The sequence below is a fragment of the Molossus molossus genome, unplaced genomic scaffold (assembly GCF_014108415.1).
Source record: "Molossus molossus isolate mMolMol1 unplaced genomic scaffold, mMolMol1.p scaffold_m16_p_10, whole genome shotgun sequence".
NCBI lineage: Eukaryota > Metazoa > Chordata > Mammalia > Chiroptera > Molossidae > Molossus > Molossus molossus.
The window spans coordinates 64,054,457-64,157,879 of NW_023425345.1; the positions used below are offsets into that span (position 1 = coordinate 64,054,457).

Here is a 103,423-nt window from a genome sequence, read left to right on the forward strand (position 1 = left end):
TAGGCATCACTATACTTTTTTAAAAAATTGTATTGATTGGTTGATTTGAGAGAGATTTGTTGTTCCACTTTTTTAATGCATTCATTCGTTTCTTCTTGTATGTGCCCTGACCTTAGCGTATTGGGACAATGCTCTAACCAACTGAACTACCTGGCCAGGTAGCTCACCAATTGCTAACATTTCTGCACAATTGCTCTCTTTTTTGTTTTTGTTTTTTTGCCTGAACATTTGCAAAGTTAGCTGTAGACCTATTGACACTTCAACTCTAAGTACTTAAGAATGCATATTCTAAATCAAGGACAAAACATCCTTCTACCTAATACAATAAAAATATACACTCAGAACATTTAACATTGATAGAACACATATTAAAATTTCCCCAATTGTCTCAATAATGCCCTTTTTAACAGCCTTCCTCCAATCCAGGATCCAGTAGAGGATTATGCATTTAGTTGTTACATCTTTTGGTTCTACTTTAGTTTAGAATAGTTCCAACACTTAAAAAAAAAAATCACTAATATTTCTAAGAGTTTAGACCTTTTTTGCAGAATATTCCTCAATTTGGAATATTTTCTCATTTTAATAACTATTTGGAGGAACAGGGTGCAGGGATACTACACAAGTATTGTTGGGTTTTTCTCAGTTACATCAGTTGGCACATGAGGTCAGTTTGTCTCCGTTCCAAAATCTGCCTGACCTCTCTCCCCCCTCAAAAGGAAGCATCCTTTCATCTGGCACTCTTTTCTAGCTCTGTTTTTAATCTGTCCTTCCTTTCTCAGCCAATCTTGCTTTGGTTGCATTGTAAAAGAAAACAGTCTTCAGGATCTGATTTGCCGTCTGACACTGGCATCATCTTGCCATTATCTCTACCTCAAATTCTGTGTTCTAGCTATATTCAACTACAACTCCTCAAACATTCTGTGGGCAAGGCTTTGCATGTTTGGAGACAGGGGGCATATGGGACATCTCTGTACCTTTCTGTTGGTTTTGCTGTAAAGCTAAAACTGCTCAAAAAAATTAAGTCTTTAAAAAGAATCCAGACAAAGATCATACCAGATATTGATAGTGGTTGCTTTGGTGAGACTGGATGATCGTGTTGTGATTGTGTAGTTCACTGTGCCTTGTTTTATTTAAGGCAATTTATTTTCATAGGATGGTCCAATGGAAATGCAAACAAATATTTTAATAAATTTATTAGGTATTCCATTAAGTCAGATGTGATTCTAGTGAATTAAGTTATAGTAGATGCTTAAATATGTTTTGCCATGTCCAAAAGTTAGAAGAATATTGAATATAGTTGTAGGATACATTGCAGAGTATATAAAACAAAAGGGAGTACTTAGATATTAACGAATTGTTCAGAATTGAGGATTTTTTTTTTAATATTTGGGGAGCAGTTTTCTTTTTTGAGCTCAAAACATTGCACACATGCTATTATAAATTCATAATAATTTTTTTTTTTTTTTTTTTTTTATCTAAAGAAGAAGTGCAGATAGATTAAGCAATTTATTTCAGGTCATGGACTTGAACTAAATTGACCCACGTGCCAAAAGTATAGCAATGAAAACAAATCATGAAAGAACACAAACGCCAGTTTCTGGCTGAACCATGAACCAGCCACAAAGTGTAGTTCTACAATGTGGCTTGGCTCAGGAAACAACATCGCCTGAACTCAGTCTTGAATATAGGCTCTCTGCGTTTGAATCTCAGTTTTGCAGTTTTCCAGCTGTTCAACTGTTCTAAACTTCATCTCTGCAAATGAGATATTCTCTTCAGGTAGTTATGAGGACTAAATATAAAAACAGCAATAGAGCAAAGTGGTCAAAAGCTCTGGATTGCCTGGGTCACATCCCAGCTCCACCACTTACTAGCTCCATGACCTTGGGTGCTAGTGTGTGCCTCAGTTTCTTTTCTGGGGGGTGTAACAATAGTACTAGAACATAAGATTGTTATGAGGATTTAGTTAGTTAATATGTGTTTAGTCTTAGGATAGTACCAGGCATTATAATATGTGTAGCATATTATACATATTCAAAATGATCTTATTTTTACTCTTAAAATAATTAGCAGTTCATTTCAATATCAAACTTGAAACATGGTGATGGAGGCATTAATAATATATATTGAATTGAACCAATTCCAGTCCTTTTTTCTGTGATGCTGTAATAATAGTGAAATATTTTTCCTGTCTATATGAAAAACTTATAGTAATTAATACTTTATGTTGTATTACTAAAATAGATACGATTGCAAAGTTTCCTTTTGTCCTCCATATAAAGCTGTTCTGTGAATATAATCCTGAAGAATCCTTTATTTATCTATTCACAAATATTTATTGTGTCTGCAATGTATCACTGTGCATGGACCTGGGAAAAAGGAAATTCACTAATTAAAAAAAAAAAATCACGTGGTCTGGCTGGTGTGGCTCAGTGGTTGAGCGTCGACCCATGCACCAAGAAGTCGCCGGTTCAATTCCCAGTCAGGACACATGCCCAGGTTGTGGGCCTGGTCTCCAGTATGGGGGCATGCAGGAGGCGGCCAATCTATGTTCTATGTCATTGATGTTTCTCTCTCTCTCTCCCTCTCACTTCCTCTCTCTCTCAAGTCAATAAAGAAGTTAAAAAAAAAATCATGTAAACTTACCTATTCAAACATAGTTAATTGATTATAACATGTAATACATACATATTTTAAATCACTATTGTAGTTACTACTATACTTACCAAATAAAATTTGGCCATTACTTTTTTTAAATAGTCTCACTTCAAACCTTTTATGAGATAAAACCACTATATCTTACAATTGATATTAATGCTTGCTTGCCAGTATTTTATTCTTTTTCCATCCTTGATGTCAAACAACTCTTTTATTTATTTTTTAAAATTGTGGTAACATATATAAAAGATAAAATTTACCATTTTAGCCATTTTTGTTTTGCCACAGAAAGTGGTTTATTGTTTTATTGCTTTTACAACAAAATAAAATGCTCTCAGAACTTTGTTTAATGAAGAAAATACTATTAGAACTTTTCTAAACACTATTTTGTCAACTGATGAAGTAGGTATTTCAACATATAAAACTTTCCAGAGGCAAGTGCCTGAGCTGGATAGCACAGCTCACAGCTGTATGGACCCCGAGCTGTCCCATTCATGCAGCTAACTGCTTAGAAGTAGGGCTTGCACTTATGATTTTAGCCACTTCTTTTTTTATCCTCACCCGAGGACATTTTTCCATTTTTTGCACAGATAGAGTGGGAGGGAGAGAGAGAGAGAGAAACATCGACGTGAAAGAGACACATCAAGTGGCTGCCACCCGCACGACCAACCAGGGCCGGGGACAAACTGCAACCGACGTACATGCCCTTAGCGGGAACCGAACCCGGGTCTCTCCGGATGGCAGGCTGACGCTCTAACCGCTGAGCCAAACCGGCCAGGGCTGATTTTAGCCACTTTTAAGTGTGCAGTTCAGTGGCATTAAATATAAGGCAATGTTTTAGCCATATGACTATACATATTTTAGTCATATATGTTGTACATATTTAAATATATTTATATAAACTATATATATAAAACATATATATATATGTGTTTTAGTCACATATATGGCATATGTAGTCCAAAATAAACACCAAATTATTTTTTATTTAATTTAGTTTCCTGGTCAAGATGTATCAGATCTTGGTAATCGAATAAAATTCTAACACACATTTACGTATAAGTAGCAGTGAAATTGCAAAGTAGTCAAACATCAGTGATGTGAAGCAAAACAGAGCTTTAAATGTATTTTAGGAGTAATCTGCAAGATAATGATTTTGATACAGATAAATCAGGCAGCAAAAAAGAGCAAAATGTTAAATTTCAAGAAGAAGTTTATGAATCAAGGGAGGAAGAACAATATTTTAGCACGGAGTGTAAACTGTGTGTTTGGATGTGTTATTTGGACTTCATGCATAGGAAAAAAGCTAACAGAAGGACTCAAGGAGACCCTGGTATGATTCTAGAAAAGAATGTAGTAGTGGTGATAATAGAGGGAAGCTGTTGATTGAGTGCATTGTCTTTTCAGATGGGACTTTTGTGGCAGGGGGTGTTGGGGGGGGGGGGGGAGAGGGATGAGTGGTGCTGGTGGTGGTTTCAGGTTGGAAGAAAAATGCCTCACTCCAAGGTCAAATGGGATCAAAGGTAAATGTGGAGCCTGTTTGGCAAGTGTTTCTCTGCTTTCCCAGTAAAGCAGGGCGGCATAGTACAGTGTGTAGGATATTGGTCAGTTCACATTGGATGAGTTATTTCCCCTCTCTGCATTTGTTCCTCTTTTGTAAAATAGAGATAATAAGAGTATTGTCTTCAAACGTTTGTACTGGCAATTAAATAATATTTATGCATCAATTTGAAAGGTGGTACAGGATACCAAGTTTCCTTGGGTTGAGTCCTGTCTCCCCTACTTACTCACTGGAGCCTTGGACAAATTCCCTATTTAGTTCTGTATAACAGAAATAATAGTGCCTACCCCGTAGAATTTTTGTGAGGATTAAATGAGTTAATATATATAAATCACTTCGAACAGTGTTTGGTAGATAATTACTCAGTAACACTGACTAACGTTATAATGCAGCACATACAGTAAATATTCAATGTGTTTGCTCTTTTGTTCAGCTCCAAGAAGGAAGGGACCATAACTGTTTTATTCACCTCCACCTTTTGTCACTTGGTAGGTGCTCAAATTTTTCTTGAATGAGTGGGTCATTCCCAATCAGTACAATTGTATTTGGTTTCTCAAAAAATATTCTAGAAAGAGTATCTACATTTGTATAATCAGATTTAATTTATTCTTATTTATATTCTATTCTATCACATAATACTTCACAGTATTTTCTATCATTTCAAAAGGTTTCTTTATTATCTTAATTTTGTGGATCTTAAAAACAGGAAGAACCTTCGAATAATTTATGTTATAGCTTCTCTCTCCTCTTAATGCTCTCAAAGTGTGTTCATTTTTAAGAGGAAAATAGAATGGTGAAATGTGAAACTTTGTAATTTCAAGTTACTCTTTTATTGCTGGATCGTGATTTAAACATTGATGTTGGGGAGATTTTTAACATGAAATCATAAATACATTATTGCTTCATAGAATTCTAACAGTAAGGGTTAGCTCAATATAGGTTTCATTGTGGCTAGTGCTTCTAGCATACAGTAGTTAGTGACATTTTCAAGGTAGTGGGGAATCTGCTGACAAAAAGTTTGCCAGACAAATAAATTAATTGCAATGACTCCTCTTTACAGACATCTCAGGCCTCAACAATAGTGGAAATGATCTTGGGGGCAATTGAAAAACTAAAATCATTATTCCCTGTTGATATAAGACATTCTCCAGCTAAACCACAAAACTTTTATTGCAGCTTATGCATTTTACCTTGCTGTTTTCACATACTTCTGTGCTTGGCATAGAAACCCTGTAAATCAAACACACATTTGCGTTTCTGAAGAATGATTTATTAGGTCTTTTGCTTTGTTCTGTTTTCTCTAAATAGCATGATTTATATGTTCAGACTTCATTACGAAAGAAGGTAGCTAGCATGAACTTTACCCCATAAATTTGACTGGATAAGAAAAGTCACGTTAACTTTTTTTTTTTTTTTATGTGGTCTGAGTTCTGACTGAGGCCTCATCCTGCGTGGTTTGGTGGGTTGAAGGCAGGAAATTCAATCTCACACATCCTGGGGGTTTTCTCCTTTTCCCTGAGGTTTGCACAAGAATCCAGAGGGTGGCTTTTGTGATGCTAAGAACACAGACTAAGACATTCAGTGTTCAGTCCACTTCACCTACTGCAGGTCATGTCCAGACCTCAGCGTTTGGCTGAAGTGGGCAGCACGCACTGCTTGCATACTGGGAGAGGTGGAAGAGGGCAGGGAGGGGGGAAAACAAACTATCTGACTAAACGATAACCTTTTTTTTTTAATCCTCACCTGAGGACATTTTTTTGATATTTTGTTCAGATAGAGTGGGAGGGAGAGAGAGAGAGAGAGAGAGAGAGAGAGAAACATCGACATGAAAGGGACACATCGAGTGGTCGCCACCCACACGACCCAACCAGGGCCGGGGACAAACCGCAACCGAAGTACATGCCCTTAGCAGGAACCGAACCCCGGTCTCTCTGGACCGCAGGCTGACGTTCTAACCGCTGAGCCAAACCGGCCAGGGCCTAAACGATAACCTTTTGAGAAACAATGTAACAAATAAAAGTTTGAATGGATAATTACCATATGTGTACAGTTTTTTGTTGTTTTTTTTTTGGTCTACAAGTAAATATCTTCTTATTAGAAGATCTATAAAAAAGTATCCTTAAAAGGATACAGCATGCATGATCCTATGAATCTATTCTTTAACAACATTTTCAAGGTGTTATTTTAATGATTGAAAATGAACTATATTTACTTCATAAATCAAGAGCAGGAACTGACTTTTAAAATACTTTGAGTGTATTTTAAGCTACAAACATTGACATATATGAGCAAATTATGCAGGTCCTATTAACAAAAGTGCACTTAAAAGCATGAAATGACAGACTGTAAGTACTGGCAGTACAATATAATGCCAAGAAAAAGCTGTGTCTATCTTGAACGTTGCCCTTGAAACTTGTTTGGAAGCTTGAGTCTGTGCTGCAAAAGGGCTTTAGGTAACTCTGCTTCAAAATCCATCCTGGCTTCCTATTTGCAATTTTTAAATGATTGAGTTTAATCTTTAGGACACTGCTTGCCATCCTAGGGGAGTCCTTCTGCTTCGTTGTCCTTCACAAGATCAACTGAACTTTCTTAGCTGTGCAAAAAGGTTGAATTTCAGGTAATGAAAGAAAGCTAAACTCCAGCTTTTTGGATGACGATTCCTCCCCCAGACCTCACCCCCCAGATTTAAGTATAAAATTACAATGATGACTTATGGACAAAATTTTTAAAATTTATTTTTATGTAAAGATAACATAATAATGTTAGGGAAGAATAATTCAAAAGTCATCCATATAACTATTGTTAGCACGATATTCTTTATAATTGTACATTATCCTCCCCACATGTTTGCATTCATAGTTTACATATAACAACATTTATATAGCTTTTATTACTTATATTTCAGAAACTTATTAAGTTGCTACTAACAACAAAGATTCTCTATACCTTTGTGCTCCAGTTTCTCCCACCATCACTGTATTTTTTGTTTTCTTCTCCCACTTGTTGAGATCTCCCTAACTTCCTCACGCCTCCCCTCCTCTATGACCATGTTAACAAACTGGTGTGTAGCCTTCATTCCTTTTCCAGGTTTATGTAATACACACACATGTAACACAATTCCTCTCTGTATTTTGCTTTGTGCACTTTCAATGCCTCATAGAAATCCCTGTAAGTCAGAGATTTTCAACCATTTTGTGCCACAAGAATGAAAAAATTTTTTTTTCTTTAATCCTTACCCAAGCATATGTTTTTATTGATTTCAGAGGGGAAGGAAGAGGGAGAGAGAGAGAGAGAGACATCAATGTGAGAGAGAAACATCCATCAGTTGCCTCCCATGTAAAGTCCACACTCAAACCCACAACCTGGGTATGTGCCCTGGCCAGGAACTGGACCTTACACCCTTCTGTGCTCCAGACAAAGCTCCAACCAACTGAGCCACACTGGCCAGGGTGATGTGCCACAAGAATTTTTTTTTTTTTTGGTACGTGCCCCTAGTGGGAACCGAACCTGGGACTCTCTAGCTCTCTAGTCCACAGGCTGATGCTCCAATCGCTGAGCAAAATCGGCCAGGGCCCACAGGAGTTTTTAAAGCACACAATACCTAACTATTTAGTTAGGGGCACTGAACTCTTTTCCCATAGGTCGTCAATTCAAAAAAATGACAATAGCCAACACAATAATAGCTATCTGGTGTGAATACTGTGTCTTGAACCATAAATAAATAGGTCATATAATAGACTTATATCTAATTTGTGTACCAGAAATCCTTATAAACAAGTAGAGGCATCTGATTTTTTTTTTTTTTATCCTCACCCGAGGACACTTTTCCATTTTTTGTACAGACAGAGTGGGAGGGAGAGAGCGGAAGAGAGAGAGAGGGAAACATCGATGGGAAAGGGACACATCGAGTGGCTGCCACCCGCACGACCAACCAGGGCAGGGGACAAACTGCAACCAAGGTACGTGCCCTTAGCGGGAACCGAACCCGGGTCTGTCCGGACCGCAGGCGGGCGCTCTAACCGCTGAGCCAAACCGGCCAGATCGAGGCACCTGATTTTTTAAAGTCACTTTGGCTCTGGCCGGTTTGGCTCAGCGGTTAGAGTGTCAGCCTGCGGTCTAGAGAGACCCGAGTTCGGTTCTTGTTGGGGGTGCGTACCTCGGTTGCGGTTTGTCCCCGGCCCTGGTTGGTCGTGTGGGTGGCAGCCAGCTCGATGTGTCCCTTTCACGTTGATGTTTCTCTCTCTCACTCACTCTATCTGTACAAAGAATGGAAAAAAATGTCCTCGGGTGAGGATAAAAGATAAAAAAATAAATAAGTAAAAAAGTCACTTTGGAGCAAAAAGCGTTGGTAATTATTATCATCATTATTTTTTGTAAATCAATCAAAATTAGCCTTTTTGTCACATTGGCAAAAAATATATTTTTTGATGCAGAATTTTAGTAAATAGTTTATGTGTGCCATGAGATGCAAAGGTTGAAAACACTGCTCTAAGTCAATCATTAAACAACAAATTCATTATTAATGGCTGCATAATGTTCTATGAATCATAATTTATTCAGTTATTCTTTGTTGATGGTCATTCATCCTATTTCTTTTTCTTGTACAGTGTGTCAGTAAATAGTCTTGCATATATATCCTTTCATCAGGTGTAGGATAACTGGGTCAAATATGCCTATTCTGAACTTTAATAGACATTAGCAGATAGCAAATTAAAATTTTCATTTACCCAAAGGCACTACAATGCATATTTCCACCAGTAATATATGACTCCTTTCTTATCCTCTAAGCTCCCTTTTGGGATTGTAGTGTTATCTCTTTGCAATTTTTGTCCAAGTATTGGGTTCTTCAGTACTTTTGCATCTCTCCAGTGACTACTTTGAGCATTTTTTGTTTGTTTGCTTGTTTTGTTTTGTTTATGGGTCATTTGGAATTGCTTTTCTCTGAACTGTTTAGTAATATCTTTTATCTATTTTGAGGGGGATTGTTTCTTCTTAATTTCTAAGAACCATTGGTATTTTATAGATATTAACCCTATTATATTTGTTTTCCAAAACCTGACTTTGTAATATATTTTCCCAAACATTTTAAACCTGTAAATTATTTAATTTTAGCAATTTAATTTATTTAAAATATATATATTTTTTATGAATTTGTTTATTTATTTATTTTTTTGTTACAGATATTTTACCTTTTTACCCCATTGGCACCCCCACCCCACCCCCCCTCCACCCTGTCCCCAGCTTAGTTGTCCATGTCCATTGGTCATGCATACATGCATAAAAGTTCTGTGGTTTATCTCTTCCCACCCCCCCCACCCCCCATCCCCTCTTCTGAGGGATGTCAGTCTGTGCCCTACTTCCATGTGTCTGGGTCTACTGTATTCCTCAGACTGTTATGTTCATTATATTCCGTATATAAGTGAGATCATGTGGTATTTGTCTTTTTCTGCTTGGCTTCTTTCACTTAGGATAATACTTTCCAGGTCCCTCCATGTCGTCTCAAAGGATAAGAGATCTTTCTTTCTTACCGCTGCATAGTACTCCATTGTGTATATGTACCACTGCTTTTTTATCCATTCGCCTACTGGTGGACACTTGGGCTGTTTCCAGATCTTAGCTATTGTAAATAGTGCTGCTATGAACATGGGGGTACATATATTCTTCCTGATTGGTGTTTCAGGCTTCTTAGGGTATATTCCCAGCAGTGGGATCACTGGGTCAAATGGAAGTTCAATTTTTAATTTTTTGAGGTAGCACCATATTGTTTTCCATAGCGGCTGCACCAGTCTGCATTCCCACCAGCAGTGTATTAGAGTCCCCTTTTCTCCACACCCTCGCCAACACTTGTTGTTTGATGATTTGTTGATGGCGGCCATTCTGACAGGTGTGAGGTGATACCTCATTGTTGTTTTAATTTACATCTCTCTGATGATTAGTGATGTTGAGCATTTCTTCATATGTCTCTTGGCCATTTGTATGTCCTGTTTGGAGAGGTGTCTATTCAGCTCCTCTGCCCATTTTTTAATTGGGTTCTTTGTCTTCCTTTTGTGGAGTTGTATGAGCACTCTGTATATATTGGAAATTAACCCCTTATCTGATACATCATTGGCAATGATGTTCTCCCATACAGTGGGTTGCCTTTCCATTTTGATGATTGTTTCTTTTGCTGTGCAGAAGCTTTTTAGTTTGATGTAGTCCCATGTGTTCATTTTCTCCTTTATTTCTGTTGCCTTAGGTGATGTATCAGTGAAAATTCTGCTGCGTATGATGTCCGAAATTTTGTTGCCTACATTTTCTTCTAGAATTTTTATGGATTCACGGGTCACATTTAAGTCTTTTATCCATTTTGAGTTTATTTTTGTGTATGGTGTAAGTTGATGGTCTAGTTTCATTTTTTTGCATGTAGCTGTCCAATTTTCCCAACACCATTTATTAAAGAGGCTGTCTTTACTCCACTGTATGCTCTTGCCACCTTTGTCAAATATTAATTGAGCGTATTGCCTTGGGTCCATTTCTGGGTTTTCAGTTCTGTTCCACTGGTCTATATGCCTGTTCTTATGCCAGTACCAGGCTATTTTGGTTACAGTCGCTTTGTAGTATAACCTGATATCTGGTATTGTGATCCCTCTAACTTTGTTCTTCTTTTTCAAGATTGCTGTGGCTATTCGGGGTCTTTTTTGGTTCCATATGAACTTTTGAAGTATTTGTTCTAGTTCTATGAAATATGTCGTTGGTATTTTGATGGGGATTGCATTGAATCTATAGATTGCTTTGGGTAGTATGGACATTTTAATGATGTTAATTCTTCCAATCCATGAACAGGGTATGTGCTTCCACTTTTTTATATCTTCCTCTATTTCTTTTTTCAATGACCTGTAGTTTTCTGCAAATAGGTCCTTTACTTCTTTGGTTAAGTTTATTCCTAGGTATCGTAATTTTTTTGGAGCGATGGTAAATGGGATTGTTTTTTCAGTTTCTCTTTCTGTGAGTTCATCATTGATGTACAAGAATGCTGTCGATTTCTTGACGTTAATTTTGTATCCTGCTACTTTGCCAAATTCATTTATTAAGTCTAATAGATTTTTGATGGAGTCTTTAGGGTTTTCTATGTACAATATCATGTCATCTGCAAATAATGACAGTTTCACTTCCTCCTTTCCAATTTGGATCCCTTTTATTTTTTCTTCATGTCTGATTGCTGTGGCTAAGACTTCCAGTACAATGTTAAATAAGAGTGGTGAAAGTGGACATCCCTGTCTTGTTCCTGTTCTTAATGGAAATGTTTTTAGTTTCTGTCCATTGAGTATGATGTTGGCTGTAGGTCTTTCATATATGGCCTTTATTATGTTGAGATATGATCCCTCTATTCCTACATTGCTGAGCGTTTTTATCAGAAATGGATGCTGGATTTTGTCGAATGCTTTTTCTGCATCTATTGATATGATCATGTTGTTTTTATTCTTCATTTTGTTTATGTGGTGTATCACGTTTATTGATTTGCGAATATTTTAATTTAAAATAGCTTCTGAGTTTCTTGAATTGGCTAAGGTCTCCCCTATCTCTAGACTACACTTCCAGTCTCTTAGATTTGCTTCTAAGATTTTTGTTTTACTTATAGCTTGAAAATTTTCAACTACAAAGTGCTTTTTGTATGATATAGGGATTGAACTTTTATTTTCTTTATAAATATTTTCTAGCTTGAATATTTACTTCAAGCTATTTGTGCCAGCATCATTTACAAAATAACATTCTTTCTTATTGAAATATATTTTTGTTATACATTAACTTTTGTTATATACTGGAATCTGCTTCTGGACTCAATTCTACTTTACCGGTTAATGCCATTTATTCTTTCCCTTGAACTTTAAGATAATTTTGTTCAAGTTCAATTTTAAAATCTTACCCAATTGAAATTCAAATTGGAATCATATTACATTAAATGTCAACTTGCGGGAATTGCTATCTTATGATATTGTCTTCCTATTCAAGAATATAATATTTATTCAGATCTTGATTTATGTCACTTAACTTTATAATAGCTCTTTCTTGTTAGTTTTATTCCTTGAGACATTTATAGTTTTTATCTGCCATAAATATTTCCTCCTGTATCAACTTCTAAGTGCTTACTGTGAATATAGAAAAGCTATTGATATTTACCTTGTATCCAGCCACATTCCAACTTCCTGAATAATTCTTACAGATTTTTTTGAGTTTTTGAAGTATTCACTTACATCAACAAAAATAATTTCATTTTCCAGTGTTTATAATGAATACTTCATTCTTTTGATTTGATGCACTATAAGGGGACACTAACAGCCCCCATTTCATAGCATTGTTTTGGGGGCTAGGACAAACACATAAAGTGCTTAGAGCAGTGGGGGGGCACGTAGTAGGGGGTCCAAGAAACAACTAATATTACTACTTAACTATCAGAACTTGAGAGTTGTTCAATCTAGAAATGTCTTTTTCATAGAAATATCATGCTGAAGAACCAAGACTTAAGCTACCATTCGCTGTTTTTTCTTATATTTTTCACGGTTCCCCATTTTAATTGGGTTTGGGGAGCCTGGGTGACAGCTTTCTTAAACTTTTGTGATTCTCTCACCTTGATAGGATGGCAGGGAGGGAGAGCAGAGAAACAGTCTATGTATGGAAATGATACCACAGATTGTTATTATATAATAACAACGAATTAATATATATGTAACAATTATTACTATTCCACAGATTATTCCTTCGGAAAACAGAAGTTTTAGTCAAACTGGGTTTAAGGCTAGATATTGACTATATTTTGGCTTAACTCATATGGTGTTTTAGGGTTCATTTGTGCAAATCAAGGAGACCTGTCAAAATCTTTTGCTTCCTAGATTTTGTTACCTTTCTTCTTCCAAGTGAGATAAAGCAGTTGAGCCAATTGTGACTAATTTTATTGCTCCGCTCAGTGAGTTTTACTAATAACGGAGTTAAAAATTTCTCCCTTATGATGAAATAGCCTTGGGTAGATGAACTCTCAGGGAGATGCAGCTCTGACAGACAGTGGCGGAGGTAGCACTGTTAATTGTCTTCACTTTCCAGGGCTGACAAATTACATCTATCCTGTTTGGATGACATCCTGAAACCTGCCCTCTTTACTGTCCCTGAACACGAAGACCCCTTGGCAGGGGGCCCAGGGCAATAAAATCATTAATTCTGTACCTGGCATTAGCCACAGCCTACCAATGGGAGAATGCCCTGACCACAGAAATATCCTGGTTTGGAAAAGTGGAAGGATGAGGGGAGGGGAAGTGAGTGTCACTTCCTTCTTTAGGGACATCCTCTATGGCAGCATCTGGGGAATAAAATAAGTGTCATGGTGGTGGCTCTGTTTCTGAAAAATTAAGAGCTGGATGAAAAATGAAAAGTCAGGTGTTTGCTAAATAATAATTACCAGCTGGTCCAGTTTCTGCAAAGATGCCCAAGATGTAGTTCAGGAATTACTGTCTTTTGGTCTAAATTAGACTGTATAGCTCTTCAGTTAAAATAATGTATAATCCACTCTGGCCGGGTTGGTTGGAGCAATGTCCTGTACACCAAAAAGGCTGTGGGTTTGATTCCTAGTAAGGGCACATAGGTTCGATCCCCGGTTTGAGCATGTATGGGAGGCAACCAACCGATCGATGTTTCTCACATCGATTTCTCTCTCTCACATCAATGTTTCTCTCTCTAAAATCAAGAAGAAAATATAATTTCAGGTGAGGATTAAAAAATCTTGTAGCCTGGCTGTTGTGGCTCAGTGGTTGAGCATTGACCCCATGCACCAAGAGGTCGCCAGTTTGATTCCCGGTCAGGACACATGCCCAGGTTGTGGGCCAGATCCCCAATGGAGGGCATGCAGGAGGTGGCCAACTGATGTTCTCTGTCATCGATGTTTCTGTATCTCTCTCCCTCTTCCTTCCTCTCTCTCTAAAATCAATAAAGAAAATATTTTTTTTAAAAAGAAAAAAATATCTTGTATAATCCAAGTCATATTTTATTGAAGTCAGAAAATTAAAAGGAATGGATGGGTGAAGTGATGAAAACTATTTCCAGAAGAGTTCTAGGAGAGGATGACTGAATCAACTTCTGGGAACATGTGTCTTAGTCAGGTAAACCACACAGATGATTACCATCTCCTCATACCATTACTTCAAACAATTAGCGAATAAGGCCTATTTGGAGAAGATCCAATGACAGAAACCTCACCCCTAATGCACAGTGTACTAACAAATAAAAAAACACCCAACAACCCATCGAGTTGCATTGATCCTCAATTTGTTTGCATGTTCAATGTACTTCTTTCTAACCAAATGAATTTTTATCATTTAATTCTTATGCCTGCCCATTACTACCATTTCTAAAAAAACAAAAACAAAACATTCAAGTCAGTGCAGAAACTGAGTAAAACCTTGTAAATCATGACACTGGTTTCAGCAGCACTCATTTTCTTCGACTATGAATTATGTATGTCTGATTAAAGGTGAGGGGTGAGGTGGAGGAAAAGCCCTTTTGTCCTGTCTGAAAATAAAAAATAAAGAAAATAAAGTTTGCTATTTATATCACTCAGTAGAAGGGGGAAATGTCTGCCATCACTGAAAAATATAAAATATGTATGGTACACATACATGGTACACAGGATGTATGCTCACACCAGTGGAAGGTTTCAGTGGGATAATGGTGAACACAGCATTCCATGGACACTGTATTGATTCTAGAATTGTGGAACTAGCCCAGACTGAACCTCTTATTGACTCCTAAAGGTTTTTTTGTTAATCCTCACCCGATTTTTTTAATTGAGTGAAAGGTGGGGGAAGAAAGAGAGAGAGACAGAAACATTAATTAGTTGCCTCCTGCACGACCCCAAATGAGGCTGGGATCGAACCTGCAACCAAGGTACATGCCCTTGACCGGGAATCAAACCTATGACCATGTGATCTGCAGGCCGACAACTCTAACCACTGAGCCAAATGGGCCAGGGCGTGGAAGTTTTATATAATTCTCGCTTCCCTCAGAAGACTCACTGCAGTAGCTTAGTTCTGGGGCTTTCCGAGGTGGGCTCTCTTCAGGGAAGTCCCTAGGTTTGATTGAATTCAGCATGTTTGGGTTAATTCTAGAGTAGACCCATGCTAGTCTTTGCTACTGCAAACTTAGTAAAAAACTATGTGGTGGGCTGATAATGTCTTTTAAGGATATGTCTACATCCTAATGCCCAAACCTGTAAATTTTACTTTTCTTTTAAAAAGGGTCTTTTTCAGCCCTGGCCAGTGTGACTCAGTTGGTAGGGCATCGTCCCATGCAATGAAAGGTTGCTGGTTTGATTCCCAGTGAGGGTACATGCCAAGGCTGCGGGCTCTCACACTGATGTTTCTCTTCTCCATTCCTCTCTCTAAAAATCAATAAACTATTCTTCTAAAACAATAAAATAAAAAGGGTCTTTTTTGAGATGCTCACTTAATTCTATAACATCTAAAAACTGGGATGTGCACTTGGAACTAATATTATGTATCAACTGTAACTGAGAAATAAAAAAATGTGCTTTAAAAAAAAGGGGTCTTTGCAGATGTGGCTAGGTCACCTGAGAATATTCTGGATTGTCCAGAGGAACCCTAAATGCCATCACAAATGTCCTTAAAAGTGAGAGATAAAACGCATGCAGAGATATGAAGATGGAGGCAGACAGTCGGAGAGTGTGGCCTAATGCCAAGAACACCAGCTGCGAAGAATGGATTCTCTCCTGGAGCCGCTAGGGGGAGCGAGGCTTTGGCGACGCTTTGATTTTGGACTTTTGGCCTCCAGAACTGTAAATTTGTTTTAAGCCACCAAATTTGTGGCAATTTGTTACAGTAGCCCTAGGAACTAATACATACTGTTTACCTAGGGCAATATTATCTTTTTAGAAAATAAAAGAACTATATCAACAGGACAAAGTAGTTAAGAATTAGTAAAAATAAGAATCCCCCTAATACATTTTTGTGGGTAAAACACCCAAGTGCCACTTAAGAAAAATGACCGGCACAAAAATGTTTCAATTATTGGAAAGGCATGTGGAGAAATAGTTCAATGACATGTATTTGAAAGATGCCTTGTGGCCTTGGTGCAGCTGAATTTGAAGTCTGTCAACACTGGCTCTGAAACAGACTTTATAGTCCCTGAGCAGACATCCATAGACCTGGTACTAATTAGAGGATGGTAATTCCAAAACTATCCTATCATCTCCTTAGATTAGTAGCCAATTCTCTGCTAAGAAGTACATATAGAGACATATAAATTATGATGTGTCTAGCGAATGGAATTACTGCTGGCCTATAGCATAGTAGAGGGGAACATAATGTTACTCCTCGCCATCAAAGACGCTGTATTCTCAGGCTATCTGCTGCCTTGTCTTTGTGATAGCAGTCCTGTGTACTCCAACCCTCACCTCCCCACCCCCAGCCCGCTTAGGCAGGCTGTCCTGTTTTTCTTTCTCTGTGCTTAATCCTTATGAAAATAGCTTCATTCACATTCATGGTTTCTCCCTTACGTCAGTGACTTCAATGTCCGGCTGTTAAAATCGCCTCTCCTCAGAAGATACTCATGAAAATTTTACTGAACATAAATTCTGTCTTGCCAAAAAATTCTTCCACTCATGCACTAAAAGCGGATTCCTTGCTTGCTTCTTCAATTTATCATCGTTGGTGCTCAATCCCTCGGGTTCTGCTAATATAATCAGATAGTTTACTCTTTCCTTCAGCCCCTGCATCTAAGCCATTAACCAGTTTTCCAGTTACTGCTTTTAAAAATTTCTTGGGCTCCCTTTCTCATCAGAGCTCCAACCTACTTACTTCATGCTTCCAGACCCAAACAGCCTGCAAGCTGGCTGGGTCATCTCTAGCACTATCATTACTCCTCCTTGGGCTGTCTTTCACACAGCTGTCAAAATGCTACATTAGTCATGTTACTCACTCAGAACAGGAGAGTGGCTCCCTGGTAAACACTCACTATAAACCATACCAATCTGATTGTACTCCACTTCCATCACTGGTTGATTTGCTCAGATAATGTAACATTGACCTGAGTAATTCTAAAGTAAGTATACATCAAGTAGCCCATACATTTTAAAGCAAAATACAATTTTTAGTCACTTGCATAGTATGGATAACAGAGTTATGACCTGTTATTAGATATGTTACTAGATTTTCGCTTATTTGAAACTTTTTGAGTTGTTTTCCCCACCATTGATGCACTAAGCACCTTGCCAGCAGGAACTGGGTTTATCATTTACTCTTTGCTACTTCCTTCTGTGCCCCAAGCACAGCACATTGCACATTCAAAACTTTGACAATAAAGTCACGAGCAGCTTAACAACGGGGACATGTTCGGAGAAGTACTTCATTAGATTACAACAAACCTACTATACACCTAGGCAATAAGGTATACCACCTTACATGTGGTCCATCACTGATGGAAACATTATGCAGCATGTGACTGTAAGTTTCCTGTTCTGAACTTAGTGCTCACAGGGGACATAAACTACCACACTATAAATAGATATTTGAATGGGTAATAATGGCAGATGACAAAAACATTAAAGACTTTGCTTTCTGCCTATTTAAAAACTGCTGAAAACCTTTTAAGTGAATATATTATTCAAATAAAAATCCTGTAAGACTTATCTGTGCTAGTTTTCAGGAAAAACCCTGCATTTGACCCAAGTGCTGAATCTGCATAACTATTTCATTTATGTCACTGCATAAGGAAATCCAAGTTAAACTAGGTTCATAATATAGAACATTAAAAATTGTTTACACACTCAGACAAACCATAAGAGAAATTACTGATTGCCTATAAATGATAAACAAGGTAGACATGCAATAGTGAACATATTTATTGATTCTTAGATGAAAAAAATGATAGCTATCCCTAATTTTGGATAAAATCTTTAATTCTTAAGGTCAGTAATCTGTAAGCCTCTAATAAGGATGTTTTAAGGGAGCAAGTTCGACATATCCACATGTGGAATATATTTAAAAATCTGAAAAAAACCTTGCAGCACTGAGAAAGTAGACCTATTTAGCAACAAGTATTTTTTATTTCTAACTTTCAAAGATAAACTAGTATTAAACCTACAAACTTAAGTTGTTCCATTAACAGGTTTAGTAGCCAATTTACAAGTATCAATATCCCAACAAAGACTCATGCATATTTCTCTCAATAGCCAGTTAAGGAAACCCAAGTTTAGTTCTACTCTTAATTATACTTCTCTCGAGCATTCATAAAATACCAGCTGTATTGATGTACTGCGACAAATTACAGAACAGACTTTTAAAGATAATTTAAGTCCCATACATCTTGTTAAGCCTCACTGATGTTGAGATAAGCCTGAAAATGCTAAGATTTCTAAAATAAGGTGATAGAAATATTATAAAATACTCTAACTCCTTCCTACATTTCCAAGATTTAATAGAGAGGAGACGGAACAACAGATGGGGATTAAATTCAATGAAGACATAGATTGAGGTAAATTAAAAACAGGTTGCAGTGATGGTTTTCGATTCTAGATTTGCTGTCCCACATCTAAAGTTAAGACGATTAAAAAAGCAAAGCAACTTACTTTAAAAAAGAAGAGGTTTTAAAACTTTCTACTCATAATATCCACGTGGTAAAGATAATATATTTAAGAAAAAAAGTTGAGTCCACATGAAAAGTCAAAATAGGGTTTCTACACTTTTCAGAAAAATAAAGTGAAATATCCTGGTTTTCTCCTAAAATTCAAGTTTCTCCAAGTATCCTTGGGGACATGAAAAGGAACTCACGAGTTCTCTGAATTACTTTAGCATTTTTTCCATTTAAGCACATAAGTCCTTCTATATATGATTTGCATTCCTAAGGTGCAGTTACTATTTTGTATGGGAGACAATGGTGCTTTCTGTTTAACCATAGCCCTAATTCTATCAGCAAAATACAAACAAAACAAAGCGCCCCCCCCCCTCAAACTTACTGACCTGGAGGATGATACTGGAATTCATTTCACTCTTTTTAACTTCTATGAAGTGCTATTTTCATCCCCATTTTACAGATAAGGAAATTGAGGCATCTAACTAGGGTCACATGCTAGGAAGTGGCAGAGGCTGGGATTAGACCGGGAAATCTGATTCCAGAGCCTACATTCTTATTCAGTAAGCTGTCCATTTTGTACCCCCAACATTCTCCTGTAACTAATGTTATTTCCCACCAGATCAGTTGTTCTCAACCAAGGTGATTTTGCCCTTCAACACCTGCTGTCCTCCCTCCTCCCTAAATCTAACTGGAGAACACTTAGCAATGCCTGCAGATAGTATTGATTCTCACAACTTTAGGCTGGGGTGGCATCACTGGCACCTAGTAGGTGGAGACCAGGAATGCTGCAAAAATCCTATAATGCACAAGGCAGCCTGCCCCAAGTCATTACCTAGCACAAAACATCCATTGTGCTGAGGCTGAGAATCCCTACAATAAAATATACATTCTATGAGGGCAGGGTCCTAAAATGATCTCGTTTACTGCTCTATCCTCAGACCTAGAACAATGCTTGACACAGAAGTACTAAACTTTGTTGAACATTTATCTTTTTTAAAGAATCTAGAACTCAGCCTGACACATAGTTGGTAGGCAATAAACATTTGAATTAATGAGGGGACCTTCAAAGAGGGTCAAATGGATGCAACAGGACATATAAACTGAAGCGACTTTAACGCTCCACAATCCCATATCTTTTGGGTTTAATTTTTTTCCCAATGACTATAAATAAAACAAGTTCTGCCAAAATAAGTCTCTTAGTTAAGTGGGACTACATTCTATTTATTTACTTACTTAATAATCCTCACTTGAGGATATTTAAAAAAATACTTTTATTGATTTTTAGAAAGGGAGAGGGAGAAAAAGAAACATAAATGTGAGAGCAGAACATTGAGTGGCTGCCTACATACCCAGTATTGGGGGATTGAGCCCGCAACCCAGGCATGTGCCCTGACGGGAAATCAACCAGCAGCAACCTTTTGGTGTATAGGATGACACCCAACAAACTTGAGCCATTCTGGCTAGGGCCCAAGGAGATATATATATATATATATATATATATATATATAAAGTTTTTATTGCCCTGGCCAGTTTGGCTCAGCGGTTAGAGCGTCGGCCTGCGGTCCGGAGAGACCCGGGTTCGGTTCCCGCTAAGGGCACATACTTCGGTTGCAGTTTGTCCCTGGCCCTGGTTGGTCGTGTGGGTGGCAGCCACTCGATGTGTCCCTTCACGTCGATGTCTCTCTCTCTCTCTCCCTCCCACTATATCTGTACAAAAAATGGAAAAATATCCTCGGGTGAGGATTAAAAAAAAAAAAAGTTTTTATTGATTTTTGAGAGAGGGAGGGAGAGAGAAACATCAATTGGCTGCCTTCTGCACAGCCCCCACTGGGGATCGAGCCCGAAATCCCAACATGTGCCCTGACCGGGAATTGAACCGGGGCCTCTCAGTCCATGGGATGACACTCTGGCTGGGCTGAGCCACACCAGCTGGGCCCAATGATATTTTTTCCATTGATTTTTAGGAGTGGAAGGAAGGGAGGGGAGGCAGGGAAAGAGAGAAACGTGAGACACACTGATTAGTTGCCTGCCACACTCACCTGACCTATGTGGGAATCAAACCTGCAACTCGTCAGTGCATGGGATAATGCTCTAACTACTTACCCACACTGGCCAGGGCCAAGCATTCATTCTTTCATTTATTTATTTTTATTAATCCTCACCCAAGGACATTTTTGCATTTATCTTCAGATAGAGGAAGAGGGAGAGAGGGAGAAAGAGAGAGAAACATCTATGTGAGAGAGACACATCAAGTGGCTGCCACCCACACGACCCCAATCAGGCGGGGACAAAAGGCAACTGAGGTACATGCCCTTAGCGGGAACCAAACCTGGGACTCTCTGGTCTGCGGGCTGACACTCTAACTGCTGAACCAAACCTGCCAGGGCCAAGCATTTACTTTTTTTTACTTTTTTTTTTATCCTCATCCGAGGACATTCTTCCATTTTTTGTTCAGATAGTGGGGAGAGAGAGAAACATCGATGCAAAAGGGACACATTGAGTGGTTGCCACCCATACGACCCAACCAGGGCCGGGGACAAACTGCAATGGAGGTACATGCCCTTAGAGGAAACCGAACCCGGGTCTCTCTGGACCGCAGGCCGACGCTCTACCGCCGAGCCAAACTGGCCAGGGCAGCATTTACTTTTTTATGTAACCTTTAAATATATGGAACTCTGAGTTAAATATGTAAGGAATAAGACCCATTCCTCTTTCAAATGAAAACCTTTAAATATCCCATTCAAATAGCATGTACTTAGGGGATTAGCAGACATTCTTGAATTAGATGGTATCACTAATTAATTGATGATATGCTTCAGTGGCTGACAAATATTTTGATAAAGTTTGTTTACATTTGTTTGCAAGTGTGAAAAAGTCCCCCCAAAAAACGGAAATGTAGCACACACAAGACAAAGACAGATCTGTTATTTAAAAAGAAAGTAGTACTTGAGTCCACTTCATTCAAAAATTTTTATAACCATAAATTCTAAGTATAACTTCATCCTATATTTAAAAAAAATTCATAGGCATTACATCTGTCAAAGTATTTCCAATTCGTCTTCCTACACCTAAAAGAACTATTGAACATTATGCAGAAGGCATATGTTCATAAGTAATATTGCTTGATTTACAAAATTCTTTTCCAAGGAAAAATTCAAAAGGTTGTTATATGGATATTCAAACACTACTAGGAAAAAAATCTGAGATCTTTCACTCATCAGTACTTAAAGAATGAGTCTGGCTTGCCCAAATGTTAAGTTATGAAACCACACTATGTAAAATGCACCTATTACATTTAAAAAGAAGTTAAATCTGTATTTATTTACTAGCACTGTTAAACATTACACAAAACACATTCAAGTGGCAAGTAATTATAATGCAAGCCCTTGCATGGCAATCCAAATTTATTGAACTACTGATGCTAAGTTATACAAAATTGCACCACTTTAATTAAGGCTTTAGTTTACATTTGGCCACCTCTAAGTAGTTGTAACATTAGGTTGGTCAATTTAAATACTGTGGCTCCCTGTTGGATAGACACACAATCTTTACACCCAAACGTTAATGCATACAAAGCAACAAGGCATTGTTAAATAAAACAGCAATAGTTACTGCAACTTAGGCCTTGTGACCAATTACACATGATTAAAATTACTTCCCACATTCACATCCACAGTACTCATCCACCATTTAACATCTCAACCAAAACGTTACACATGTGAAACAATCACTAACAGGCAAAAATACTAAACCTGTATATTTGGTATTGCAAATACACTTATGCATGAGCAAGCAAGGGATTCACAGTGAGAATCTACAGCTGCAGAAGCCTGAAAATGATTTACAAAAATTGTTAAATCATTAAAAAATTGTTTGAAAATATACACTTCTTGTTGTAGACCCCCACTGTACACACAACTATAAACATTGTTCCCTATGTAAACAAAAAAGGAAACATATAAGAGATTTGAAAAATCTGGACATTTCCTTCCCAACAGATATTAAAGGCAACGTCTTTAATCTAAGACATTTTACTGAAAGGACTATCGTATTTTAAAGACAAGATCACTGTCTCCACAGGTTTTTTAAAAATTAAAAAAACTATATAGCTGTGTTAATCAAAGCGCTTATTTGTACATTACAATGATAATGACCTTGATTTTCTTAAAAAAAATTACAATAAGCTACAAGTATCAAAGAAGCGAAGTTATCTGGAGTAGTCTATATAGGAGCTCTTTGGACTTTCTTTTATTATGCTAAAATAGTGGTGCTTTTAGGATTTACATTATTGTACTCTCCAATACAAAGTATGGGGTGTGTTAAAGTATACAGTACACCATTTTCATACATGTACAACATTGGTGGATGAAAATGTCTCTTAGCAGTAATACTGGATTGTAGCCTCTGGTTTTACCAGCTGCATACTCTAGGGCTATTATATAAGTAAAAATCTCTCTTGTGATACTGGAAAGTGATTAGAATGTGCAAACTGATGTAGTAGCTTTCATCCGCCTCTTAAAGGGTACCACCACAGAAAGTCCATTTAAGATGTTGGTAGGTTTAACAAAGTTGGAATGCTGGCACTGTTGAATTGGGCAACAGTTCTTTACACCTGTCAAAAGAAAAAAAAAATAAATTGCAAATACGGGTTGAAAACACACACAAGAGCCAAAGGAACACATTAGGACAATGGTGTTAAAAAGAAAGTATCCCTTAGTGCAAATTTCTGTGTATTACCTTCCAAAGATTAAAAGTGGGGTGAGGGTGGGGGTGGGAGAACCACATTAAAATTTTAGGTCAGATCAACTTTATTAGAACCAAGATTAAAAGACATATCGCCCAGCCGGTGTGGTTCAGTGGACTGAGCATTGTCCCTTGGACTGAGAGGTCCCAGTTCGATTCCTGATCAGGGCACATGCCAGGATTTCATGCTCGATCCCCAGTGGAGGTGTGTGTAGGAGGCAGCTGATTGATGTTTTTCTCTCTCCCTTCCTCTCTCTTAAAAAAAAAAAAACAACAACACAAAAAACCAGACAGCAACATTAACAAATGGATGATCCTATTCGAGTGTTTACAATCCTAGAATTACATCGGCCTAAATACAAAATGCACATCTCACTAGGGTTTCTAGTATCAGAAAATAAAGACCTTCCTCATTCTTCCAATAAGAGTGGCTAAAAAGCTGGTTCAGAGAGTAGACAAAATAGAATTTATTTCATGATGGCTCTTTACAGTTATATACTTTCTAATTTCATACTGAAACACATTCTACCAACTTTTAGAATGAATGTCAAAAAAAGTTAGTATTACACTAAAATCATGTAAACTTTAAAAAATTGTGAGTGATGTAAATATAAGTAAAATCAGGGCACATTGTCTGCCAAATATTTATTTACTTTGGATGAGATTATCTGCATACATGTGTGGGTTAAAAAAAAAAGTTCCCCTTTTTACTATTTTTGTGGCAATCAGACTTGTTGCAAATTCCGGCAGTTCTGTTAATATGCATGTGGTTACTCATTTCCCAAATGACTTGAACTTTAAGTCCTCATTTAGAGTCTGAGTCTGCTAAATTTTCCTAGCAGACTGAATATAGCAAATTGGAAGGGACAGGTGGGAATATGTAAGTTCAGGCACATATGTGCTAAGAATGGGCCTGTATGGGTCAGGAATGAGAGGACATCAGAAATGAGAGGATATATCTCTGAACAGAAAGCCTTAAACAGAGACAGTAGGGTCAAAAAGTTCCAAAAGATACAGAGTGCTATGGTAGTACAGGGCCATTTAACATAGGAAGAAGCCAAACCACAAACATACAAAGTGCCCAAGGATAAAGGGTACAGTCCAATATGGTTTAATGAACACTGAGCAGGAAACCATTATTGTTGGCAAACAGCAACAGCTAAATGGTTGAGGATTTATCATGTGCCAGGCACTGATCTAATTGCTCTATAAGAATTAATTCATGTACTAAGATTTTTTCAAAAATTATAAAAATGTTATATGCTCAGTTTTCCTTTGCTATCTCATCTGTGGGCTGAATTTGTATTTTTTTCTGCTGGCAACTCTCCATCCCCTACACAACTTCTACTTAACCTTCATATCTCAGCTTAGATGTCTCTCACTTGGACAGACTTTCCCTGAATCCATAGTTCACATGTGACATATCTGGTTAGGTGTCCCAGTTACATGCTCTTATGTTACTCATAATAAACTAACCATTGACTCAAGAGCCAGTCCATAGCTCAAATTATGAGCCATGTACTCCAGATCACTGGATTAAAATTCTGGCTTTGTATTTACTAACTGCAGGGCTTGAACAAGTAAGTAACAATCTTTTTGTGTCTCAGTTCACTCATTTGTAATATGTGAATAATAATAGTTCCTGCCTCATAGGATTGTTGTAAGAAAGTACTCATACAACTCAACAAAAAGAAGACAATCCAATTAAAAAATGGGCAGAGGACCTGAATTGACTTCTCCAAATAAGACATACAAATAGCCAAGAGACAGGAAAAAATGCTTAACCTCACTATTATTAGAGATGCAAATTAAAATGACAATGAGGTATCCATCACTTCACACCTGCCAGAATGGCTACCATCAACAAATCAACAAACAACAGTACTGATGAGGATGTGGAGAAAAGGGCAGCCTCGTGCACTGCTCATGGAATTGCAGATGGGTGCAGCCACTATGGAAAACAGTATGGACTTTCCTCAAAAAATTAAAAATTAATCTGCTGTATGACCCAGTGATCCCACTCCTAGGAATATATCCTCAGAATACTGAAACACCAATCAGGGAGAATATATGCACCCCTAAATTCATAGCAGAGCTATTCACAACAGCTAAGTTCTAGAAGTAGTCCAAAAGTGCCAATCAGTAGATGAGTGAATAAAAAAGCTGTGGAACATTTACACAATGGAATACTATGCAGTTTTAAAAAAGAGATCTATTACCCTTCCAGACAACATGGAGGGACCTGGAGAGTATTATGCTAAGTGAAATAAGCCAGTCAAAGACAAGTATTGCATGATATCACTTATTTGTGAAATCTAATGAACAAAATAAACCAATTAATAAAATAGAAACAGAGACATGGAAACACAAACATCAGGGGAGAGGCAGGAAGAGATTAATCAAAGAACTTACATGCATATATGCATTACCGATGGTCACACACAATAGGGTGGTGAAGGCCTGGGGCAGGATGGGAACCAGGGGGCAGGGGGTAAAAGGGGGGTGAAAAGGGGTACATCTGTAATACACTCAATAATAAAGATTTAATAATAAAAAAAAGAGTGCCTGGCATATGATAAATGTGTCAGGAGTTCTTATTATAAGTACTAGGTTGGATTTATTCCATCACAGCATTTATCGTATTTTGCAATTATTTGTCCAACTCTTCCACTAGGCCTTGATTAGCTTATTAAGGCAATAGAGACGTGAAGAGAGGTCAGTTTTGTGCACCACTGTACTGTCAGCACAAACCAGTGTCCCACTAGGGCGTAAGTACATATTAAATGAACTAGAATATTCATTTAGATGGAATACTTTACTTCTGAAGATGATATGTAAATGAAATAAATATTTTAATCACTAGGATATTATAACAACTCATGGATATCTTTATTTTTTTAATGTATTTTAAAAAATGTTCTTATTGATTTTTTTAGAGAGAGGAAGGGAGAGCCAGAAACATAGATGTGAGAGAGAAACATCAATCGGCTGCCTCCTGCATGCCCCCTGTTGGGGATCGAGCCTGGAACCTGGGCATATGCCCCGACCGGAATTGAACCAGGACCTCAGTCCATGGGATGACACACAATCCACTGAGCCACACCAACTGGGCTAACTTCATGGATATCTTAAAAGAGAAGTAACTATTTCTTTTTTGGAACAAAAAATTCTATACATGTTCTTAACAAGAGTGCCCTAAATGAAGATGAGGTTAAAAGCTAGAGGAAAATATTTAAAAAAAAGAGGATAAGAAACAAACATACCTGGCTCAGAGCTACAATGCATTTAGTATATTAAAGCAGCTGACATGACGACTTTTTGCGGGCCTTCCCAGGCACTGGAGTTTTTCTGTTAATTTGCCGCACTAGGTCATAAAAGATCTGCAAACATATAATTTTTTTTTAATTTATAGGAGAAAGAAAAACTCAAAAAACAAAAAATAAAAAAGTATAATGAAAAAATTGAACTTTCCATGGATAAAAATGAACCCCAGAATGTTAATGTTTTATTCAGTTAAGATATGAGATTAAAACCAGGTATTTATATAACTGACAAGTTCTTCTGTTTATTTTTTGGGAGGGCTGTGTTCTCTTTAAAAAAGTGTTCTCTTTAAAATAAGTACTGAGTTGAAGAAGCTGTACAGATCTTAATCTTACTTCAGTTAGAACATTTACTATCATACAAAGAAAACAATCCTTACTCTTCTTCAAATCTTTTTATGTATCTTTACAACATGACTTTAAGCACATTCAAGACAAGAACCGTACATGCCTTTTCGAATTTGCTTTCTTTTATATAACATCCTTAATAGACCTTAAGACTTACTTTGTCTTCCCCACCCCTAGCGTTTTTTGTTCAGCCTTCCTTCTTTCCATGGTTAATTCCACTTTAATAAAGACGATAAAATACCATTGTTGCTTATTAACATGTATACATATAACATAAGACTTCTCCCTACAAGAATCACTGAAGTACCCTTAGTATACATTAACTTGGGGTTGTGTTAATACACATACATTAATTTCCATTGATTCTGAATGTTGAATTCCAGTTTTAAAAGTATATTTCACCATACCTCATTAACATTTATTTTTGATTTTGCAGAGGATTCTAAGAATGCACAGTTGTTCCACTGTCTTGCTAGATTTTGACCTTGTTCCTTTCCTACAACTCTTTCATCTTCCAAGTCACACTTATTACCAACCAGAATCATTGGAACCTAAAAATATATTTGTGAGGGTAAAAAGAAATAAGTAAATAAACACACGATATAAATTCAAATTCAAAGATTTCTAAGAGTCAACTCTAAATATTTTGATATTATGCCAGATAAAAATATTAAATTTTTAATAAAATTTACAGTTAAATATGAAAGTCTTAACAATGTTAAAGACCTTTCACATGAAAATTTTAGAAAACAAGCTATGATCTGTTTATAAAAGGGGAAATAACCCATAAAATTATATCACAATGGACTTATAACTGATTATAGCAAGCATAATACAAAGCTTTTTCAAAAAGGATGTACAAAAGATTGTGCTGTTAAAAGCCAATATAACTCGAAATTTTAAAACGTTTCTCAGAGATGTGAATCAACTTCAAGTTTTCTGGTTTCCGGACATGCATTTATCAAATAATTGTTCTCAATTTTACAACTCAAAAAAGAGAAATTGGGAAAGTCCCTAAAATAGCAATATTAATTTCTCATATAGCCTGTATTAAAATGCCAGACAGTAAAATCATCTTTATTTACTAAAAATCTAGACTACATTAATCATGTGTTTGGATAGATGTAATATTTGTAATTTTATTTTATTTTTAAAATATTTCTTTATTGATTTTTAGAGGGAGAGGGAGAGGGAGAGAGACAGAAATATCGACGAAGAGAACATTGACTGGCCGCCTCCTGCATGCCCCCCACTGGAAATTGGGCCCAGACCTGGGCACGTGCCCTGACCTGGAATCCAACTGGGGACCTCTTGGTGCATGGGTCGACACCCAACCAGTGAGCTACACCGGCAGGGCGATGTTTGTAAAATTAAAAGGACACTATGAAAAAATAATACTTGTTCTACAAAACTCCCATTAATTATTCAGAGATTGACTCTCCAAAGAATTTTTGGAAGAAATCCAAACTAGAAATACCAAGAATTTTGGCATTTTAGGAACAGATATAGTGTATTATATTAATATATACTTGTTTAATGCAACCGATAGAAGAAAACTGCAGCAGTTACTACAGTACAAAACAGATGTACTATTTAAGAAGTGTGCCCAGCTGGTGTGGATCAGTGGATTGCTGTTCCATGGACTGAGAAGTCCCAGTATGAATCCCAGTCAGAGCACCCAGCCGGGTTACGGGCTTGATCCCCAATGCAGAGCAAGCGGGAGGTGGCTGAGTGATGTTTCTCTCTCACATTGATGTTTCTCTCTCTCTCCCACTTCCCCTCTCTCTAAAAAAAAAATCAATAAAAACAGCCCTGGCCGGTTTGCACAGTGGTTAGAGCATCAGCCCGCAGACCAGAGAATCCTGGGTTTGGTTCCACAAAGGGCACATACCTTGGTTGCAGTTTGTCCCAAGCCCCGGTTGGGGTTGTGTGGGTGGTAGCCTGTTGATGTGTCTCTCTCATGTCTGTTTCTCTCTCTCTCTTCCCACTCTATCTGAAGATAAATGCAAAGATGTCCTCGGGTGAGGATTAAAAAAAAAATCAAAACATTAAAAAAGAAAAAAAAAAGTGCTCCACTGAGGTCACTATAAATACACAGGGAGCCCCAAAGTTTTTTGTTTCAGAAGCCAGAAATTTTTGCTGTAATTAAACTATAGTTAGTACAGTGGTTCTTAAAAGTGTAGGGCCAGACCAGCAGCATCATCAGCATCTAGAAACTTGTTAGAAATGCAAATTCTTGAGCTCAATTTCAGACCTACTGAATCAGAAACTCTGGTAGTGGGGCAAGTGGGACCTGGCAATTTGTTCTATTCAGTTTTAACTAATGATTCTGATGCAAGATAAATTTTGACAACCCCTGCTATATATAAGAAAATGAGGAATTAAAGGAATCCTTTTGAAATTTCCTACAGGGCTTAAACTCCATTCTAGTGCACTTTGAAGGGGCATGTATATTAACATTGGAGACTAATATATTTGTTGGTTTCCTTTAAAAATTATTATTATGCTCCTTTTCTGTCATAGTTGCTTTAGATAAGTTCATATGTAGTACTGATTCTTGTTAAAAAGGCTCTTAAACTCGGATGGTGTGGCTCAGTGGTTGAGCATCAACCCATGGGCTAAGAGGTCGCCGATTTGATTCCTGGTCAGGGCACATGCCCAGTTGTGGGCCCGATCCCCAGTGAGGGGCATGCAGGAGGTGGCCAATCAATGTTCTCTCTCATCGATGGTTCCATTTCTCTCTCCCTCTCCCTTCTTCTGTCTTTCTAATGTATCAATAAAGGAAAAAAAATTTTTTTAAAAAGGCTCTTAAATCTACTAGTACACTCACTCTATTAGTAACATTTATCACCCACAGCTCTCCTTCCTCCCCACTAAATGCTATGATTTAAAAATGGGAAGGATATAAATTTTATTTTACACAGGTTAAGCGAAGAGAAGAGTGTATTTACTTTCCACATTATATATATTTGAAATATAGATGAGGATTAAAATTATATTTTGGCCCTTCAAGGAAAAAGCTTATGAAACAAGCCCCCCAAAATACATCAACTTAAAATTGTGTTTAAATTCTAACTTTTAAATTGAATGTCACTACAGTAAGAGTTTAAAATACATTTGTTTATTAGAATGTCGCCTTACATCATCAGTGTCTTTAACTCGAAGAATCTGTTCTCTCAGATCTTGTAAATCATTAAATGTGGACTGTGCTGTGATGGAATAAACTAATGCAAAGCCTTGTCCATTTTTCATGTATAAATCCCTCATTGCTGTAAATTGTTCCTACAATAGAAAGAATCATTAAAGAACAATAATGTTGTGACAGTTAAATTGACAATTTCAAAGTCTATAATTAGAGCTCAGTGAAGAATATTGCAGTATTTTATAACATATCTTAAAATTACAGTTTGTGGAAAGATGCTATTTAAAAAGTTGGCATTTCAAAAAATATGCTTTTAATTTAAAAATGATATACCAAAGCAGATTTACGTGCAATAACTATACTCAAGTGGAATAGATATCCTGTCTCCAAAAGCTACTTAAAGGCAGCCCTTTCATAAATCTAGTTGGTTCACAAATACTTTGAAGGAGAAAAGATATCATTCAAATTACATCACACAGCCTAGCCTCTGAGGAATAAACATATATTATGTAAGTAAATAGATAAGTATAACCAAGTATTTTCCACATTATTTAAATATGGTAACACATTTTAACTTGTTTTAAAAGTACCAGTGAGGCTAAAAATTTTCATCTAAACAATTTTCTACTGATTTTTAAAATAACTGACCCTTCCCCCTGGGTAATTACAAAGGACACATACAAAAAAATAGAATTCAAGAATAAGAAAAACAGTTTTAAGACTTAATGCAAGTAGCACTTTTAAATAAGCTTAACTGGTATTTGTCTATAGAGTACTAGTCATTTATAAGGTCAATATTGCACAAGTTGTACATATACTTTGGTACTTTGTTTTTTACATACCGTTCCTGCAGTATCCAAGATTTCAAGCATACACTGTTGTGCATCTACTTCAACTTGCTGGGGGAAAGAAATCAAAATACATCTTCATTTTTTTTTTTTTTATGTAAACAACAGTATCTTAATACACACAAAAGCTAATATGATATTTAAAACAGACAATGGTTACAGAAACTCTAATTTCAAGCAATACTTTAACAACAACAAAAAGTTAGATAACCAAGGTTCACCAACTCCAAATTGTATTAGGCACAAAAACCATGTACTCTGATTCAACACACAAAACTGACAAGATCCATGTTCAATATGAATCACTCACCACTTAATTCTGGAAAGGAAATTATTTCCAAAAATTAAAACCAACCCTGCCTGGTGTGGCACAGTAGTTATAACTTGGCCCAAAAGGTCTCAGGTTTAATTCCCGGTCAAGGGCACGTACATTGGCTCTGTAGATTCAAAATCCAGCCCTGGTCCGGGCACATGAAGGAGGCAACCAATCGATGTCTCTCTCAAATTAATGTTTCTCTCTCCCCACCCTCTACTCTCTCTAAAACTCAATGGGGAAAAAGAAATATCCTTGGGTTAGGATTAACAACAACAAAAAAACTAAAACCAGTTGTAGTTCTAATAATATTAGAAGTGATTCTGTCTACGTTACTTCTGCCATACTTTTAGAAAGAGTTTCATTTCTCTAGATAACCACATTCCCCCTTCACTGTTATTGGAACAAAATTTCTGGTAGCAAGAAAGCAGAGGATGGCTATAACATAAATTATGTATCTCTGTTACCCTCTTTCACCTAACATTTTCTAGGAAAAAAAGGTATTTAAAATTAGCTGTGAAAAAAAAAAAGAATTAGTGCCTCACAGGTGGAGTACAAGAAGGGCTTTCCAGTTTTTTTTGGTAGACTGTGGATAGAGGAAGAATGAAACACAATGTCTTCAAAGCAGCAGGGGTCACCATAAGGTAGGAGATAACTCTCTCCCTATTACATTAAAAATGTCTGCACATTGTTTTATTGGCATATGTTGTATTAGTGAACACTGAAATAAACCTTTCTATTGTGAACAGTGGCACTTTCTCAAGGAGTTATTAGTAAGAAGGTTAGGGAGACTTCTGTATTTACATCTTTACGTTAAAATGAAGGAAGCCTGAGAGTATATTTTAGTCTTTGGGGGTGGGGGAGTGGGGTGGAACATGGAGCTACCACTTGAAATGGATGGCATAGCTCTTAAGTTTGTTTGCTAAATTACAATGTTGGGGGTCAGGATAAACTAAAAATTCTCAGAGAGAGAATGAGAGCGAGGAACAGTGAAAGTCAAGTATTTAAGATTCTCATAAACTGGTAAACACACAATGGCCAAGAAATAATTAGTGTAAACTTTTCCCACTAATGTTATAAATGAACACTGCTTCTTTATCCTACTTTGTAAATACCATTCAATAATTACAAAGCCAAAGCCAATAATTTATATTTATAGTCAAAAGCAAAAGGCCTTTTAAAGTAATATATACCTTTCTATAAGAATCTTCTATCGTAGGATCATATTTTTCAACAAATATTCCTTGAACAAACTGTACAGTCTGAAAAAAAAATGAACATAGCATTATACTTCTAAAGTAAAGAACAAATCCAAATCAGTACAGTCCAAACTACTGATTTCACATAGGTAGTTATACCGCTGATAAAATACACAACCACTTCTACATTTGAATGCAGGGTGAGATATATGCACACCTCCCCATTACTTTGGATATAATTACAAATAAAAAAGCAGCTCATGTTCTGTTGTGAACACTCCTCAGTTTGATTCCAGCATGTCAAGTTCTGTGCTGGGTGGTCACTCTAAGTGGCCAAGTGAGATGGTCAATTTATCTTAATGGGGGCTTTGCTGAACTCTCAACTATTCATAAAGTTATTTTCCCTAAGTTTCTTCCCTTTTCCAACCATCATCAAGCTGTGTCTTTTTTCTTGCTAAACTATTCCTTGATACAGAAAATATGGCTGCCAAAATAATATAAAAACTACATAGTCAAAGGTATAGTTTTTGAAAAAGGTTTTTAAAATAAGCTTTAATTTTTTCTAATTATCTATCTATCTATCTATCTATCTATCTATCTATCTATCTATCTATCTAATAAGCCAACTCTCAATAAGACCAAAATTAACTCCTATCTGGCTCTGAAATGCAGACAAGACACATTTTTATATGCTCTCACCCTCTGTGCTTAGCTCAAACTGTATTCTGGCATATTTCATGTTCCAGCGAGAATATGATCTACCCAGATTCAACTAAAAATGGACTAAAATGACAAAAAAAATATTATATTGCTTCTAAAATCACTGAGATTTCACCTTAACAAATAAATGAAAACAAATAAACAAAACCTACAACTCAACAGAAGAACATGTCTTGGAGTGAAAAGCTTAGATACGGGGACAATGACTTACCAGAGCAGATTTTCCAACGCCTCCTGAGCCAAGAACGACTAGCTTATACTCACGCATGGTGCAAACTTGTCAAAAGCTAGTACCTATTCAAGAAAAAAAAATTCTTAAGTAATATCTTTGTAATCATGTAATTTTTATATAAGACATTCAAGCAAGTAGATTTATTTAAAAATGATTACTATAGTATACTAATATGGAACATCCCATAAACAGACTTACTAAAGGATGCTACTGGTAGGGGTCTTTTTTAACACATCATTTGTAGAAAGAAACTGCAGAATTACAGACACAACTTTCAACACTTCTTAAATTCAAGTAGAACAAAATATTTCCTCTACTAAGAATAAAAAGGCGGTGGGGAGGAGAGCTGAAGAAAAGATTGAAGGGGTATCCTATTGGTTACAAGATGGCAGCAACAGACATGTTTACTTCCCTTTCCTGATCATCTGTATCCTTGAGTCACAAGTAGTTGAATGCCTACTAAGTACAGGAATATACCAAATTGGGGTGGAGTGGGGGGGGATCCTGCTTTCAATGAGCTTATATTCTAGAAAGATGTACAGGATAGGGCAGGAGTCTGTAAACAAATCCAGCCCACCATGTGTTTTTGAACATAAAATTTTATTAAAATACAACCATGCCTATTCATTTCTGTATTGTTTGGGGTTGCTATCTTGCTGTGATGGCAGAGTTAAGAAGTTATAGCACAGACCATCTGGTCTGCAAAGCCTGAAATATTTACTCTGGCATTTACAGAAAAAATTGCCGACCCCTGAGATACATGAATGGTAAATGAATTGGCAGAGAAAGCAGACCAAAATATCCACAACTAAATGGGAGAGGTACAAAGTATCTGAAAATGGTCAGGAATCAGTGACAGAACTAAAGAATATGAATGCCTAGACTCAAAAAAAAATCTACTGAATGTTCAATATGATGAAGTACTGAATATCAGTAACAATGAAACCAAAAAGCAGCAAACCATGCCAAGGCTTATCATTATGAAATTTCAGTACACTAAGGATAGAGAAAGAAGATCCTACAAGTTTCCAGAGCAGGGGATAACATGAGAATCCAAAGCTACCACATTGCTAAGAAAAAAAAATAATTGGTGAGTGGCCATGGTACAAAAGTAGTCATCAGAACAGGTTTTAAACCTTCTTAATCAAGAAATGATGGTTCTTTAGTCATAGTAATAAACTACTACTACCAAGACTGATTTAAACACATTAATCAATCAATAACAACTTGCTTCAGTGAATGTGCTTCCATAAATTAGTTAATTATTGATAGCCCCTTACTCCTGAAAATCAATCACAAATGGACTGACTCACTTTGGTCTACTTCTGTGTGTTATATCGCTTTATATGTTCTTTCCTTCCAGCTTATCTCTTAGAAAAGAAGTCCTTCGTTTTACCGATCTATGACATTTCTTTATTTTTCTATAGGAATCCAGGTCTATCGGCCTGGGCTTCCTTTCAAAACTTTCTCCTTCACTTTTGACTATGTACTAATTTTTTTTGTTCTTGAATGGGGAACTCCCCCCTATCCAAAAAAGTTAGCGAACTTTCCCATTTATAGTTCTAAACTTGAACTCATCATTCCCATAGACCTTTTTCCAGTTCTTAAACAGTGTCCTTAACTTTTGTGAGCTTCATGGTTTTTATCAGATTACAACTTTAAGCAAGAGGATATGAAATAAGTTGAACCAACTTTCAGCTTTAAGAATATTTTACACTATGGCATGCGTATAAATTTGGGACAAATAAAGAAATTACTCTTTGTAAAAGTTTAACCAAAGTCAGGTTTATTTAATGTAAAAAAGTCATTCAAGAATAGAATTAAGAGTTCTTCATATATTTTGGATATTAAACCTCTGTCGGAGTTATTGTTTGCAAATGTCTCCATTCTATTAATTAATGTTTTAACCAACAGACTTAATGAAAATATTTTAAAAAATAGAATTACGTAGGTGACATTTCTATTTTCAGTGCCACGCAGACATTTCACAACCACACAGATCTATAATGATTTGAGAAATATTTTAAAAAATTTATGGTTCTAATGAAAGATACCTCCAAATTTGTGTTTCTGAATCCAACTAGAGGGAATATGGTAACTCTGGGGACAAGGATTTCCTAGACATCCCAAAGAACCAAGTACTTTAACACAAATAAAACTCATCTCCTGCATTCTTTTATCCATTATGTAGCTGGGCTATATGTCCCTTTTTAATTACTTTTTTGCCATTTCTATCGACAACTTAAAAAAAAAAACTCACTCCAATGAACACACATCAAAATGTCAACCACTCAACAACGGTCTCACTTGAGCGACAGTGCTTTTACCACCGACCTTAATTCACTCCTACCTTTGAAAGTTTATCAATCTTTAAACTCTAATTCCCTAAAACCATATAAGATTAGCAGTTTGTTCTGCTCAGGAGAGGCAGTGTCTGACTAGGATAGCTGTTAAGTAATCAATAACTTCAGCTTTGTTTCTTGTTTCAGATATGAATGGTCTCTTATTCTTTGACCGTTGACCTAAGACCTTCATTTGGCACCATTCCAAATGATGCCCTTAGACAAACAAGTGTACTCAATGGGCTGCTTGTGACCCACTTCTGTTTATTCTTTGAACTTGCTGTCAGATGAGTTAGTCTCAACAATGAAGGGAGCTCCAGTTGGTTCCTTGAGCTTCACTGCTGAATTTATTTTGTTATTCTAGGATTTGAGCCAAATAGATCTTTGTGTAAGGCAATTAGGTCTTTTGGTTTTGGCTTGGAGGTATATTGTTTGGTAAATATTTTTGCCATTAGTTTAATTCTTCAGCTACTTGCTTTGCTTTTGTTCATCTACTTGTGTAAAGTTTTGTCTCGTGTGTTTTGTTTTGTCCTGGACTGTCTAGTTTCATTCAGTGAATAGTGTTCCATTTGGAATGGGTGGAGGCATAGGCCTTATAAGCCTCCAATCCAATTCAGACTAGCCCCCAATACAAAAAGGTTAAAGATGAGTAAAACCAGTGACCAAGCAAAGGTGAATGACTGGTCAAACTTCACCTTGGATCACTTACAAAACCTTCATGATGGCATATTATAAGGTCAATACTGTGGGATTGTTGATTACGTGGTTCTTTCCTAACCTTTACATGGTTAGGGAACCTGAGAATCTGTTTGTAGGGACACATTTATTAAAAAAAAATTTTTTTAAAGCCCTCTTCAATAATTTTTATTTAGAAATAATTTACATTCAGTGAAACAAGCAAATCTCAGGCATTACAGTTAAATTAGAAATTAGTTTTGACGTATCCTAATACCCCTGGCAACCACAGACAGTGATCATTAAGGTTTAAAACACTTCTATCACCCAAGTTACCAATATGCCTCTTCCTAAGCAATTATCACGACACCATTTTTCTTGACTCTAGTGATCTCTTTGTTATTTGTCAAAGCCAAAACCAGCTCTAGGAAGAACTTCTGTGTCTTTTATAAACTTTCAATATAACTTGACACTTACACTTAAATTGGTAATTGAAAAAAACTGTGATTGACAATTGTGACTTAACAGACTTACGGTCAACTTTTGGAATGCCAGAATTAATACCTTAAGAGAAATTATAATTATAGAAAGAATTATGAGATGAAAACAACACTGAATAATCAATTTCTTTAATTGGTACTCTGGGGCTTCAGAATATGACTAAAATGGCCTCTCTTTTCTTCTCTGATGCTCAAACCTTTGAAAACCTATCCTCTCTGATTCATTCTGTCTATTTATACTACCCACAAAATCCTTCTATTTTTTCTGTTCCTTCCCTTTACTTCTGAAATGAACTACCTTTAGGGAGGGTTTCTCAGCAAAGGAATAATTATACTAAACAATAAACAGCCCATTTAATTGCTAAAGTAGAAAGCAGAGCTGTAAAAACTGAATTTTAACACTGGCCTAGAATTTAGTTGAAGTTATGTTTAAGGATTTTCCTAAATTCCAGGAAGACTGACAGAAATCTGTTGCAGAATTCTAATTCAATTTCTAATTAGTAATTACAGTACTTAATTTCCCCAAAAAAGGAAAAAGGTTAAAACCAGCAGGATAAGACTAGATTCAAATAGCTTTAAAAAACTGGCCTTGAGAGAACAAGGACCATTTAGATTCTCTTTCAGAAGTCTTTCTCAGGGGTAGATTGGTCAAGATTTAAAGTTGCAAACAAAATAAAAATGACTTGATAGAAAAAAAAAAATAAAGATGGCCCTGGCCAGTTGGGCTCAGCGGTTAGAGTGTCGGCCCGTGGACCAGAGAGTCCTGGGTTCGGTTCCCTCTAAGGGCATGTACCTTGGTTGCAGTTTGACCCCGGCCCTGGTTGGGGTCATGTGAGTGGCGACCAGTCCATGTGTCTCTCTCTGTCTTTCCCCCTCTCCCTCCCACTCTATCTGAAGATAAATGCAAAATAAAGTAAAATAAAATAAAAATAAAGATGACTTCAAGAAACTTAAAAAAAAATTCTGTGGTATATCCGATAGCTGAGGTAGGGAGCCATAGGAAGAACCAATGTTCTGTGCTTACTAAGAAACGGAAGTAGAAAGATCCCACATCTGTCCCTACTGCTGCTCCCAGGGAAACAAGAGCACCCAATAATTCCGAGACCTTTCTTCACTGGGGGTGGGAGGACTACAAAGAGTCACAAAGGAATATTTTTGGGTGATGGAAGGGTTCTGAAATTGGCAGTGATGACTGCACAACTGTATAAAGCTACCAAAGCCCCAAAACAAAAACGACAAAACTGATGGAACCAACTCAAAAATCACCATTTAAAAAATATTGACTATAAAAAGTAAACAATTTTGAGAACTACATTTCTTTTATAAAAAAATATTTTTACATAATTTTTTATCGTTGCCTGAGGGCATGCTTCTAGTGATTTTAGAGAGAAAAAAGGAGAAAGAAGGAAGGAAGGGAGGGAGGGAGGAGAGCAAGAGTGTGAGAAACATTCACAAGAGAGCGAAGATATGGATGTCTCCAATGTGTGCCCCTACCAGGGGATCAAATCCGAAAACCAGGCATGTACCCTAAGAATCGAGCCCCGCGACCTTGGTCCATGGGATGATGCTCCAACCAATTGAGTCACACTGACCAAGGTGGAATTATAGTTTTTAATAAGATGGTAAGGACTCTTTTTCCCAGTTGCTTCATTTATCCATAAATATTACTTGTTGCTAGAATGAGTCATGCTCACCCATATTATTGCTTCTCTAAGTAATTTGTTCCTTCTGTTTTTTTATTGGTGAAAAAATATATATCCTTTGCATGGTTTTAGGACATTTTCTTTAACCATTCACTGGCTGGTGGACATCTGCATTGTTTCCAACTTGTGGATATTATAAATAATGCTTCCATTTTGTTTTAATTTTAGTAACTCAACCAAGAAGAATTTTTTTTTATTTTTATTAATTTTTGTTACAGATGTTCCCCCCCCCACTGATTTCCCCTCCCCCTCCTTCCCTGCCCTTTCCCCAGTTTGTTGTCCATGTCCACTGTTCATGCATACATGCATATAAGTTCTGTGGTTTATCTCTCCCCCACCTCCCCCTCTTTAGGGGATTGTCAGTCTGTACCCCACTTCCACGTCTCTGGGACTACCCCATTCCTCAGACTGTTATGTTCATTATATTCCACAAATAAGTGAGATCATATGAAACTTGTCTTTCTCTGTTTTCAACCAAGAAGAATTTTTACCACAGAGCTCTATGGCTATAGAAAATTGAAAATAATTCAAATTTTGAAGTAGAGAAATGTGATAGAAGTCAGCAATAGACTTTCAAATCTAAAAAGAGTGATAAAACACATCTAACATACAAATAAGTTTTCTAACAAAGAACACTGATAAGAAAATACACCTAAGCATACTCATTACCTTTCATATTTTAAATCCTGATAAATACCAATATTAGAAGTATTTTTCCTTAAAAGTAAAATCTAACAGTACAATAGCCAAAATCTGAATACTTTTTCAAATCTGTGCTTTCTACTATACCAGCTTTGAAAAATGGTTTCCAGATTCGAAGGCTGATAAAAAATCTATCTCATTTGTGAATGCCAACTCTGGCAATCAATGACCATTAGTTGTTTTCAGAAGGACTGCGTGGCTGCTTCCAGTTTTAGCAGAAAATATAATACTGATCAATAAGTAATGTCTGTCACTGGCTTGGGGGTGGATAGGGAATAAAGCAGTGACACCTGTGTATTTGTTAGCCATGGGCAGAACCTTCCCATACTAGTGTGCTTAACTTTTAAGGCCATGCAGGAGCAGTTGGGACTGTGTGAATTCCTAAAATTGCATGCCCAATTTTCAAGATGGGAAGAGTTATATCAGAATTTCAAGGGGATTTGTGATAACTACTGTTTGTGACATTGAGGATCATTGTTCTTCACAGATCTTTAAAGAGGGACAATTCTGACGGCATAGCATAGTGTTCTCAGCACTGAAGTTCCAAATCCTGGTTTTGTATAACCTCAAGCAAGCCATAAAAACTTTCAGAGCTTCACTGTCTTTACAGGGAAGATGGAGACAGTAATACCTACATGGTAAAGCTGTGAAGCAAATATACAAGAATGTAAATTCCACAAAAACAAGGATTTTGGTTTGTTTATTCATCATTGTTGTATCTTCAGAATCTGAAACAGTGCCTAGTATATAGTATGAGCTTAACAAATTAAGGAATAGTACTGTAGTAGTTGCCCTTAAGAGTCCTGGTACCTTGCACATACTAACAATCAATGAAAGACAATTTTTAAAACATTTTTTCTTCATTGATTTGAGAGAGAGGGGGAAAGTGAGAGAGAGAAACATCGAATGGCTGCCTCCTGCATGCCCCCTCACTGGGGATTTGGCCCACAACTTGACCAGGAAAAACTAGCAACCTCTTGGTGCATGAGTCGACGCTCAACCACTGAGCCACACCGGGCAGGTGACGAAAGACAGCTTTTAAAATAATAACAATAATAATAATAAAATAGCAATGGTCTGAGTGCTACTGCTCAATACTGTGTAGCAGGAACTGCTGTTCCCTCAGTTGAGAACCAATGCTTTTACTTACTAGCTCATAAAACATATAAGAATGCAGGTGGGGACAGCTGTGCAGCTTTAGTCTGATTTATAGTTTCTTCCAGGTAGGCAAAGAAATACAATGTACAGACTAAAACACTGAAAATTCTACTACTGTTAAAACTGGAAGCATTTTTGCCACTTATTTTCAAACACTTCTGTTACTTATCTTTGAATAAAAACTGTTTTGGTTATTTTAGGTATTACATGTCAATTTACTTTTAAAAAAAATCCTCACCAGAGGATGGATGGATACATACACAAACATTTTTTTCTATTTATCTTCAGATAGAATGGGAGGGAGGGAGGGAGGGAGAGAAACATCGATGTGAGAGGGGAGACATCAACAGGCTGCTTCCCACATGACCCTGACCAGGGCCAGCGATGAACTGCAACTGAGGTACATGCCCTTGGCCAGAATCGAACCCGTGACTCATTGGTCTGCAGGCCAATGCTCTGACTGCTGAGCCAAACTGGCCAGGGCCTAATTTACTTTTAAAGATTCTTCATTTTAGTTACTTATGCAGATCGCCTAAAACTTGTGTGCTACAACTAACTCCTGATCAATCAAAGTAATGGATAATTCTTATAGTTTGCTGTATTTCTTGCAAAATTCTTGGGTACCCTATTCACTAATTTAAAATGCTATTTTATTATATCTTTTACAACTTTCTCCATTTATTTTGCAGACTCAGCTTTGCTTGCATTGGTTCATTTTATCAGTTTAAGAAGTTGTTTAGTTCCAGTCTCAGAGAAAATCATAGCAAGGACATGGAAAGACACAAAAAAAACAAAACCTCCTAAGGTTCCTTCCCAAGTCAGGTTTCAGGAGGTGAGTTCATAATTGCTTGAAATAAAAGATGAGGAAAGTAGACACAATCACATTCTATGTTAAGCTCGCACTAAACTTATCTAAGATAGTATTTAATCAATCAGAAATTATTAATTGGCATTTTCACAAAAAAATGCAAAACTAATTCTGAGCAGAAAATTCTGAAGAGACTTATGAGTCAAAGAAAATAAAAATATAGCAAAGTTTTAGTGCAAATGTATTCACTATATAAAAGTACATATTAAAAAGCAAATAACTGATTCAGTTATCTACCATTCTATATTACATATATTTTTCATTAATAAGACCTAAGACAGATTCAACTTCAGATATTACTGCCCCTAATTACGAACTACAAGAGTGATTCTAAAAATCACTGGGGAAATAAAAAAGTGTAACAAAATGATAAATTAATGTATTTTTAAAAACTCTTGGTGTTGACATTTACTGAGGACCTACTCTGGTCTAAGAATTGTGCTAGAACCTGAGGATTAAAAAACAAATCCTAAGAAATGATAATTGGATCATATTTACTGCAATAGAGTATTCAATATTTAACATCAATATATAACAGGTGCCTACTACTTCTTAGGCACTGTTACAGGCAATGAGAAGAAAGTGAACAAAGGAACTGTCCTGAAAATTTACAATCCAGAGGGGTGGGGGAAATAAATAAAATCAATATAAAATATATTAGATGTAATAAGCACTATGGAGAGATAAAATAAAGGTAGAGAGAGAGAGTGTGGGAATGTAGACATTATTTTATACAGGGTGGTTATAAAGAACTACTGTTAAGATGAAAATAATATATAGCTTATTGCCAAAGTCCTTTCCATGAATTACTATTAAATCCTGTTTTCAACAAAAGTCTCTACCATTCGGCTTTGTTCAGTTTTAGTATTTTTATATCAACATTTTTGGTGGGGTGATGTGCCAATTCATTTGTGGCTGAAGTTAAATTTAGATTTTTGGAGAGTCAGAGAGATCGTCTAGGATCCACTGGAGAACTCATGGCTTCAATGACCCTTCTTCCTCTACTAATAGAGGCATACATGAGAGTTCTGATTTCTGGAGGAATCTAAATGTAGTTGTTCTTATGAGGGACTGTTATTGAGTAAAAATTGCACTTAGCATTTTCCTTTGCCAACTCTATACAGGAGGATATTCATGACCCCACACCCCCATTGTGTAGCAAGAATAACAAATAGATCAGAGTAGAATTTTCCTGACTAGCAAATACTCAGGATACAGTCCTTAGGAAGAGTGTGAAGTAAATATCTCTGAAGTATTCTCACACAATCTCAGCCCAGTGACCATTCCCCTTTCTGACAGGCTGCAAATAACTTTAGGACTTTTTTATATACTACCTTGTATTGTATTGTTTTCTAAGCGATAACAAGCTATAGAAAGTAACATTATCTTAGTTCTATTTAAAAGTTATATAATTTGAGATAAATCACTTTATTCTCAACTTCCAGGTTTCTTTTCTGTAAAATGACGGAATAAAGGAAGAGGAAAGTATTAAACAGAGATAGATGCCTTATGTTATCCGGATAGGCATGTAAATGCCTGAAGCAGTAAGGTGTTAATATTGGGGAATAGCGTGGACTGTGGCCAAATAGAGTGAATGCTTAACAGCTAAAGTCATTTGATTCTAAACATTTAAAATAATGTACAAGTCAAGAAAATCTATTTGAGGTATGGAGATTTGGACTCTGGGAAACCAGTATTTTACTTCTGGACTAGATGAACTCTAAAGTCCCTTTCAATTTCAAAATGTATTATTACATATATAAGGTTTTGAAGAATTATATATAGACAGAACTTTTAAAGTATCTTAATGTTATATTTGCTCTCCTTTTTAAAATTGTTTTCTTTCTTCACTGATTTTAGAAGGGGAGAGTAAAGGAGAAGAGAGAAAAATCAACGAGAGAGCGACTGGCCGTCTCCTGCATTCCCCGCACTGGGGATTTGGCCCACAACCTGGGCATGTGCCCTGACCGGAAATTGAACTGGTGACCTCTTGGTGCATGGGTCAATGCTCAACCACTGAGCCACATGGGCTGGGCTATATTTGCTCTTCTTAATGTACAAAAATATATAAAATTCTATGTTAGTTATTAAAATTTAATGCTAATGTAAGTATCTTTTCCCTAACTTCATAATGTTGATTTGATATTACAAACATTTTACAATTATCTTTAAAATATAACACAGATAAAAACTAAAATAAAAGGTCTGAAACTACAGGACAATCTCTCCACTCAGAGGCTGCCCAACAACTGGGAAAATCCATCAACACTACTGAGCATTCAACCAAGGCAGGACGCAAAGGCCTTCGACATTTTCTTCTTCCTTCTGGCACACTAGTCCAAGGAGCTTTGTTTAGTTAAGGGCGTCCTTTACAAACTCATTTAAGATTGGGGCATGGGATGAGGTCCTCACTTAGGAAAAACACTTCTCTTCAACTATCACCCCAAATGAAAAGATTGGTTGTATAGGGGATTATACATACTGGTTATGGGAATTAAGATCGAGATTAAAATATAAAAAGTAAAAAGTGGCTACAAAGAAAATATTTACATATCAAATAGGCAAAAAATGTGGACTAGGGAAGTAAGTATCACCAGGCTAACTTATAAAATATTAAAGTGGATAACAGATTATCTTTAAAGATTGCTTTAATTCTACCCAGGATAAAATATAACACACCATCAAACCAAAGGAATTAAGAAAACTTTGTTTATACTAATCCAGTAACAAAATATGTATCCAAGTTTACCTTGAAATGCCCGAATCAAGATTACCTTGAAAAGTATATCAATTGACTAATTTTTTTAAAATGATGGATCCATGTTTTTTTATCTGTCACTTTTATTTTGTATTGGTTGCAGGTGTACAACTTAGTGGTTAGACAATCATATACTTCACACAATGTTCCCCTTGATAGATCTATGTTTAAATGACACAAAAGCAATCCTTACTTTAATATGAAAGCAAACAACCAACTGACATCTTTAGAGACTTTTCTTAAACAAGTACAGTCAATTAATTATCAAAAAAAAAAGGCATTTGAGCCCTGGCCGGTTTGGCTCAGCGGTTAGAGCGTCGGCCTGCGGTCCGGAGAGACCCCGGTTCGGTTCCCGCTAAGGGCACGTACTTCGGTTGCAGTTTGTCCCCGGCCCTGGTTGGTCAATGCGGTGGCAGCCACTCGATGTGTCCCTTTCACATCGATGTTTCTCTCTCTCTATCTCTTCCTCCTTCTCCTCCTCCCACTCTATCTGAAGATAAATGCAAAAATGTCCTCAGGTGAGGATTAAAAAAAAGACAGTGGAGTAGAAACTGACAATGGTATGAACATGGCAGTGATATCTTTTATTCCTAAAGAGATTAGAAGACGCTCATTGCCTATGTGCCTGTGTTCAAAAGGCTTCAGCCATGGAACACTGATCTGTTTATCGAGATTATAAATATACCATGTATAATTTGTTTCACTGATTATTTCTGGCTTATTAACTTGAAATATATAATTTATTTAGATGATTACAAATCTCAATTCTAAGGTTTCATAATTTTAGTTGTAAGGTTTCATCAAATAAACTTTGATGGACTCTTGCCAGTTTATGAGAAATAAAAACACGAACAGAAATAATTAATATTGTACAAAACCAAAAACCTTTCTAGTCTTAATGAGTTTCTCAGTGTAAAACACTCAGTTAACTAGCTTGTACTGTTCAATCAATAAACCATAAAATATACAAATCATTTGCCTACACAATGCCTTTGGACTTGCTCCTTTTCCTCTGAAGGCTTTTGTAAACAGGGGAGTAGCATCTTCCCATTTTTTATTTCTCTAGGATTAAACAGATACTACTGGTATGGTGACACCGACACCATTGTCAGTGCTTACTTCTTTTAAGTCTAGTCTTGAAAAACAAAAACAAAAATCACACACATTTATCTACTAAAGATCAACCAAAACTATTATAAGCAAAAGAGTACAGATTTCCTCCTTCTCTTAATGAAAAGAATACCTTTCTTTTTCAACTTTAAATTTTCCATATTCCTGTCTTCTCAAGACTTTTCATCACTAAATCTTATCTTTACATTTCTATATAGGAATATAATGGTGGACACATTTGCTTTAAAGGTATAAGTAATTTTTCTACAGCAACGTAGTCCAGAATATAAGCTGACAAGTCTCACAAGCTGGCAAAAAGAACTAAAAAAGGCAAAATACCATAAAAAGGACTCTATTCATATTCTCAAAACAAGGAAAATAATGGAAACCACCTCCCCAAACCCAAATAAACAAATCATCCCAGGAGAGCCTATTTTAGCCAGATTAATCAAATTAAAGACACTATTATTATTCCACATAGCCCCATGAGGCATGTTAAAATTTAATTATTATAAAAATGAGAGAAACCAAAATAAATAAATAAATAAAATAAAATAAAAGGGTTTGGGTGGGGTGGGTGGAGGAGGGAAAGAACCAGGTCTTTCAAGTCCTTTTTGGTATAAAGTATCAATATTTTTAATGGCTCTTTTCCAACAATACCATCAGGGACAGTGCATGCCCCAGAACAGTTTATGTGCCCACTATGGCTTAACTGCTAATAAAATGTGCAAGGATTTTTAGTGGCCACTTTAAATTATATACTTGCTATTAGAGAGGTCTCAGCCACGGAGTTTGCTGATTTATATAACGTTAACACATACAAATGCTAATTACCATAAAGGAATGACAAGGCACAGATTATATTAGACATTTCTTTAGAAATAGTCTCCGCATTATCTATGACCAAAGCTTAAACCACTTTAAAGGGAACTAAAGGAAAATTTCAGGCTGCCTCAGACTTTGCTATAGCTAATGAAGTACATCAGAAGAAAGCATTAGTCACCTGTCAGATTATGAAATTTTTTAAAAATTTAAGTAGCACCACCTTCTGATAAGACCACAATGCTATGTCATACACAAATACATCCTTAAATAGATGAATTAATCATATATATATTTTTTGTTAATCCTCACCCGAGGATATTTTTCCATAGAGTGGAAAGGAGGAGGGAGGAAGAGAGAGAGAGAAAAAAATATTGAGAGAGACACATTGATTGGCTGCCTCCTGCATGACCCCAACGAGGGCTGGGGACTGAACCTACAACCCAGGTAACTGGGAATCAAACCTGAGACCCTTTCATCCACAGGTGGATGTTCTAACCACTGAGCCAAACCGACCAGGACTTAATCACATACTTCTGTTTTCTCATTTGAACATTAAAAAGTGTCCAAAATAATTTTCAGAAACTTTATAAATAAAAGCCCAAGTGCCCCAGTAATCCTCCCTACCACGTCAATCACCTAATTATCAAACATTCATTACATTTCCTTGAAACTGTGCTAGCATAGTGATATGTAAAAGAGGTGGCTACATTAAGTGAAATCAGGGTGACCAACAGTCCTGGTTTTAGTACTGAGAAGTCTTGTGTACCAGAAAATTCTTTGTTCTAAGCAATCAACATGATTGGTTATCTTGGGTGGATACATTCTGACAGAATTTTAGAGCCAAGTTTGAGTGTTTATGGAACAGACAGTATTTGTATAGCCTTTACAATATATTATGTATTTTGACATGCATTTTCTCATTTGGATAAAAGTCCAAGGACATTTATCAAAAAACACTTGCTTAATTAGAAGAGTGTACCTTTCATCTGGGTAGGATTCAAATATGCATTAAATGAAATCACCATGGTTATAAAAATGAACAAAATATGCTTGCTCTCAAGAGGCTTAGAGTTTTGTAGGAAAGATGAGACATAAAAATATGGAAACTATCATGGGAAACACAAAAATATTATGGAAATTCAGAAGAGAGATCAGGAATAGATTTATGAAGAAAGTGGCAAATGAATAAAAGTTATAGTATTTGAACAGGAAAGAACATACCACAGAAAAGAAAAGTGATAGCAAAGGCACAGAAGGCAGCAAAATGTAGGAATAAGATTAGATTACAATATGAAAGCAGAGTCTGACTGCATCTCAGTGTACAAAGGAACAGGAAAATAAAAACAACAAGTATCTAAAGTTAACAGAGATCGCTGAGTATTGGTCAAGGGCCTTGACTCATTTGGCAAGAAATCATACTGGACATCTTAAGGAGAAACACATCAACATTGATAAAACTAAAGGTACTTTAAAAGTGAATAAAAAAAGTTCTAAACAGTAGAAGTCTGGGCAACACATCTAGAAATGTTTAGCATTTTATTAAAATATGATCAATAGCCCAGCAGGTGTGGCTCAATGGATAGAGCATAACCCCATGGACTGAGAGGTCCGGGTTTGATCCCCAGAGGGCAGGAGGCAGCCAAATGATGTTTCTCTCTCATATCAATGTTTCTTTGTCTCTTCCTTCCTCTCTCTCTCTCTAAAAAATCAATAAAAATTTTTTAAAAAAATATGATCAGCCCTGGCCGGTCTGGCTCAGCGGTTAGAGTGTCAGCCTGCAGACCAATGAGTTGTGGGTTCTGAGACCCTGCCCCTGGCTTTTGTAATTCCCTTACATCCGCCAACGCCTGAACTACAGTAGATCTAGAAAGTCCCAAATACCCGAAGGCTTATAAAAGGCAGCTGGAACCTGGCTTGGGGTTCAGCCTTTGGAGGTGACTCCATTGGGACAGTGCTGGTGCATGCACATTAAACAGTCATTTTCTGCCCTGGCCGGTTTGGCTCAGTGGTTAGAGTGTCGGCCTGCGGTCCCAAGAGACCGGGGTTTGGTTCCCGCTAAGGACATGTACCTCGGTTGCAGTTTGTCCCCAGCCCTGGTTGGGTAGTGCGGGTGGCAGCCACTCGATGTGTCCCTTTCATGTCGATGTTTCTCTCTTTCTCTCCCTCCCAGTCTATCTGAAAAAAAAAAAAAGAGAGAGAAAAACTGTCCTCAGGTGAGGATAAAAAAAAAAAACACACAAAAAAATCAACAAACAGTCATTTTCTAATCCTCCGTTCATGCAGTCTGTCTCTTCCCTTCGACCAAATTTCTGACACAATAGTTCGATTACGGCCAAGGGCACGTACCTCCATTGCAGTTCGTCCCCAGCCCTGGTCAGGGTCAATGCCGGGAGGCAAGCAGTCGATGTGTCCCTCTCCTGTCAGTGTTTCTCTCTCTCTCCCTCCCTCCCTCCCACTCTATCTGAAGATAAAAGAAAAAAATCCTCTGGTGAAGATTTAAAAAAAAAAAAGATCAATATGCTACCTACTTTTAAAGTGCATGATGAATTGGTTTACAACAAAAACCTACAAAAAAAAAAAAGATGAAACCAAAATTAAGAGGTCAGAAACATACATACTGTATAGATTTAAAGGAAACTGTAAGAGATGTACAAAAAAGATAGTTAAGTAACGGGTAATTTCAGCTTTATTCTACAACACTGTATGACTACTAAGTACTATGTGCAGGTAGTACAGATATGAAATGCACATATCTTAGGCTCCCTACTTTTTATACCAGGAATGTTAACTGATACCATAGCATCTGGTATCTAAAGCATACTGAGATTACTTTTAGTTAATACCAACCACTACCATAGAACATGGCACTTAAGGCATTTGCCTAAGATCTCACAAATAAGGCAGATGCATGGCCACATTTTTCCTCAATCTGCTTTGGATCTGCTGTGTGCATAAAAAATACCCAAGACTTAAATACCTCATGGCCAGAGATATACGTATGTTAATTGCTACATAACCAACACTTAAACACAGTGGGTGGAATACAGAAGGCAATTATTGTTGAATGAATCAAAACCAGTTTCTTGCCCTAGAGCAGTGGTTGGCAAACTCCAGCCCTCAAGCCAAATCCCATCTGCTGCCTCTTTTTGTAAACAAAGTTTTGCGAAACACAGCCATTCAATTGCATGTTGTCTATGATTACTCAATAGCAGAATTGAGTGTTTATGACAGAGACTTGAGTGGTTCACAAAGCCTATTTACTGATACCTGCCCTATTGGCTACAGCCTGGAAGCAATAAGGGGAGATCTTGTCCATTAATTCACTAGTGGCTTATGGGTTTTAGCTCAAACACCAACTCAAAACATTAAGTTACCTGGACTACAAGGTAAAGAACTATGGATGAAAAGGGCCACAAACTAAACCTGACAAGCTCAGGGAAGGCCTATGTGGCTTACAAACTAAGATCTAAAATAACCACATAGGATGGTTTCAAAAACTTTTTATCTAAAAGCAATTTATGATGGGCAGTCAGGACCTAGGCTTGAATCCTCCTAAAGGTCAATTTTCACCTCAATTAAGCTTGTCTATTGTTTTTTTTTGCACCTACAATAACATACCTTTGAAATGCCGAAGTAATTTTTTTTTCCAGACCACAGTCCCCTAATTGTTATTGTTGACTGTAAACTGTCCTGTACCTACCTATGTAAAAGATGTAGCTATCATTTTAGTTTTTATCCATTCCCAAAGGTTTCCTCACTTTGCTTTCTCCTGCCTCCCTAATCTATCACCATTTCATATAACCCACTTATATCTTTTTTGATTAGAAGTATAAAATAAGATGCAAAACCGCCATTCCCTAGAGCATTTTATCAATTTGTTCCTGGAAACTGTCAACAGTTTGGCTTAAATAAACACAAAAATTCTCTACAGGTGTTAGCAATGTAATTAGCTAGTTATTAATAATAGGAACAAAAGGGAGGCCACACATTATAAGCATAGCCATATGAACAGCTTCACCAGGAAGCCGCAACTTTACACTCCCCAGGGAACCACTGGCCCTTCCCTACATATCACTGGAGGAAGAGTTTCAACAAAGGGGAGATGGAGGCATGCTCAGTAAACATGAGGCAGGGAAGGTGGCTGTCAGTCAAACCTGAGAACAGAGATAATTGGCTAGAGGGAGCAGAGTTTTGGCAAGACCAGGGAAAATGTGGGAACACATAAAGCCCCAATCAAAGGAGTTTGCTATCTTGCATTCACTGGTGTTCCCTCCATAACCATGTAGCCCTAGAGGCTACATGGCCCATGGCCATGCGGACCCCACATGCAATGGACTGATGGACTGCAGTTTGGAACACAAACTAAGCTAGCCTGATGCTGGATTGGACTGTGCAAACATGGAATGAAAACTCTAGGCAATAGCTTTAAGCTTAGCTCTGCTAAAGACACACCTGGACTCCTTCCTTGGCGGGACAAAGGGGAATGGGACCTTAGAAACTCAGGAGTTTGAGTCCACAGAAATAAAGGTTTCTGCAATATTTTATCCTCCTGTGCAAGTCTCAGAGAATTCTTTTTCTTGTGACATTGCAAAAAGCCCACATCTCCTGGCTACAGGTGGGGACAAGGAGAGATCCCCAACCAGTAACACAGGTCTGAATGTTTCTTCCCTGACAGAACTATTCTAAGACCAACTCTGGACCAAAAGGGGAAGAATTCAAGTATCAACATCTACTGTGGTTTAAGAAAAGGAGAAACAGGGCTGTAACTAAAAACATTTGAAAACTTCTGCTACAGAATACTTCTGAATATTACAAAGATGAGTTAAATGCCTGCAAAGGAATGTGCAAGAAAACCCTACAAAAAAACAAACAACAACTGAAAACACTGAAAGAAATCATTAAGAATGGTCCACCTGAAAGCTTGAAGACTAACAAAAACAAGGATTTTGGTTTTGGCATAGTGATATTGCTCATTTTTACATTCATTCAACAGACACCTCATTCACTAGTCAGTAGATTTAGTTGTTTAAAGCCATTTGTGAGGATGATAAAGCAGTGTTATCAGGGGAACCTATGGCAACACCCCTAACATATTCAAAAACCCCAGCAAGAAGGACACCCAGAAAAAAAGGACATCTTGGGTAAAGTATGATTTTGCATATGAAGCTAAATCTGACATATTAAATCTGCCCACTTTAATTTTGAAAATAAGTTAATATAATAAACAGTCTAACTTTAAAGCATTCATGTCATTAGGTATCTGCAAAGTTCCCCTTCATTTTAGAAAAATCCTTTGTTGCCAGACCTACATCAAGTACTTGCACCCTAGCTGTAAAGGAGACTGAGAGTACCTGACATTTTCATTTTCATAAAGCAAGGTTTTCCACCAAGCCTCATTTAGTCTGTCTTTTCAGACACTGTGAGTCTAAAGATAAATGTGAACACTATATAACATGACATTTTTAGCCAGATGTTATATTTCTGGTAGATGTAGTATGGCCCTTATGGGTCACATCCCGGCAACAGGAAGGAACCACGCATGGGGTACTTGAAGAGGCGGCAAAATAAAGTCACTACGGGGAATGGTGGCAGGGGATGTCTCAAGGTCAAATCAAATCTAAATCTGATGACCAAGAAGCTTAATTACATGATGAAATGATGAGAGCAATGGTCATTAGTAATGTTTCTCATTATTGTAGGGGGGATGTGTGTGTGTGTGTGTGTAAGTTTTTATTTTTTTGTACATGCCCGTAGGAACCGAACCAGGGACTCTCTGGTCCGCAGGCCGACACTCAAACCGCTGAGCCAAACCAGCCCTGGCATGTTTAAGTTTTTAAAAGCACCTCTGGGGACTCTGATAACACCTCCCTTCCTCCAAAAGACCCTAAGACCTGTATTTCTACCAAAAACAGGCAAGGTTCCACCAGAGACCATCTCATTCATTTTTTTTTTTTGTCTCCAAACAAGTGTCCCCCAATTTAGTAAGAAAAAGAGGGTCTCTGTTGTTTCTCAAGTCTCCAGAAATCAGATTCTTCAGTAATGTTTAAAAATTGATTTTAGAGAGAGAGTAAGGGAGAGGGAAAAAGAGAAAAACATTGATCTGCTGCCTCCTGCACAGCCCCTACCTGCAACCCGGGCACGTGCCCTGACTGGGAATCAAACTGGCAACCTTTTGGTGCGTAGGATGACACCCAACCACCTGAGCCACAAAGACCAGGGCAGATTCTTAAGTAATTTAAATAACCTACTGTTAATGTGTTAGCTTTCATAATCACAGGAAAAGAAAAAAAAAGGATCCCACCTCTCCAAAGAGAAGACCATTATTGGGGGAAGAAGGTTAGTATTTCCATGTTCCTAGCTGAAGCCACATCTTTTCCAAGTCTCCTGAATTTGTGATTCCAGAATTTAACACTAACACCAAAGGTGCTCAATAATGTTTGCTGAACAGGCTGCAGAATAAGATAATTACATCAACCTCAGAGATATCCCCGTTTGTTAGGGGAAATATCTGTTTTCCTGTATTTCAAGCGAAAATTATACAAAGTATAGTTTATGAGCTGCTGGGGCAGAGGTATAAGAAATCAGAGGTGACCCTGGCCGGTTTGGCTCAGTGGTAGGAGCATCGGCCTGTGGACCAGAGTGTCCCAGGTTTGGTTCTTGCTAGGGGCACATACCAAAAAAAAAAAAGAAAGAAATCAGAGGTGAAGCACTTTAGTGCTAGCCAATTAATTAGAATTCAAGTTAAGGGTAAGGATCCAGAACCACACCAGTTTTCATAAATGGAAGTACACCACAAATATTTCTTTTAATATAAATTCTCAGATTTTATAATATATCACTCCCCACAGGATGGGAAAATATTTTTAAAAACATGCCAGTACATGGAACAATTAACTACAAAAAATATTTTATTTCATTTTACTGTTAACCTAACCAGAATTAAATGACTTAACATGACTGCCCCCAAAAGCATTTGAAACCGTAATAAAAACGCCATGATTTTAGATTGTGGGTTCATCATTTGCATGACTATATTACATTCTAAATAAAATTTCAAGACCAGAACATTCCTAATGAAAAATTCCCTAGTAAGTCTGCCAAAAGTTTAGAGGAGAAAAATTAACCAACAAAAAAACAGTGGAAACCCAGGTACTTTCCACAATTTTCTTGAATAATTTTAATATCTCAATCTAAGCAGTTTATGCTAGCTGCTTAACGCCCACACTGGCTTGTTTTAACGGTTATTATTTATTTATTTATTTATTGTTATTCCTCACCCTAGATATATATATATATATATATATATATTTTAAGAAGAGAGTTGAAGGGAGGGAGAGGAGAGAAAGGGAGAGAGGAAAGAGAGACACTGATGTAAGAGAGACACATCGATTGGTTGCCTCCTGCATGCACCCTGACTGAAGGCGGGCATCGAACCTGTAACCCAGGTATATAACCTTGACTGGGAATTGAATCCGACACTCTTCTGTGCATGAGCTGACACTCTAACCACTGAGACAAACACTGGCCAGTGCAATAGTTCTTTTTATCCTCTACCCTCTTCAGTTTATTCAAAGATGTGCTTAGTATCCAGGAAAATAAAGACCACTTAGAAAAATAAGAAACATGCCATACTTTACAACTCATAAATAATGCTTATATTTGGCTTTCCCATACACTATTCCATTTACTCAATAATTGTTAGGTCAGTAAGCACTTCTTAAAAGTAGCTTTGAAACATGCCTGTCTTTGCAATTTAATGAGATATCAAAAAAACAACAGTATATATATATATTTAAAAACCCCAGCAGCACATACACGTGTGCATTCTTGGACATTAGTAACACCAAATGAATGGAAACAGGCAATGAAAACTGAAGTTTGGGTGTTAATTAGGCTGCTAGAATAAGCAAATCATATGGAGAAAACACAAAAAGTGGGCAGGTACTTGTAATGCTGTTTCAGAGCAGTATCTTCAGGTATTTAGCTTCTTTCCTGTCAATATCAAGTGATTCCACCATGGATTTTTAAACAGAGATTATATTAGTCAGGTAATATTCCTATTCTAATCTTCTATTGTATTCTTACTTCACAATTAAATGTATTATATAATCCTTAGAGACCACATCAATTGGGAGAAAAATGGCATGGTATCTTATAAGACTTTCAAAATATCAAGAAGAAACTGTGGCTAAAATATAAGCTCTCAATCACTGAACTTTTTTTTTTTTTAAACACTTTCTGTTTTCCAGGCATCAATATACACAGATGAATCTTCACTATTTCCAAACATTTAACTGGACTATAACTAAGGAATTACATAGTTCTCCTACACCCTTAAATACACATCACCCTAGCAATACATTCCATCCCAACAGTGTCAAAAAAAACAAAAAAATTCCTTGGTAGAGACTGTTTCTAAGCTAAAAATAAAGTTGCTCTAAAGTAACATTTTTCAGGCCCCAGTGTCCTCCCCAAAGACACAAAGTAATGATTTCAGACCTCATAGAAATTCTGAAATCCTGAAATCCTAAAATCTTTGAAACCTGAAAGTTTCTCAACTAGTTTGCTGGCAAAGCCTGACCTAGTATAACTTTTTTTTTAATACAGCAAAACCTCACCTAAGCATTGATATGAGGCTATTTATAGTTTTTATTTATGCTATTTCGTGTAACTACTCATGTTTCACTTTAGAAATATTAAGTGTTTGATTAATCTTACTAAAATTCAAAACAAATCTTTTCCCAACATTCTGAATTCCAAAATAGTCAGAGGAAGAAAATCAATAAAGAAAAAAAAAAAGTGCAGTATATCTAGAGCCTAAGGAAAGGAGGTAAATTTGCGAAGTAATAAGCAAGAATTGAATCTGGTTTTTATTTTAAGTCCCTGGGGGAAAAATTGGGACTGGAGGGTATTACATGATCTGATTTACATTTTTAAAAGATGACTTTTTCTTCTGGGTGGAGACTGAGGTAAAGGGAGGACAAAATGGAAACAAATTAGGAAGCTCCTATAGGAGTCCAGACAACAGATGACTGGTGGCTTTAACAAGGGCATTATCACAAAAACACAGGGTTTTAGAGCTCAAAAAGACCTTAACTACCATTCAGTCAAATTTTTTTCTGCATTGAGAGGAGTTAACTTGTTCAAGGTTTCATGACTGGTGCCAGAGAGAACTGAAGCTTAGGGCACCCAGGTCATAGTTATTACCACTAACCATGATATAGTTAAGACAACAGGGTGAAATCAAATGTCTAGCAACCACTAAAAACTAGCACATCATTTTTCAGATTTACCTCTCATGCTCAATCCAAGGAATCAACTAAAACTTACGAGTGAAATGAAATGCATCCACTTGGAGCAGAGAAAAGTGCACAAGGAACTGTTAGGGAAGTAAAAATAGCAAAAGTAGCCCTGACCAGTTTGGCTCAGCAGTTACAGCGTCAGCCAGAAGACAGAAGGGCCGCAGGTTCGATCCCCTGCCTTGGTTGTGTGGAAGGCAACCAATCTCTCATTTTGATGTTTCTCCCCTCTGCCCCCCCTTCTATCTAAAAATCAATGGAAAAATATCCTCAGGTGAGGGTTAACAACAAAATATCAAAAGTAATCTCAATTCACACTGTTTAGTGATGAAACTTTAACACCATAATCTCTAACTGATAATAACATCAGTTTATCCTCTACTAGGACCCTCTGGAGGACAAGCTCTATACCATCACAAGTGTTTTTCAAAGTGGAATTTATCATTAGTGTTCAAACCAGAACTATAAAAATTGGTAACAGGCCCTGGCCGGTTTGGCTCAGCGGTTAGAGCGTCGGCCTGCGGTCCTGAGAGACCCGGGTTCGGTTCCCGCTAAGGGCACGTACCTGGGTTGCAGTTTGTCCCCGGCCCTGGTCGGTTGTGTGGGTGGCAGCCACTCGATGTGTTCCTTTCACATCGATGTTTCTCTCTCTCTATCTGTTCCTCTCTCTCCCTCCCACTCTACCTGAACAAAAAATGGAAAAATGTCCTCGGGTGAGGATAAAAAAAAAAAAAAAAATTGGTAACAGTAGTAGCCCTGCTCATTTAGAATGGAACCCTTTTACCATCCTCATTCTCTTTTCTACTTTACTTAATTCCCCCTTTCACCTCATTATCTATTATCACCATCATCACTTTCATGTAAATAGAAAAATGTTATAAACGCTCTTCTATCTTTACAAGCTTGAGAATTCTGTCTTCTCTTTATTTAAGAATGATGAAGTAAGGTGACTGAGCTCTTGGAAGACAAATAAAAGCTTAAGTATAAAAAACCTGAAACAGATAAAATTTCATACTTTTTTTTTTTTTTTAAAACCAGCAACTAAAACTGCATAAGCAATAGCCAGAGATAACCTTGTGACTAATATGGATGTCCTGGACATAAAATATGACCTCAGTATGTTCCCTAATTCAGAACGGACAGAACAGCTGACCAGTTATTTAATAGAGAACTAAAGCTGCTAATTAAATTTCCTCCCTTACTGTGGGATTAAACTCTGGTAGGCAGAAGTTCTATGATGTTTAATTCCTGAAGAGACCCTTAAATTGGCATTTTTACACTTACTCCTCTCTACACCACTCCAACTCCACACCCCTTTTTATTCCTCTTAAGTCAACTCTGTTTTTTTTAAATAGTGATGCTCAGACTCAATACCTTCTTTCTTCACAGAACATACCAATTTTATTCTCTCTAGGGAAATAAATGGCACTAAATTTCCAAGAAACTGAGTATAGTATAAACTATAATTTTTTTTTCTTTTTTGGTACGTGCCCCTAGCGGGAACCGAACCCGGGACTCTCTGGTCCGCAGGCCAACGCTCCAACTGCTGAGCCAAACCAGCCAGGAATAAACTATAATTTTTTTTCCCCACAACCTGAAACTTACTACTTGAACCAAATGCATGTTAGCCTAAAAATCCTTTAAAATTTGGAACTGTCCTGACATGAAGTTTATAAAAACAGTTGTTTAACAAGAATTGCTACAACTGTTCTTAAACAAACATGAAAAAGAAACAGCTTTCTCCCAGAAGGTAGGAACATTATCCATTATCATTTGTTTCGGGAAAGTATCTACTGAAAGTAAACATACTAAATTCTCAGGTCAAGAAGACATTATTAAACTTGAAATGGGAAACAGTCCACAGCTTCACTTATAAGAAAGTTACCAAATATTCCAAAATTGTGAAAGTCGACTATTATCTTAAAAATCTGCCACACTCAATGTGTCCCTTTCACATCGATGTTTCTCTCTCTCTCCCACTCTATCTGAACAAAAAAAATGGAAAAATGTCCTCGGGTGAGGATAAAAAAAAAATAAAATAAAATAAAAATCCACTGGTCTAGCTGGAACTGTGGAAAAATTTCTTTACCCATGCATGATTTTGTAATATCATGCATTAATTACTTAGAAAATATTGATTCACAGAATTATGTCTATCTTCAAATATTGACAGATTTCATTACATATTATTTTTAAAAAACACCATGTTTATTAACATTACCAATATCATCAGAAAAAGTCTTGTGGCCAGTCCAACTTGCAATTCAAATAATCACATAAATGCCTTTCCCAGAGACAACCATGCAGCAAAAAAAGTGTTTTAAGCATATTTCCCATTTTTTGTCACAGTACACAAAAATGATGTATTAAAGACCTGAGATTTGATTTTTAAAATGTTTACTTTTTCAACTACATTTAGGCGAAAGTTGTAAGTTTTGTTTTTGCTTTTTAAAATTGTGAATGCATGGTAGTGAAGAATATGATTACTAATACAGTGTGGCACTCTGACCTGATTCATTCTAAGGTGCCAGTTTTACCCACCACTGCTTTTGGACCACTGGTACAAATGTCAACACAGGGAAAAGATGAAGAATATCTCACTATTATTGTAAAAATAGTTTTGTACTTATAGATTCCCTGAAAATGTCTAGGCAATCTCCAGGATTTCTTAGACCCTACTTTGAAAACCACTGAGCTAGACAACTTATTTGTTAAGCTGTTCACAATCGCAATTATTTTTCCATTCATATCTTAATGGAAATCTTAAAAATCAAATTAGCAAATCAACTTCAACTGAGAGTAGCAATGCTACAGGGGAATAAAAGCTTTATAATAAACAAGAACCAGTACTACATTAGTATATTCTTTTATAAACATTTATGAATAATACTCCATTTAATCCTCAACATCTCTAAGTAGTATATGTTATCTTTCCCACTGAGGAAGCAAGGAGGAAGGGAAGATTCAGAAAGGGAAGTACAAAATGTGCCTAAAAATTCATCCTACCAATAGGATTACAAATTATACTGATTTTCTTCTTTATACTTTTTCATATTCTAAACACTTTTTCCCTACTGATTTTAGAGAGAAAGGAAGGGAGAGAGAGAAACGCTGAGAGAGAATATGGGCTGGCAGCTTCCTGCATGGCCCCCACTGGGGACTTGGCCTACAACCTGGGCACGTGCTCTGACCGGGAATCAAACCGGCAACCTCTTGGTGCATGGGTCAATGCTCAACCACTGAGCCACACCAACCAGGGTATTCTAAACACTTTTTTTTTTTAAATCATCCTCACCGGAGGACATTTTTCCATTTTTTGTTCAGATAGAGTGGGAGGGAGAGACAGGAGAGAGAGAGAGAGGAAACATCGATGTGAAAGGGACACATTGAGTGGCTGCCACCCGCACGACCCATCCAGGGCTGGGGACAAACTGCAACCAAGGTACGCGCCCTTAGCAGAAACCGAACCCGGGTCTCTCTGGACCGCAGGCCGACACTCTAACCGCTGAGCCAAACCGGCCAGGGTTCTGAACACTTTAATAAGAATATTAGAAAGACAAACATATTTGGAAACTCAACCATTCTTACCAATATAAATTCAATGCAATATTCCATTTTAATAATTTTAAGAGAAGAAAATAATACCCACATGTATATACTTTATTCCTATCCTTATTATCTGTACAGTACAGAATTCAAGACTCTTGAGGGATTCCTCAGTTTTACTATTGTCACTAAAGAGTAAATAACTTATAATCTTAGAAGCAGCAGCAATAACTGTGTAGTACTAGTACTATTCTCACTGCAACCTTAAAACACAAGTAACAGGTTAGATGCAATAGATATACCATTTCTGATACCTAAAAAACTATTAACTAAGTGAAAACAAACTATATTGATATTCTTTATTGATAATTTCAGCCCCATTAACTAAAACTTGACAAAGTCATCCAACTTTTTTCATTTTTTAAGAATAAAATGACTTAAAAATATATTCTAATGAGAAAGATAAATTTTGGAAGCTACAGATAATTAGAATTTTATTTTATGTAACATTTTCCATTTCCTCTCCAGAAGTTTTTGCCAAAAACTGCTATTAAATGAACAAAACAGATTTTCTTTCATCTCTCTTCCCTTCCCACAAGACTAAGAAGAAAGTAACAGATAGAGGTAACCCACCAATGGATTACCAATGGGGCAATCAGCTCACCATATATTTTCAAAATAAAATTACTTAACAAAATGCTAAGCTTTAAACATAAAAAAAGTTATTTTATTAAAAGAACGTATTAACTAAAATAAAATTTTAAACCAACTACTGAGAAACTCAGCAACAGCTCTGTGATGCAGTAAAAATGATTCTAAGTCAACAATTTAAAGTGATCAAAATCATTTATAACTGCTTTTAATAGATGCTCTCTTCCTTTAACATCTTTATTCAGTCTACTTATACAACACTAAAAAATATTTAATCCCCCACCACTGGAAAAGATTACCTACCAAGTTATTTCATGAGATCAGAACCCAGTTTAAATTTAAAAGGTCTGGCTGATATAGTGTATGTAGTAACATAGTGACAAAATTATAAAATAGCATAACTACATGAGTAGCCTTAAGGAACCAGCTCAAGGTAAAATTCAAAATCAGAATATTAGATAAGTACTCTCTACGGTCAGGGAGACCAAAAGTCTTAATTTAAAAGTGAATATATTTATAGTACTCAAGCACCTCATATGCAACCAAACAATTTTAAGCATAGTAATACTCTAGAATATTGTTCTGTATAATAAAAACCACGTGGAAATTCTGCAATTCATGTTGCATGTATTTCACTTTTGATAAGTAATTTAAATATTATTTTAAAACCTGGTACATTCATTCCCCTGAATTTTCACTTCTTTGTTTTAAGGCTCCTTAGAAACAGAGTTTAAAATTTTTTGATCCTCTACTGATGCAAACAAAAATTCTTTCTAAATTGCTACTGAAATAATAATCAGTTGCTATGTGTCCTTAATATGACTAAGATCAGGAACAAAAACACCGGTGATAGGATGTACTCTTTTTTTGTTAGTGGTACATTTTAATTTAAAAAGAGATTTCAAATTTTTTTTTTTTTACCCTCACCCAAGGACATTTTTCCATTTTTTGTTCAGATAGAGTGGGAGGGAGAGAGAGAGAAACATCGACGTGCAAGGGACACATCAAGTGGCTGCCACCTGCACGACCAACCAGGGCTGGGGACAAACTGCAACTGAGGTACGCGCCCTTAGAGGGAACCAAACCCGGGTTTCTTGGGACCACAGGTCGACGCTCTAACCACTGAGCCTAACCGGCCAGGGCTAATTTTTTTTTTTTTCCTCACCCGAGGACATTTTTCCATTTTTTGTTCAGGTAGAGTGGGAGAGAGAGAGAGGAAAAGAGAGAGAGAGAGAGAAACATGGATGTGAAAGGAACACATCGAGTGGCTGCCACCCGCACAACCGACCAGGGCCGGGGACAAACTACAACCGAGGTTCGCGCCCTTAGCGGGAACCGAACCCGGGTCTCTCAGGACCGCAGGCCGACGCTCTAACCGCTGAGCCAAACTGGCCAGGGCTGATTTCAATTTTTTAAAGGCAGCACAAAAATTCCTCATAACCTTTCTTCTTTAAAATAGAAATCTATGACTGAAGGGATTGGTTTTATAATTCAGTGCTCAACTAGGTTCAATGAAGTACAACAGATTATATACAGGGTGGGGCAAAAGTAGGTTTACAGTTGTTTGTATGGAAAATATAATACAGTAATAAGCAATAGTACAAAAATAAACTGTTTTCGTACTCTCAACTATAAATCTATTTTTGCCCCACCCTGTATATATATCAAGCCAGTCTTTACTTGCAAATGTATAAATTCATCCTATGTTGCACTCAAGAGATTTTCAGAGAACTAATAAATTAAAAGACTTAAGTCCTCAAAAGGTAATTAGTATCTTTCAATACTACTGCAAAACATCTAAGACACCAAAAAACATCAGGCTTTCACCACAAGGGTAAACCATGGTACAGTACTCCTGTTTATTGGAAAACTTGTCCAATGTTACAATGAATCATTGCATCAGCCAAAATGTCTGTTTCTTAATTTTTAAAAGAAATTCAATTTGAAAAGGTAAACAGTAAAAGTTTAGCCTAATATCTAAGACTAAACACAGAGTCCTCAAAAATGATAGTATAAGGCGGGGGAAAAAAAAAAAAATCAAGGCTTTATTTAGTCACAAGTTTATACAGTCTTACAAAGTTTAAGGAAGATCAATTTTTATTAAGTTTTTCTAGACTGAACTTGTGACATCATTGTCGTAACAGAAAAAACAGTTGAATATTTAGTTCATAAATACTAAACTATTTCTGGTGCCAGTTAAATCTAGACACTACAGACTAATACCCACCCTCTTATTAATACACACACAGGAAAACTTTAAGTCTTTAGGAAAATGATATGTGTATATCAGTAAGATCTTGATATTCAGTAATACATTTGTCTATTTAAACTACACTTTGGGAAAAAAACAAAATGATACCTTTGTAAAATCAGCCAAATTCTCTTTGTATCAGATCCAGTTCCACCGATTAATTTTAATCCCTTTACAGATATTTATCAAGTACCTACAACTACAAAGAAAACTGAACATGAGCAGTTTCTCATTCAAATCTTAAGACTTTATATTTAAAAATGTACAGTTACCATGTTATCAATCAATGCATAGCCCTACCAATTTTGAATTAAATTGGACGACACATTCGATAAGATGCTTATGTACACAGATCAAGGTTTTTTATGATCAATTCTTTATTACACTGGGGTAGGCCCTCCTTACAAGACAGTTCCTTACCATGAGGGCTCACCCTTCCTTTATATAACTAAGAGAAAATACTGAAATTCTATAGTGAAGAATTGTTTTGAAGATAAAATGGAAATCAATCTGTAATGTTAATGATTCCAAAGTCATTGTGGAAATGTTTCTTTTTGAAGGAATACAAGGTTCTCTTTCAAATATCCTCTCTTGAAATGGTCACTACAGTTAATCCCTAAATCTAAATGCTAAACACTTACTATGTGCACAGGCAAGGTTCTAGGAACTAATACAGTGGAGAAGGAAAGGAAAAAAGTCCCTACCCTCATGGTACTTACATTTAACAACCTGGTATTGTCTAAGTGCAAGGTATCATGCCAGTACTTTGAGGCATATACAGAACACATCCTGTCCTTGGAGTTTACAATTTAGTGAAATATATAACAAAAATACATATAAAGATAACAGAACATAGAAAGTGATGTGTGTCATAGACATGAAAAGAGACCACTTTTGTAGGTTGAGGGGGAGAGAAAAAGACGAGCATTCCTTTTCATGCCCCACACTACATTTAAAAATTATGGCAATTTATTATTGGGCCCTTCAGTTGTATTCTAATACCTGGAATGTTAAAAACAAACTGGCTATATGTATTTCCAAGATTTACTTTGGGGATTCCCCAGATAAGGCAGCCTCACAATTAACTGTGAATGCCAAACAAGAAAATGCAGGTGAAAATACTGTGTAGTGCAGAGATTTAAAAACATGGATGAGTTCAAATAAAACTATCATTCAGGGGTCTGTGTTCTTAAATTTATTTAATCTCCTGAGTAGCAGTGTCCTCTCTTAAATCCTGGGAATAAAATAACCTTAAGTGGCCCTAGCCGGTTTGGTTCACTGGTTAGAGCATCAGCCTGCAGACCAAAGAGTTGCAGGTTGGATTCTGGTCAAGGGCATGTACCTCGGTTGGGGTTTTGGGTTTGGTCCAGCCTTAGTGCGGGTCTTGTGGGAGGCAATCAATTGATGTGTCTCTCTCACATTGATGTTTCTCTCTCTCTCTCCCTCCCTCTTTCACGCTATCTAAAATCAATGGAAAAAAAAAATATCCTCAGGTGAGGATTAACAAAAAAATAAAAATAATCCAAGTGGTTTTTTGCACACTATGACTAAGGCACCCACTTTTTCTTGGCTATGATGGGAATACTACCCTCTGTAAAAATGAAAAATGTCTTATTTCTTCCTCTAGATTACCTACTATGTATAGACTACTGTCCCAAAAGTCAGCAGGACCACTAACTAGTTATCTTATCTTTCCTAGGCCTCAGTTTCCTCCTCCATAAAACGAGAGGGTGGGACTGGATGATCTCAACAGTTCTTTCCGGGCCTTAAAAAGTCCCATGACTCCATCATGACTCAAATACTATTCAAGAGTCAGATTTTGGGAGTAATATGTGCTTAAAGTTAAATGAACGGCTTCCCTTTTTATGTTACTTCTTGCTAAAATAAGATTCTGTTGAACATGTCCAAATAGCATTTTAATTACAAAAATGAGGGTTAAAAATAAACTTACAAGAAGCGTAAAAGTATAACACTCGATATATATTAATGCTACTAGAGAAACAAAAATCCAATTAGACTGAGTTATTTAAAAATATTAAACGCAACCTCCATTTAGTGTAAACTTTCTACCCCGTTAAAAATGTGATTTCCCGTTACTGTAAAACAGAACTGCTTTATGTTCGTAAGAAACAGCAGAAGCAGGGCAAAAATGTTTTTCCAAACTAATACAGAGGATGGGAAAGGGGCAGGCGAAGGGAAAGCAAATCATCTGCTTAAACTAGCAAGGATGATCTTTTCTCGGAAACGCATCCGTTTTTTCAGAAGAAAAATTAAGATGGTCCGTTTCCCTGGGGGGAATTTTAAACAAAATTCAAGGCGCTGACAGTCAGCTTTAGGATTAGACACATCGAGATGGCGAAAAAGAGGACAAACTTCCTGGATTTTCTCTCTGGCTGAAAGAGAAAGAGATTTCCTCTTGCTGACGAAGGGAAAGGGCCCTTTAACAGTTTTTCCCTACGCGGTGGTTGCTGCCAGACTAGGTGGGGCTCCCTCCGCTGCCGTTCTCCTGCCACTTCCCGCAACAAATGGAGCAAAGCAGCCCGTTTCAGGCAAACTTTTTCCCTGTCAGGCTCGAGCCCGCAGGGCGCCGGGGAGTGGTTTCCCCCGAACGCTCCTCGCCCTGGCTCCAGGCTGGGGGAAGCTGGGTCTTCGCAAAAGGCAACTTTCTGGTTTCCGTTCTAACTTCCACCCACACCCGGGAGGGAACCAGGGCGGCCAGCGAGGGGGCTCGGGGGCGGGGACGAGTCGTCCAGGGCGCCGGCGGGGAAGACGGGCTGGAGGACAGGCTGCGGCGGCCGCGGGCAGGAGGGAGCGGGCGCGGGAGGGGGGGTCCTCGGGCTCTCACTTCCTCCGCCATATTTCAGACATTTGACCCCTTCCGCAAAGCGCGCTGTTCCCCCGCGGCGGCGGCGGCAACGGCTCGCCCCCGCCGGCCCGAGAGGCAGCGCGCTCGCCGGCCGGACGCCGGGCCCTCACACACCTGCCGCGCTCGGAGAGGCTGCGGTCACCGCTGCCGGGGACCCTGACCGCCGCGCGCACCCCGCCGCACCCCTCACCGGCGCCTGGGCCCCCGCCCCGCACGGCTCGGCTGCCGCCGCCGCCGCCGCCCCCCTCAGCGGCCAAGCACGCACTCCGCGAACCTCTCACGCTGTCACCGGGTCCTCGTAGCCAGCGTCACCCTAAGCGTTGCGCTCCCTCCGGGTCGCTGCTCCCGGCGCCACGGCGGTCCTGCGCTGCCGCCGCTCCGGCTGGTTTACACGCCTGACTCTGGGCGAGGTTTGGCGGTGTCGCCTTGACGTCAGGCGTTCAGCCTCGCTCTCGCTTCCGTCCGCGGGAGGGGCGCGCGGGTCCGGGCCCGGGAAGGGGCGGGGCCGGGGCGGGGCGAGGGAACAAGGGGGCGGGGCCTTCCGCGCCGCAGCAGCGCCGGCCGGACCCGCGCGGCCCCCTCGCGGCGTATCCTCCGAGGTGTTTCTCCCCCGCCACCCACCGCCCCTTGAGCCTCGCCTCAGCGCTCAGGCTCGGGGAGTCTTCACTGGTCGGCTTCCGGACGCCGGCGGTTTCCAGTAGTGCGAAGGGCTCAGCAGCCTCCCAAAACTCAGAAGGTGTCTTGAATGCAAACTGTAGTTCAGTCACCAAGGCCACCACACAGTCGGTGCTCGCGTATTCCTTTGTGCTGGGGAGAGTGGCTGGGGAAGGAACGGAGAGCGCGCAGTTTTACACTCCGAGAGCTGGGTGAAGGCGCCTAGGCCCGGGCGCAGCCTTCTTCATCCTTGAAAGGGTTCTTCTCTTGAATTAGCAAGTGTTTTACCACCGGTGTCTTCATCTGGGTGAACTCTTTCCAAATTACTTTGCTAAACTCGGTTAACAAATCTATGATCCCAAACAACTGTGTACTTTACCTAAATCACTGTTTATATGAATAAAATAAATTGCGTATTTAAATGCATTACTCTGCACTTCAAAGGATTGCCCATAGGTAGGTTTATGATGTGACTACTGGGCAACACAGAGTACTTTCTGTTCCAAAAAATGTGTTGTTCCAAAAAGGGCAGGAACTTAATAAGGGAACTTTAGCTTTCTTAGAGAAAAGCCTGAAATACAACTACTCTTAGTACAAGACATTGGCTTTTTTATGAAACAAGGTTTTGATGAGCAAAGAGAGCAAAGTGCAGGGGTAAGAAGGGGTTGGGGGTGTCATTGAAAACTAACTTTTGCTTAGATCATAGTTTAACTGGACCCCATATTATTCTTGAAATATTTTTTTATGAATTTAGATACATTTGGAAGATTAATGAAAAGTCCTTTTTCATTAATTTCAGTCTTTTTTATTGCAAACTAACCTAAGTTAAAGGAATCGATAAGAATGAAATATAATTATCCTAATTCTGTAAGTGCTTTCTAGGTGTTTTACAATTTAGGTTAATTAAATGTTACATATTTTAATAATTTCTTTTCCTTAGAAAACCATTTTTAATGGGAAATTTAAAGGCAAATTCCAGAGCAGTCTGTAGGAATGATAAATTCTGAATGAATGAATTTCAAATAAATTTGACCTTACTGACTTTTTAATTACTGAATGAAACTTTGAGAAGTCTGAAAGCCTGACACTCTTAGTTCATGGAAGCAGATATTATCTGGGTATATTGTTTTTTTCTTTTTAATCTTTAGGCTGCCTCCTGCATGGCCCCCACCAAGGATAGAGCAGGAAACTCAGGCATGTGCCCCAAGCAGAAATTGAACCGGCAACCTTTTGGTGCCTGGGACAACGCCCAACCAACCTAGTCACACCAGCCAGGGCTGTTTTTTTTTTCTTTCTGAACTCTTTTTGACCTTCGGGCAATAGATTTTCTTTTTCTTTCAGAAAGAGTCAGTTTTAGAAGATTGAAGCTAGATTATTTAGAGTTTGAGAGAATGTGTAAAATAGTTTTTAATTTAAAATACATTTGTTTCCCTCTGTTATAGTGGAAATCATTACACTTGTATTAAGCTATTATCTCAGTGTGGAGAATGCCAGAATCTGCATTTCTTAGCATTGAATCACTTTGGGTTTGAGCCCCATGTTCCTTCTCCTTGAAATCTTCACCAGGATATTCCACTGGCAACTTGAACTGGTCATATGTGCAAACTGAACTAATCATTTTTGTCACCAAATCAGTTTCCTCTCCTCTCTTTTGTTAATTGTATCACCATTTTTGAAATTATCTAGTCTTCCAGCTTGACACTGTTCTCCACCTTTTCTCAAACCATCAGTCAGTTGGCCCATCTGTTAGATAGTAATTCATTTCTACTAAAAGCACACTTGTTTAGATTGGCACTACTTTCCAACTCCTAGACTTAAGCCACACCTTCCTACCTTGCCTTAAGGTCTCTGGTCTGGTCTCTGGTCTGTTCCTGCTGTGATCCATTCTACACACTGTTGCCAGATGAATTATCTTAAAGCTTACTGAGCAAGTCACCCTCTTCCTCAAAGAGCCTTCAGTTACTTCCTGCCCTACCACAATGAAGTTAAAATTCTTGTGTCTTACTTTTCCCTTTCACTTAAAAATGTCTTACAGTCAGAGTGGACTTTTCATCTTGCCCAAATATATAGTGTTTTCCCTCTTCTCTGGTGTGTAGATGTAATTTCCTCGGCCTGGAATACCTCTTCCCACCCCTGCCCATTATTCAAAGTCACTTTACTTTCTCCAAGAAACAGCATCTTTTCCAATATTTCCAATCTAATGTGGTGTCTTCTCTTTTGAATCCCTGTAGCACTTTTGTGCACCTTTCTTTTGTTACTTGTTTTCTACCTTTCTGCCTGAACAGGGATTTACAAACTTTTCCTGTAAAGAGCCGGATAGTAAATTTTTAAGGCTTTGTGGGCCAGCCAGATGGTCTTTGTTGCAAATACTCAACTCTGCCTTTCTTGTGCAAAAGCAGCCATAGGATACATAAAGAATGAAAGTAGCTGTATTGTAATAAAACTTCATTTATGAACACTAAAATTTTAATTTTATATAATTTTCACAAGTCACAAATATTCTTCTTTTTATTATTTTTATTTTATTTTAACTATTTTAAAATGTGAAAACTATTCTTAGCTCATGGCTGAACAAAAACAGGCAGTGGGCCATTGTTTGCCCTCCTATGCTCAGGGCTAGCTAGCTTCATGGGCATGTGACAGGGCTCTGTGCTTAGAAAGGCTCCATGATCAGTTTAATGTTCTGATGTCACCATCTTGAAATTTTTAATGATTTTTGAACAAGAGTCATTTTGTACTGGATCCTTCAAATTATGTAGCTGTCCTGCCTGTACTAGAAAATAAAATCTATAAGGTTAGGATGTATATTTCTCATATTTGGGCTGGTGCTTTTCACATTATAGGCATTCAAACTGTGTTAGTTGAGTTTTCTCTTTCTAAGGTACTGTGAAATAATGGAGAACACTAGAGTGGGTGTTCAGCTCCACCACATATTAGCTGTGTGTTCTTGAGCAAATTCCTTAACCATGTTGAGACTTAGTTTTCTGATCTATAACATGGGGATGATAACCTCTGCCTTACAGAACTGTTTTAAGAGAAAATATAGAAGACAGCCATGTCTTAGCCCCTGGGACTAGAAGAAGCTCAACATTAGTTTTTCCCCTTTTATGGAAAGTGAATTAATAGTGTGCTTACCCATAACTCTTGATGTATTTAACCTGATACAGTGTTTCTGATTTTTCATGTTATTTGCCTCCTTAACCGTTTTATTTCAAATAACATCTATACCTCATTAGTTTCATTTCAAAAGTCCATGTAAGTGAAGGTCTTATTGCAAATCCAAAATCATCTTTAAAAACTTCGAATTTGTACTTTTCCAAATTAATAATTAATGATTATTAGCATTAATAAGAGTCATGCTGTTTAGCTCTTAATTAACATGGTTATCAATAACATTGATAGTCATTAACCTTAAGTATTATATTATTTCATTCACAACACAATATTGAAAATTGATCCTTTCAAGGCACTTGCTTACTGGTTTTCCTTTCACTGTGTGTGTGTGCATGCAAATGTGTGTATGCATGTATATGTATACATATACATTATCTATATTTATCATTATGATATATGCATGTATGTGTGTATATATAGTATATAAATATAGTTTGATTCTTTTACAGCACCCTACATAGCTGGAATTGGAAATTGAAAAGGATAGGAAGGCTGTTTGTTCATACAAAAAAGGAAAAACCATGGCTTAAATCACCAGTGAGATACATTCTTGGTCAACGTCTGTGTTCAAACTATGCAGGTATTTTATAAATTCTAGCATTTAAGCATTTGAAAGACCAGGTAAGGATATAGTAGACCATTGCTATTATAGGGAAACAGCTCAGAACTCATACTCTCCTAGGGTAGTTTGTGTTCCTTTAAAATTTTTGTCTTGGGGAAACCAAGTACTTATATATAAGGAAAATGAGGCAACGTGGTATATTTTACACTGTAATTGCTTACTTGTCTCAAGATATATTTCAAATTCTGTCTGTACTATTTCAGCAGTTGTAGGCTTAGTCACCAAACCTACCTACAACACATTAAATAAATCTAGCAGTTCTATAATTTTGTCATTGCTAATGTCTGTGATGTAAGGAACAGATTATACGTAAAACTTCCCCCTTTCGCCCTGGCTGGTTTGGCTCAGCGGTTACAGTGTTGACCTGCGGTCCAGAGAGACCCAGGTTCAGTTCCCGCTGAGGGCACGTATCTCGGTTGCAGTTTGTCCCCGGCCCTGGTTGGTCGTGCGGGTGGCAGCCACTCTATGTGTCCCTTTCACATCAATGTTTCCCCCCACACACACACATACACACACACTCTGTCTGAACAGAAGATGGAAAAATGTCCTCCGGTGAGGATTAAAAAAAACAACAAAACTTCCCCCTTTCTTAAGCTGTTTCTGAGAAAAACCATACAAATGAAAATGATGTTTCCAGATCCATCATGGAAATGAGTATTAAAGCAGAAAACCATTGGAAGAACCAACTTAACGACAATACCCCTTGTTATGAAATTTTCAAAGGAAATTTAAATTAAGAAAATCTTCAAAAACCTCATAAAAGTACTTTCAGAATCTGGCCTGTCCCTAAATCAAACAGCCAATATAACATTGTCTAAGATTCTCCAGTTTTGGTATCATTATCATTAGGATAGTATTTAGCTTCTAGTCTCAGTTACCTGTTCCAAGTCCTATATGTGAATCACATACCTCAATAATAATTACCAAATTCCAAGAGATAAGTTTTAATGAGAACGCTAAAACTTAAAAAGGCTGAATGACCATGACCATATATAAATATGTGGGCCGAGTTGAAATTTATACCTTAATCTGTCTGCCTTCTTTTCAGCCCCATTTCCTTTTGTATTTATTTAAATCTTAGTAATTTGTTCAAGACCCACTGGTTTCTTGCTTCTCAAAATTTCCCTAATAATAATTGTTTTTACCACTCAGTTGGTACTTATCAAACTTGTCTTACTTCAACTGTCTTTGTCTTCCTTCTATCCTGAGATCCTTGAGAACAAAAACCATATCTTACACTTCTTTGTACCTATCATACTGCCTGGCATATTAGAAATAAAATGTAGGTTGCGGGGGTTGGTGTCTTGCTAATCTTGATTAGATTCTCCAAGTTGATTACAGTGGATTTGTGAATTCTGGCAGTTTTTTAACCTTTCCAAATTTCTTTTTAGTAATCTTCAAAATAAATGTACATAATATCTATAGTGTAGGGCTTTACATTAAAAAAAGAGAGAGAGAGAGAAAGAGAGACCAGATAGAAAAATGGAAGTAATCAGAGTAGCTATTAAGTGGGTTGGCTCTGGAACCAGATTGCAAGTGTTCAAATACAGGCTCCATTTATCTTAGGGAATTTACTTCTGGCCCCTCTGTTTCCTCATTTGTAAAATGAATGCAATAATATAACCTACATTATGGGATTATTGTGAGGATTAAAGGAGTTAACGATGCAAATAGAATACTTCCCACCACAAAGTCAACACTCTATAAAAGTTAGCTATCGTCATCTAAAAGGTTCTCAATAAACGTTGGTTCCTATTACATCCTCTGGCTCAATAAAACTTTGTGCAAACATAGTAAGCATTCAACAAATGTTTGTTAAACTTTCCTTTTGCTTTGCTTATGACAGTCCTCAAAGTTTGGTTATGTTCTAAAGTAACTTGTAACTTGAAAAGATTTATGCAATGGAAACAATGCTATATAGTTTATAGCATGGGTATCTTAAACCATGACTTGATTATTAGGGAGGCTTGAAAAAAAAGACTATTTTAATCCATTGATACTAAAAAGTATTATTTCAGCATTTATAACACGGTTTCTTCAGTTTCCACAGCACCTTATTGTGGTTTTCTTCTTTTCTCTCTGGCTGCTTTTTCCTACCATTTTTGAGCTATCTCTTTTTCCTCCTGACCCTTATAGGTTGGAGTCCCTCAGAGCTTGATCCTGGGCCCTTTTCTTGTTGTATACTTTCTTTTGGGCAATTCTAGTCCTTCCCCTGGCTTTATATGCCATCTAAGGCCAACGGCCCACCGATCTATATCTGCAGTTTAGACTTCTCTGCTGAGCTCCAGATGCTTAGAGCCAACTGCCTCCTGGAAAGCTTTCCTTGATTGACTCCCCCAAACCTGCTCGTCCTCCAGGAATTCTCATCTCAGTAAATGGTACCAGCTCTTTCAAACAGAAATCTAACACTTCCCTTGACCTTACTCCACATGTCAAATTTTTTACCAAATCCTCTTGATTCTACTTGCAAAATCATTAAAATATGACTGCTTCTTCATTTCCATCATTCGGTTGGTTTATGTACTTTTACTTTTGTCTCTCCTCCCATCCATTCTGTAAATACTGGCCTTAATTTTTTTAAAAGAACTTTTTATAGTGGAAAGTTTCAAATGTACATAGAAGAATTTTAATGAACCTCCATGTACACATCGCCCAGTTTCAACATGTCTCCTAACTTTTGTTACTCTTATTTCTTTCCTTCCCCCACACCCCAGTTGAAGTAGTTTAAGGAAAATCCTAAAAATATTTCTGTATACATTTCCCACAGACAAGACCACTTAAAAAAATGTAGCCACAATACCCAACGAAATTAAAAAAGATTCTTTAACAAAATATAACACCAGTTCATATTTAAAATTTCTGTATCAAAGATGGCTTTTTACTGTTGGTTTGTTCAGTTCATCATTTGAACAAGTTTAAACATTACATTGAACTATTATGCCTCTTAAATCTCTTAATTTCTAACAGTCCCTCCTTTTGTTGAGTGATTATTTGTATATTTTCTTTTGCAATCTGTCTTTCTTTATCTTTCAGCTTAGTTATAAATGACATCATTTTTGGTTCATACCTTCATAAGCATTCTGTGGCAAAATCCTATACCTTTTACATTACGTGTCTTTATACATAAAAGGCTGAGAAAGTGAGGACCTCCCTTTCAGATATTTACATTATATAAAGAAAATATGGAAGATGGATTCAAAACTATTAATTCCTCCCAAAATCCAGAAAAGAAGTATAGTAATTAAGCATATACTATATACTAGGAACTTATATGATCCATTAAAAAATTTCTCTGAGTTGGGTATTTTTATCACAGTTTTCAGGTTAGGAAACAGATTAAGGGAGTCTAAATAAAAAATATGAGGCTATCATGTCAATCTGAGTTAGGGCCAAGACGGGAGCCCAGGTCTCTCTTTCCCAAGGGCTCATGGTCTCTCTACCCTGCTATACTGCTATAGTAATGGAGTGAAGTAATGAAGGATGGTTTAAATAGGGGGAGAACTATCAAAGAACAATCCTGTCAGATGCTTGACCCAGATAAAAAAGAAAGAATCCTACCCAGGAGTATGTCATATGTCATGGGGAGTAGGTTATTTTGCCTTCAGGTGAATATATTTGAGAAAATAATTACTCAGTTTGATTCTGATAAAAATTGGTTAAGGTTTATAAAAATTTAACAGTGGCATAAACAGCCTTCCAAGGGCATTTATCTCTCAGTGCCCTTCTCTAGCTGATTCTGCCCATTTTTTTTTTCTTTTTAAATTACATCCCTTTGCCTTTTTAAAGATGCCTTTAACATCACTAATGTGCATATACATTTCCTTCCTGCTTTTCAGTAGACCTCAGAACCACAACCTTTTTTTTCTTTTTTTTTACTAGGATCCCTTTCCCCTTCTAACTGTCTCTATCTAAATTCTTCAGTGGCTTGTCATGTTCTTAATACCTAAAAAAGCATGTCAAAATGCCATGTTAGCCCGGGGAGAGAAATTATATTTAAGTGTATTTGGCCTGAAAAATTGTGTCTACTTCACCCGTCTGCCTGCATGTGCTTATATTTACCCAAGCTGTGAGGCAGCCCATTTCCTGCTGTTCTTTATGATACTAGCTAAGAGGAGACAAGAATCCCCCTAAATGTTACACATTTGTAATGGCTTCATAAATGGAGACATTTGCAAAAAGCAAACAAAACACAAAGAGTAACTGGCCAACAGTGAAGAGAAGAAAACTATTTAAAATGTCTTGGTTAGGATCTCAGTTTCCGCAGCTGGCCCACCCTCCTGGTCCTCTCGCTGGTCTGCTTTCTGCTCCTCCGTGCCCCGCCACTGTAGCCCTCTAGGTCACTATGGAAGAGGAGATCACCTCGCTCATCATCGACAATGGCTCTGGCATGTGCAAAGCTGGCTTTGCTGGGGATGGCGCCCCCGGGGCTGTGTTCCTCTCCATTGTTGGGCACCCCTGGCACCGGGGCATCATGGTGGGCATGGGGCAGAAGGACAGCTACGTGAGCGATGAGACCCAGAGCAAGCATGGCATCCTGACGATGATACTTCATCGAGCACAGTAGCATCACCAACTGGGACGACATGGAGAAGATCTGGCACCACACCTTCTACAACTAGCTGCGTGTAGTCCCCGAGGCCCCCCTGAGAAGAATACTCAGATCATGTTCTAGACCTTCACACCCCTGCCATGTATGTGGCCTTCCAGGTCATGCTGTCCTTGTATGCCTCCAGTGCACCACTGGTATTGTTATGGACTCTGGGGATGGGGTTATCCACACTGTGCCCATCTACTAGGGCTATGGCCTCCCCCACGCCGTCCTGCGCCTTGACTGGCTGGCCGGGACCTGACGACGACCTCATGAAGATCCTCATGGAGCGTGGCTACAGCTTCACCACCACTGCTGAGAAGGAAATCGTGCTTGACATTAAGTAGAAATTCTGCTATATCGCACTAGACTTCGAGCAGGAGATGGCCACTGCTGCGTTGTCCTACCTGCAGAAGAGTTACAAGCTGCCTGATGGGCAAGTGATCACCGTTGGCAACGAGTGGTTCTGGTGTCCAGAGGCTCTCTTCCAGCCCTCCTTCCTGGGTATGGAGTCCTCTGGCATCCACAAGTCCACATTCAACTCCATCATGAAGTGTGACGTTGACATCTGGAAGGACCGGTATGACAACACCGTGCTGTCTGGGAGCACCACCATTTACCCAGGCATCACAGACAGGATGCAAGAAGGAGATCAAGGCCTCGGCCCCCAGCAGGATGAAGATCAAGATCATTGCCCCACCAGAGCGCAAGTACTCAGTGTGGATCGGGGGCTCCATCCTGGCATTACTGTCCACCTTCCAGCAGATGTGGGTCAACAAGCAGGAGTACGACGAGTCGGGCCCCTCCGTTGTCCAACGCAAATGCTTCTAAATGGACCACAAGCAGATGCGCAGTGTTGCTGCAGAGTTGATCAAGTCTGAGTTTGTCCTGGCAAGTGTATACACCTCATGCTGGCCTTGTGAAACTGGAACAAGCCTTGGAAAAGGAATTGTCCTTGAAGCATGTATCTGATCTCAACACTGGATTGTAGTCCTGGTTGCTGATTTTGACCTTGTATTCAAGTTAACTTTTCCCTCGGTACATGTTTAATACTCTGTACATATCTTTGATTTAAACCCCTGTACACATGGTCAGTCACTTGGTGGCTGAAACGAGAACGTGTTTCTGCAAGAGAAATCCAGTGGCTGGATGAGAATCCGCAAGACTGAGTGTTCCTGATGTGTGCAGAGTATTAACATGCAGGAGTTGCCTAGTCTAGGATTTTGCTAGAGGTGGATGTGAGTCCTGAACCAGTTGTCATTTCTGTCCTGGCAGTCTGACAGGGTTGGGAGGGTCTGAGCTTAGGACCCATTTTCTTTTCTTAGCTGATGTTTCCTGCCAGAACACCTGGGTCGTTACTTGCCTTGAGTTGGAAAACGGTTTGCATTTCCACCTGTAAATGTATTCATCCTTTTAATTTATGTAAGGGTTTTGTACGCAATTCTCAATTCTTTAAGAGATGACAAATTTTGTGGGGGTTTTTTACTGTCACGTGAGAACACTAGGCTTCAGAAATACGTCATTGTGAGGAAAATAAAGTGCTGCAGTAAAAAAATAAAATAAAATATCTTGTTTAATGGCTATATTCCTAAAATAATTGAGAGCAGGGACTAGAACAGATATTTGTTAAACTCATGTTCAGCCCTGGCCAGTTTGGCTCAGCAGTTGGAGCATCGGCTTGTGGACCAGAAAGTCCCGGGTTCCGTTCCCACTAAGGGCATGTACCTTGGTTGCAGTTTGTCCCCGGCCCCAGTTGGAGTCATGTGGGTGGCAACCAGTTGATGTGTCTCTCTCACATCAATGTTTCTCTCTCTCTCTTCCTCCCTCTCTCCTTTCTGTTCTATCTGAAGATAAATGCAAAAATGTCCTTGGGTGAGGATAAAAAAAACAAACAAAAAACTCATGCTCATAGCAGCATTTTTCACAAGAGCCAAAAGGTGGAAGCCACCCTAGTTGCCATCAATGAATAAATGGGTAAACAAAATGTGGTTTATATATAAAATGGAATATTACTCAACCTTGGAGAAGAAGAATTCTGTTACATGCTACAACATGGATGAATCTTGAAGTCATTTTGCTAAGTGAAATAAGACAGCCACAAAAGGAAAAATATTGTGTCATTTCACTTATATGAAGTACCTAGAATTGTCAGATTCATAGAGACAGAAAGTACAATGATGGTTGTGAGGGACTGGCAGGTAATGGGGAGTTAGTGTTTAATGGCAACAGAGTTTCATTTTGGGAAGATGAAAATATTTTGGAGATGGATGATGAAAGTGGTTACAGAACAATATAATTGTACTTAATGCCACAAAACTGTACACTTAGAGATGGTCAAATTGGTCAATTCAGGTTATGTGTATTTTACAACAATTAAGAAATGCCTTGGTTAAGAACTTGGGTCTTGGGTCAGAATGTCCAAGTTCAAATTCTGACTCCATAACTTATTAGCTGTGAGAATCCATGCTATTTCCACATCTAAAAATTTGAGTTTCTTCACCTAAATAAGTTGGAATAAGAATAGTATGTACCTTACAGACTTGTGAGGATTAAATTTAAAAATCATTTGCACATTACCTTGCACAAGGCAATGTATATAGTCAATGTATATAGCCATTATAATTTTATTATTATTTATTTACATCTGTAGTCACTTTTAAAGGTTAGATTGATAGATTTTCCTATGGGTTTTTAGAATTCACTTCAGATTGAGATCTCTTTATTATGTTATTTCACTGGGTGATTTCAGTATCCCCATCAGTACAAAGGTAGCTGATTTAGAGAACTGATTAATGGCATGAAGTTCTGATGAGTTTGTGAAGTTTGGTGGAAAAAACAAAAGTTTTGAAAAAATTAGAAAAGTATCCCTTTATGTTTGGAAAGTGAAATTTTTAGTCATTTTCTTGTAACTGTTGGATAATAAGTAGCAAGGAAAAGAATACTGATTTTTTAATATTCTGAAACTTGAGGTAGCTTTTCAATCGTTTGGTAACATTTGCTACATAGTCCAAGAGATTCTTTTGTGAATTATCTTGTGCCTGTGTGTGTGAGAGAGAGAAACAATAGAAGGAGCTGTGAAGTTGCTGTTTTTTGAAAAGGATAAACCTGAATAATACACGGAGACAGTGTGCCAGGCTTTTTGCAAATGAATCCTCAACCCTTCAGTGTTGATATTGTCACCAACTGTGTTATAAAGATGAGGAAACAGGCCCAGAAGTTGCCTGTATTTGCAGTGAGCAGGAATTTGAATATAGGAATTTGAAATTTGCTTTGGCTCCAACGCCCATGCTCTTTCTCTCAAGCTACGTGCCCCAAATAGAACTTCTTGCCACTTGTTACTGTCACTGGAGCTAGCGTCACCTTTGGAGCTGCTGCAGGTTCCAAAGTCACTCTCTGGACTAGGGCTGTCACTGATGGAAGATAGTGATGGCTCTTTGCTCAGCAGCTCGCCCTCTGCTAGGCGGAAAGAAGCGGCTGCTCAGGGAAAGAGAATGGAGGGGCATAGTAAAGCCCCTATTGCCAGGAAATACTCCACTCTTTTCTGAACTAAAATAGTCAAAATAGCTGCTATTAAAGCCACTTGGTTTGGAAAACAATAGTGCCATTGTCTTCAGAAATCCCCTGACACAGTATACACAGGCTACCTGGGAGTAAGAAGGAGGGACTGAGGTTTCTTCTAGCTCTCTCTCTCTCTCATTAGCACAGTTTAGTTTATTTGATAAGCTAGTTGTCTCCCAGAAAGCCTAGAAAGACTATCTTATCAAAGATGCAGTGACAAGCAAGTGTCACCAGTGCTCAGTGAGGGCTCAGTGAGGCCAGCAGGACTGGGGAAGGGTCCTGAAACCCATGTTGTGATGGGGATCCTGGGCAGACAGGTGAGCCTCAGCCATGGCTGCCTGTAGTAGTGACGGTTTGTTGATTGCAAGTAACAGATAGCAACCTGAGCTCTTATTAGAAGAATATAGAGGTATCTCAGGGAACCATGGAATACAGAACAGCCAGGCCTCAGGAAGGGAGAAGCCAAGGAGAGTCCTGGGACTGCCATGGCAGTTGGTAGAGGTCCCAGCCTCTAGCAATCCAGTGACTTGACTTGGCTTCCAATTCTATTATTTCTTAAGCCTCAAGTGAGAGTGACAATATGATATGCTCAGCTTAGATTATCGCTCACAGTTGGTTTAATCAGCAATGGCTGTGTGTGGGAGGGGAAGGGATGGGGCAGTGGGAAGTTCACACAATAGAAACAGAAACCCTCTCTACAGACAGATCAGGCAGTTTCCAGAGAAGAGGGGCTGGGGTGACACTATGTTAGACACCTATCACATAAACAGAAACAGATCTTATCTGAGGAGTCATTCTGTAGAGGAAGTTGCTTAGAGGCAGTGGTTAAGAGTACAGGCTTAGGAGCTAGACTGTCTGAGCTCGAATCCCAGCTCTGCCACTTTCTGGGCAACTTACTTAAATATTCGGTGTCTATTTGCTCACCTCTAGGGTGGTCATAATAATAGTACTTACTACATGAGAGCATTAGGATTGAATGAGTTAATACCAGCAAAGAGCTTAAAACAGTACCTGGCAAACAGTAAGCCCTTGAGAAATCACTATTATTATCTGGCCTCAGAGGCATCATAATATTTATTGAAATTGCTAACTGGGTTCACCTCACTTAAAAAACTCCCAGTGGGGCTCTTTTAACATGTAATTTTATGAAAGAAAGAGGAGCATAATCAGATAAACACTTTGTTATGAAATACTTATTAAGTTTAATTTAGACATAACAACAACTTTAGAAATATATGGATATAAAATACAAAGAAATGAAGTAAAACAAAAAAGTATAAAGAAAATAAAAACCAAACCGAAAAAGGAGAAAATACGAACACAACACGAAAAGCAGAGTTCATAAAAGAAGAAAAAAATTTATAAATCGGGTTTCATCGAAATTAAAAAGTTTTGCCCTTCAAAAGGTGCCATGAAGAGAATAAACAGACAAGCCACAGACTAGGAAAAATATCTATAAATCATATATCTGATGAAGGACTTGTGTCCAGAAAAAAGAACACTGACAATTCAATAAGATGACAAACTGCCTGATTTAAAAATGGGCAAAATATTTCTTTTTTCAATTTTTATTCATTTATTTTTGTTACAGATGTTTCTCCTTCCCCATTCTGCCCCCCCCCCCCCCCACCGAAAATTTGAAAGACATTTTACCACAAAGCAATCTGTGTGGCTAATAAACACATGAAAGATGCTCAGCATCCTTGGTTTGAAAAATACAAATTAAAAATCACATTGAGACATCACTATAAACTCATTAGAATGACTGTGCTCCAAAAGACTGACTTTATCAAGTACAGGAGATATGGGAAGCTGGAGTGCACACACATTACTGATGAGACTAAAATAGTGCATTTGCTTTTGCGAATAGTTTGGGAATATCTTAAAAAGCAAAACATAAATTTAGCATATAACCCAGCAATTCCTTTCATAGGTATATACCAAGAGAAATAAATAATATATGTTCATACAAAGACTTGTATAAAAATGCTCATAGATTCATTATTTATAGTAGCTAAAAAATGGACATAGTCAAATGCCTGTTGACTGGTTAAACAAAATTTCATTGTATTATACAATGAAATACTATTCAGCAAAGAAAAGGAACAAATTATTGATATATGCACATCATCGGTGAACCTCAAAAACATCATGCAAAATGAAGGAAGACAAACACAAAAGACTACATCTTTCATGATCCTATTTATACCAAATATCTAGAAATATCTACAGAAACAGAAAAGCAGAACAGTAATTGCCTGGGTTAGTCATGGGAGTGGAGATTGACTGCAAATGGGGATAACAGAAATTTTGGGAGGGACAGAAATGTTCTAAAACTAGATTGTAGTGATGGGTATACAACTGCATAAATTTACTACAAAATTGAAATATATACTTGTTAACAGGTGCATTTTATGGTATGTAAATTATACTTCAATAAGCTGTTTCTGTCCTGTATTCATTTTGACTGAGTTACCAGTACAAAACTATTGCTAAAAATAATTAAGAGTAAATCTCTGTCAGTCCAACATAATTTGCCTTTTTTTGATTCATACGGTTTTATGCCCAGTCCTGCCCCATTTTTCCCACTGATCCACCTTAGAGTAGTGACTTTCTATTATCAGGGTTGATAAATTATGTGTAGACAACAGAGTAGAAGAGTACTCTGCACTGAGATTCTGGGTAGGAGTCTTTATGAACTGTATTTATATAGCTTTAGGTGTGTCCATTCCTCTTTGCTATTGTACAGATTCAAACATTACTGGAGTGTAAGACACCATTGTCCAAGGAAAATTCTCCAATGCTGAATTCTACAGCTGCCTGCAAATACCCAAGAATTTCTTTATTTCTTTTCTCCCTCTTCAACGTGTTATATTGCTCTAACCTTCACAGGAAGAAAACAACTTTCAGGTTGAGTGCTACATCAAAAAGTCTTCTCCTTTTATGAAAAAAAAAAAAAATCATTTGCTTGATAGTTACTTCCTGTGTCAAATTATCTAATGTTTTCCCTGACTGCAGCCATCTGTGGGTTTGTTGTTTGTTTCATGGCAACATGCTAACATAAAGCACTTAGAAGGAACAACATTTATTTGTCCATCTGTTCATCCATCCATCCATTCTTTCTTCCATCCATCCAGCATCTACACATTCAACAGTGATTTCTTGAGTACCAACAATGTACCAGACACTGTGTTAGATATTAGGGATGCAAAAATGAGCAAGAAAGTTGTGGTCTCCACCCTCACAGAGCTTAGAGTCTTTTCTGGATGACAGCAAAAGGCCAGCACTGAAGGCACGTTTTCCCACTTTCCAGGGTTTCTTAGGCTGGCCTTGGCTCTCCAGAGGCTGCACTGTGGGCACTGCAGGTGACCCGGGGACTTATGTCCCAGCTCTAAGAGTGGAGGCAGGGAGCTCTCAGCTGCTGGCTATGGTTTGGCTCCATAGGCGATGGTCACTTTGGCCGATTCCAAAGTGACAGGCTTTGAAGCAGTCTCCTTTTTAATGACAAGTACAGAAGAATTATAGGTGGCCACAAGAACTTTGGTGGTGGTAGCTGTGGCTCTGCCACTGCAAATTAAACAGAAAAAAATGCAAGGTATGAGTCTTTTATGAAAATATGCCTCCTGTACTTGTTTGGAAGCACATCAGATCTGAAAGGCAGAGACGAGAATTCATTCGTTTCTCAAATATTTATATTTCTGTGAATACATAGTAGATCAAGATTGCTTGATTTCAACTCTTGCAGTATTTCCAGCTTAGTGGTATATGGTAGCTAGGCAATGACATTTGATAACATTGTCTTTAGAAAGGGAAATTAAAAATAATGTGTCCAGTTGGGACTCAACAGGGAAAAAATTGACAGTAAGTAATTAGCCATTTATAACTAGGACCAAAAGAAAGATAGAGTCTCAACCTTTAGTTTTGAATGAAACAATACAAATATTTGAAACAAAAATAAATGAGTAAAACAAACACAAAACCCCCAGTGCTCTAGATAACATAAGTGAGTTAAAACCTCATAAGAACATACCTGCTGGATACATTTCTGGCTTAAACTGACCCTGCATGTAATGGAATCCGAAATGTCTTGAGTTAAATAACTTGCAGGATGCCACAGAGGCAGATCTACTGAAATACATCAGTCCTACTGGACTGCTATGGTAGTTCCTTTCCTCCTGCCTCTCAAGATTTCTACCATTGAAAGCACTTCCTGTGAGGTCAGGGATGACAAATACACAGCAGTTACGCCCATACCCAGAGCACCAACTACCTATTAAACCCTCTTCACCCAGGAATGGCCTCAGCATCCCTATCAGCTTAGCATCCCAGACCCCACTACTAATCAGTTGCAATTAACACAAGAGGTTAAACCTACTAGTCACCCTTGGATTAGAGAATGAAAAATGAGCATTAACTTTAAAAGGCTATAGTTAAATGAAAACATGTTTCTTGGCTAGGAAGAGAATGCTTTGACCAAGAGCTTCTTTCCTAGGACTTTAAGGCCTGGCCCTAAAGAATTAGGAGAGACAGTTTGAGTAAAAGGAAGACAAGAATCGTAGTTGCCCTCTGGCAACCTGAGGGGCAGGCAGGGCCACAGTGGCAGCACAAAGAATAGAGTGGGAAATTATAAAAAAGCCAAAGTGGCTTATTTCAAAATTCCCTAGGGTCATGATGTTCTAGCTCAGTCTTTTTCTTAGCACTATCCTGAGGAGTTTGGTGGAGAGTAAAGGCTACTAACAGTGAGTCACCTGCCACTTCCTGCATTACCTGAAATTTTTTGGAAGCCTTCCACCAAATACTGGTTAGAGCAGCCCAGCCACATCCACTTTGTGACAACTGGCAACACTGTGCTTTGGGGCAGATTCGAGCAAATGGAGTGAAACTGGAAATAAAGCTTTTACGTGACCTCAGAGGTTTGTGGCTTTATAATGAATGGCCGGAAGTCATGCAAGTATAGCCAGCCAAATCTGGGAGCTTCCACTTAAAGTTCTCTGATAAAGTAACTTAATGATGGGAATAATTTTATTGGCTCATTTAATAGAATGATAAAGACCATGAAGCCACCTTGCAAATTGCCACTTTCTCCTTCACTGTGTGACCTTAGGCAAGTCTTGTTATTCTTTAATTTCCTTATCTATAAAGTAGGACAATCCCTTTTGTAAAAAGAAAAATGATAGCAAATGTATTGAGTATACACTCTCTACAAGACACTGAGTTTGGCCCTGGGGAGTAATCAAAGATGGAATAAGCACAGACAGTGCACTCAAGGAATTTAAGATCTAACAAAGGGGAATAAAGTAGAACAATAACAACACAAGGCAGACAAGGAGGTGGGTCTTAAGAGAAATGGAAGAATTGAAGTGTTGGAGCATAGATTACTCATAATGTCCCAGTCATCTGCCTTATTCTAGTTGGAAAGGTGTTTCATAAGGTCTGGAATAGGTTTTTTTCTTTTTCATTTTTATGTTTGTTTATGCTGGTGGAAAAATAAGAGGCTGATTCCATTTATTTTATTCTCTTATGCATTATTCATGGAAAAGCAAATAGTGAGTTGGTAAATAGTTTGAAATTAATACATATGAGATTGTGGTATATGTTTTAAAATTATAAAGAGCTCAACCACAATACATTAATGCTGGGAAAGGTAGAACTTCCTCTGATAGAAGCCAGAGGTTTGGAAGCTGGTTGTGGAGTCCAGCAAGGAAGAACACACATCTGATGTCTTCAAATCCAACTCCCTGTTCACTAGAACAAAGCTGCCAGTGTGAAAGAAATTTTAACCTTTTGTTACTTTAGGAAACTTTTATTCTTCTTTTGACTCCAGTCAAAAAGAAGCACTAGAAAATTTTATAGCAACTATCTAAAAGTAAATTAATCTTATACAGTCCTCCTTTTAGCAGTAAGATTCTAACCCAATTAACAAACTAATTTAAATGAAAAAAAAATTGTGATCAGTTTGGTTGCTTTCTCCTTCCTGCTGTTGAATCCCACAGTAATTATTATTTTTATTTTTTAATATCTAACTTCAGTCAAGAGAACAAAATTGAGGATGTAAGCTGTGCAATTTTTTCTAGAGCTTTAATTTTGTTCTTAACATTCCCACCCCTATCCAATGGACTTCGTATTTACATACAGTTTTTTCTCTAGAACATTAATAATCCCAGGAGAAGAACCCATTAGCAAGAATTCTCTATCTACATCTCTTCTTGCTTGCCTCAAACATGAAAAAATCCACCATATTTGAAATATACATGTTTAGCCCCAACTCATTGTAAGTACATTGAAAACAAACTTAGTCAAATAGAAATGGAAAATCGTGTCACTATTTCATTCAAACTGCTTTTCTAAATTGAGTGTCAGATGGACTATATAGCTTAATTGTGGTTGTATCATCATTTCTGATGCATTAAAAGAGTTTAAATAATTTATTATGAACCACATAGGAACTTAGATAGCAAGGCTGAAACAGAGCCCAGAATTGGTGATTTCCAGCTAGAAGGGACACTTCTGCCTTCTACATATGATGTCATGTTACATTGCTTGTCTGACTGTTCACATCCACAAGCCTGCAGACTCCCTTCCCAATGCCTACTGGGTGCATTTTATTGCCCATGAAACCACTTCCTGTTCTCATTTGTATGACTAGATTTGTTGTCTCATCACCAGACCTACAGAATTATACCTGATTTTTTTTTTTTAATCCTCACATTTTTTGCATTTATCTTCAGATAGAGCAGGAAGAAGAGAGGGAGGAAGAGAGAGAGAGAGAAACACTGATGTGAGAGAGACACGTTGACTGGTTGCCACCCATACGACCCCAACCAGGGTTGGGGACAAACTGCAACTGAGGTACGTGCCCTTAGCAGGACCCCAACCCGGGTCTCTCTGTTCCATGAGCCGGCGCTCTAATCACTGAGTAACCAGCCAAGGCTGAATTTAAATATAAATAAAAATATACAAACAGTGTGTTTTGTCTCAGTAAAATGTTTCATTTATTTTTTTTTTATACATTTTTTTCTTTTTTTTTTGGTATGTGCTCCTAATAAGAACCGAACCCGGGACTCTCTGATCCACAGGCTGACACTCCAACCGCTGAGCCAAACTGGCCAGGGCTAAAAAAATTTTCTTTATTGATTTTAGAGAGAGAGGAAGGGAGAGGGAGAGAGAGACAGAGAAATATCGATGAGACAGAATATCGATTGCTTACCTCCTGCATGCCCCCCACTGGGGATTTGGTCCATAACCTGGGCATGTGCCCCAGCCAGTGACCTCTTGGTGCATGGGTCGACACCCAACCATTGAGCCACATTGGCCCTGCTGTTTCATTTATTTTTATCTTTAAAGTATTCCATGCACATCTTTTAAATTTATTTTTGAAATATTCCTCTATTGACTTGAAGATTTGTGGCTATATTCTTTTGCTTTAGTTTCAAGCTCTTCTGTTTCCTTTTTTCTCTCTTCTCTGCCTCCTTTCCTTTTCCCTCCTTCCCTCCTTCCTCCCTCCCTTCCTCCCTTCTTTCCTGTCCTTAGTGGGAGTTGTATTATTTGATAAAAATCAAGTTTTAAAATTAGAAATCTAATAAGGGTCTCAGATGCCTAAATATTTTTCCCTAAAATGTGGCTAATCTTGATTCACACTGTGTTCAAACTCAAGGGTCAAATTCAGACTAAATTATCTGGTATCAAAGACAAAGGCAGTAACAAAAGTCTAGTTACCAAATGTTAGAAGAAAAAAAATGGCTGGGTGAGATTCTCTCTCTCTCTCTCTCTCTCTCTCTCTCTCTCTCTCTCTCTCTCTCTCTCGTGCTTGCGCGCGCGCGCGCGCACACACACACACACACACACACTGCCAGTTCACTTGATAAATGGTTGGCAATTTTTGTGGTGAGTACTCTAGGGTGTACTATTTAAAACAGACCTTATTTAAAGCTTCTTTGCTTAAAGTAGGTCATTCTATACTTTGCAACATTCTCTACAAAATCTAGGACTTTTAAGGCTAGGAATTAAATTCACTTTATCAAATAATGTATTGACCAGTTTCTTATTATAAATCTCTTTAAACATTTATAGGGGTGAAAGAAATATACCTTTATCAAGTTTCTCTTCTATTTCAGGCACCTTACTTTGAGTCTAGGCCCTGAAGATAGATTGAATTCTGGATCCTGCTACTCTCTACCTACATGATCTGGGTAAATTACTCAGTCCTGCTGTATCTTAGTTTAGTCACCTGTGAAATGGGGATAATTATAGGACTCAGTTCATACGCAGTTGTGAGGGTTAGTTAGATAACACAATAAAATATTTAGCACCATACCTGGTCCTTAATCAGCATTCATTCTTACTGTTGTAGCTATCTTCACTTACATTAGCAGCTTCAGTCCTTATTATTACCTTGTGAGGCAGGCATCATTGCATCTTTTAAATAGACGAGTAAACTCATAACCAGTGAAGTTTAGTAACCCAACCCAAGTCATAGAACTTTTCACCAGCAGAGCTGGTATTTAAACTTCATCTATCTAGTTCCAAGGACTTTCTCTGCATATAAATCATTCTAGGACATTTTCTGTATGGTTGTTGACTTTTAGGATAAATTGGTAAATTTGAATTTATCAGATATTCAACAACCAATTCCAGTAACAGGAATATTTGTAGCCACTCAAGTTTTTATTTTATGAGAAAGAAACAGATAATAAAAATGCTAATTTATAGGAAATTTTAGCTGAATAAGAAAGAGAAGGAGAAAGGAGAAGGGGGAGGAGAAAAATACACACACACACACACACACACACACACACACACACATCTCAAGCTGTATTTCAAATTTGGGGCAGATTCAAACCAATCTCTTACCCAGTCTACATTACACAAAAGTATTTTGAAGGCATCACAATGTGACTTGAAGAACACAGGCTTTGGAGTCAGAGTTCAGTTATTCGAATTCCAGATCTGCAGACTTTGAGAGAACGAGCTTGTTTTCTTATCTCTAAAATCAGAGTAAGAGTATGCTTGTTAAGAAGGTTAAATGAGACCGTGTTTATGAAATGCCTGAAATCGCACCTAGGACAGATATGGTGCCCAGTGAATGGCAGGCTAAAACAACATAGGCATCTTTTATAATAATTTTTGAGGTTGTACAAATCTCCTTTGTGGTAAAAAGTCTAACAATATTAAAGAATGTTCAATATTAGTGTAATCACAGCATTGCTAAGTTTTAGAGATGGATAGTAAATTAGAGAGTTTTTTTAGTTCAGTTACTTCATTTTATGTTGGAGGAGACTGAGACCCAAAGAGACAAAGGGAATTGCCCCAAATCACACAGCTAATTATAATCAGAGTTGGGACTAGAACCTGACCTCTTAATTAATGGTTACCCTAATGTTTTTAAAGTTGTGAGTGAATGATTACACCACTTGAGTGACACATTTTGAAATATGAGTATCTGTGAACAGAGTTTAGAATTCCAATCAAATAACACCTATAATAAAGTTAGACATATATTTAATGATAGTCATAATTATTACTGTGCATCCAGATAACAAGTCATAAATGGTAAGTAGCATATATTAAGGGTCATTGCAATTATTTTGTACAACCAGGCCATGAAGGGGAAAAACAAAATGAAGAAGAGCAGGAAACTGTCTTGAGGCCACTTTGAAGGGTCTTGGATCTGTTACTCAAGGGCCTTGAAAGCTGTGTTTTTCTCGAAAAAAGGTAGGCGGCTGAGAGAGTGGTTTTGCAAAGAGGAGGGACAAGAAGTTCCCTGGAACGGCCCTTTCCTTGGGCACGGAGATAAGAGTTCAACTCCTTTCCTTTCAATGGAAAAAGCAGCCAGTATTTTCCTTCTCTTTCTCCATCAGCTTCTAGCTTAGATCTGGAAGTTTTAAGCTACCGGAATCCAGTCCTTAGCAAACAATGCCAAAAAAGCAAAACTAGCGCCTGTTTTCTATTATCACTGTGCTCTGATTTTTAACACTTTGTCGTCATTGCACTGAGGCACCGAGGCCTCAGAGAACACCTGGCTGGTGGGGCACCCCACCTCAGCCAAGCAGGAAGACTTGGTTACATAATTACCGCTGCAGTCCTTGGAGAAAGCCCTAGGTGTTCTAATTCCTTCTTCTCTTCCCCCCAACAGAAGCGGAGGAAGAGATGTGCCTGAAGGAAAGGCTCTCAGCTCAAATGTATTTTTCCACAGTGCTCACTTGGTTTCTATCAGACATCTTTCTGGAGGGTTCCCCAAGGAAGGATATCTTTCATTTACATCTGGAATAGATGAATTTAATCGGATTGCTCTTGTAATACTTAAACTAAGGGGACGAGACTTCTGAGGAGGGTGGGAAATGAGGGAGGAGATGTATAAAGAGGTACACTAGAGAGAGAAAGAAACATGTCTGTGAGAGAGACTGGGGCCGGGGATTGAACCTGCAACCCAGGTATGTGCCCTTGACCAGGAATCGAACCTGTGACCCTTTGGTACGCAGGCCAATGCTTTAACTGCTGAGCCACACCAGCCAGGGCTAAAGAAGTACATTTTTGAGTGGTGGAAGTTTTAGGGGAGAAGAAACCTTTACTGGGGGCCCTGGTAGGGAACTTCAGACAGCCAGATAGCAGGGATAAAGAGAAAACGTGCCCACGGAAAGGGAGGTGTAAATGCACAAAGAAGGAAGTGAGATTCTAAAGACAAAAGTCACATGCACTGCAAAAATCTTTCTGGAGCCTCTCTCCCTCACCGCTCTCCCTACTCTACCTCAAAAAACAAAACAAAACAGAACAGAACAAAACAAAACAACAAGCTGGTATTTAAATCTGATCAAGTCCCTGGTGTCCGTCATTCCTGGAGGGGTGGGACAGCACAGGCTGCTCACTCAGGGATGATTTGTACAAGATCCTTGTGCCGATAGGCCCAGGACGACCTCTGGGCAGTGGGTGAACATACTTCTTCAAAAGTATGATATGCTCCGCCTGTGTCTGGTTGCAGTTTAGCCGGCTCTATGTCACCTAGTGACATTTCCCCAGCACCTTGCTACTTGGGCCTAATTGGCACTTATGCCCATTCTTTATTCAGGTCACCCCGTCAGTGTGTGTGTATCTAAGTAGGGCATGTGTGTGTATTTAAGTGGGGAGGATGAGGTTGGCATTCACTAGAGCTCTGCACTCTGGGCCTCTACTTGGGCCTGGTGACAACTGTAGCTTTTCCACAGCTACTCCTCCGGACCTGGCCACCTTGCTGTTGCTCTTGTCACTCAGGTGGCCATTTTCGCTGTTCTTTCTCTAGTCCCCTTTTCCCTGCATCCACCAGAAATGCTGTCAGCGCTAATGTGTTAGCTCAGCATTGCTGCTCTTGCTCGGCTGACCCTGGTGTTAGAAGAGAGGTTTGCTCCTGAAGAGTGATGTCTCTTCCTATCAACCTTGTCTGACTTTAAGTGGAGAATGGAGAGGTTTTGGAGCTGAGAAGACCTGGATTTGAATCTTAGCTCTTCCATCTAGTAACCCAGTGATCTTGGGCAAATTATTTTAGATTTGGGACTTCGTTACTTTATTCACTAATCGGAGACGATAACGCCTTCTTCACGGTATTGTTATGAGAAATAGGGGTATTTTATGAAAGATACCTGGCATGTAGTAGGCACTTAATTAATGGTAACTAAGATCATGATTTAAATGGGCACATTTCTTTTGGCCAATATGAGATAGCTCTGAATTCCTGAAGTGGGCATGGAAGCCAGGACAAGGTCACTCCTTGTGACCTTGTTATAGTTGATTGGTGATTTATGGACAGTTTCCAGGATCATCTCTGTTCCCAGGGAATGTAGCTAACTTCAAGATCTCACCTCTAGATATTCTGGATAATGGGATTTTGTGGAAAAATTTTTCCACAACTAACAAATTAGTAAATCGCTGGGCTACTGAATTTTTTTCTTAATGAATCCAGCTTGTGCACAGAAATATGTGGCCTTTTCAGAACCGGGCTGGTGGCTGTAGGGACCAAAGTCAGTGTAACTATCTCAGGTGTGTTTAGTTCCTTGCCAGCAAGGTATTACTGAGAGAGATTCGTGTTGTTAGGGCTGCATGGCCCAATTGCCCGAACCCAAAGACAATGGCACTGCGTCTGTGGCCATGCTGTACATAGCCAGGGAATTGTTGATTTAAAGTCCACTTCTAAGATATGCTCAAAGAACGATGGTGGGTCCCAACCGTCATCTTTTTCGAGGCAATGAAGGAAAAGAGTTTCTCAGAGCAACAGCATCTTGAGGAGGAGCTTCTCACTGTGGCATGTATTCCAGGATAATGTCATACCGTGGTGATATCAGTATTGACAGCCAAACCAATACCATTGCCCATACTAATAGCAATACTCTATTAATTTTATTTCACTTAGCATAATGCTTTCCAGGTCCACCCGTGCTGTCTCAAAGGGTAAGATTTTACTCTATAAATTCTAATATCAACACTAGTTCCAATGTCATTAAATACCAGTACTAGTACTTCTACTATTTCTGATGTACAGTGCCATTTGTTGAGCAGTAAGTATATGCTGGACACTATGCCAAGAATTTGTAGGTAAATATCACATTTAATTCTCACAAGAATTTTTGTTTTCTTTTGGTGGTACATGCCCTTAGCAGGAACCGAACCCCAGACTCTCTGGTCCATAGACCGACGCTCAACCGCTGAGCCAAACTGGCTAGGGCTCATAAGAATTTTTTTATTCCCTGGCCGGTTTGGCTCAGTGGTTAGAACGTCGGCCTGCAGTCCAGAGAGACCCGGGTTCAGTTCCCGCTAAGGGCATGTACTTCGGTTGCAGTTTGGCCCCGGTTGGGTCGTGCGGGTGGCAGCCACTCATTGTGTCCCTTTCACGTTGATGTTTCTCTCTCTCTCTCCCTCCCGCTCTGTCTGTATAAAAAATGGAAAAAATGTCCGTGAGTGAGGATAAAAAAGTAATAAATAAATAAAAAATAATAATTTTTTATGATAAAAATATAAGTGCTTAGATATACCATGTAGTTATTTACTTATTTAATTCTCACTACAAGTCTAAAAGACAAGTGCAATTATTATTCCTATGGATGAGAAAATTGAAGATCAGAGAGACTAAATAACTTCTCCAAGCTCATACAATGAAATATGTGGCAGAACCAAGATTTAAAATAGGTTTCTCTGACTCTAAATCTGGTATTGTGTGGTGCATTTGTGTGTTTAGAATTGCCAAGACACATTTATAAATTTTCTGTGTGATTTCTGCATCTATTAATGAAATTTGTGATAATAAATGGTCTCAGCAGAATGTATCTTTTTGTTAAAAGTTATTTTTACCCTCAAATTTTGGGCCATTAGAAACTCTTCTAAATCAGAAATATTTTATCTTGATTTTTTCTAATTTCACTGAATTTATTTGAATAAAATTCAAAAGTTAGTCCAAATCTGACTTACAGTCGGTTTTTATGGATAACACTAAGCCTGTCTTTTAAAATCTCCTATAGTTTGATAAAATTTTAAAACTTATCCTATTTTACTTGTGTATGTTTGTTTGTTTGTTTGTTTGCTTATTTATTTATTTATTTATTTTTGGTACGTGTCCCTAGCAGGGGCTGAACTCAGGACTCTCTGGTCCACAAACCGACACTCCAACCACTGAGCCAAACTGGCCAGGGCTTATGTATGTTTCTTTAATAGTAGACAAAGACACCAAAACTATTTCCTTAAATTGTTCTCATCAGGCACCATTTTACTGTAGAAATTTTGTTTACTAAACTGGATTTTGGAGAGAGCTTAGAGCTTAATGTTTATGGGGAATTTTTAAAGGAATTTGATTTTTATTATTTATTTAGTTTTGTATTTGATTGTAGTGTTCAGAAGGATACCCCCAATAAAGCCTTTGAGACTGAAGTCTTTTATCAGCAGATCTGCCAAAACATTATCTGTACAGAGTAGATGCATAGCCACTTTCCTGGGTCTCAACCCTCCACTAAAGAGATCTTCAAGTGGCTAGCTGGCAGTCCACTTTTCCTGTAATGCATGCATTGGCTATAACTGCAATCTGATGTCATTTGTCATTTGTAGTGGAATTAACATTTTTACAACCTAGGCCTTTCTGGATGACAGTGATTGGAATTAGATATCCATGCATTAGTGCTTTCATAAGTTCCTTGAAATGTGAAAGGTGCTAAAAATCCAGGACCAATCCCATCAGGCATTAATCATATCACCAATCAGAATTCTTATGTGGTCTCTGATGCAAAATGCAGAAATCGCAAAGCTTCTTTCACGATTTAAAATAGGATTCATAGACTTACCCTGGAATTCATGGACTCCCTAGGCATCTGTGTTTAGAATTAAGAAGTCCATGAACCTGAAGGGAAAAAATCCACATATTGATTTTTTTTTTTTACCAATCTGTAGTTGAAATTTAGTATTTTCTTTCCCTGTGAATGTAGGCCACAAACCAAAATCACATTACCTATTGATAATACCATGATTCTGACTCTAGTAGAAATTATAGACATTTTCCTTTTATATTACAGTTGTTACTGATATTACAAAATACAATTTATCCTCCTCTCTACTTTAAAGTCATGATAATTATTAGACATACTGCAATATCTTGAAATATAATGTTTTAATAAAGAATCATATATATCACAATATCAAATTAAAAATATATGTTGATACCTGTATTTCAATATAACTGGCTTGCAATCCTCTTAGGGGTACATGCACAAAATAGGTTAAGAACCCCTAGACAGTTGGTACAAAGGTATGTGAACTGAGAGCATTGTGGTCAAATGTAGCCTCCAAGCCAAACCCTCTGTGTGATGTCCAGAGAATCTTGTGGAAGATGAAGAGATCCTCATTTGCCTTTTCAGCTTTCAGCAAAGATGACTGATCCTTAATTTAACAGATCTGAGAAAGGGTCATCCCAGAGGTCAAGGGCTAAGGGTGCTTCTAACCACAGTATATTAGGCATGAACCCAGGTGGACTGTGGTGTTTCTATGCACTGTGCTAAGTAACTACCTATATACACAGGTTACCTATGTTGTAAGTACTCCTGTACCCAGCTTGAGAGGGATATGTAATATGTAAAACATACAGACTCAACTCAAGTCCTTAGTCTTAAAGATGCATACAGGAGAATCTAGCTTTCACTCTTGAAAATGTAACATAGATCTAATAATATATCCAGAGGTTGACTCTGTAACTCGGGACAGCTATTATCTTGAGATAATCACTCCTTTCTTTTATTACTCATTGGTGAAAGCATTTATTTAAAAGAACAAAACCTTAAAATAGGAATAATTTGGGAAAATTATGTGTATCAGTTAGGATTAAGATCTGCTGCATGTAATTGAAAACTCCAAATCACAGTAACTTAAACAAGATAGATATTTTTTTATTTTTTGTGAAGACAGTTCAGAGGTAAGAAGTACAGGAGCAGCACATCTCGGTAAAGTCACTGACCCAGGATCTCTCTAACTTTTTGCTACTCCATCCTTAGAAAGTGACACCTAGTCTTATGATTAATATGGTTGATTGAGTCCTTGCCATCACATCTGGATTCAAGTAGCAGGAAGGATTTGAGAGGGAAGATGTTCATTTGGGACACCTTGGATTCGAGGTGCCTGAAGACATCCGAGGGAGATTGCCAAGGAAATGATTGAAAAAGCTGGCTCAGAGCTCAGAGAAATTGCCTGGTGGGAGGTACTGGATCAAGAGTCTACCGTGTATAAAATGATGAGCACTAAAACCAGGGGTGTGCATGAGACGACCCAGATTAGAGTGAATACCATTAAAAGAGGGCCCAGGAGAGAATCTTGGACACATTAACAAAACTACCACCCCGCCAACCAAACAGAAGGATACAAAAGTTCTTCTCCCAACTGAGTTGGCTTCTTTTTAGCAGCCTTTTCCATAAGTAAGCCATTTACACTTCTGCTCATATTTCATTGACCACATCTTAGTCACACAGCCCCACCTAGGTTTAAGGGAGAATGGGAAATGTGATCTCATAATTAGGTGTATTTTTGCTTCCAATCCAACTGGAATTCTATTTCTAAAAAAGAAAAGGGGTGCCCTGGCTGGTTTGGCTCAGCGGTTAGAACCTTGGCCTGCGGTCCAGAGAGACCCGGGTTCGGTTCCCACTAGGGGCATGTGCCTCGGTTGCAGTTTGTCCCCAGCCCTGGTTGGGTTGTGCAGGTGGCAACCACTCGATGTGTCTCTTTCACGTCGATGTTTCTCTCTCTCTCTCTCTCTCTCTCTCTCTCTCTCTCTCTCTCTCTCTTTCTCCCCCTCCCACTCTATCTGAACAAAAAAATGGAAAAATGTCCTCGGGTGAGGAATAAATAAATAAATAAATAAATAAAAGAGAAAAGGGAATGGCTATTAGTTAACAACTGTGACCCCTGTGACAGTATATACATGGGGACTGAAGTATATACATGTTTTAGAGAAATACTCAAGAAAAAGCACTGAAATAGCACACAGATATGCTGGATTATAATCCTGCCTCTACCTATTATCTAGAACACCTTAAGCAAATCACTTAAGTTTCTTGAAGGTTTAATTTTTTCATTTTTAATGTGGATGTGACCATTCTTTGCCTTTCTGCTTTCCAATTGTGAACTTTAACTGAGGCAATGCATGTGAAAACACTTTTACAATTACCAATGCACTGCATAAATTCAAGGTATGTTGTGACTTTTGGATGTCTGAGAGATATAATCAGAGATGAGTAGGCTAAGCAGATCCCCCAGTAAACCAACCATACCTAAAAACCAAGAAATAATCCCATCTGTATATTGACTTGTCAACTTCTGATACTGCATTTTCTAAGGTGGAAATTTAACTGTTGTGCCATCAGACCATTAAATGATGCCAGCTACATGTACTATAATTGTGATATGGGGTAAAGAAAGTGCATTCCAATGATAGTACCATGTCTGATGAACAATGTCTTAACTGGAAGTCTTGGTCACTGTTGAGAGGACAGAATCAACTCTAGAAGCAGAGTGGAATGTACTGCAAGTTTTAAAATGGCTTACAGCCCTGGCTGGTGTGGCTCAGTTGGTTGAGCATCATCCCATGCACGGAAGATCACTGATTCGAATCCTAGTTGGAGTGTGTACAGGAGGCAGCTGATCAATGTTTCTCTCTTGAATTGATGTTTTTTTTTTCTCTCTCTCTCTAGAAAATCAATTAAAATTATTTTTAAAATGTCTTACAGGATTATTGGGGATAGAATGCTGAAGAAATAACCCCTAGGCTGAGCTTTCATGGACAACTCCCAAAGCCCACACTGAATCGTACTGCTGCTCCTGCCATGATCAAGAAGCCGTTTGATAAATCAAGAGTTTTGTTTGAGGTCCTGGCTCTAGGGTCACACAGCTGTAGCCTCAGATCCAGCTTGATCCACACCAAAGTGGTGCCTTGTGCTCTTTCTTGCCTACTTAACTCCATTCCAAAGCCAGTTCCCACATGACTGCATCTGATTGGTGGATCCTCAACTAACCCAGAACTCTAGTTTCAAGAGAATGTAAGTAAGACATACAGTGTTTGTCTTTACAACCTCTGCTAGGAGCATGTTGGAATATATTTGGTATGTGTCAATTGTCCAACCACAGTATCTGTACAAATAAATTTTATGTGTACATGTGAAATGGAAATTGCTATTTGAAGGCTCAAAACATTGGCTACATGTCTTACAAATTAAATGATTTCAATGTGAAACAATTTAGGACAAAGAAAATTCATTTAACTCAAATATGGATTGAATGAAGAGACAGAAAATACAGGAAATATTCATGTACATATATCTATAGCATGCTATTCTTAAGTTAAAACATTTGTACCAACATTAAACCCAAGTTAGGCATGTGGATATTTCAGTAAGAATATTATTTGCTCATAAATATAAATTTCTTATTATGTCCATTGATCAGGACCAGAATAACTTACTCATTGTAATGTATTTACACATCACGATGAAACCACAATAATTAAAGTTCAACATGTGCATAGAGATGATCTAATGAACTTTTATTGACTAGGAGAGTCCACAATACTTATCTTTCTGCTTGAACAGCTTAGTTAGTAAAACATAGGCATTCAAAACTAAGAATGGGCTAGAGTCATATAAATATGACCAGAGTTCTTAATGATTCTAAAAATATTGTGGAAAAATATGTATTCATTAGAATGAGAAGATATTTTTGTTGTTGCAGGTCAGACCAGCTTCTGAGAAGGGCAGATTCTTGGTTTAATAATGCAGAACTTTCTCTGCAATAAAACCATGACCTGTCATTGAGTGGTATATTGAAGAAGCAGACAAAGATGACCAATGGGTAAAAGAAATAGACTGACATTTCTAAATACTGCTTAGTCAGGGCTTATGGAGAAGGTAAGAGAGAAGGGAAGACTGAAAAGCAATGGGGCAATGAGAATATTCTTTCTAAAACCTGTACTGTTTTTCCCTCAGAGAATGGTTCTCAAACTTTTGGATTTAAAGTCCTTCTAAATTCTTAAGGTCTTCAAGACCTTTTGTTTATATAGCTTATATCTATCAATATTTACTACATTCAAAAAAAAAAAAACCTGAGAAATTTAAAGCTATTTTAAATAACAATAATAAACCTATTGCATGTTAACATAAAGGTTAGTTGCAATATGAACCCATATCAGTAATCTTGTTGTCCTTTGAATGAATCTTTTGCAAGTTTTAATTTTGTAACTTTATTCATTGCTCATCTGGAAAATACTAGTTCACCAAATTATGCAAATATCCCAAAGTTTGACAGTATATATTATATAATATTAATAAAATTACATTTGTTAATGTCACTGTTGATGTCATCAGAAAAGTCTTTAAGCATTGGAAAGCTGTCAAGCTTAAAGTGGTGAATATAAATTTTTCATAACTCTAATTTTCACTTTAACCTTGAATTCTACATTGTCAACAAATACTGTTAGGTGTTTTCCTTGAAATGACAGGCTCACTTCATTCATTTTTTGAGAAAATGTCTGCCAAATGCTCAGCTATAAATCATCAAGGTTTTTCTGTCAGTTATTCTTTTAAATAAAAATGTGGTTCATGAAAAAAAGTGGCTTTTCAGTCTTGCAACTCAAACAATTGTACAACTGCCTTTTCTAGAGACACTCATTGGACTTTGGTATACAGAAGTGCTTTATGTGTACTTCCCATTTCATCACACCAAATATCCCCAAAGGTCAAGATGAAAGAAACAAATACTTTTTACTGCTTTATTGGGGGCATTCTTAAATGACAGCATTAATAGTTTTTTGCTGTGCATGCATGGTGGTGAAGAAAACCCTGCCAACTAGAACACTTGGTGCCACTTCCATGATTTGCTCTAAGGTGCCATTAATTTTGTCCAATGACATTGTAAGTATCAATAGAGTGAAAAAGACAAATAATGCCTTGGTTTTGTCATGAAAATAAATGTGATCTTTTGGATTCTCTGAAATACTTCTGTAGGTGTATTTGAATCGAAGGTTCCTAGGTGGGTCTTGTATTGGGATCTGTGGTAATTGTTATTGATAGGGACATTTGGTTTTGCAGCGAGAAAGCCACCATCTTGTATTAGCCCCAATGCTTGAAATATTGAAAGAAACTTAGATTATTATTTGGATATCATTCACATTAATCATGAATTGCTACCTGAGGAACACTGCTCCAAACAAACGCTTATTAGCTTGAAAAAAAACCCCTAATTTTGTTAGTGTTTCCAAGGTTCTCTCTTCGGTCCTCTTCTAATGATATACACTCTTTCTGGGCCATCTTGTCCACACCCTTGGCTTTCATGTTGTACACAGTTGACTCCCAATCCTGTACCTTCCACTAGGCAGTTCCTCTGAGCCCACATTTCTAACCATTTCCCTGGCACCTTCCCTTGGTTGTCTTCAGGTACTTCAAATCCCAAATCCCCTGAAGTGAACATCTTTCCTCTCAAATCTACTGCCCCTAGACCTCTCTTAGGTGCCCAAGCCAGAAACTAGGAGGTAAATCTCAGGGTCTCCTTTTCCTAGCTCCATAACTAACTAATCCTCAGATCTTATTGCTCCGTTTTGTCTTTGACTCCTCCTGCTAACCTGGATAGTAACTGTTTCTGGTATCCTGACTGTCTCTCTGCTTTAGATTTTCTCTACTACAATCCATCCCTTCTTACAGATTCTTCTCACTAATATTGATTTACTGTATTAAAGCAAAAAATGACTATGTAGCTCTTCTGCGGAAAATCCTTCATTGGCACTTTTAGGATCAAAGAAAAACTCCTCAGCATGGCATACTTAGTAGTACTCTTGCCTCTTTTCAAGCCTTATTTTCCACTAAGTCCTCTGTGCTCCCAGTTACAACATTCTGCCTACAGTACCTTCAAAGTACCATGTTCTTTCCTACCTTGGTGATTTTGTTCTTGCAGTTCCCTCGGCACAGAGATCTTTCCCCTTTCATTTGCCTACCTGTATCACGTTTCGCCTTCAGTATTCAGGTTAAGTACTCAGCAGACACATCCTGGCCCTCTAATTTATGTCCTCCAGTATATTTCCACATATACTGGAGATCCTTGAACATTCTGCAGCCTAGTACTTGCAACACTGTATGGCTATCATTGATTTTCTTGCCTGTCTTCTCTGGGACACAATCTCTTAGTACACAATTTGTTATGTGATGTTCATTTCTTTCCCAAATGCCTATAGTGGTGTTGGTTACATGGAGAAATTTTAAAAAGTGAACTAATTAAATTGAATAAAATAATTTCAAAAAGTTAAAATTTTTATGTCTTCACATCTTTTAGAGGGGAGGTAGCTATATGACTCTACACCAGCATAATTAAAGAATTATGGCAGAATAATGCTACATTTTTATATAATATAATTTCACAGTTCTTTTCTAGATTTGGGTTTCAGTTGTTTTCATCCATCTACCTCCTTTGTGGAAGCAGCATCAAGCAATAAATCAAAAAGGGTCATCGAGTTTGGATTTGGTCCGTAAGAAAATCACTTGTTTTTGCATAAATGTTTCCCCTTTCAATTGGGATCGGCCAAAATATCTCTGGTGTAGTAGTTTCCAGCTGCTTGAGATGGGCTGGGCTGGGTAGGGTAGAGTTTGGGTTGGGCAAATCTGACCATTAAGCTGAATGCTAGAGAGGAGAATCCAGAAGGTGAAGAGGGTCTTTTGCTTTTGCATATCTGGAAAGGCCTATTGATAGCATTCTTGGAGATCAAGGCACTCATGATTGCCATAAATTAGGCCTCAGGTTGATTTTCATTTTAGATTTTCTCAATTATGGCTGAACTATAGCTGTTAAGAGGCAGAATTAGGAATTGAATCAATTCTATTAGGACTTGATTGTGTTGTTAGAGCCATATTTGGGAAAGCTTCTTGGAGACTCATGAAATACAGTGGGTGTACATCTGGAATATTATCATTAGGAGAATCTCATGATCTATGTTTTCTCCTGTGAATTCTTAGAAACACACAGAAATTATCTCTTGAATGTAGAATCTTCCACATTTCACATTTCAATGGTTAGAATTTACTTTAGCAAGTTATATTTATTCATTGCAAACTCCTACTCAAAGCAGGAGTTTAGATTGGACAAATCTTACCACTACGCCTCTCATGAGAGGCAGAAATGAATTTGGTTTCAACAAACAATGTTTCCTACTTAGACTTATCACCGGGAGGGCCATGGTTGTGTTGACTACAAAAATCTTTTGATATTTTAGAAAACTTCTTACCACAATCTTTTCTTTGGCCTATTTTATTCACTTCTCTCCCTTAAAAATATTGTCCAGGTTGGTCCCTCCTTTCTTTATACTCATGGTCACAAGATGACTAAAATATGTTTTGTCCATACTTTTATTTGGTTGATATAGTATCTTACTCAAAGCTAGATCTTTTTCATAGTAAATACTTAATTTTATTCCAGGATATTTGAAATCAAGGTTTCTTTCATTTTCAAGGATAATCAAATTTGCTCTTTAACTTTATGGTTTTCTATGTAATAATATATGTTCATTTCTGTTTAGGTCTGGATGTGGTTAAATGTACATTCTTTTACTCCTCTTTTTAAAAGAATTTCTAATGAGCTTTCATTTTTATCAAATGTGTTTTCTATGATATTTTTTGTTGGTATGATCACTAAATACAGAAGAAGCCCTCACCTGCCAGTACTCCTGTTAAATCACATCTCAACATTATTTTAATAATTTTATCAAATTTTTCATTTATCTTAATCTAATCCCTAAATATAGATTTTGATTTTTCCAACACACTTTGTTTTCTATGCTTATATAAATCAATTTGTTTAGTTTCTGTATATTGAATGATTTATATCACTATTTAAACAATGTGATCATAAAATATCAAACAATGTCACAAGAGGAAAATACATAGAACTAGAGTTTCCCTGCATTTCACTGTGTTATTGATTTAACAGTAATCTCATTAACTGTGCTACTTTCCAAAGTGACTACAAACATCAGTTCATAATGCTAAACAGAGAAACTGTCCTTTGGAAATGAGTACAAATAATTTTCAGAAAGGACACAATCACTGTAAAGTATATTTTAGCTGGAAGCTAAAGCAAATACAAACTGCAAATAAAAAAATAAAAAAAACCAATAAAATATAAAAAGAAAAGCATTTGCAAAATAAATCTTATGATGTATTTAGGGAAGAACTATATGTATTTTCTTTTGCTCTTATAATGGTATACTATTTGGTTGACCAGCTGGCCAGCCAGCCTCTAAAGACTTTGTTTCCTGTTTTGCAATTATAGAACTACAAATTAATGCATCTCCAGTGTTGAGCAATGACATTTTGGATCATTTAACTAGCTTATTTGTGTAGGTTACCTTCCTTTATCAGCACCATAAAAATGAGACTGACGGCAGCATTTTATAGTAACTGCGAAGAGTAGTCTAATAAGCCGGTGAGTCATGAACTCATTCTTTCCTGTTGCCCAGCATTTCTAGCAGAGCTGAAAGGTTAGAGAAAAATGAACCATACATTCTGTAAACAGACAAAGAAATGTGATAGGTGAACTCTGACAATACTAAAGCTAGGATAAGACATAATTTGTTCACCATATTTTAAAATTAAGAAATCCACTGCATAATAACTACTGAGGCTCAAATTTATATAATCAGGTAGAATCATTGACATGCATCTGGCAAACATAATAAAAATAATCTGGAGCCATAAAAATTTGTAGAATTTTTTTCTGTTAGAAAATTGCTTCAGAGGCAGTTTATTTTACTATCCTTTCATAGTATTTTAGTAATTTAAGAAAGATGATAGGTAATTAAGTTATCCACGAACCCTCTTATTTTTGTGTGTGTTGTGACTATTGTAACACTCAATAAGTGAATAATATGTATATGCTTCTGTGCTCTGTCATTGATATGACTGGCATGGTAATGCCTTCCTCTTTTGTTTTAGGGCTTAAATTGTTGGGTTGGATAGTATGGGAGAATTAACTGCATACTTAATACATTCTTCCTGATGGGATTATGTTTTCGAAAGAAATGAGATGCAAATTCCCTTTTTCTGAGATTTATATTGAAATATAAATCTACCTTTTTCTTCTTTGTTCTAGACGAAAGCATACTGCTAAACATTTTTCCCCCTTTAGGGAATAAGACCTTCTCAACATCAACTTTGGATTTTTGACGTGTCATCTCCAAATGTGGTCATATGCAGAGTCTCAGTGACAGGATCCATCCTGCAACTTTAAAAGTGCATCTTATTACTAGATTACACCACCATGAATTAATATCTTAGAATAAATCCTGGAATTACCTTGTGGCTATTACATTGCTTTGTGAGGGGTGGGGTGGGAAGAGTGTTCAAAACATTACTTTGTCAAATTTTAACATTTATGTAATTTTGGTAACCTCATTCAAGTTATTTCTTTCTTATAAAGAGACAAGAGGCTCAAACAAACAAACAACAAACAAAACAAAAAGAAAGAAAGAAAAAGAAACAAAATGGAAGTGGTTCTCTCTTAACCTCTGAGAGGCTTTGAGAATAAATACAAAGAAAATATTAATGACCTATACCTAAATGATTTTCCTCTAGCAATAATTGTATGTTTTTTAGAGGAATAAAGTAAGATTCAAGAAAGAGTATTACACAACAATTAGTGGAGAACTAATATATATACAGGGTGGAGCAAAAGTAGGTTTACAATTGTTCATATAGAAAATAATACAATAATGAATAAGTAATAATACAAGAATAAGCCTACTTTTGCCCCACCCTGTATATGAAAGAAAAGAAAGAGAAAGGACTAAAGATGTCACATTATAAACATTAGCTAATAATTTCAAGAAGAGTCATTCATCTTTTGATCATTCAACCACCGACCGGGACACACCTATGTATTTCACTCTCTCCTGTTTAACCTGGTAATGCCCTCTTTTAGCAAAGCAAACATGCATGTAATGTTCGGATCCTGAACAGTGTTAGCATTCTCAAGTTTATCTCCTGGAAAGCTACTTTTCTTCTTGTAAACTGCTTCATCAAGCATCCAAATTCCGAATGGTAAGTGGTGATATTTTCCTCAGAAGTACTTGATCTCATTATGCCTTCAGTGTTTCTTTCCCTTCTCATGTTTCTTGTTTATTTTTATGTCCACCCTATCCACGATGTTTTGCTGCTTGGAATCCCGTGTCGAGCTCTATACATGTCAGCAGTTCCAGGCTCAGATCCTTATTTCCCCATGATGGAACCGCTGTGGTATCTCCCCGAATCTGCAGCACTATATATACTAAGTGCTCAAAGGATGGTCTCTGGATAAAGAGCATCAGTATCACTGGGAACTTGTTAGACAAGCAAAGTTTTGGTCCCAAGAATTTGGGAATTTCTTTTTCTTTTATTTCTTTTTTGTTGTTGTTGTTGTTGGTTAATCCTCAACACAGGATATTTTTTTCCATTGATTTTTAGAGAGAGAGAGAGAGTGAAACATTAATGTGAGCGAGATACATATAGCAGTTACTACCCCTCTGTAAATGCTCTGACCAAGGATTAGCCTCGCAACTCAGGCATGTGACCTGACCGAGAATTGAACCGGAGACCTTCTGGTGCTTGGGATGACGCTCCAACCAACCAAGCTATACCAGCCGGGGCTGAGAATATTTTTTACCCCTAAGAATAAGAAACTCTGGAAATGGGGCCCAGAAATCTTCCTTTTAATAGATTAAAGTCCTCCAGTGATTTCAATGCATGATAAAATGTGAATATTTATGTATTAATAAGAGATAATATCTTCCCCCAAAGAAATGCATTTTTTGGGGGAGGTGAAGTTCAGGTTATCAAGGACAAAGGGAAGTTATTCTACTGTCTTCAGATTATAGTACTAAGTAACTCCAACTGTGCATAAAATGGATGTTGCTTTGGATCCAAATGCTAAAACAAATCATTTAAAGCTGCAACAAATCAGAGAGTAGTGTAAGTAGGAACAAATATAGTTGTATAGAACAAGGTTGGAAAAGGCTTAGTTTCAGTTGAGGTAGAAAAAAGGTTGAAAGAAAATTTGCCACTTTTTTTGCAAACATGGGCAGGCTTTGTTCTTTTTCACTGTATCTTTTTGTATTTGACTTTGAATGGTTACAAGAATGGCTACAAAGCCTCTAAAAATTAAAGCCCATTTTACTACAAAGGAGTTTTTATGCAGTAGCTTTAATGTTGAACTCAAATTGAACTAGATTTCAGGCTGCATATGGTTATTAACTTTCTTAGTGGTTTTATGTACATAAATTGATTTTGTCCCTCAATTTCTCTTTTAACTGGAGATATTTTCAATCTATGACTATAGTATGGGGATAGAGACTGTTAATAAAAACTATTGGAAAATGTTTTTATAATAC

The 103,423-nt window shown here is 37.6% G+C and overlaps 1 protein-coding gene and 1 pseudogene across 1 annotated transcript; one reads left to right on the forward strand and one right to left on the reverse strand.

Moving 5' to 3' along the window:
- Nucleotides 1–22,128: 22,128 nt before the first annotated feature.
- On the reverse strand, nt 22,129–65,354 carry RAP1B (RAP1B, member of RAS oncogene family). Its single transcript, XM_036253207.1, has 8 exons — nt 65,220–65,354; nt 33,671–33,753; nt 32,734–32,802; nt 31,222–31,278; nt 30,379–30,519; nt 27,645–27,788; nt 26,833–26,949; nt 22,129–23,438 (listed from the first exon to the last, which is right to left on the reverse strand). Exons 2-7 carry the CDS (start codon nt 33,725–33,727, stop codon nt 26,863–26,865), a joined length of 555 nt encoding a protein of 184 aa, XP_036109100.1. The 5' UTR covers nt 33,728–33,753; nt 65,220–65,354; the 3' UTR covers nt 22,129–23,438; nt 26,833–26,862.
- An 8,383-nt stretch (nt 65,355–73,737) lies between these two features.
- LOC118623514 lies at nt 73,738–74,814 on the forward strand (annotated as a pseudogene).
- The last annotated feature ends 28,609 nt before the right edge of the window (nt 74,815–103,423 follow it).

Excerpts from the sequence above, each read along its gene's own strand:
- RAP1B (XM_036253207.1), bottom strand. The coding sequence starts at position 33,727 with ATGCGTGAGTATAAGCTAGTCGTTCTTGGCTCAGGAGGCGTTGGAAAA. Across the intron at positions 32,803-33,670 it reads GCGTTGGAAAATCTGCTCTG|ACTGTACAGTTTGTTCAAGG; the intron begins GTAAGTCATTGT and ends TTTTTTTTTCAG. Across the intron at positions 26,950-27,644 it reads CAAAAATAAATGTTAATGAG|ATCTTTTATGACCTAGTGCG; the intron begins GTATGGTGAAAT and ends ATATGTTTGCAG.